The sequence below is a fragment of the Numida meleagris genome, chromosome 3, assembly GCF_002078875.1.
Source record: "Numida meleagris isolate 19003 breed g44 Domestic line chromosome 3, NumMel1.0, whole genome shotgun sequence".
In the NCBI taxonomy this organism is placed as follows: domain Eukaryota; kingdom Metazoa; phylum Chordata; class Aves; order Galliformes; family Numididae; genus Numida; species Numida meleagris.
The window spans coordinates 41,494,455-41,638,633 of record NC_034411.1 but is presented as its reverse complement, the minus strand read 5'-3'; the positions used below and the strand labels follow the sequence as shown (position 1 = coordinate 41,638,633).

The 144,179-nt window shown below is 38.8% G+C and overlaps 2 protein-coding genes and 1 long non-coding RNA gene across 5 annotated transcripts in view; all 3 read right to left on the bottom strand.

The window, feature by feature from the left end:
• Positions 36,411–69,639, bottom strand: THBS2 (thrombospondin 2). Of its 2 annotated transcripts, none has more exons than XM_021392137.1 (22): positions 69,324–69,639; positions 67,911–67,985; positions 66,589–67,145; positions 65,019–65,103; positions 61,219–61,415; positions 60,327–60,467; positions 59,982–60,078; positions 58,762–58,932; positions 57,759–57,935; positions 56,074–56,247; positions 55,498–55,625; positions 55,239–55,391; positions 54,030–54,248; positions 50,726–50,833; positions 48,926–49,085; positions 47,378–47,496; positions 45,889–46,123; positions 42,580–42,807; positions 41,864–42,135; positions 40,863–40,960; positions 38,935–39,074; positions 36,411–38,240 (listed from the first exon to the last, which is right to left on the bottom strand). In XM_021392137.1, exons 1-22 carry the CDS (start codon positions 69,622–69,624, stop codon positions 38,233–38,235), a joined length of 3,843 nt encoding a protein of 1,280 aa, XP_021247812.1. In that variant the 5' UTR covers positions 69,625–69,639; the 3' UTR covers positions 36,411–38,232. The 2 variants fall into 2 exon arrangements, with proteins under 2 accessions (XP_021247812.1, XP_021247813.1); XM_021392138.1 differs by lacking the exon at positions 69,324–69,639 and adding an exon at positions 69,064–69,276.
• LOC110397165 lies at positions 77,169–110,107 on the bottom strand. The gene is made up of 3 exons (XR_002437584.1): positions 108,234–110,107; positions 82,295–82,398; positions 77,169–80,347 (listed from the first exon to the last, which is right to left on the bottom strand). It is a non-coding gene; the product is annotated as an uncharacterized LOC110397165 (long non-coding RNA).
• WDR27 (WD repeat domain 27) overlaps positions 129,258–144,179 on the bottom strand; it is a 141,904-nt gene continuing 126,982 nt past the window's right edge. For both annotated transcript variants that reach the window (XM_021392925.1, XM_021392924.1), the window contains exon 24: positions 129,258–132,869. In XM_021392925.1, the coding sequence (XP_021248600.1) occupies positions 132,852–132,869 (18 nt within the window). In that variant the 3' untranslated portion in view covers positions 129,258–132,851. The remainder of the gene's footprint in view (positions 132,870–144,179) is intronic.

The window sequence follows — 144,179 nt, the reverse complement described above, 5'->3', positions numbered from 1 at the left end:
TTTTAACTACTACTAAAACATTGATCAGATCACTATACAACTGGATGTTTTAAAATCTCTGCCATCTGGAAAACAAGTTCAAAGAAAAGAAATTTTAGAAGACTACAGAAAGTCAGAGGAAGCTTTCTTCCTGAAGAGTTCGGAAAAGGATAAGCTGAAAGCACAGAGTATTGGTGGAAAGTGAAATGATTTAACTTGGTTTAATGTGAAAAACAGAGAAAGCACTGACGTTTCTTAAAAAATGGGAACTGTGATCACATTTGAAAAAATCTGCAAACAGTGGGTAAAGGACAAAACCCACATGATTTTAATTTTGTAAATTACACAGTGACTCAGTCAAATAATGTTCACTAGTCTTATAACAGCTTCTGTTCCTCTCATGCTTTCCCTCATCTTTTCTGTGACCTAGCCTTCCAAGAAAGAGCTGAGGTATTTTAATCTATCCAAAACCATGAGCTCTTTAGAAAATGAAAGCTGTTGGCTTTCTTCATCCTCCGTTTTTCAGAGCACTTATATTATTGTTTCAGGTTTTTGCTTTCAGACTTCTGTCTGAAGCAGATACTTCTCACGGTCTGGGTTACACTGATGAAGTGGCCTGTTTTCTTCATGCTTTTTGCAGCTCCCATTTTTCATATGATGCTACTTCCTAAAGCAGAGTCTCTTCTCCACTTGCTAAATATATCTTAAAAATGGTAGCAGCATAGAGGTATGGTTAACAAACAGGAGCATCACTTTCCTGGATTTAATTTCTAATCTCATTAACAGGAAAATGCATAGCCATGTTACATTATATGTATTTCTGTGAAAAGACATCAACTGCTTGATCATTTTATTTCTGAAGGATGGAAAGAGAAATGAAATGTGATGTTGAAATGGAATGATTCAAAAGTTTAGATAATCCTCCAGAATGCAACTTAAGAGTATAGAATGTATTAAACTAGACCAGATATGCTTCCATTGTGTCTGGATACACACCTCTGACAGTAGCTAAAATCCGCTGCTTGGAGGAATTGAAAACTCCTCATTGAAGCCTCTATTCCCTTCCGGCTGACTCATCCATAGTTTACCCACAGCTAGAGATTTTAGGATTTTCAAAGCACCTTTACCAAATTGTTGAACTTTCAGTAACTGGGCAAAATTATTCAATTGTTTTTGCAGAAAACAATAGTTCTTCTGCATTACACTTGCAGTTTTCTAATATCATTAATTCCCCATATATCTAGCCCTATTGGAAATTCCTAGCATGTTTTTGACAATTACTCAGATAAACAGAGGAGACTGGCACTTTATCTGGCTCCTCGATTTGAAAACAGATAGCCTAATTTTGCTTATAAAGAAACTCACTATTTGTGTACTCTGTACTGTTTTTGATAAGAAATTTTACAGAAAAGTTGAGGTTATGAAGATTGTGACTATATTCATGAACTGATCTAGGGAATAATTCTGGACAGTGAAACAGGTTTTTGATTTGTTGATCTTTTAACAACCTCCAGCACTGAGGTTTCAAAGTTTGGATTCAGTCACAAAATTTTGGATTTGAAGAGTTCTGCTGTAAGGATGTGCCCAGAGTGTATCGCTTGCCACAAGGCCAGGGAACATTTCCTGGTATCATTCCACTAACTAGCATGTACTTAACCAGCAAAGCAAAGTTTCAGAGATATAAGGGTTAGCGATGTGATTATCTGAGCATTTCAAGATTATAGCAGTACTTAAGCTTCCACTGAAAACAAAGGTAAACAGGTAATTTGCTCAGTCTGGAAATAACACACATGGCTTTAAGCTCAAATATCATGACTGCAGATTAAACATATCCATAGATGCATTTTTATTAGTAGATTAAAGGTACATAAAATATTTGACTAGAGATTTAACAGCTATGGTTAACAGAATAAGAAACCAAACTATCACCAATTCAGGATTGTTTTTATTTTTTATTTTTTGCAAAATCCAAAGCTTATCTCATGGGGAATGCTGGCTCACTGACATGCTGCAGTCCTGGAAATTTCAGGAACTCCATTTACTTTGTCTGTTCTCAATAGGACACCAGTGAGTTGATTTCAAAAGAGATGCAGGTGATTTAACTATCTGCTGTCAACAGGGTAAGGAAATATTTTGCTCACATATCATGCTTAGTTAGACATGTTAGACATTGTTTCTTGTTTATTTTCTTACAAGCCAGATTTTTTTTTATCATTTATTTCTCATATCCTGCCTTAATGTAAAGTGTGTAACTCATATGGTCAGTCAAGAAAAAATTTTGACTAGAAGGGCTTTTTTTCCTGATTGTTTTTCTGATTCTAGAGTTTATAGACATAGGAAGAAAGATGAAGAGCTTTCAGAGGAGAAAAAGATCTAGGGATTAGTGAAGACATTTTGCATATAGAAAGCATTGTGATAAACTTACAGAAGTAATGTATTGTCACTATTTTATCAGTTTTTACTTTGTGCTTGCTTTTCCAGAACCATCACTTACAAACCTTCTTTAAAGACCTCTAATGAAACTGCTAATGTTTATGTGTATGGAATCAGGAAAAAGAACAGCTTAGTTATGATCTTATGTTACAGGAGATTGTTGTTTACTAGAATAATGAGCAAGAAAACATTTCTGTCATGCAATTAAGTTCTTTTTTACTGGGTGTGAGTTAATTACTCACTTGCATGCTTATTTTATTAGTGTCATTGGCAAACTCACAATGAACTTTCTTCTGTTGGAAAAATTCTTGATCTGAAGACAAGGAGGCCTTCAGTAAAACATCTTTAGAAAGGAAATTTTGGCCAAGAGTCAGATTGTGGATAATTTCTAAAATGTGTGTAGTATGGCTTTGGTATGGAAGACGTTAAGTGGAAATTTCAGTTCATCATATGTATCTTTTTTTTATTTTTTTTTAGCTGATGACCTGATAAGAGTCAATCCTGCTAGAAGTTAACAAAAATGATATCCTGTTTTCCAGTTCATGAGATGAAACTTTACAGATTGCAAGTTTACCTCAAAAATTAAAATTTTAGTAATTTAGTTGTAGTTAAGTTTCAGAAGCAGGCACTACTTTTGATTAGAAAATAGTCTTTTCACTTAAAGAAAACTATTGACATAACAAGACATTGGAGAGAGAATTCCCATTTAACTTAGGAGAAGCCACACAAGAAAGTTTCCTGGGGATGAAAGCCGTTAATCATAGCCCCTCAGACTGCAAAGCAAGGGGAGGGAGATACTTGGAGTAGTACACAGGCAGAAGATGACATAATATGAAAATTTATATGAACCAAATGTCTGAATTAAGTCAGCTATTTTATTTTTCTTGGCTAATTTTGATAAATCTATATCTAAATTTCAACCCAAGTGTTTTCAGTGAATATTACTAAAAGATTTTGAGCTGGAAATTTGGAACATTTTCTTTACAAAAAGTCAAAATACAACTTGGAATATATATTGAGTGTCATAATTAACCTTTCTGTATGTTTCTGTGTTAATTAGTAATTTTTCAGGTCAGAAGTAAATTGTCAAAATGCATAAGTACCCTTAACAAAATTCACATCAAAGTCTGATACAGCCAAGTGCCCTGACCACATAGAAAAGAGGGTTAAGTAGGTGGCACAGTCTTCCATCCTGCAATCACCTGCTCAGATGGGACGTTTAGGGAAGGTGAAGGAGCTCTCTGGGCAGCCCCCACTAGGTGATCACCTCTCTCTCTTACTGGTGTGTGTTGGGGGGTAGCTACTGCCTCCCACCCCTCCCTCCCACCCCAACACCAGCATAGCCTTTGTTGAATGACCAGCCCATCATTGGACCACTGTACTTCCTGTCACCAAAGATATAGTTCAGAGTCTTACGCTAATTTATGTTACCTCTCTTTTTCTCCTCTTAAAAACTCCTAATAGAAGGATGACAAAGAATAGCAAGAGGTAGTCACTTTTATTATATAAAATTATTTTCTGGTATATTTACTCAATTTTTGCCTCCAACCCTTTACTCTCTTTCCCGAAGGTTGAAGCTAACAGCCAAATCTTCCTTTACCAGAACATCTCTTTTTGATGTTGGAAAAAAGTCTTCTTAGCTGTTATTTTGTGTAGACATTTCGACAAGACCCAGTGCTACTGTAGGGAAAGGTTGACTGGGATTCTGAAGAGAAGTTAAACAATATCTGTTTTCCATTCCCTTCTTGTTCAGCCTTTAATTGCCTCCTCCTCAATATGTTTCTATTTTCTGCATATCCCATTAATGCACTTTATCAAGTTTCACTGTATTTATTTCTGTATTCCATGTGTTACTGTGTTGAATCTGTACATGGTGCTTTCTCACAGGTCCCTCCTTATAGATCTTCAGAAGTTAAGGGCCAGGGTGATCCTCCTTATGAGCTACCATATCTCTCAGACAGAAAGCCCTTTGCTATGAGTTGTATGCTGTGTAACTACATATTCCTGATCAGTGTGTCATTATTTGGTTATAAAGCTGGTTTGCCTCAGGTTGCAGTATGCCTTTGGGAACAGCCAGTCCTGAAGACCTAGGAATAGATAAATGTGCATGCTTTGAGATATACGGGGGAAAGTTTTTCCCTGCATTGTGTATCCATATGCATTTATATAATATGTGGGTAATTATATAAGTACATAAAATAAAAAATACCTAGGCCAGAAAAGGATAAAGCCTGGGCAAAAACACCAGGGGTCCTTCTTAGCAGCAAAGCTTAACAGCAGCATTGAAAAGAGTTGAGCCAATTTTTGAGACAAATTTAGCTTTTACTGGAAATGCCTTCGCTTGAGAAGGGGGAAGGAATGGAAAAAAAGGGAAGAAAAGGATGATTTATGGCTTGCTGTTTAAAACCTTCCTGGACAAACTTCACTTTTGCACTTTTTGTCACCTTTCAGCTCTGAAATGGAGCCTGGTCTAAACAGTGTTAAGGCTCATCTATCCTCTCTTGAACTTCCTTGCTAAATTTGCAAACATCAGCACAGAAGAACCCAAATATGGCTTGAACCTGGGCTTAGGAGGGGGGTGGGGACCTGCCAAGCCTGAAATCAGTGCTCAGGCTTCAAGAGCCCTGCAAGAATGCGGTCAAGAAAAGGAAAGGAGATTCATTCCTAGTGAATGCAGCTTGAAATATATACTTCAAAACTTAAATGAATAGGTTTTTAGTTACAGTGTGGTGCAGAGAAGAGTAGATGTGGAACAACTGCTTACACAGACATAAAACAGTCTCTCATTCTCTCACTCTCTGGGTCCCTTAGGATGTGGTTGGACAGATGGATACACATGTGCAGAGGAATCCTCAAGAAAAAAAGCCCTAAGACAACAGAAAAAATCTTAAGTAACACAAATGTAATGGGGTTCTCTATTAATGAGGCTGAGACTGTAACTGAACATTTGTTGGGCACGTCATTTACAACAGTTTGAGATTTACCACTTTAAATATATTTCATGGACAACTTCCTGGCTGTTTTTATATAGAGATTACTTGGCTCATCATTTTTATACAAAGCTAGCTGAAAGGAAAATCTTAAGACTTCAAATTCATTTTAAATGCAGTAAATCTCATTAAACTTGCAGCAGATTGTTTTCAAAGAAAGTACTTGGCAGCAGCTACTGTGACAATTTTTTCCAGTACCCTTACAATTACACTGTGTATGTTGTATCTTGTATTTCCCATAAATGCTCGTGACAAAAGCAAACAGCTCAAATACAATACTAGATATTGGTTTATGGTCTTCACAGAACACCTATATCCATGCAGTTAAAGAGCACTGTGTTCGCAACCATAAAACATTATCTACTAGGCTACAAAAATTGAAAATATAACATTTTTAAGAATTCTTGAGATAAGTCAAATGCTTCTCAGTTTTCCCACAGGTTTTAATGGGAGTTGAGGACTTAGCTCCTTTCAGAATTAAGAAATCCCATCTAAGAGAGTTCAGTGAGCCAAGTTATGAACTCTGTTCCAGTTACACTGCATCTGCTTTGGCTTCCTAATGAGCACAAGGTCTGTGCAGTACCATATATTTTGCTTAAGGTCTCTGAAAGCAAAGTAAATCCCCAGTAACAGCCCTGGACTTCCAACTGCCAGGATTGTCTCAAGTCTTCTTACATATCCAACTTCTACTTCTGTGGCTTTGACATAGTCAGAGAGTAGGAGGAAAGTAAAGACACTTACTGTGTGGTGGTGTCAATAGCTTGCATTTATCACAGGTCTTTGTTTCGACCTAGAGATGTTGTTGACAGGGCAAAAGAAATCTGAAACTGATAGATTTGGCCTTTTACCTCAGGATAGAAGACTTCTGGCTGCCTAGGACCCAGCACACATGCAGATAATCTGTGCTTACAGGATATCTCACACCAGTCATATGTGTGCTGTATGCGGATTTAACATATCTATTCACCTCATCTAAGACATCTGCATACTGTGCACATTCTCAGCAAACACACATGGTCCCTGTGCATCCTGGATACATCAGATGCATACACTGTTATATTTAAAGGCTGTGCGAGACTGCGCACTCTGCTCAGGTTGCTCTGCTACTCCAGCAGGTATTACATATCTGCTGCACTGGACTGAGGCTACATATGTGATAATACTTAAAAAATACCATCCTGTGGAACAACTGATGTACAGTAGCTCACATCCATATTACAAAATTATCTTACCCTCCCAAACAGATCAGTGGTATCCAAAGTAGTCAGTGGAAACAGCATACAGTCATCACCAGTGGGAGAACATTAATTTCACTGAATCAATTCCATGAAAAAAATTGGTTCTAATAATTCACTGATACAGACAAATGAGTTCCCATGTCCATGTGCCCTGGTCCTTTTAAATTTATGATACAGCATAAATTTACTAAATGGTGCATGTGCATAGATTTCTACTCTGGAAAACCCTAGAAATAATCAGACAGTTAAAGATGAATCAACATAGCAATAGCAAATCCCAATAATCTCTAAAATCACACAGTGGACATCAACTAGGCTAAGAATTAGCAGCTACAGAAATAAGTCTCAAGTCTCCTGTTGCAACCTTTTGACCACACAACTCTTCAACTTTCCCTGTCCTCTTAATCAGATAATCAGATTCTTTTCCACCTCATGTTATCCAGAGGAACAGTAATTAAGAAAGAGGCCAACTAACCCTAGATAGCACCATGTCTGAACATGAAAGTAGTTTCTTAAATACCTTTTAAGATAAAAAAAGTGTACAAAAAAACCAATGACTACTCAAAAATAATCCTTGGTGTCCTTGCATTTGGCCTCAAGAAGCTGCAGTACACTACAACAAGGGAAATGACACACAGTTAAACACCTTATTTTGGTAATAGAATAAGGCATCTTTGGATCCAGAACTGTAGGTAAATTAATGTCATAGGGTTGGATTGTAGATAGATTTCAAGTCCATGTGGAAAATATTGATAATAGCTTACAAGTGAATTTTGCCAACTCAGATGTACACACAGACCGCTAGCAAATAGAGCAAACACTGTGAAGTACAAGGATATTTATAAATCCAATGTTCTGCGGTCCAGCAGAATTGTTTACAAAGAGCCTTAAATCAGTAACATCTACACTAAAAGCCTACTTTTTTTTTTAACCTGCTAATTACTTTCTTGTCTGCCTGTCCATCTACCTGCAGAATTTTTGAGTTGGTTGACCATCACTGAATATACACAAAAGATTTCAAAGGTACATGTTGTGCCAAGGGAGATTTAGGCTGGACATCAGGAAATACTACTTTTCTGAAAGAGTGGTCAGGCACTGGAATGGGCTGCCCAGGGAGGTGGTTGAGTCACCATCCCTGGGGGTGTTCAAGAAACATTTAGATATAGTGTTGAGAGACATGGTTTAGTGGGGTTATTGGTGGTAGGTGGATGGTTGGACTGGATGATCTTGTAGGTCTTTCACAACCTAGCTGATTCTATGATTCTATTTCAAATATTTGATGGAAAATGGAAAGTACAATAGGCAGTTGGCCATACCACAGTTGTTAAGCAGCAGATAACAAGAAAATGGGCACACATGTTATGGCCAAAATGAAGGACCTGACCCCAGAGCAGCTACAGCATGTTCTACTCTCCTCTTTATGATTCTGCCCTAGGTAGTATGCTAGATGATACTGACCACCAGGAACAGATACCCATGCTGGGAACTCATTGAGTACAGCCTGTAGATATGAAGCAGCCACTGACTTGGTGAATGGATTGTAGTCTGACAGAAATAGCCACTATCTGCCTCACAGAGGGAAGAAGCAGTACTTAGGTAGAGCAGCTTTGACTTCAAGGATTGTACACAGGCTTTTTAATTGGAGGACAGTGTCAGGACCAGATGGAAGGCACATGCACTCTTGTCCAGTACCTGTACTAGCCTTGAAAGTGATACTGCACTGTAAAATATCCTTTGCCTTGCCTGAGCAGAACCTTCTTAGATTTTCCTTTCTATATACAGCACAAATAAAGACATAGCAAGATGGGATGTAACTTGTGCTGTCAGTTTCTGGGGCTGCAGTCACAGTCATGAGATACCATTCATCAAATGAGTCAGCATCCGGAGTCATTACTTAGGCCCTAAGGAGACTTTAGCATTAGAAAGATTTATGCCAGAGAACATATGATTTGGTTTAAAATACACTGCGTTATCTGATAAAAACAAGTGCAAAGCAGCTGCCAAGAAAAGAATGAGTAAAAACAATGCAATAACGCTAGTTTTATTTAGTTCCCCTTTAAGTCTACCAAATATCTGAGAAGAATTCCCACATAAACTTATCCCAAGCATGTAAAATCTTCTTTGGCACCACTACAGTTCTTTGACAGGGTTTGCCCAGGGTTCCTTAGAAAGCTTTTCCTTCCATGAAATGTCAAGACTTCAAGTACTCCTAAACAGTTTCAAATTCCAAATAATTACCTGAATAACAAATCAGTCTCTAATCTCATTTGTGCATGCTGTAACTCAACCATAAGAAATAAAATATTTGGTAAGACTACTGCAGTTGATTATTTTCCTTGCTTTCCTTTGCTTCTGATCAATTTTCTACAGTATTTTTTTTCTCTTACAAAATATGTTTCTCTGCAATAAAGTGTTATTGAACAAGAGAAATTTCACTCATTTGCCATCAGTGACCTGTTTGCAACTCACACAGACTAACAGGAAATTTAGTTCGACATACAGAGCCAGCAAAGACTTCACGCATTGGCAAAAGTGTAATCTGTCAGTTATTTTTAAAGTGTTCTGTTCAATATAAAATATTTTTCCACATTTGCACATCACATGGCATGCAAGACTGAAGTGTATGGTTGTTGCACTCATAAGAAACTATAATTCTGTAGAGCTAGAACTGAGCAGAATATGAATTATTTCTGCAAACAGATGGGATTTGAAGTTAATTTAGTAGAATTACTGAGTACCAAACTTCATGTTAGAATTAAAGATGAGTGCCTTGCATCATAAAATGGAAAAAACCCAGTTGTCCAGTCCAAGTTTATCACACAGTAAAGAGGCAAAATATTTCAAATTCACTCTGGATCTGAGTTACAACAATTAGTAGTGTTCCCAATCTAGACATTCACTTGAGCATCTACAACACAATGGAAAGCACAACAATGACAGCAGAGCAGCAAAATTCCAGGCTACAGCAAGTGAGGATTTGCTCAAATACAACAGCAGCGAGCATAGAAATAAAGGAAAAAAGTCACTTACCTTAAGAAGACCTCAGATACACAGGAATCTCCAAAGAAAAACCTTTACCACCCCTGCCAACCCTTAAATGAGGTCTGGGAAGGGGTGCATCCTGGCTCCACCTCTTCTAGTCACTCAGGTGCATTGTGTGCACCTGAGCTCCCCTGGGTTGGCCCTACCTTCCCACCAGGTGCTCAATCACTGTTTTAAGCCATGACTTAGCATTTCTGCTATAATGTCTCCATCTGGAATGCTACAAATTACCATCAGGTATATTTACATAGAACATCTCTGTTCTTTTATACGGGATTAGAATCCATAATCAGTCATTAGAGTGGATTATTGCTGTGAAAATTCATTTAGCTGTGTAACCAAATTGCCTATGTTAAAATGCAGGTAATAGTAATATCAGGGAGTGTCAGACAAGTATACAAGAAACTACTGAAATATGCATGTAAACAGAAACTTGAGATACATGAATACGTCTGCCTGAAAAATGAACAGCAAATAAACAAAGCAGTAGGATTAAGCTAATGCAGTCCAAAAATCCACAGAGAACCAATTTGTGGGACCACTTCAACAGAAAATGCATTTGGGCCAAAACAGCACAGAGCTAACTATAAATTTGGAAAAGAGGACAGATGATGAAACTGTGCACAATAGGAGCCAGTACAGAAAATTTAAAATTTATGTAAAAGTTTACCAAATGAATGAGAAAACATGTCTTTATTTAGGTTTGCTTTGGTTTTGAGCTCATCACATACCATTTAAGTAGTAATATTATCCTACCATCATGATAATCAGAAAAGGAATAGTTGAAGCAACTCCATTCCACATAATTACATCTTCTTCTAAATAATATTAGTAAAACTCCTCTCTAATTTTTTGCTCCCTTCCTCAGCTACTGTTGACCATTTTCTCTGGGGTTAGCTGATCCATTCAGACATGCAATACAACACAAATGAGCACATGTTAGCCCTGTGTGTGTACTCTTGGCCACTGCTGGGGATCATGAACAGTGTATACAGAGTTAAAGCAACATTCCCTTAATCATATTTTCCGCACTCTCACTATGACTCTAGTCATCTTTTCTCTTCCTAAATTATATTGTTACTAAAGAGTAGCTCAGTTTCTAAGACATATCTACACAGTATCTAAAGAGTAGCTCAGTATCTAAACTGAAGGTACAAGAAGAAAGGGGACAGACTCTTCAGCAGGGTCTATGGTGACAGAACAAAGAGAAATGGCTTCAAGCTTAAAGAAGGCAGATTTAGGAGACTTCAGAGCAGCCTTCCAGTACCTGAAGGGGGCCTGCAGGAAAGCTGGGGAGGGACTCTTTATAAGGGCAAGTAGCAACAGGATGAGCGGAAATATTTTTTAAACTGGAAGAGGGTAGATTTAGACTAGATATTCTAGACTAGAAGAAATTCTTTACTGTGAGGGTGGCGAGACACTGGAAGAGGTTTCTCAGAGAGGTTGTGCATGCCCCCTCCCTGGAAACATTCAAGGCCAGGCTGGATGGGGCTGTGAGCAACCTGGTCTAGAGGGAGGTGTCCCTGCCTATAGCAGGGGTGTTGCAACTAGATGATCCTTGAGGTCCCTTCCAACTCAAGCCATTCTATGATTCTAGGTTGGATATAAAGAAAAAGCCTTTTACAGTGAGGGTGGTGAGGCACTGGAACAGGTTAACCAGAGAAGTGGTGGATGCCCTGTCCCTGGAGACTTTCAAGGCGAGGCTGGATCAGGCCCTGGGCAACCTGATCTAGCTGTGCATGTCCCTGTTCATTGCAGGGGATCTGGACTAGATGAATTTTAATGGTCCCTTCCTACTCTAAAGATTCTATGATTCTATAATTCTATCTGTATCATGGTGTTCCTGCACAAGGAGATCAGCCCTTACGCCTTTCTATCCTTCATTCACTTTAATATCAACCCAGTAAATCTATAACAAACTCAGGACCACAGGAGCATTCTCTGCATTCTTTATCAGTTGACATTGCTTTGATCCTGGTACCTGAAACACTAGGAAGGGAATAACTTCTGGAAGATCTGGTTATTCTTGCCTAGAAAAGTCTCAGTATTGCCAGTCTGGAGGAATAGTAAGGGCACAGTAAATTTTGTCTTCCACAGACATTAGGAAATGTCTATCTGGGGAGGGTAGCCATTGCTCAGAGACTAGTTGGGCATCAGTTTACTGGTGTGAGAAATTGACACTGTAAATTCCCTTTGGATCTCTTCTTTTTTTTTTTTTTTTTTCTTTCTCTTCCTCTTCCCTTTGCTTACTGAACATTCTTTATCTCAACCCATGAGTTTCCTTGTTCTTCCCATTCCTTGCCCAATCCTACTGGGGAAAGGAAAGATATGAACGATCAACTGAGCAGCACCTGACTACCTACCAAAGACACAGCAGATCTTCAAGAAGTTCATCACCTCACCTAATTTCAGTTATCAGCAAATACGGTTCAGATAGTGAAGCTAATCTAAGATTTTTTTCTTGTCTCCCTCTAGAATCAATTGAAATGCAGGGATAACAGCTAAGGTCATCTACTTCAGACAGCCCCAAGGGCTGACTTGCTGCCTTTGCCAATCCCTCTCCTCTCACTGCAAAGGGAACCTAGAAAATAGCGGAGGTGATAATGGTAGTTAAACCAACGGACCACTGTGGAATTGGCATGAGAAAACCTTTCAGTATTCTCCTCACTACTTGAGTAGAATTCAGAGTCCTAGATTTGGATTGCCAAAACAAAAATATGCATCCACTAACACATAAGTAAGCCAATAAAGGTGCACTGTGTTTTTCAGATAATTGTTCAAGGCCCATCTTCCTGTAAGGTTAGCATAACAATGCCACAAAAAGGGCTTTCAGTCTCTGGAATGAAAAAGGAAATCTTTTAAAAATAAGGCACTTAAATCTGCTGAGTGAAACAGATTAAAATCAAATGTTTGAAAACAAAGCCCTCCTCTAACCCAGCATATTTTCACAGCACGATTCCTTTCCTCCAGCTTTGCTCTCCAGTCCAGCAACTTTCCATAGCTTCTTCTATTGCCATGACTTTTGCAGAAGCTCCCCTGGATCTTTGGGTGGGCTGCCCAATGCGAGCTGGCATGCAGCTGCCCTGAGGAACCCTGCGGGCTTTGGCAGTGCTACAGACTCACTGCCTGCTTTGCCCTTGCTCTGGCAGCTTGAACTCTGGATGTCTCCCTCAGCTCTGTGTTCATAGTCAGAAAAGATGCAATTGTCCCTCTTGAACTGTGTATGAAGCTCTGCAATATCAACAGATAGTCCTCTATGTCAGTCCAAAATCATGTTATTTTATCAAAATGTTATATCCTGTTCAAAGTAAACTGTGAACAGACAAATAGAACAACGCATCCATGAGAATCAGACCTACTACACATTTTTTCTGAGCCTGAGTAGTAAATCTGATGTGCACAGGAGGCATTTAACTTCCATTGCAGGTGCAGGCCACATGAGCAGAGGATCTTCAAGGGCTTCATCCACCACTTCCCAGAACCTGTGCAGTTGTATAGTGCTGGGCGGGCTGCGTATGATCCTTATTGTTCATGCAGCCACCCAGAATCTCAGGCATGTGACAGAGAGCACATCCAGAGTCCCCAAATAAACAGCAGTCTGGTAAAATCATCTTCCATCTGAAGGCTGCCAGTCAGCCCGGGCATGTATTACTTATCCTCAAAGTCCACCTGCAAAGAAATTCAAGGTGAAAAACATATGTACCTGGGAAAACCTGGATGTAAGCTGAGTTCTCAGCTTGGTCACAGCTGTCTTGTTAGCAGTACCCAGGTTAGCTCACTGAAATCCTAGAACCATGTCTACATGAAGTTCAAACAGGAGTGGCAGCAATATAGACTGACATTTGATAAATACTATGAAAGGAACAATGGAAAGAGTTGCATTCCCCAAACCAGTTCTCTGTTGCAAAGCGTACTGTTGGAAACATGAGGTAAAATATTATTTTTGGACAATACTGGCAATGTATGGTTGTTCTTTTTTTTTTTTTTTTTTTTTTTGCATTCATTTGTATTTGTTTGGCAGCTTGTTTAATTAGGACAGATAGTGTTTGGCTTTTGTTTTGTATATTTTCTTTTTATCACTTTATTTTGGCTTTTGAACATGAAGCAGCAAGGAAATAAAATTAGCAGGGAGAGATCATTTCTGTATTCTGAGTACAGTTTTTTACCTCTTATGTCTCTACCTTTCATCCTAAGATATTGCAGCACACATATGTTAAATACTCAGCTCTATTAGTGGAAGAGAAAAGAGTTTCCTCTCTCTCCACAAGAGTACCTCCTGGACATAATTTCTGCCTCTTTTTTGGATAGAAATTGAATACATAGGAAGAAAATGATGTACATGCTGAACTTCAAAAGAAAATCTTGGACAAACATAACTGAACAGAAGAAAAAGGAAAAAAATCAGTTTCTCTGTGGGTTGCTGCTGTGTCTCTGGTGCTCATCATTAAAATTCCAGAGTGATAATCTGAGACTCATCCCCCAAAAGGCCCAATCAGGCCAGTAAACTGAGTGATACAAATTCATTGTGAAAGCAGAATATGGGGGGCTGAACTTCAAACCCAGGTTCTGAAATGGATCAATGTGGTGCACATTTACAAGGATCCTTTCCCCTGCAAAACAAAAGTTAGGCTGTTGAGTATCAGTAGCCGACATTATTTAAAAAATTGTGCTTTTTCTCTTCACTTTTCTGACCCACTTCCCCAAGAAAGTGATGCCATGAGAAGGTCTCTGTTTTGTATATGCTGGAAATAATGCTGATAAAATATGGATAGGGAGGGTAAAATTTGTGCACTTGGAATTACTATGTCTGGTACTGGAGAATCTGTTTTTCTCTTAGAATATAGATTGTGACCATATGCAGTGCAGCTCTTTTAATTGTTCTTGTTTTTATTTCTGTTCTTTAGACAGTTCTCATACTGGAGAGCTCCTGGAAATCATTTTGGAATCAGAAATTCTTTCTGTGTAAAAAATTTGAGACTTCCTGCAGCTGTGGGATATAAGCCAGCAGACAGGAGATTTGGTCTTTCTTGCCAACTCCTGCACAGTGCATGGTAGTAGAAAGACCTATAACATTGTCCAATCTTGATGTGGAGCTTTTCCACTTATGAAACATGGCAGCAATGACTGTTAACCACTAGAATAGAAGAAGAAATAAAAATATCCAGTTCTTAAGGACAGCTACGTACAAAGCTTTTTCACACTAATTTTCCATGAAGAGGAAACAGTATCAGACATGGCACCTGGCCCACTTACTCCTCTGTCTGGCATGTCTCATCTCATTCACCCCACAGCCTGGATCTGGACCACACATTAGGGCTTCATCAGATTGATGGTACCAGATGAGCATCCCGAGCTCTTGCGCCAGACAAGGGAGAGCTGGTCCCAGAATGACTCCTCCCAGAACAGCCCTAGAGGAATGTGCTCTGCTCTAGAGATGGGAAAATATACTAGCTGGTTCATAATGGGAGATCACTTCAATTGGCAAGGCAGGGAAAGAGCATACTTGCTATAATGAGGGAAATTCTAGCCCTAGAGAAAGTCAAGAAGAGGTTAACATTAGCTAAATCCTAACGGTAGGATTGAACTTTGTATCTTGTCAAATTTAAAATCTTTTCAGGTAAATACACTAAAAGCATCACAATCCAAATAACCTCTCATGGAGGTTATGACTGTTTACTCACTAGTTTCTGAAATAGCAGAAAACCATGAACTGATAAATTAGTGCTGTGCAGTTCTGCTTTATCTGGTAATCTTATCTCAGTTTGCTGTTAGTTCAGGTATCTCTTCACTATCTATTGCTTTACAGTAGGTGACACATTACAGGTTTCCCTAAGATATTTATTCCAAATAACATTTAAAATGCAAATCCAAATTGGACTAAGCCAAAGTGAAGGGTAGAAATATCAAATCTGTGTATATGTGGCAAGCAAAGAGTATGCAGAGAAGAGAATTTATGATGAACAGATGCAAAAGCGTACACATAAAAGCAAAACAAACCATCAGTTACTGAATCAGCATATTTCTCTAGCCCTGAAGTGGCAATATATTTCCTTTGTGGACATCTGACTATGGACCTCGAATGCAGGGCTGTGGTTAATGTAAGGAAGGACTAAACTTCAGTGTTCATCTGGATTGGACCAGCAGCTGAACCTTCTCATTTTTTAATGGGACCTGCTCTGGCCACACTACACCACAGCTCTTCACTGCTACTGCTGTGTCACAGCCCATGCAGTCTACCAAATTCTGTGAGAGAAATGAGTGAAGCAAACATAAATACTTGTTCCTTGTCTCTTAACAAATTTACAGTGTTTAGCTAAGGTTAAAATGCTCAGTCACATGTTTGTCTTATGATTTTTTTTTTAACTGTGGTTTTGTTTTGTGCTAAATAATACTTTTGCCAGTCTACAAGATTAGAAGTTGATTTAAGGGAGGGGAGGAGAGACAGTGGTCTAAAGTAACTCATAAGGGACAAATGTCATATTTCCTCAAAGAAGGATAAATGCAGTGAAATAATACATTTCTTTGCCTTATAGTACAGAAGCCAAGCTATCACAGGATGGGCTTGCTGGTCATCAGGAATACCTGTGAGTCTTAGCACTCAACATTTTGCCCTTACCTGAACACTTTCCTAATATATCCTGTACAGTGCATGGCTTTCTGAAGGCAAGTTTGTGCAAGCCAATCCATTTGGCAACCAGAGGCAGTACAAAGACTATAGAAGGTTGTTTACTCAATATCTTCCAGTCCTTACTGGTACTTAAATACTATAGTCAACAGGGAACTACTCTGTAAAATCAATGTTTAGTTCTGCTGCCCACACATAGGCTTCCTCATTAGAGATGTCCTGTGGTGTCCAGGGACATATGTATGCTACAGGACCTGCAAGAGATCAGTACTGATCCAGAGCAGCCACTGAAGGTCATCTAGCATACCTTAGAACATTAAATGCTTGTGCATAACCAGCTGTATGGGTATTGACAGTCTATAGATATTAAGCTGAGCATTGCTCTCTGCCGTAGGTCCGAAGGAGTGGAGCCATGTAGGCTCCAATGACTCCTTTAACTCAAGTGGCAGTGAGTCCTCAGACACTAGTTCATGTACAGAACCTGAATAAAGCTGGAGCTGAGTCTCACCCTCACCGAGTGTAGTCCAGAATGATTTACTTGGATCATTATTGATTTTAGCCATGCTATCATGCCAGGGGGAAAATGTATCCTCTCTTCTAATTAGAAAACAAAGGTAATATTTCAGTTTTGCAGTCCTGCATTTTTGTCACTTTGGTATTAAGTATATGAATTTATACCTTAGAATGACTAGAGCAGAGCTAGTCTTGATCCCAAATTCCAGACCCAAACTCTTTCATTTTGCAGAAGTAAGTTTTCTAAATAGCTACAACAGCTCTGAGTACATGTCCACAGACTCCATGTCCACATGCCACAGGCTGGATTCCTTTGGCCAGAACATTTGCCCAGGCTCTGCCTGCAAGCTCAGCACGTCATAGCCGAGGGAATGCTGAGTGCCATGACTAAACCTCTGGTCCCTTCCCCCTTGCTGTCTGAGACATATCCTGAAATCTCCTTGTATGTAATTAACTTTCTCAGCTACAGTGTTAGCCAGCTGCAGGATTTTTACCCAATGACACATTTGCTCCCTGCCAAAAATGGCATGCTTTTTCCTTTGTTTTGTTTTGTTTATGTGTAACAAAGACAGCCAAACATATTAGCCTTTCTTTAGGGATTCCCTTACTCTGGGCAACTCTACCATCTGCAGATCTTTCTCAGAAGGAATTCTCAAGACCAAGCAATCTCAATTATACAAGTTTTTACTTTGTAGCTGTGCAAGACAAAGTTCCCAGCTTTTGGTATTCCTGGCCCATGGTCATGGTCCACATTTTTCCAGAAGAGCTCTCCTAAGCCATGGGCCACACAGATACTTTTCCTGCCACAGGCAATTTCCCCAGCATTGTTTAAAAATCTACCTAGCATAGACATTGATAATGCAAACAGTTGGAAATCAAATGCATAATTTTACAGAGAAGAATCAAGTCATGTGACTCTATTGGCAGAGCTGTGCAGCACTCTCTTTTTATTTAGATTTCAGGCTTCAGTTGCCTCAGATGAACTAACAGCTACTAAATCCCCCAAAGTGACATGTATACATATATATATATATATATATATATATATATATATATTTGAATGAAGCAGTCTAAGTTACTTCAGTGTATTACAGTTCTTTGAGAGATGTCAATAAACACGCAGGTAGACAGGCAGAGAGGCTGGGACCTACGACAAAACCAGACCTGAAGTACCAGAGGCTGTGCTCATCGTCCCCCATGGCATCTTTCATGCAGAACAGAACCCACAGATACAATTTGTTGAAAGGCTCTGACTTCCAATATGCAGAGTACTTGGTTTCAAATATTTGGTATAAACATCATTTTTGAAAGAACATTATAATAATAAAGATTATTTCTTTAGAGAAATATATATTCACTCTTGCGTTCTTTGCCAGCTACTTGCAAAATGAATCTGCACAATATGAGCAGCATTTCAAATTACCAGTTGTACTTTAGCCATTTCTGGTAGCTTGCATACTTATTGCCATCCAAGACAACCTGGAAGCTCAGAGAAAAAGGTGTAGTGAATGTGACAGGAGTTTTGCAGTGTTGAGAGGACCAAAATTCTATGACAAAAAGCAATTAGTTTAACTCATAACAACAAGAATTTCAAAAGAAACATGTTGTATCCTTGAGTGTTTCTTGCACGGGAATTAGAAACAGCAAAAGGAGCTACACAGCAGAAATGTGGTACAGATTTGAATGTAGAAAATCCTTTAGTGGATAGAAGGGTGGTAGATCCAGATCTTCAATTCTTTCATATTGAAATGTCTGCATGGGGGAAAGCATCAAAAGTTTTTAGCAGTTCTAAGCCTTTCACACATACCAGGACAGAACACCTTTTAGACAGTTTTCAAGGGCTGGTGCTGAGATTCTGAAATGACAGAGAAAGTTACACTCTACAGGATTCAGCCTAATTTATTCCTCAAGATCAGATCATTTTCCCCTACAACATAGAAACTAACATCATGGACTGGGCAACCCATAGGGATGATATTCTCTAATGACTGTGCCCTAGATAATCTAACACAATGCATAGTTTACTATACTGCTGGGCACTATAACACTCCTCCCGTTTTTGCAAACTTGGCAGGAAAACCTGTTCTATCTGTCCCTCAATTCATCTATTACTCTGAAGTTCTGCTATGTAAAAATGACTTTTCTGTACACAAGAGGCCTTCTCTTTCTCTCTAATCAGCATCTGATATCCTAACCTCAGTCTTTAAAAAATTGTTTCTCTTCTCTATTCCTGTCCACGCTATACAATCTCTTACCCAAATTGTGACTCCAGAGTCTTTCCTGCAAAGCCTGGAGCCAGAAAGATCACACCCAGACTTTTACATTTTGTGACGAGTTTCACAAGGTTCTTTGCTAGTTAAAAGAGACAACCTTTTACTTGTGATCTGAACAGATTTCATCTGGGACTTATGGAAGACAATAAACATATCCACAATTCAAAGAGCCACTCAGACAGAATATTCTGGAGTCCTGCTGCCACGAAATTCTTAGTGTATTTAAAAGGACGCTTCTGGTCATGTATCTTTAATGTCAGTGCAGAACGTTTGTCAGGATCAAAAGGTATCTTTTGCCAGCTGAGTACAAATAGGCCAAAATCTGCGATGCAATCATCCTTTTACTTCAGGTCAGAGAATGCTTATAATGTTCATGTAATTAGCTCCATGAGGTTAGCAACAGTCTGAGACAAAAGATAGAAGACAGACGAAGTTTATCTTCTTTAGAATATCTGTGTAGTGTCTGTATAAATCTGATCACTCAGTTTATAGTCTAATAGAGCTGATACATTTTATACAAATAATACCAAAGTTCCTATAAGTCTTTATTAAGACCTCCCCTGGCTTGTCTCTCTTCCAGCCTTTCAGTTCCAGCTTTCAAGCCCAAGCTATTTTTAGAAGACTCAATGGAATGTGGTTTTCTCTTTGTTATTTGGAAGGCTTCATTCACATGGCTTCCTTGTGACAGAATTGATAATTCTGCATCTTAATGGAGTGCAGAAGTACTTCTTACTGAGGACATAATATTCTGAAGACAGATTTACAGTAACTGAAGAAAACTGTACATTGTCCACTGCAAAGCCACCCAAACAACTCCAGATGCTTAACCCTTTCTTTAGAACAACAAAGTAAAGCCAGGTGACCTGATATTTTTCTTGAGCAGTTCATCTACTTAACTTCTCTAAGAGAAAAGCCACCCTTGTAGAATGGGTTATATATCTATACACTACTAGGTCCATTCTAAGTCTCACTAATGGATGGAAACATAAGTAAATCTTAATTGTTGTCCTTGTGCAGCTCATGTGCACACAGAGCATAATTCCTTCCTAGTGAATAAATTCCTTTTAAACCACTCCTCTTTATCACAAACATGACACAGCCCATAAGAACAAGTAGGAGAATTATGACTATTGTAGACATTGCTCAAAGTCATAAAATCATGGAATCATAGAAACACAGAATGGCTTTGATTGGAAGGGACCTTACAGCCCACCCAGTCCCAACCCTCTGCCATGGGCAGGGCTGCCACCCACCAGCTCAGGCTGCCCAGGGCCCCATCCAACCTGGTCTTGAATGCCTCCAGAGTTGGGGCATCCACAGCTTCTCTGGGCAGCCAGTGCCAGTGCCTCTCCACAATCTGAGTGAAATATGTCCACCTAACATCTAGTTTAAATTTCCCCTTTTATTTTAAAATTGTTCCCCCTTTGTCCCCCTTGATAGTAATAGGACACTATTAGTATCTTTAGCCTTACCTACCTATCCTTTTGGATAATGATTTATGCCCTTGCAGTGGCACAATCACTTGTACCAGCTGAGCTGGTACTTTCCCAGCTTACTTTAGTGCCACAGAGAGAAACAAATTCAGTGTTTTTTCCATAATTCAGCAGAGAGGTGAATAATCCTACAGCATACCCTCTGACACATTGTTTCCCACATTATAAAACCTAAATTCCTCACCTTGTTTAAAGCAGTCTGGGAGGTACATGCAACTCAATCCAATTCATTAGATAAGGCTGATGGTGCTGGCAGAGATAAGTAGTGGTGGAACATGCTAAGGAGCAATTATCCTGTATTTCAGCATTGCTTTTATGTTTAGTTCACTATATCTGTTTATTACAGTATATTTTATATACTCCAAAATCAAACAAAACTATTGTATCATAGTCATCAGAAGTAAGAAATTATTAGTGATTATAAACAGTGTCCTAATAGAGGCAAAAATCTACCTCAATTTTTCCTTCTCTTGAAGTTCATGGTTTCACCCTACTCCCAACACATATACACCACATTATTTCAGGCTTCATCCAGGCTCTTTCCTCCTCACTTCCATGTAGTTTCAAAGTTGGGTTTGTCCTATATAAATGTAGGGGTCCAATCACTCTTAGTAAAATCATCTTAGGCCCTAATAATCACTGCATTTGAGAAGAATATTTCAATTTCATCAACAAGCAAAACAATAATGAATGGAAATGGAAGGACAAGTCGATCAGACAGAAGGAACTAACTTTTTATCACTATCACATAAACTTAGTCAGACATGAAAAATTTTTTCATTTGAATTTTCATTGCCAAGGAAACTTTTGTAGATCATTTTGACCCAGACAAAACAATTCCAGAATTATCTGAACTATAAATATTCCTGTTTTTTTCTTCAATCTTGGCTTGCATTTCTTTTACTTAAGCAATAGTATTTCATTCTTAAAGGTTCAAAGGGACTGAATTAAAAAAATGGTAAATAAAACAAATACAAGATAGATACATAACAAAGCTCCACTATGATTTATGTAACCCTCAATAATCATGAGAAAGGAGTTCTCAAGTCTTACAAAGGTTATAGGCCCTGGGTAGATTTCCAAAGATGATGAAAATTGAGACTATGGCATTGACATGAATTCATGGATAGCATTGTGCAATCCCCTTGCAGTATGATATGTTTGTATGCTTTTGAAGTGTCTTGGGAGTTTACTGAGTAAAAGTGATTCTCTACATAATTTTAATCCCTTTGAGACAAGAAGATGATTTAAAAAAGCTCTCAGCATGCCCTGATAATGACAGCTGAGAATTTTAATGGAGAATAACATAATACTTCAGGGCTCCCCTAGAAACACTGACATGACATTCTTCTCTACCCAGTGCTGAAATCTGGTTTAGTTACAAAAAGTATCTGCAGAGATAAACCATTTCCCCGTTTTCAGAAAGTACTTCTGCGGTGCTTGCTCCAGCTGACAGATCATCAAGGGCATCTTTCTGTAAAAACTCTCAATCTAAATAGATACCCAAATCTTACAATTTTTAGAAGCAAGTCTAGTTTCATGGTCAAGCTAAGATCCAACTTCTGCTCTAGTGTAGAAGAGAATACCTCAGAATAAACACTGTGGAATAAGCAGGGCGATCTTTTATTTGGTAAGATAACGAGACCTAGGCTAATCAGTATGTTATATCAGACCATGGAACTCTGGAGAGCAGCCATTTTTCTGTCTGCATAGCAGAGAATACAGCTGATACTGGGTCTGTATACTCAAAAGTATGTTCTGTTAATACCATGTCTGTTGCTGATGTGTTTTTATATGCCTTTTCAGAAACTTAATTAACTTGTGGAGAATGCTGAGCAAACTATGCACATTGATTCCAATACTTACGCATCTCAGATGCAGACTAGACTGAAAGAAAAGCTAAATAAAATTCATCAGGACAAGCTACAGGCAAACTCTTAAATAAATAATCAGTCCAACATAGATGAAGAGCAACAAGGATATGATATAGGAGTAATAGTTGGCAACATTTGGAATCATAGAATTCTAGAATCATCTATGTTGAAAAAGACATTCAGAATGTCTTTTCCAAGTTCAACCATCAATCTGACCTATCAAGTCCCATCACTAAACAATGTCCCTTTGTGCCACAAAACCCTGTCCTTAGTGCCTTCTACATGCAAAATTTACTGAAGGAAATCCCCATCTATCTTAAAGAGTAAAATGAAATCTTGAGCTTAAAAAGAAAAACAACCAACCAACAAAAAAAACCACTAACAGTATTGCATAATTCAAATAATAACAGTCCAGACTTTCAGATAAATAGTTCTGCTTTCCTCTGCACTGTTTTGGCATTGCTTAATATTGTGCCATATAGTAGTAAGGGCTCTTATATTTCAAGAAAGATCTCTACTAACTAGAAAGGCAAAAACAGATCAATTGACTAGAAAATGGGTGTTAGAAGGAAAGATTAAAAAAAAAACTGAGATTGGCAGAAAACAGGGAAAGAAATAACAGTACTACATGGTTTGTAAGGGCTCTTATATTTCAAGAAAGATCTCAACTAACTAGAAAGTCAAAAACAGATCAATTGACTAGAAAATGGGTGTTAGAAGGAAAGATTAAAAAAAACCCTGAGATTGGCAGAAAACAGGGAAAGAAATAACAGTACTACGTGGTTTGTATAAAAACTTTATAAAGTCCTTTTTCACAGGGTCCACATTAGATTGAAGAAACAAAATGTTGATACTTTATGTAGCAAAGTATTGGGCTCAGTAGTTTGAAGGGGAAGATTAGACAATCAACATCATTGAACATTTTTAAGAAAACATGAGATAAACAAACACTGACAAGAAATGTTTGTTGAATCCTTCTTCATTCAGTTGATCATGATTAATGTGCCTGTACAATAATGAACACATCTGTATAATGTTTCTTTCTAATTGCAAATTCTTCTGTCCCCTTGTTTCTTTTACAATATCCTAACTTTAATCCACATTCTCTTTATTTAAATTATACAAAATTGCACTAATTGTTTATGCTATAGAATAACGAGTGCATCTATATGTACATGTCATGTGTGAAATACCTGAAAATTCCTCTGCTGCTGTGAAAATGAAAAGCATGTGTGGCTGTGCATCTATCAATTTCACAAGCATGTGTAGCTGACTCCATTTTCCATTTACACCTACATTTATTTGAAAAAATAAAAATCAGTGTCTTTTTTCCACAGTTGTGACCAGGCATCTAGTAAAAGATTTAAAATATTTCCTGATTTTTTTCTTATTATTCACTTATTTCAATCCCCAAAGGGACGCCACAAGAATGATCAAAGGAATGGACCACCACACCCACAAGCTGATAGGGTTGGAGTTGTTCAGCCTGGAGAAAAGAAGGCACTACAGTAGCCTTCCATTACCTAAACAGTAAAGAAAGCTGGAGAGGAAGTGTTGTGATAGAAAAAGGTGTAATGTCTGTAAACTAAAAGAGGGTAGATTTAGATTAGATATAAGGAAGAAATCCTTCAGTATAAGGGTAGAGAGGTGCTGGAGGAGGCTGCTCAGAGGAGCTGTGGATGCCCCATCCCTAGAAGTGTTTAAGGTCAGGTTGATTGGGACTTTGAGCAACCTGCTCTCGTGGAAGGTACTCCTGCTCATGGGAGAGGGGTTGGAACTAGATAATCTTTAAAGTTCCTTTCAACTCAAACTATTCAATAATTCTATGATTTCTAAATGCTATCAGAAAACTACATATAGCAGTTAACTGATGACCCTTATTCCTATAAGGCTTCTCCTGTTACCCCTGCTAGGCTTAATGGTTAACCCCTAACAGATTCTTCAGTCCCTACAACCTCAACACTACCCCAACCTGCAAAACTCTTTGGTTACAAGTTTATCATCTGGGGCTATGCTATTTGTCTGCCAATGCTCATGCTAAACATTTTTTCTAGCCATATCTAAAGTAAACTATAAATGTTGTAGTTGAAAAACTTTGTTAAACAGCAAGTATCATTGATAAGTGGTGGCTAACAGAGATTACACATGACAAAACTCTCCCATTCCACAAGTTAGAAGATAATTTGTTTTATATGTGTTCACAGTGTAAATATATATCACTTCAAAATTAACCATGTTCTGCACTCAGAACAGCCTATTATAATTACACTCAAGACCACAGTGGGACCACTGTTCTACAGTGATGACCATTTGCTGGGCAGTCCTTGTTTCACATTCAAGCCTTTGACAGGGTAAGCAGGGGTGCATAGTGGTTCCTCCGTCCATGCAAACATAGCAGAAAAACTGAGGTTTTATTTCCAAGCTCACATCAGTAAAGACAGAAATCATTGACGTGAAAATGAAAAAATATAAATTATTTACCAAATAAAAAAACAATGTTTCTCCTTGACAGAACTGGTTAAAAAGAAAGGATGAAGTCTCTACCATACCGTCCTGAAAAAGCTGAAGGTCATTTGTAGTCGGATCCCAGCAAAGCTGCAGCTTCTAAGCACAGCCTGTCCCAGTTGACTCCCCATAAAAGAAGTAGCTGAAATTCGTGCAGTGGGACAACTGCTGTCCTGCTGGCAGGCAGTGTGGAACTGGACCAGCACAGGGAAAAAGACAGCTCAAGTGAACAGATACAGCTTCTGGCTCTAATTCCTGTGTGAGATTACACATCTGATTCTGGTTTCTGATAGAATAAGCATGAATACATTTTTTAATGGGTTACTATGGCTTACAGCATTCACAAAAGCCTTCCACATGGTCTTTGCAGCTCTGAACAACCTGGGCTGGCACACAGTACTGTTTATGTGTTACACTGGAAGGCCACCAAACTTCACGACCTGGTATGAACTACAGAGTATCTAAAATCTTAGGAGAGACTGAGTTCTGCCAAGACATCTAGACCAGAGAAGCTTAGGCCAGCTCACTTGCAGCAGGAGTTGCTGCCAGGAAAGAGAAGGAAAGCACCTGACAGTCCTTGGGGTTGCTGCAGCCACAGCTCCTGCCCTCAGCCTTAACGAGCCTTCACTGAGGCCATGCCTGACCCCAGTCCCCTCACTAGGACTTATCCTGGGCCCCACTGGCAGGTCCAATTCCCAGCCCAGCCTCATCCCAGCCTGGTCCTCAGGGACTTGCTTGGGGCTGGGGCTGCCCAGTGCCCCCACTGCGCTGCTCCTGTCTGGGGTAGTGAGAAGGGCCCTGTCTGTAGGCCCTGCCCTGAGGTGAGCACCTGCTGCTCTCAGCCCCTGGGAGCCCCCCATCTGTTAGCACAGTAACCATTCTGCAGCTCTCTGGTGTGGTGGATACTGGTAAAAGACCAGTAGGTGTTTCCTAGAAGATTTTGTTACCAGGAGTAAAGGCACAATAGATACCAATGATCGCAGAGTAACTGGAGGCTGAACACCTAAATCTGCTGTGCTAAAATACAGTGCTTCTTCTGTCTAAATGCAGAAATTTCTTCAGTTTACCACACACATACACACACATAAACCACCACCACCAAATCACCAGAAAGAAACCAACATCTTTTTCCCTGACACCCTGATAAGAATAAAGAAAAGAGACTGGACAATTGTGGATAATTACATAATCTCCAGGTCAACTGGTGATTAAAAGGAGAAGCAGGCAATACTTTTCTGCTTCTTTCTACTAATGTGTCTTCAAACATTCTTTAGTATAGGTAAATTTCCCTCATAATTTGTTTTTTGGACTTTTGGGCTGGGATTTCTGGAGCTATTTTTTTGCCTGCTTTTAAAGTGAAGTTTGAGAATACTGTCCACTCTTTCTGCTGGGCTTCCCTGCTTCTTAAGACTGCCTCACCTTACATTTGTACTTAGTGCAGCTGTGTAACTGTGGCAGTAGGTGGCCTAATGAAATATTACCACATCATTTCTTCAAGGACTTCTTCGGCTTCTAGTGTCATTTACCCCTCTCAGAATCATGGTGTTTGCTTTGGACTGTTTTGCTGGAATTGCTCCTTGGTGTCTGACTGATTTGATGAGAAGGACAGGCTGCCAGTGCCCCCTGGCCCCCTTCAACAAGAGAAATGCTTCTCAGAGTGCTGGCAGCCTCTGCTAACTCCAGGCGCTGATCCAGGTTTCCTCCAAGGAGCAGCTCTTTGATGACACGTAGTCTGCTTGGAGGAGCCCTGTTGACATACCAGACCTGGCTTCCCCTGCACACTGGCAGATTCAATTCAAGGAGACATGAAAAGCAAGGGAGAATGGGGGAAGGAGTGATCTTCCGCAAGTCAAAGATCAAATGCCTTGTTTTCTTCTCCAGAGACAGAAACAGATTTCATTGATGCCAAGCTTGGAAATTGAAGCTGTCGGCCCAAACACAGCTGGAACTCCAGATGAACTGCTATTATTTGTTTAGTGACAACAGTTGATTGCAATGAGGACCTCCAAAGTACAGTATGGGTCTGGAGAGGAAGGATGTTGCTGCTGCTGCAAAGTACTGAGTATCAGCATCTCCTCACTCTGACTGCAGTGGTTTCTGAGAGCTTTCAGCACTTTGTAGGCAGTGATCATCACCCTATGGTTAGGCCAGTAGACAAGGCTTTCAAACATTCCTACACAGAAGTGACGAAGAGTTACAAACACAAGGTTCCGATTCTCACTACTCCTACAGTGTGTGACTGCTGAAATATTTATTTCCATTTTGAGTATTTGTTCATGCATACTCCACTGTTGGTATGCGTGCGTGTTATGGGGTTGAAATCTAAACATTTTGGCCAGCAGTATCCATGGGGGACATTCCTGCTTCCTTTCACTTGCACCTGCTGTGATGCTGGGACTGTAAAGGGCAATTCAGGTATAATAGCACAGTTTCTCCTCAACATTTTGTCTATGCAATCATTTGCCTTATAGTCAGTATATGCAGTAGTGTTAGCTTAACAGTGTTGATTAGGTAACTGTTTCCTTGTATTTCTTTAATCAGCTTCATTCAGTTAAATTGTGAATTTTTTGTGCTAAACTGTCGCACAGTGGGATTGCTGGATTGAAACACTGTCCATGTTTTAAGACAGCATTATTACTTCCTTGCATAAAGTATTTATTTAGAAGGAAAGACCTCAGAGACTAGAACAACTGTCTAAAGATGGTTTTTTCAATTTTATTTTCCTAGACTCTTCTCTATTCAGTACTATTTCAAACATCATTTGAAAGCCCACAGTTCAGAGATGAAGTTCCTCTGAGTTCTGTATTCCCAGGCTTCAGTCCCAGCACTCATTCTTTAGTAAGCTCTGGTCATCCTTTTCATCCTGAAAGAACTGTTGCTCTCGAAGTGCGTGTTTTTATGTCAGCAGTAACTACACGTGCAATCTAGATTAATCATCTCTTCAGACAATTTTTGTTAAAAAGATCTAATTGGTTTATTCACTCTTGTAGCAAAGGAACTCTGCAAACAGAAGCATGGACTTCAGGAAGTAAAAGAGACCCAGTCAGCATCTGTAGCCATGTCCTTACCTAATTATTCCTATGGAGACTAGAATAACTTCTATTATTGTTTAGAGAACCCAGTGGTTTTCTTAAGTACCGTAATAGAGAGGGTGTCAAAACTGTTCACATTTGCATCATTAACCAAAATCCATCCTAGTCCAAAATGGAATTTACAGCACTGAGTAACTGGAACTGTTGTAGAAAGAGTTAGACCAGGTGTAATCTACATCTCAGACGGGTAAATCCCATTTCTGCTCCTCCCTTCACTCCCCGCGTATATTTACCAGGATATCATCTGTCCCATACATCTGGAAACACAGCATTTCTTACAGCCACAGCTGCAAGCGGGACATTGTGATGTACAGACCAAATGCTCGATGCTTTATGAGTAGTATTCCTTTGGAAACTATGATTTAACCATTGTCCTCAGCTCAGCATTAACAATATCAAATCATTTCTGTTTCCATCTTTAAGATGGAAGATCTTTAACAGCCCTTGGTATTTCTTAGGTAAGAACATAGATCAGTTGCCTTGTTCTGTTCTGACAGGATGGAGAAAACAGAAAAGAGAAAAATCCTTCAAAACAAATAGTACGCAACTGAAAAATACCACCTCTGTAAGTTCATTCTGAGGAGCATTCAAACTTCTGTATTTTATTCACACATCTAATTCTTGAGACTGCCTTGCACAACTGAAGCAGGAATTTGGCTCTCTGTTTTTATCATCTATTTAAGAACAAATATACTGCAGCATAGAAAATCGAGCAGCTGGCTTCTGATGCACACTGCACTGCACCCCCCGTGGGTTGGTTCAAATAATGATGATCTCTGCAGACCAGATCCTACATTTCTGCAAGCACCGATTATAACTGAGCAGAGTATTTTCTCCTGCTGCCCACCTCTTTTGTGTGGTTTGACAGTCCCTATAAAATTCTCTACAATTTTATTGTTGTTGCACTCCCCCCATTCATCCCTCTAGGCCACATCTGGTATGTTACATGTCTCCATCTGAGACATTTCTGCTGGCTTTCCAATAGCTTCATCAAAATGATATTGGCATTGGCTGTTTAAAGAAGTGGAGGCTCTTTTGCAGCACAAATCATCACAATATTTCTCCATCTGCCACTGAGCTGTAAGTTTAGCAATGATGTTTTTATCTATGACTGTTTTGCATCAACATGCTTTTGTTAACAAGAATTGTGTGAGTGTTTTTCTTTGTGTGTGGTTTCTTTTTTTCCTCCATTTTGATTTGCATGCAAACACCTGTGAGCATGAGCACTTGCCTTGTATCTATCTATGTATGGCCAAGTGTACATGCAAGTGTTTTTGAAATAGGTATATGGTCACTAATGCTTTTTAACTGACCCAAGGTGAGAAAAGTCAATATCCTTGACTAAGCAATCAAAGAAAGCCTATATTAATAAACTTTATTAAGAGAGTTCTCCAGGGCTTTGTGACTCATAGTTGAGCCACAAATTGAGATACATCCCCCCTCCCTCCCCCACCTCCACAGTATTTCATCTGAAGCATCTAATCTCCTCTTCCTCCCACTGTGGCACCTCCACACCTGTGAGGCTCTCGCCTGCCCCCAGGAAGCTTAAGGAGGCAGCGCATAGAGCAGCTGGTCTAGGGGCATGCGTGGCCACCAGCCCATTGGCAGTGGCTGAGTGCTGCCAGTTGCTCCAGAGCTGCCTGCAGAAGCAGAAGAGAAGGTAAACAAACAAGCCTTAGATAGATCAGCTGGCAAATACTTCTGTTGTTTATCATTAGGCGAATTTAAAAAAAAATCTCTTTGGCTTAATACACTTCAGAAAGCTAATATCTAGTTTGAGGAAAATTTAGACACCCTTAAGAGCCCTCTTCAAGAGCTGCCATTTGGGGTTGCAGAACCCAGCAAATAGTTGTATAGATTCCTCTGGTTCGCTTTATTTTCCTTCTTCTCCAGTTTCCTTCTCAGTGCATGCTGTTTTGTGACTCTGGAAGACTCTGCCTCGCCCCATTCTCAGCTCAGAGCTGTGGGAGGTAAAAAAGGGAGGATTTTCTACTCTCCCTATAGGTCATACCTGGAAGAAATTGAACAACTTTTCATATAATAGGGACATCACAGTGCAGAGCATAAACACGTCAAAGCCCCAGCTGATTAGGAAAAAAATTATGGATATAGGAGGAAATTTAAATGCTTTGACATTGTTTCCTATTGAATAAATTACTCTTTCCACAGCTTTGGTTTTCTTTTACATTTCTAATGCAAAACACTTGCAGCATAACAAGTAACAGGCTTTTTGCTAAAAGAATGTATATCCCTCAAAATTATGAACATGTGTATGAAAAACTGGTAGTCCTAATAAGGCAGGCTGACTATGCTGGCTCATCCCACATGGACACGTCTATACAGAGTAATGATTGAGCAATAGAAGAAGAGGAGATATCCCAGACACTTGCCATTTCTTATTTCACTTATTAATCACTTTGCAGTGAAAGGTTTATAGTTCCTTATAAAAAATAATCTTTCTTCTTGAAAAACACCAGTTCTGCATCCTGAGTTACTGAGACATCACAGCCCAAAGGTTTCCCAAGCTGCATTTCACTGTTTAAATGTATAGAACTTTGCAGGAAAAGGCACAAAAAAGTACACTGATTAAATTCTTTCCATTGCCATCTAGATGTGTCAATATTTTAAAATTAGTACTGAAACTTGAATCAAAACTGGACAGAAAAGGAAACCACATGTTTATAAGAAACCCATATGTGTAAATGGAGCATTAATGGCTTTTGAAGGTATAAAAATTAATGCAGTAGTTTTACAAGCAATCCTTTGGTTCTGAAAATAAAGTACTGCAAAAACCATGGTGTCTCAATTCTGTTTTGGGAATTGGGCAGGACATAAATGGTATGAAGTAACAGCTGATAGTTGTGATAGCACAGAAGTAGGCTGTGCTTTACCAGTGCTCTTGGTAAATCACAATATTTCATGCTGTATTGGGAGAAACAATACAGAGAAGAAAGTATGCACATAGTACATAGAGGTAAACTGTACATCCTATTTGATAAATAGTGGCCACCACGCTGTGAACATATTCAGAATAGGAATGAAGAGGTAGAAACAACATTCCTTCACAGTGCTACAACAGCACAATGCTTGTACTGGATATCTATAAAGAACACTTTAAAAACATTATTTCATTCTCTGGGGCAAATAGTACCATTATTAATCTCCGGTCCATAGAATAAAACAAACAAACAAAAAAAACCCAATGGCACAAGTATTCCAGAAATAAATAAGTTTTTTGTTGTTTATTTGCTTTGTCTATATGCATCATAAAGAAAATATTTAAATCTTAAATACAACATTTTGGTGCTAAATCTCATACTGTAGAGAGACGTATACAGAGAGGAAAGGGTATTTTAAATACAGGGAGTTCAGTCATTGTTACAGGAAATCTTGAACAGAAAATAACAGGAGCTGAGGTCCTAATGTTGCTGTCATGACTTGGGCCTGATTCTTTTTAAACTGATGTTTTGTGATAAAGACATTGACGTAGCGCTCAGAAGCCCTCTGCTCAATTTCTTTCCAGCTACAGATTCTTACCTTCTCTCATCACACAGAAGGCTGATACTAAGCATGAAGAGCAATGGTCTCTGCAGTGATGGAATAAGTTCATAGGGTAGATTACATTCCTACCTATAACCATAAATGACTTAATTTCTTTCCATTTAATGATCAGTACTGACTTAAGATTTATTTCAAGCTCTGGACAACATACTTCAATGGAGACATCATGTAAGATGATCAGAGAGAATAATGTGTTGTTTGACTCTTAATATTGTTGACTAAACCAAGGGAACTGCAAAGTCTTCTGTTGAAAGTAAAGAGATAACTTCTATGGACAGATTTGGTAGTATAAATAATAGTCCCCTTCAGTCTCCTCAAATGAGTGGGAGTTTTTACGGAAATACTAATGAAAAAAAGGTATGAATGCATAGTCACCTTTCCCTTTATTTCTGTCTTTTTTCTGCACTTATTAAAACCAAGATTTTCCCTTCTATTTTGATGTGGTCTCTGTCACTTTGATGGCTCTGGATGTTCCATTTCTCTGAAAAGTATGCAAATCTCAATTAATTTAAACAGTTAACAAAGTTTTATTTTCTTCTCTGCTTCTGATCTCCTTTACAAGCATAAGAACTTCTATCTTAAATGGGTAAGTGCTGTTGTCTCAAAGAGTGATTGCCAATCTCTTTGTGACTGAATTGTACTAGAGAAAGTGTGATCTGCCACACAACACTGGGTTCAACTCTGGACACTGTCTTCACTTCTTCAGCATCAAAGCTGAGCTGCTGAGAATAGTTCAACACTCTGGATTAGCTCCACAGCCATCTAGGTGGTCCTTTACTTCTGACTGCAAACTCCCAGAGCAGACACAGTGCAGCTGAATCCTCTCTACTCAGAAATATTAATTTATTTGGGGTCCATGCTTCACCTCCCAGTATATGAGACTTACCAGCAAGGAATGTCTTCACAATTGATTTCCACTGCTCCTGAATATTGTTTTTCTGAATACTGTGATTGGTTTCCTATAACTTGAATCATTATCTGTTTATACTAGGTTGATCCAGCTCTAATTTTTTCTGTTGGATGTTGTTGCTACTTTCAAGTGGGCAGCAGCAAATTCCAGAAAGAGAACTGGAATAAATGATTAGAAGACATTATCTGAGGAAATTCTGCCTTGCATGAAACTGATAATTCTGGCTTTCATTTTCTTCACATACCTAAAATGGTGTTGGTCAAAAAATATCCAATCCAGCAGTTGACAGTCTTGCAGCTTTCCACCCTCTCCCTTTGTGTCAGCATGATTAAAAAAATCAGCTGACAAAGGGAGTGTCAAGATTGTATCTTCTGAAAGTTATTGAATTACTACATAATCTCAATGACTAAAACCCATTTCCAAGTTACAAGTTACCTTATTACAGATGTTGCTGAGATTTAAAGTGCGATTTGCAATGCATGCCTCCAGCATCTAGAGGCTGGTGCATTCTGCAGTGCTGAAAGGAGTCCAGAAATGCTCAGCAGATGTCTGTAAAGGAATTCACTTCCTTTTAAAAGAAGAACATAAAACATGTTCACGTCTAGCTCTACAAATAGCATGATGACTGGATAATGATCAACAGTCATTGACAGAATAAAAGATTGTAAAATGTCAGATCAAAGATCTGTCCAGCTCACTTGCCAGATTCCATCAATGGCCAGCAGCAGATAGATAGGAAAAGCACTAAAAATAAGACAAGCACAGAATCAAAATTACTTTTTGCAAAATATACAGATTATATTTGTGTGTGTACATATAACATGACTCCACAAGAGCTAGACAGGGAGACATGGAGAAAGAACTGAACAGAACTACAACATGGCAGCTTATGGCAGCACGTAGTGGAAATTCTTCTACCTCTGATGTATTCCATGATCCCATTATGAACACCTGCATACAGACAGAAAGAGCAAAGCAAAATATCATAGTTTTTTTTTTCTGACAGAGTTGTATGATGAAATGTATGCATTTCTCTCCTCCCCAAAGCTTGTGAGAAATAGAAATTGAAACTAAACAGTAACGGATCTGAAATTAGTAAAAGGAAAATTATACTGTATATCATCTGCAATCAACCTCAGGAACTTGCAATAGATGTTACTAAAGTCAAGAATTGGGTTTAAAAAAAAAATAAGACATTTAAAGGAATAAGGAGAACATTTGCAGTTACATTATTGTAAAATAAGACATAGAGGCATGAAGGCAGAAAACACCTCATATTAACGGCCTAGGAGTAGGAACTATGTTTTCCCTCTAAGCATGTGGACACATAATTTTTAATGATAAGAATTTCACACTCTCCTCTGGCACATTTTGGACTGGCAGCTTTCGAGAAGCAGGATAACGGATTAGATGGACCTTTGGCTTAATCAGTCCCAGGTTTCTTCTGCTTCAAAGTCCCCCTTCCTGATCTACAAGGGTGGTCTTCTCCACACTGGGAACAAGACTGTGCCAAGTTATTATGTATTATTTTTTAAATCACTTTAGAGAGCAGATGTTCCCATACGAGTATTAGAGCTCTTCCTCTACAGAGGTTTGCAGCACAAGCCGAATCCTCAATCTCAACCAGATACCATTCATGTCTGTAGGAAAACTCCCCCATCCCAAGGTGAGGATTTGGCCCCTTGACTCTGATAGTCTATTCAGCTTCTGACTCCACTGCACAGCTAGCAAGCATTAGACACAGATGTAAGTATTCGTGATGCTAATATTTCAGCTGCCTGATATGAGAAATAGCAAGTACAGTGGTTAGGTGTATTTTTTCCTTCCTTTCTGGAAGAAGTCAACTTAAACGTGTTATTATTATGATTGACAAATTCTTAGGTGAGTTCATGTTTATTTTTCAGAATTCAGAGTTTTATCCAAAGTTTATCTGAAAAACTTGTGTTTTTGAAATTGGACTAGAGTTTCTCACATGGGAGTTTCAGGATTTCAGCATTTCTTGTTCTTTTGTCTGACTCAGAAACAGTAAGATACATAAAACTTATCAGAAGGATCTTAAAAGGGGAGGAAATTTGATCATTGACTTTTAGTAGATGGGAGTCTGATGCTCAGAGAAATGAAAAGAAAAACAATAGATCTGCATAGTGTCATACAAGTCAGTAGCAGAATTGGAGCCCAGGTCCCCATCAGTGTCTCCCCTTGCCAGAAAATCAGCTTCTCTCCAGGAATTCTGGGCCTTCTTCCATAACCCTATCACTCTGGGAACAACAATTGCAGAGGCTGCAAAATTTTTAAATGCATTTTTCCAAAATTATCCAAATATTCTTGGACATTTTCAAAAGTCTCCATGTAGATCTATGTAGAGAAGTCAGGAGATGTTACTGCTTTTTTTTGGTCCTTCCTTCATTGCTTTTCCTCAGAGACTCTGTTAGTAGTGCAGCATTGCTACGGTTTCACTTGTTTCCAATGGTTTTATTTCCCTGGGTCTGTTTGGCAAGATTTTGTTTTGGTTGCCATGAAGATTTTTTTTCCTCCTTCATTCTCTTCAAATCCTTATGAAGCATTCCTTCTCAAAACTAACGACAACCTTGTTCTCATAGATCCCTATAAGAGATATAATTGGGAACATAGGTAACAAAGACCTTGATCACTGTATTACCTGAACAATGTCAATCACTTTCATCTTTGCAGCATAAATAGAAAAGAGCCACTCTCAACAAGCCTGGACATTTGTATTAGTTTAAAGGATTCATCAAAAGATGGTACTGGAGAGTATATGACTTCCTTGTGTAATGGTCCGAGTACTCCGGCTCTGGCACACTGGAACCACAAGCCAAGGAAAGCAAATAGTTACAGTATTCGTCAGGCTGAGGAAAATTAATAGCGGGTATATTTGTAAGAGGAGATGACCATAGTTCATACCTCAAAATTGGCATTTTGGCATGCTACACATTCTGACTTTTCCTAATCCAATTCAAATTCCCCTCCCTGGGAGGGGTTCACAGTGATGGTGAAGATCTCTCATGCTAAGAATTTCTTGTATCTTACTCTAAATTATCACTAAGTACTCATTCCTTCCTTCTCCAGCAGGAAGACAATCCTTGCTCATACAAACATATCTTGAAGACTTAAATGGGACATGCAGCAGAAGCAGTTGCAGAACAGAATGTGTGTGTTCAAGTGCATCAGCCAAAATTCAATACAGAGAATGTGTGTACAAATCTAGCAAAAAAAAAAAAAAGGGGGGTGGGGAGCAGGACAGGACCAAAATTTCTCACGCACAATAAGTAAGCAAAACTTGAGATAGTTTGCCAGATAAGTGTGGAATTATGTCCCTTGTCAATGAGAGTAGGAAACCTGTCATTTACAGTCTGAGAAGACTATTGCCAATCTGCAGCCAAGCAACAGATTTATTGGTCTGTTTAAAATGAACTGGTTTATAGCAAAGCAAGAGGTTATCTAACAGAGGGCCTTGGGGAATTGAATATTCCTTTAAAGAACCATTTTAACTATAAAGAAGGTGAAGAGAATTTTTTTTTTTATAAAACCTTTTTACAGTTTATTTCCTATCATTAATTTCTTAAAATATATATATATAAATGAGGATCTGACTAAATGAATCAGGACGTTAAATGATAAATTTCCGTCCATGTAAACAAATAAATAATTATTTACAATCTTTGGCAAAACAAAATGAAATTTCATTAATCTCACTCTCTCACACACACACACTTGCAAGGAAAAAAAATGAAAAAGAAATAAAAGAAAAACATCATAAATAATTTACATAGAATAGGAAACTTATGATACAGTCCAAATATTAACATCTTCATCCCTATACTGATGTCTCTCTTCGACAAAACAAAAAACCCTACGCAGCCATTACAATCATTACATTTAATGAAATCACCCTCCCTTCTGCTTGGGACATGGGGATACAATTTGAAACACCAAAAGTAAGAAACTGAAGCATACTTCAAAACCTCATGAAGAGGATTTGGGAAAAAAAAACAAAAAACAAAAAACAAAAACAAAACCAGCCAACCAAAAAAGATTTGATAATATGACCACTATAAAATGTGCAACAAAGCCAGCAACTGTGGATTTCTTTCTAATGAATATAGCAATAAAAACTATTTAAAGGGAGAAAAAGTTGATTCAATATTTAGCTCACTGCGCCCAATAAGAAGGCAGAGATAACGTCATATTCCATTAGTAAATCCATCAATTAATAAAATTACACCAGCAAGTGTTCTTTTTGTGAACAAAGCTCATAAAACTTAAAACAAAATGTTAAACATGTTTATACTATTGTATATCTGAATAACTGTTGTATCCGTTTAGAATAAACACTGGTAGCCCTTCAGCACTATTTTAAGAAGTTCTATATACAGCAGACATAGGTAACAATGCAAGATATTAAATTTAGGGTAACAGGATACATATTAAGGTTCCATTTATAAATTCCTCATTATTACTCATTTAACTTTAGATAATACTTGAATATAACCCATGAAACTATACTTAGGTGCATATCATGCTTCAACCATATCTACATATTGTGATACACTTTTAAAAATAGCTTTAAAATATCATTATTTGTAAATGTATTACTGATGCATCATATGACATGCTTTAAAATAAATTATCAGAGAAGGTAGCTCAGTGTGATAATCATAATAAATATTAACAAAATATTTATAAATGGAACCTTAATCTCTTACACTACCAAATTAAGTAATAGTTATGTTGCCACCTTTTCAAAAACCCAGATTCAGATTCTAGATGTCAAAGTGCTTTCTGCAGCAGAGATGGGAAAGTGGTTTGGGCTCATTTCACTCCACGTGGTCATGTGTTTTTTTTTTTTTTTTTTTTTTTTTTTATTATGAAGGAACGCAAAACATAGTGGAAATGGAAAAACTGGAAATCATTTTATGAAAGTCAGGCAGTGGTGACAGCTTTGGACTTTTAAATGAATCACTCTTCTCTTTCACATGGGAGTTTCTAGTTCAATTCTCTTTGGCCTAAATGAACTCTCTGACACCAGACAATGCTTTAGGTTGAAAATTTGACATTTCTAACAATTATAATTTTAATGGGTGTAATTAAAGAGCATCCTCATCAGCTAAAGGACATCTCAGATCAAGAAATCTTCATAATTAACCTTCACTTTATTCTCCAAAAGCTTTTTCATTGTTAGCATAGACACTACTGACGTAGTCATCTTTTACTTTACTACCCAGAGGTTCTATTAGTGAAGTCCAGCCCTGATCAAAGGAAGAAAGCGTCAACCATACACCTATAAAGTTATTCAAACTCTGCTTTTCCTCATTTAAATGACTGATAATCATCATCTCCCCTTATTTTTCCACATATATATATAAATACACATTTTCATATCTCATTCCTTTAGAAAACACAAATAAACATGTTGTCACTCTACACAATTGTTCTCAAGTATCAGTCTGCTTTTGCTTCTGTGGTGGGTCAGACGCTCACATTTAGGTTTCATTAGTCCTGGCTGTGAGAAGGCACTTGGGTGGAGGGATGGCTGAGGCATTCCTGGCAGCAGGGAGGTACCTGGTCAGTGGAGCACGTGGACAGAGGACACAAAAATAAAAAAAAATGGGAGTACCAGGATGTACTGAGGTGTCTAGGTTGCATAGCATTTACAGTACTCTGCTGGTAATGCAGCAACCATTGCTCAAGCATCTGAAAGAAATGGGAAAAAAGATATTAACTGTTGTGGTTGTATTATTGGTTTAGAATTCAATCAGAGGGAGAGATCTATCATGATACAGTATAAGGATGCAGCACGAAGTTTCCCATTTTGCATTTTCCTACGAACATGATAACATTTACATAAAAATAGGTAATAATCTACATACATAGAGAGATGCACTTATTTGTGCACGTGCATCTACCTACTTATATGAATATAAAAAAAAAATCATATGCAAGAAAACCCGGGAAAGCATTTTCTGTATTTCAAAACATTTTTGAGGAGGCACAACACATAGGCATGCTCATTAATGTCTACTCTCTCCTTCAGGCTTCTTGGAAAGAGGGGTGATCCAGAAGCAGCACTCTGCCCGCAGGACACACTGAAATAGTTTACAAAGGAAAGTGGATACGCAGAGAAAATTCTAAGCGCATATCTCACTCAGAGATTTATCTCATTTTTTCCAGGTGGGCAATATTAAACATCTGGGTTTTATTATTCAAATTGAGATTACTACAGAGGCAAAGGGTATTCATGGTATTCCAACAAACTGAGGTTCACGGCACGCTGTAAGATTACAGATTGTTTTCAGTTAAAGGAGGATACTCTTCATTTCCATATTTCGTGCTTGCTCCATAGGATATCAAAGGCATCAGCATTTTCCAGTCATTTTCTATAACTAACCTCTGCATTCATATTTGAGGTCAGAGAAATAGACCATTTCTTGAGAGAAGACAAAAAGACCTAATCGTCCACCAGCAAAAGTTGTATCATAGATTGGTCCAGAATCCACCATGACTTGCTTCCCTTCATACACTAAAACTCTGTAAAAAAAAAGATAATAAATTAGACAAAGAAAATGAAATATGAGTGTCCATTGCTAAGGGTTAGTAACAGCTTCCAAGAATTAAATCAGAATTCATTTTAACTAGTCACCAGACAACAGCTTCAGTGTAAAGATCACTTCTCGTCTCTATCTCACAACCACATAGCTGGCAGCCATAATACATTAATCAGCAGCAGTGGAGCTGTTCTGTAAGTAACTGTATGCACACCAGCTGCAAGAGATTTCCCAATTCTTCATTTAGAACAATCATGTCTCCTGGTATGAGCTATGTCATGTACTCATTGATAAGCCTCTATCCCTGTGAACTCAGAGGTTAAAACAAAGTTGTCTTTACAGCTGTGTGAATGACTGATCTATTTATTTCTAGGTGCAAGGGCCAAAGTTACAAATTGAAAGAACCATCCCTTTAGAGTCAAAGAAACATTAACTGGAGCCATGCTTAATTTTCATTTCAGACTTCTTAAGCCCTTAATGAAAGCTGGGAGGATTTGGACAGAAACAGCTAAATTCATAAAATGGAAAAGGAAGACTTATTTCTTTCTTCTTGAGTATCTCAGGCACCTGCCCAGCTGCTAAAAGAACTCTTCTTTTTTTTTTCCTACCAGATAGGTTGTTTTTGCTTGATCTGGTATTCTCCGTTTCTCATCTTGAGATAGTCCAGATTCTTAGGTTTTCAGTATCTTAAAATAGCCAGATGTGAAGTGAGCCTATAGTCTATTGATTACAGTAAAGCCAAAAATACTATGCAGATTTAAATATGCTAATATTAACTGCTATTTCTGTACAAACAATATAATTCCATAATGATACCACTGAAGTAATTATTTCTATTTATTTCCCATTAAAAATTCCCTAAGTAATGAAGGAATCTGATGTCTCAGATCACAGAATGTGTCATGCTAGACCAATCTAGTGGGATACCATTTGAAATATGTTTTATCTGACTAAGTAGATTCTGCAAAGGAGGACACGGGCAACAGCAACATGAATTAAAAAAATCAAGTTTCTCTTTTAGCTGTATCAGTTGATAATTTGCTGCATAAAGACTTAGATGAAGAAACATTTTTTCCAGAAAACTGGATAAAATAGACTAACCAGTTTTGCCTACATTTCGACTTCCGTACTCATACCAAACACAAAGTAACAAGACCTCCAGAGGTCAGACTACCTCACTGAAAAACATACTATATACTTCCAGTGTTTAGTTCAAGATAAAATTGACATAGACAGTCAACGTTCATTCTTTGGAATATCAAATATCAGTAAACTAATATGCCATAGCTCCTTGTTATGTGCATTGCAGATGTCCTTATGGCTACTTCTGCACTACTGAAGACAGGATGCTGAAATAGACAGAAGGTTGGCCTACTTCCCTGTGGCAATTCTGATGTTTCTAATTAATTTCATTCTTTCAAATTCCAGAAGCTGGGGAGGAATCGCATATTCTAATCTTGCTTTGAGTTTTTCTTAGGAATTTTTGCTTCCTTTATAAAAGAGTCATTGAGAGAGATTTTTATTATTTTTTTTTTTTTAATTTAAGAATATTTAGCTGATGTAGATACTCATTAATTAAAGGTACCTGAAAGGGAAAATAAGTTATTCTAAAGATAAAAAAATGGTTTCCTAAATATTGAAACAAACTGTCATGAAAGCATCATCATTATCAGAACTAGCAAAGAACCTGAAAAAAAAATAGCTGTTACATCAGAGATGGAAGTTATGCTATTAAAAAAAAAAAAAACAGAAGCACATAAACATTTCTTACTTTATTAGTCCTGTTTTAGGCCTGTGAATCAAATGCCACCTGTATGCAGTATAATCTTTCCAGCCAATGTTCTTGGGATCATGCCATAAAGTGCGCACCTACAGTGGGAACATAAATATTGTATTGGAAACACTGTACTCCAGTAACAGTGCATCCACTACAGTGACTGTACACACAGACACAGATTATTTGCTGTGGAGCATGAAACCAAAACTAGTGTTTAACATCTGATCGTATGATCAGCATACTTCTTCAATTTGTTCCTTTTTAGCAAAAATAATGAAAATGCATGTCTGTAACTGTCGATCAGTTACTCATCTGTCAGTGAAGACTATTATAGCATTGTATCTGACTTCCCTTATGCAGTCTTGTCCCTGTTTGCACACAGACATCCACACTGTAAGATTTGATGTTGCTTTTCCTATCTGAATGAGTATCTCCTCTGATTAAAAGGGGCCACAGCTTTACAGCTACTCCTTTTGAATTATTCCTTGAAAACTCTCACACTCAGTGAAGGCTTCATTCCTGCAAGGAACTCCAAAGTGTGAAATTTCTACTCATGTGCAAAGTCCCATTAACTTCATTTCCAAAAGGTGTAAGATTCTTCTGTGGCTGGGCCGTACTGGGAACAGCTGCAGTTTTTCTCTGCTTGCTTTCATTATTATTTTTTTTGTTGGTTCTCACTGGTTGCTGAAGTAGAAACCCAGCATAATTTAAACAAGCTGGAATGTTGAAGGATCAAGTACCAATACCGAGGTCACAAAGGATTTGTGGAGAACTGAGATCTCCTATTCATTTAAGGACCACACCACACCCTCCCTTTTATACATGTAACTTTTTCCATTCATAATTTTTGTATGCGTAATGTATTCTTTGAAACCCAAGGCAAATGCTATTACATGTGAACTGAAAACAATCTGTTAATTTTTTTTTTTTTTGCAACAATTGAGGTGTTAGATGATTAGTCATGCACCACAGTGCTAAGGTTTTAAATCTCTCACCTGCCCAGGGGTGTTTCCTGTATGCCAGAGAGCATTTCTCAAGTGTTCACCAGCACCAGTTGTTGAATTCACTACCTTGAGTGACACACCAGAATAGCCATAAGCCCTGGTGGGTTTGTCCTCCCAGTAGGTCTGAGTGACCTGCTTCCACATTAGAACATAAAACCGACTGCTGGACTGGTAGCCAAAAACAAAGCCGGCATAGTCATCATCACGGTCTGTGTTAACATAGAATGTGCCACTGAAGTCAACAGAGCTGAACTCATCATAACCTGGGAGAAAACAAAAGACACAAACCATCCAGTTACAGTGCTGGGTCTGGTCACCAGCACTCAGGAGTCCTAGCTTTGATTCTGACTTTTGCTTTTTCTGTTTCCAGTCCCTAAGAAAGGAGGTAATTTCACTTACTTATCTACCATATAGAGGCTTCTAGAAAAAAGTAAGTAATTTACAAGGAGTGCTGAAGACAGCAGGCACTATGCTTATGTCAAGTTCTTCAACTGGATATTTCACCTGTGTTACAGTCAGTGATAAGCTGAATGGTCAACAAAAGCAAACAGCACTGAGCTATTTTTAATTGGGATATATAAACCTCAAGTTTCAGTCCCAACCTCAGAGCACCAAAATACATGATCATTATTATTATTTTTTTTCTTCTTGATCAATAGATCACTGGTTACTTCTCCAAAGATGCTGGCTGACAATCTGATACTCACCTACAGCTATTCCAGGATCAGAGTTGGCGGTCTGCACCAGTTCCTTGCCTTGGTGTCGAATAACCCAGTTGGGATCAATCTGAGCTGTTCCTTTGGGGTCCAGAGGGACCATTTGGAACTTTCTGAAATCAGTTTCACTGATGGCGTTGTTTTCAGGACAAACATCATAAATATCTGGAACGCTGTCATTGTCAAAGTCATCTTTGCAAATATCACCTCTGCCATCACCTGTAAGTAAAAGGAATAAGGAAATCAGCAATTTATCCATGCTACCTAACTGCTCTGGTACTAATGGAAGAAATTTATTATATATATGAGCATATCATTTTCTTGTTCCTCAAAGAATGCTCCACATAAAGCTTCATTCTCTAGAAGTTCATTTGAAATGAACATTTGAAATGTTGCTGGTAATGCCTGGAATAAGTCATCAACCTGGATCCAGACCAAAATCCCTCCTAATAAACCCATCCCATCATTGGTTTATGATTGTGACCAATCTGGCCGCTAGTCTAGTGGCTTCAGAATCAGTGCTGGGGAACTTGGAAGTTTCTTATGCTGGTATAATTCACTAATATTTGTACTACATTTTCAGTATGATTTGTCCCAGATTATACCCCATCCCTGGATGCATTCAAGGCCAGGTTGGATGGGGGCGGGGGCAGCCTGATCTGGTGGGTGGTGTCCTTGCCTATGGCAGTGGAGTTGGAACTGCATAGATTTTAAAATCCCTTCCAACCCAAGCCATTCTGATTCCATCATCTGGATACAAGACCATATTTTAATATGTACAGCATAAATGAATTCAAACAATGTTAAAATATTTATCCTACTGCTAATTACTAAATACTAATTACTAAATCCCTATATAGGATTGACTTTTTAAATCTGTGTCTCGAGATTTGTTCAGCAACAATCCACCCAGAGTGCTTCAGATTGCAGGAATGTCACCTCTATCAAAAGAAAGCGGGGACAGTATTACAGAAAAATACGTATTTTATTATTTATGTATTATAGGAATTACTATGTACAGCAAGACTAGCCTTGGAGAAATAGAAATATTAAGTTGTCACATGAAATGCAAGAAGCTTTTTAGACAACCTAAAAATATATCAATTTAGCTCAGCTGCAGTTGAGCTGCTGTTCAACGCATATTATGCTCAATATTAAAATAAATAAATACCTTCTTCCTTAATTTACACATAAGATTGGTAGAAAACCAGTAGATGACTTTTGCCAGGAACAGCAGGTGATAAAGGAAGGCATCAAAAAAATTCTCTTTGACAATGCCATTGCCAACGTGTGGTGTACAATAGTGCTTAAATAAAATAAGCACTTGAAGAATGATTTACCTAGACAAGTACAAAAACAAATTCAAAAATTTCTGTTGTGGAAGTCAGACACAACTGGATATTACACTAGGTACTATTCTAAAACCAGAACTGCCAGCTAATTTGTTTCTATCTTCACAAACCTGAGCATCTGCTTTTTAAAATGTATTTGTGACTCCTTTAAGATAATGGGTATTAACACAATGGAAAATAGCAATGATCCAACCAATTCATTTTGAGCTACTAATAAATGTCTCATAGACAAATGAAAAGCTACATTACTATGCCTAACCAGCACATCATTTTTCAAGTACAAAGCCTTCAGAAAAATAGTAGAATGAGGTTTAGGCTACAGCCAAAAAAGGTAGTTAGGGAAAGCTAAAGAGTCTAATAACTCAAACACTTTCAGTAGTTCAGCTACATTGTAGAATAGTCCCATTTTTCACTCTGGCAATTGGCCCTGGAGAACATAGAAACCTGACCAGCTGTGTGTTCCTGCACCTGTTTATCTTAGCACTTAAAGAGAAAAAAGTGAATTACCAATTCTATTCCCCTTGCCAGTATCAAAGAGGTAATTCTTGAGTCATAGGATAATTTAATTATTCACTGAACATCCAGCTGACAGCCATTTGGTACTGAGCTGTTGATGATAACACTGACTATGTCAAGAAAAGTTAGAAAGCATTTGTTTATCCAGCCACGTCCAACAGTTCTCTCAGAGGCCTCATCTTTAAATGCTATAGTTCATATCGTCAAGAGCGTGGGAGCATATTTTGGCTTTATTTATCATTTTTCCAGTGTTTCTCTTGGGCTTGCCACTGATGACAGTGATGAGCTGGCTAAATTGTTTAAATTTACTCTTTTGTAAATACTTATGCCAAACATAATGGCACACTCACTCAAAAGACCCAGGTGACAACAAATCCTAATTTGGAGGTACCCTTACTTTGGAATATTTCTGAAATTAGGAGGCTATTTCAGAGATTAGCAAGTACAAAGACATTTCTATTACCTGATTGGACAAAAGGGCAAAGTGCTACTACTGACTACCAATCAGAAACTTTGGACAGCAGTTGTCTTACCAGGGAATCACTCAGGGCACAGGATTTTGTCTTTCTAAATGTACATAAAAATCACACTACGTAGGTACTAAATTCTGCTTTCATTTTCACTGACATAACTATGCAGAACAGAAATTGCTCATGTATTTATTTAAAGGCTGATTATTGGAGACCTATTACATTCAAGGTTTTCAAAGGATCAAATGTTTTATAAATGACATTTGTGACTGTAAAATGTCACCATTTCATTACTGAAATACTACCAAACACAAAGAAGGATTGTTGGAAAGTGCCCAGCAACATTTTAGGACAAGAACTGGAGAAGAGAAGAATTATGTATCTATTTCTTACACAGCGGCACATTATCAAAACGTAGTTGAAGCTACTTACCTATAAACTGACTCTGAGAAAAGCTGCTAAGAAATACTTTTTAGAAAAATAATTTAAAATCAACATTAATTTTTGACTTAAGATGCAGAAATAGTCAGCTTTTCAAAAAAAAAAAAAGAGCAGTAAGACATATTTTTTTCCCTGTTAATTTTCAGAAAACAGCTTGTTTTGAAAACAAAGGATACCATTTTTTCATTTAAAACACATGAAATTAAAACTGAAATTCCAAGGTTTTCCTTTTATATCTCATTTCAAGATTTAAAGAAATATGAAAACACTTAAAAAAATAAAATCCTGACAAGTATTAATAGATAAATACACAAGTGTTTTTCAGCCTCTCGCAAAGACGTTTTCTACTGCTCTAGCTCTGGTCCAAATTGGCTAGAGCAGTTCCATTCAAGTCTCAGCTGACTCATCTATCAAAAGTTAGTCAGTTTGATTTCAAGAGACTATTTTCACCAAAAATTACTACTCCAAAGCCAGAATTGGATACTAAGGACTAAATTTAGTTGGCGTTACACTGTTCTTACCATCAGAGTCCTCCTGCTCAGGGTTGTATCTGAGGCGACAATTGTCCCTGTCATCTGGAATACCATCATTGTCATCATCAGGATCACAGGCGTCCCCTTTACCATCCTTATCATGGTCAGCCTGGTTAGCATTGGGGATGTAAGGGCAGTTATCTTGGTTGTTCTGGTGACCATCTTCATCTATGTCCTCATTGTTGTCACACTGGTCACCAACAAGGTCATTATCTGCATCAGTCTACCAGGAAACAAACAAACAAAAAAAGTAAATTTGTGATTTTTTATTAAACACATAAAATACCAATATCAGTAGCCTGGTACATAATTTTTCAACATTTCTCTTCAAGAATTCTCTGCAGATAAATGATATCATGATGATAACCACGCTTAAAGCAGAAATGTTATTTTGATACACTACAGCTACTTATGCTCTTATGCTGTCAAAGCACCAGATCTGGTCTTCAGTCTATTTCCAGGGCAGGTCTTTGGCCATGACTGTTATTGTTTTCATTCTAGAGATCATGTAGGGGTTGCAGTCCAGGCAGTGCATTTATCTGATTGCTTCTGTAACACTTGATGCTACTTTCCTGTAATTCCTGACTGCAATTTCTTTGACTAGAATTTGGAATGAACATAGGAGGATTCTTTCCATATACTAAAGACTGCAGTTTTGATGAAACATGCTGTTGCATTGTAAAGTTCTTCCCTTGAATATAATTAATACTATAAACACAAAATATGAATGTGCATGATAGTATGCAGTTCAAATAGCTAAATATTCCCTCATGTAATAATTCAGTTCTGTGTAATCTGTGCATCTCACATACAATCCAGATTGTTATGTGTAGTTTTTTTTATGGTTTGAAATATTGCAGTTGACCACAGTTACATTATGAATCCTACAGTCAAGCAAATTCCATCATCTCTGCGTTGCTCTAAATTCCAGAACATTCACCGATAAAAAAAAAAAGAATAAATTGAGGTAGTGGAAAATACTAAAAAATGTTTTACTTCCCTTGTTCTTACCTTTTACCCTTCTGAACTGATCTGTATCCTTAGACAAACAGCTGGGATTTCTGCCAATTTCCTTTCTTGGCCCTTTCCTTTTGGGCAGAGATTCCACAGGAACAAGAACCATTTTCTATCACTCCATTTCCAAATCTATAGCCACATACTAACCACTAAAATTTGTACCATACAAGAGCTCTGTGGCTTATAAGTGTGAGTAAAACAAGGTGTGTTTTACCCCAGAACCTCTCCAGCTCCTGTAGCTTTGTCTTAGATTCCTATATCCAAAAGTGCAGCTTCAAACACTTTAAAGTGATGCAATCTATTGTGGTAAGAGCAGGTATGTGAAGATACTGGGTCCACGTATGCAGTGCACTTCCTTCAGTTACCTGTATTATGGAATAGCTATTTCCTCAGATGTTTTTCTTCTTTCCTTTGTCCTTTTTCTGACCTTATAACTAATTAAGCTGTACCTAACACTTACCTGGTCTGGATTATGCATTAGTGGACAGTTATCACACTGATCACCAACTCCATCACCATCTGTATCACTCTGGTCTGTATTGTAGACGTAAGGACAATTATCTCGTTCATTAAAAATGTCTGTGAGGAAGTCAAGTAAAGAATAAAGAAATCAAAATGATACAACACCCACCACAGATAAATCATTGACTCTACAGTCACTAGTAGAAAGTAGTGCTCTTACAGAATTCATAGGCTCTCTAATCACTACAGTGTAACTCCTACATCATGAAACAGTGAAGAGATTAATATTAGAAAATAAAGATAGCATCAATATCACTTTTCTTATGATAAACACTATATGCATTTTCCCAACATATTTTGCTAAAGGAAGGGCTAAAACTTAAGACTCTAGCCCTTTTTCAAAGATTCTACATTTGTTGAAAAAATAGCTGAAGAGGTGGGGTACTTCAAAATTATTTTGATTTGTATTTCCTTTGCAGACACTATAAGGAATGACAAAGAATGCATAGCTATATAATGGTGGAATGTCTGAATAGTTTTGTACAGAAACAACTGCATTAACGTTCAGCTGCCTCAGCACTAAATTATTTCATTTTACCAGAACACATGCATAATTTATTGTACAGCATGCCAAATTTTCAATAGAAAATGTTCCCTCGGGAAACGTAATTATACAATGGACAAAATCAAGACATGTAGGCCTATCTGTCAGAAAGGACACAAGGACACTCTCCTATACTATATATTCCCTAGATATTTGTGTAATCTTTAAGCCAGTAACATAGAATCGCATTTTTTTTTCAAGTATATATGCTGAACTCCCATGACTACTAAGAACCTCATGATGTGAAGGATGAAAGGAGTCAAAACATTTAGAAGTTCAGTTCAGCTAAGCAGCCAAAAGTTTCTATGTTTGCTGAAGGAAATCCAAAACCAGATTTCTTCAACTTAAAATACTTACAGATTCTCATAAATACAAAATACTACAAGAATATTAGCTTTAAATAATATTTAAATGATTTTCCCATCCTTATTCTTATCTAATCTTGTTCATATAGCCATGTACTGGTACGTGAATTAAACGCCTTTAATAAAATTATAAGGCAAAAAGAAATGCGCATTTGGATTCCTATGGGTGTTGCAGTGCTTTCATAAAGAAAAGCAGATTAATTTTCTACAGATATTGTCTTAACTGGGTGGATATTCTCAAGTTCTTTTCCCTCCCTAAAATGTCAAAAGGAGAAAAGTCAGCAAAACTGTTATATTAGACCCAGATTACTTTGGATTACAAATGAGGAAAAGATTATTATTTTTTTAAGATTATGCTGACAAAAGACTTGCTGTGATTTTATTCTTCAATAGTATCCACTGTATTCATTCAGGGACATTATACTAGCACATGACAGAGGAACCTTATTCTTCTCTGGCACTTTTGAGCAGCTAGACTTGATCCTATTTCATGTATAAAAGCAAGCAGCCCACTTCACTGAGCACAAATCAAAGCGTACTTGTAGCATATACTTAATTCTCAAAACCAAAAACATACCATCTCCATCAATATCCACAGCACAAGAGTCACCCTCCCCATTATTATCTGTGTCAATCTGTGCAGGGTTGTGCACATAAGGGCAATTATCACAGCGGTCACCAACTTCATCTTTGTCATAATCAAACTGACGAGGGTTGAACAGAAGAGGGCAATTGTCCTAGTGAGAAGAAATAAAACACTTAAGAATATAAATCACAATTTGAATTGAGGTCACGTGAGCATACAATGAAGTGGTAAATCTTCCTGTTCATCTTGGACAGATGAGGCAAGACATGAATATGTTATTTTTCCAGGGTACAAACTGCACCTAAGCTGAAGATCACAGTGATAACGGGATGGTTTCTGGACAGCCTGGCTTACTGTGTGTTTTGTGTTTTTGTACACGGTGTGCTAAGAGCATACTGTATCTCACTAGAAGAGAAACAGATGTAAATCGGATCTGTACACCAATATTTCAACAAAAATATCTCACTGGTACATGCAATTCTTTCAAAAGCAGGATGTGTTGTAAAATCAGTCCAAATTCAGCAGCATTTTTCTTTGGAATAAACAAGAATTGATACTCTAACTTTCTTGGAGCAAACTAGTATCAAGATTCTCAGTTTTAAACCAAATGTTTAAAATAAAAAAATCAAAACAAGAATAGACTTTTTGTGGGTATATTGCATATGATGATAATGTATAAAAGATGTTAAAATGCAAAAATTAAATGAAATACTCTCTTTGACCCAAAATATTTTTCCCTAGAACCATTCCTTTCAGTGGAACTTGCAAAATTTCACCTCAGTTCAATCCCTAAGCTGAAAGTCTGCTAGAATAAGATGTTTTATGCTTCACACATCTTCAAACTACACAGGGACTTCTGCACAGCCATGAGGAAGTACTCTGTGTAAAAGTGAAGAACCACTAAACCAAATCAAGGCAGTGGGTATGAGGAAAAGACCAGAATCATGGAATCAGAAGAGAGTAATTTGGAAATACCTTTAAACCACTTTTCCTCTGTGAAAGCAAAAAAAACCCTCTTCACCAGGAAACTATTTTTCAGACCAACATTTCAGATTCCTCAGATACATATTTTATACACTTAAGGAGATGACAGAGGCAAATAAAAATTTTATACTGTGCATAAAATTGAACTAGTAGTTACAGTTTTTTTCACACGTATGTAGTCTAGAGCATCTAGGCTACTTACGAAGGTAACAAAGAGCAACAGTACTTTTTTTTAGATCAGTTCATGCATCCTAGATGTATTCAGAAAAAGCAGGATGAAACTCACTCTTGAGATACTTCTGTTCATTTGCTTATGGTAAAGGGAGAAGAGGTTTAGACTCACTACCCATCTTTTGGGTGGTCTTGTGGGCAGATTTAAAAGATGAAAGCATAAACCAGGCTTATTACTTTCCTCTTGTCACTTCTCTTTAATGCTATCTATAACTACTATTACTTATTATTATTTGTTACCATTATATATCAGATATAATATCTATCAGCTTTTAAAATACAAGGGAGCTACCATTCTTCATGGCAAAATAAAAGTTCAATTAAGTTGTTTTCATGCACACAACTGAACTCGGAGCTAACACGGAGAACTTGGTTCAGCCTCGGGCTCCCCAGGCTTTTTTGCTCATCTTATTTGATGCAACACAACTTTACTCTGCAGCAGGCATCATTCAAGGAAAGTAGTGCAGAGTAACTCAGCTGAAGCTCTGAACAGTAAACATGTCATCACTTGTAATGGTTTTCCTTAAAAACAGATGTTTTAGTCAAAGGTACTGACACCACAGAAATGCATCTTACTTTGTCATCTTCAACACCATCATTGTCATCATCCTCATCACAGGCATCTCCTTTGCCATCTTTATCGAAGTCTTCTTGGCCAGAGTTAGGCAGGAGGGGGCAGTTATCCTGGTCAAAAGAAATAACTGATCTTTACACTATGCCAGAATGACTTGCCTCGACAGAAGTGCAGATATGGTACCACCACAGGCTAGGAAGCAAACAAACAGTCATCCACAAATGTTTTTTAAAGGATCTGAGTTTGTTGCCAAAGATAGTAATTTGCTGCTTTCATATTGTACAGTAAGTGAAATGCATCTGCAAATCATTCTGTTTCCCAGCTCTCCTTCTGTAAAAGGGATGTTCCCAGCAAATTTTAGAAGAAACTATCTAGCAAAGAACAAACACACCACACGCACACACGATCACTTACATCAACGTTTTATAGACAGCTGGCGATGTATGTTTGAAGATTACAAATAAAATGAACAGGTTTTGTTGCCAGAAAAAATACACAAGCCAGGAGATGATCTTCAGAAACAGCTGTTCATATGGAAAGTTACTGGAATGAAGTAGTACACAACAATAAGGGGAATACTGTAAGCAAGAGTTTTGGAAAATAGGCCTTTTTACTGTTCTAAAAAAGATCATCTTTGCTCTCTCATGCAGCCATAGCTTTGAAAACAAAAAGTAAATATATTTATTTTGTAACAGAGCTTTGCAAAGAATCATTATTTTAAATGAATAAAGCTGTATTTTCTAAGTCTAGCCTAAGATTTAAAACTTTTAACACGTATTCCCTTTTAAAGAAAGAAGGTAAAACATGGAAAAAGTAGACTGCAACTGTATCATTTGTTAAGAGCAAATATACCAATTAAAAAAAAAAAAGTGTTATTCTCATTGTCTCACATTCCATATCTATCTCAGACCAAAACAGAATTTGCCAGCAGACTGCAGAAATATTTATAGTAACACATGAATGTTCTAGTAATATTCTCAGATCTGTTTTAAATCTCAGCAGTTCTAATAGAATAGTCAATTTAAGGAAGAGAACTGGAAAATTTCTCACATGTATCAAAATCATAACGTAACTCCAAACTTTTTAAAGCACGTTTTTACCAAATACTCATGAATGGTCTTGACTGTCCAACTCAGTACTGGTTACTAGTGATCCAGAAATACAAAATGATTTTGTAGATTTCTATTTCTTTATGTATTTTTGAGAACAGTGGAAAAAAAAAAAAAACAGACAAAGCTTCTTCAATCACTTTCCATGTTTGCATCTGCATGTTTGTCCGTCTGTACTCTCTGCAGATTTGAGTCTAATTTCGTACAAATCAAGTAGTAACGCAAAGACCTCAAGGGTAGCCTGTTCTCACAAACTTCAGAAAAAGTAGCTATGTAGAGGAAAGAGATCAAACCAGTGCACCCAAAAAGCCTCTTACTAGATATTAGGAACAAGTCTCAGACATCACACCTTCCTCATGGGAACTCAACCTACCAGAAACAAATGTAACTACTGTGTGAATAAAAAATAAATTTACAATAAAAATATTGCTAAGATTTTATTGTTATTATTATTTACAACTATATACTTTATGCATATAGATTTGCTTAGACTATGTAAACTCCCATAAACAGCCCGAAGAAAGAAGTTTTGGGTTGCTTTTTTAAAACAAATTAGTCAAGTAGGACATTTTGTAATGAATATAACAACCTGAAACTACCTAGTATTTTCAAGGTGTTTTTCTTTCCCCTTAAATGAAGTACTTATGTCTATTAGATCAACATGCAAACTGTAAAAGACATGAATTAATCTTTGGAACAGCTTTTTCTGAATGGGTTCAATATGTTCAGCATTTAGTGAAAACTAATCATTTGCGTTAAATCTTGAGTCAACATGTTGCAAATCTTGATGACAGGAACCAAGAATGAGTATATGAACTGCAATTGCCGAATTGGCTGGAACCATAATGAGCAGAGACATCAGCTACGATGAGGACGTTTAGCATTTGAGTTTCATATTTCCTACAAAATCTCACACTCTCTTGTGCTGATAAAAGCCAAATTCACAACTTCAGCTGGATTATACCTAACTAAGTAACTTCTGATTCTCTTAAACCACCTGATCTCAAACTTTCTCTTGATCTGTATTCCTATTGTTAACAACTAAAAAAAAAAATGATTCATTTTTGCATTTCTTTTTCCACTTCTTTATTTTATTGAATGTTACTGTTCTAGAACTTCACAACAGTTTAAAGGTAGACAGCTTTAGCTTAGAGGGAGAAACTGAAATGCTTCCATTCAGGGAGGGGGAAAAAAAAAAAAAACCAGCACAAATCTGAAATGCTCAGAAGCATTGCCATTGAAGCCACAAATGATTCAGCAAAATACTTGAGAACATGCCCTAGAGAAAACATATACATAATCCACTGATTCAAGTGTTTAATTGATAGGTATCTATATCTCAGCATTCACTTTAGGGTATTGCTCATTTTGTCTGAGTTACTTGATTTGCTGCTTCAGACAACACATGTTCCTCCGTGTTGTGCCTGCTGTTCAACCAACAATGAGGCAACCACTCAGAACTGGGGACATACCATGGTAAGCAACATCTGCAAAATTTACATACAGCCATTTTTAGGCTCCTTGATGCTTTATTATTAGTTAGCTTAGTAATCTTTCATTTTTCACTACTATGACTCAGACAGAAAGGGTGGAGAACAGTCCCATGCCAGGTCTAGAGCCAATATGGCAGGCAGGTCATTTCCCCTAGGAAGAGTGAGAGCTGTAACTCCACATCTCTGAAAGGAGAGTGGCTGAACCTCCTGTTCTCTTCCACTGAGCTTTTGCAATTAAGAAAACCGTCTAGTTACTAATACTTGTTCATCTCTGTTTCCTATTGCCAAAAATTATCTCAGGCTCTGAATTAGTTTTCACAGTGTAACTCTGTAAAATGAAGGGTTGGTTCAAAGAAGCATTCAGAAGCATAAATCTCACTTGACTAACAGTGTCTCTTGACAAGCCCTGTGGGTAGGATTTACTACACACCTGCACCAGAGATTCTGTTTAGTTCTAGCTAGCTGTGGCAGCTCCTATTCAGTATGCTAACTCTACTTATAGGCCTTCTATGCATACTGAGCAGGAAAAAAACCCAAAGCCAGTGTTAAGTGAATACACATTTCACATAATCTCCCAGAAAATAAGCATGCTATAACAGCCAAAACTTAAATGAAATCGCCACCAGCTTGATGCCAAAAAACATTATTCAGAACTATTTAGAAAAAAAGAGGAACTTCAGTTATGGTTTAACTTCATCACCTACCTTCACACAATGATATGTAGCATTAGCAGCACAGACCAAGTTATTATTTGGCCATCCATCCAAATCTGAATCCTCACCACAGATGCGTCCATCACCAGCATAACCTGTCCTACATTCACATTTGTACATAGGATCACTGAAATGGCCCAGATAGATGCACTCTGCAGATTTATGGCAACTGTGTGTCTTGTCTTTGCACGGATTCTCAGGTTCACAGACCTGTAGTAAATAAAGCATACTCATTGACACATAACAATTGCAGCCAGCTGTGTGCCTCAACTTCATCAAAAGCAGATCAGTCATTTAGATGCCTCAAGATAGCAACTTTGTTTTAATTGTACAGTGAAAATAATTAAAAGAAAACATAGGAAAAATATGGATATTATGCAGAAGACATTGAAGTAGCTGGCATTTTCAGAACTCTGTCTGCTTTCTTTCATGGGTCATTAATGCCCACAAAGTAAACAGTACTCATCCGTTTACTTCAGGGTTCCAGTTGTCAGTATGTAAGGACTACTTTTTTTTTTTTTTTTTTTTTAAATCAAAAGACATTTTAATGGGTTTTTACATCCTCCTCAAATAAGCTTTTGTTACCTATTATCATTTTGCTTAATTTCTTTGACAGTATCTGAGAATCTTATGCAGATGTTTTATGCTTAGTCTTCCCATGTTGAACTAACCATAGACTTACTGAACAGAAACAGAGAGGGGGCATCCCACGGCATTTGCTTTAATGTTTTTGTCCTATCTATCAAAACATAATCTTCAATATCATTTCTTATTACTTCCATCCTTCCCCACTGGTAGGTGTTGGCTGAATGGAATTTAATGAGAAGTTCAGACCTATATCTGATGACATCCACATTAACAGCAATAGATTTCTCCATGAAAACATTTTGATTCTTCAGTTTCCGATACTCTGAGTAGGTACATAACCCTGAGACAAAGCAGTGCAAAACAGAGGAACGCCCATTTTTGAAGTTTTATACTTATTTGGTCCTAGACAAATGCCGAGAGAAAAATAAAAAAAAAATCATACAATAAAATAATCGGTGTTTTGCCACACAAACGAAAAGGTAACCAGGAACAGGAGTTGTCTATTTCATGTTATCTTTGTTTTGCACCTAAGTTTATCACATTTTCATTTAGATACTTTGGGTGAGAATTGTTCAGCTTCTGGGCAGGAAGATACTCTTCAGCATCACTTACTTGCTTTTCTGTCTTGGCAACTTCCAGCCCTACTCCATAAGGCTGACTTCCTTTATAACGTGGAGGACATGGCAAGCAGTGGAAACCTGGATTTGTGTTCACACAGCGATGGACCTGATTTACCTTAAAGCAAACATCTGACACAGCTATACACTGTAGGAAAGGGAAGAAAGAAGAAACCAATTAGATGGCCATGTAATTCCCAGATAATGAAATCCTTACAGCAGTTTCACCACACTAATGAAAATAAAGTCAGTACCTCATCAAGATCCTCACAGACTGTACCATTGCCAAGGAAACCTGCTGGACATGGCCCACATGACCAAGATCCATCTGGGTAACTGTTGCACTCTGCTCCAGGAAAGCAAGGATTTGACAAACATCCATCTGGAAAAGACACAAAAAAGTGTAAATTAAGTTAGGAGCACAAAAAGGCACATAATACCACTTAAGAAACAGCTATTCTCTGTTCATTAGCTTAGATCACATCTGATACAACCAATTAACCAAAAAAAAAAAAACCACCTATGAATTAAGGTCATTAAATGCATTTAACATATTACTGATTTACGATGAAAATATTGCAGATTGCTAAATCCAGTTGAATATGTAGCAGCCTTTCAGGCTCTGATTGAAAAATGCATCCTTGATCAAGAGAAGCCTCTAACAAGAATATATAAAATCCCACTGTACTAAACAGCACACAAAAGAACTTAAAGATGCTCTCCTGTAACGAAGATGTAATTAGCAAATTTCTGTAGTGTTAATGCAAGATTTTTCCATTAAAGAAACAAAAGCAAAAATAAGTAGAGAAACTAAATGATTAAATACCAACCAATTGGGCAATCCTTCTTATTGCACATATCATGTTGCTTAGTATCTCCCACACATGGCTTTCCTCCATACTGTGGCTCTGGACTGTTACAGAGGCGAGACCTCTCGTGGATTCCTCCTCCACAGGTAACAGTGCAAGCAGACCATGGAGACCAAGGACCCCACTGGCCATTCACTAGAATACGCAGAATAAAGGAGAAGAGCATCACAGGCAATATACAGGGGACAACATTTAGTGCCAATGACAACAATCCTTTCAGATCCCTGATTGGAGGCAGTTTCTCACTACACACAGAGGAAGAAAGATCCTGGCAAAGATTTATACTGAGAAAACAATATGCTAGAAACAAACAAGCAAATAAAACATACCCAACTGCTTTACAGGCATTTTTTGGCCAATAATACAAAACTACGTGTAGCACCCGCTGGCACGATGCGTTTCCACTTATGCTGATCAGAACAAGTACAGCGCCTTCAAAGCTCCTTTCTAAGCTCCTTTTGAACAACAGCAGCGTGTATCTACAGTACACAAACTGCTGAGCCATACCTGAGCTCCAGGACTTTAAGGTAACTATGTTCAATGAAGCACTTATGTTTCTATTCTTATTTGGTAATTCATTCATTAACTTATCTTCAATGGTATTGCTTAACTCACTATAAGTAATTTAATTGTATAATTCTTCTGCACAATTTATACTGATACAATCCCACTGATTCTGTCGTCATTACTCTTGAATTTTCTTGAAATACAAACATCTTCAAACCAAACTGTCTTTGTTCTTAGTGCTGAAAAATACATGAAGGGCAGTGGTTTGTGTCTTTGAATAATCTTTGTCATTGTTGCTAATTTCGCAGGCACAGGTAGATTAAAGAAAAAATACAAAAAAAAAACAACAACCAAATAGCTATCGAGTAACCCTGGGTAAAAGCTTGATATCAATTTCAAGCTCATATCCCCTAGAGTAGAACTGAAAGAGACAAGGGATTGAAAAATATATACAAAGTGAGAAAAAAAAAAAAAAGGAAAACTCATGAAAGGAAAGAGAAAGAGTGGAATAAAAACTTAGCTCTTTGAAGACTGATAAATGCAGGTGCAGAACAAAAGTATTACAGTATGAAAAAAAAAGTATTGATATGTACAAACCATATCTATGCACGCATTTAAAGAAGTCTGGCTACTGAGGGATTATGTCTTTTCCTAATGTGTACAGTGTCAGCTTCATTGTAGATAGAAAGTATTTCTGCTATGCAACAATAAAATGGCTAAACTTTAAAAAGGTAATTTCCCAATCTGTTAATACTTAATGCCAAATCATAACTTAGAAGGTTTACAAAACCTCACACTGCATCATTCTAAAAACATGATGAGGCAGATTAACAAGACAGTAACTACATGCAAACAAAGACATGGAGAACTGCTGTGAATATTAGGAGATTACACAGTAGCAGGTCTGCAACAGGCATCTCCGGTTCTTGAGTCCTGATTCCTCCGCAATGCCCATGGCCACTAACTGCTGAACCTGATGCTAAATCTCAAAACTTAGAGCAAATAGAAGTTATTTCAACCTCTAAGATGTAAGTTACATTTTCTGTCATAGGAATTCATTGTAATTTAGAGTTGCATAAAAAGAAGAAGTTCAAAGGAAACACTATTTTGTCACCTTGTATTTAAGACCACAGACTTACCTGGGCACGGGGCCTTCTCACATTTCTCTGTTTCACGCCCATTTCCCACGCAGTTTTTCCCACCCATCTGAGGAATAGGGGAATTACAGAGGCGGATGCGGGTGATATTTCCTACTCCACAGGTAACTGAACATGAAGACCAGGGAGACCAATGACTCCAACCACCATCTTGACGTACTGTCAGAGAAAAAGAGCAAAATTCAAGGAAATAACCCACCTGCTGCAGTAATACAAACTCACCTGTGAGCTTAAATCTTCCAATCAGTCTCTCACCACATGTGATGCACATCCACTTTCCTACTACCATCACTTACAAACCTCAACATTTTATCTTGGCCATTCAAGTGCAGCTTTCTTAAGAATCTCAATGGCCAGTAGAGCACTAGAATGTTAGACATTTTACATAAAAATAAACTTGCTTAAATTGAACAAATACTTATTCAAAATGCACATTTGGACAATTAGTGTCTTTAGCAACAACCTTAGGCACTCCTGTAGCTTGCATATAGCAGTTACCTGCAACAGTATGAACTATAGTTCTGGGTAAAGATTGTGATCCTTCTATGTACCTTAAATATAAAAGCAGTTTCATACTTCACAGAAATCTTCTATGATTACTGAATTCCTGAACTCTACTCAGCTACTGAAACAGGCCAATAATCATGAATGAACAGCAGATGAAAACTATGTTCCCATGTGTCCCAAATATGAACTGTTTTCTTCATGCAAACCTCAAACAAGAAAGTCCAGTTTGTAATATGAAAGAAAAGATGACCTACTATCTTTATATTTAACAGAGTGCCCAGAATTCACATCGATTCTAAACTGACAGTAAATGGAAGAATACTGAAAGGGGAGACACAAGGAAGAATGTAATGAGAGCTACTTTAGTTATGCATACACTTACTGACTAGCAAGCATTCACAGGAAATTCATGATAAGCTTATTTTTGCTTTGAGAAATGAAAAGAAACTTTGAAAAAAGGGAGAAATATATTACTTACTGCGATGGTCGCATTTCTTGAAGCTACACATCCTTGTCTGAATGTGTGGGCCTGTACAAGCACTCCTGGTGACATCACAAGACCTTCCTCTCATCTGAGTCCCAGAGCCACAGGTAACTGAGCACTTTGTCCAGTCTGACCAGGGTGACCAGCCTTCCTCGCTATCATCAGCTTCAAAGTAAAAGGTACAAAGAGTGTTTAGCATTGAAAATTGCTTCTACTACCGTACTAGGATGATTTTCACTTCTTTTTCTGTACAATATATGCTTTGTCCATTAGATCTCTTTTTAATTTTGCTTTCCTGGGTTGCCACTGAAGTTAGGGGAATATGGTTTGAGGTAATAAGAGATTAGCCCAGATTAAGTTCCGGATATTCCTGAACTTCCCATTCATGCAATGTGATTGCAAAAGGCACTGACCTCTGGAGGAAGAAAGACATTTTTTATCCTAGAATGCACCGAGACAAACACTCAATTCTCGCCTGCCTTTAACTTTAGTATATAGGTCAGTATGAGACATGGCATCAGCTCTAAACAAAACACTAGCATGAACATGATCAAGAGCACATTGTAAAAACATGCACTATCCTCTGAACAAGCAAAAAAACTGAGTGTATTGCTATTGTACTGTTATTTAAAACATCTAATCAACCAAAAAAGTAAAGCTGTTTTCTTCTGTAACAGATCCGTCCACTAAGGAGAAAAAGGTATTGAACTCACACTGAAGTCACGCAATGAAATCACTAAAACTAGCATCATTCCAAAGTCTAGTCCACAGCCTACAATTCTGTTTTAAATGAACCTTGGCAACTTGTTCCACATAAGTAAAGCAAGCAAAAAAATACATCCTAATCTATGTTAGTCTGTTTAATTAGGAAGAATGGAAAATAAATAATGAACACTGATACTGTAAACCAGTTAAAAAAAAACAACAGTGTTCAGCCTTGGATAACAGCACTCAAGAGGAGTATGCATCTAACCTTTAGCCTCCAACTCAGCTAGATAATTTACCAGCTTGTTAGTAAACAATATAATGACAAAGGGAGAACGACTCCTCCAGAAAGCAACTTTGAGCAGCAAACTTATTTCATATAATCCTTGTATACAAATAAATCTGATTTCTTCTTATCTGCCTTGACCTCTTGTTTTGACCTTTGTGACTCACTAGTAGTGGTTCTAAAAATTGGCAGAGAGTACCTTATTCTTTGGATAAATACTTACAATGAGAGCACACTGGACAGCATTCACCTTCAATAAAGGATGGATCAGCACAAGAAACTGGTGGGCAGGTGATTTGATGGCACACAATTTTAGAGTCCTATGGGCAAAGAAAAGAACATACTGACATGTTCACGTAGACAAGCAAATCAAGGTGAGCATATGGGGAAGGTTTCACATGTAGAATTTGTATTTGTTCTAAATGGACATAAATATTTTTTCTGTGTGATAGAATAAGTTTCAGAAATTTTGGGCCAAGCTCTCAGTAAAGGTGACCAGATCTAGACAGTCGAACTGGATGAAATGTATTGTTTGTTGCTGCAGAAAAGAATATTTCCAAAATCTTACCTGGCAGGTGCACTTTGTGCAGCTATCTACAATCCAGCTTTCACTATCTGCAAAGACTCGGCCATCCTGCCAGCAAACCGACTGGTTCTTGAGTGTTTTGTTAGGCCCAATCAATTCCCACATAATTTGGTTCTCTTCAGACTAGAAGATGAAGCAAATGAAAAAAGTTACTGTACTTTGTAAGCAAATCATTTAAACAAAGCAAAGCTGAGAAACACTACTAGATTTAATTTTTCTGTTAAGAATTCTATAGTTTTACTCATTTATGTACATAAAGACAGTGATCTCAGGTACAGCAATATTGCAAAGTAACTCTTGAGCTAATAGTACAACTAAGTTCACACAATACCAAGGGAAATCCATTCTGAGGAGGTTTTCTTCCTTTAGATGGGAAGATTTTACTCTTGAGACATACAGTACAATAGTAAACTTCTTTCAGAATATATGAAATTATCCAGAATAAGAAGTGTGGCACATTTCAGTAAAACATCACCATCTTACTTCAACTATCAAAATTCCATACATACACTTACAGTTTTGGTACTTCATGTAGCCACTTGCTAACAATGTTTTAACAGTTTACAGGTAAGGTATAGTTTGCTATCTTTCAATTTCCAAAATTGTAGTATGTTTTAGAGACTTGATTTCTTATTCTGCTTAAGAGTGCATGTGCTTACGTTCCTTTAAACGTAATCAGTTAAAACCAAGCCTTCATTAACGACTTATACTCAAGAACCACCTTACTGGTCACTTGGAAAATGTGGGTCATATCTACAGCTTGTAGCTATCCAAACAGGTATACACAGAAACCTCTGTTAACCTCCCCAACTCTACCAGTACGGACCCAAGTGTCATAGTGAAGACAAAGTTTTTCAGACTTGAAAGTACTTACCACTTTTTGGAGGTTATCAGCTAAATTGTTCACCACAATGCGGAGGCCAGTGAGCTCAGTGAACATTGTTCCCAGCTCTTCACAGGAGCGGTCACAGAACTCAGCCTTCTTCTCTGTTTTTTCACCCACATACTCAGTCGTGACAGCAGGGCTCAAGTGAAGGATTTCAGTGCTCTCATTGATGGTGTTCACTTCACCTAATTGCAAGAGAAGGAAAAAGAAGAGTTTCATATACAAAGTTCTCCCGCGGATTACAGATTCCTGCTAAAATCACAGATTGACACCCATGGAATAGCTTCATGCTATATTATACCCTGAATAAAACAGGGGTTAGATGTCACATGGTTCCAGTTATAGTCTTTCCCTTTTCAAAATTAAGAGCCAAGCTTTCCATTATACAGTCTTCACTCTAAAACATCTTTACTGCATCACATTCATTTATGAAGAAAGAAAGTGAAACAATATTCATAACTAAATAAAACCTAATAATAAATAAAACCTAAGAACTAATAAAAACAAAATTTGTCTTCTGTTAAGCATTTAAATCCTCACCAGGTAAATATCCTACAGCTTTCACGGAAGCTTTATGTAAGGACTCAACAGCGTGTTCAACTTTGTGTCAGCTATACAGAAATCCATACTGTCCCATCTCTCAAAAAAGATTTGTTTACCTGATTTAGTAACTCTGCAATAACTCAAGGTTACCAAGCAAAACAGAAGCAAAGCATATAACAACTTAAACAAATCAGTAGCGGAATGTGAGCCTTAAAACATATACTGGATATCCAGCACTATTCATTGTTGATAAGTCATTAAAGGTGGCAATGCCACAAAAAGAAAACAAAAGAACCAACCCATAAAATGACATTAAATAATTACTTCACAATCATATTTAAGATGCATGGTTTTATGTGCTTTTCTATTAGCTATGGAGTATCTACTCCTAGCCAGGGACTACAACAAACTATTTGCAGTGTTCCAGTATTTATGTAATTGTTTATCTTCACCTCTAGGATGGAAGAAAACTGATATACAGCATAATGATTCAGAAGTCTCTGTGTTGTAACCGTTTAACTGCTTTTTGATTCCCTGGACAGAATGCAGTTTTCCTACCGCACTGAAACACCACGGTTCTCAGATTCCCCCATAGCACTCCTCAGGTCATTCACTTCATATTTCTCAAGCCAACATGGAGCATGCCTTGACCGGAACATTCTAAGAACATTAATAAAGATGCAATCTCAGCAGGAAACATAAACCAAAACTATGTTAGAAGAGCTAAATCCACACTTCCTACTGTTACTTGGCAGCAACTTAAAGAAGATGCCTGGGGATCACTGCAAAATCAGTTCTCTGCTGCTGGCTTCCTGCTAATTTCCTAACAACCACATGATTATCCTTACAATGAGAAACCAGAAGAGCAGAATGTACATCCTCTCACATATGTAAATATCATGCAGTTGATCTAGCTGGAGAAGAGATTCTAGTTGGAGAAGGAATTTTACTGATGTATCTATTTAGGCATGCTTTTGTCATCTTTCCTACTCACTACTGTGTGCAAAACCTGCTTAAAACATTTGCAACCACCACACTATAGAGATACTTTCCTACAGACAATTCAACAGCAGTCCCAAGCTACCATTTCATCATACCTCACCTTCTCATACTAGAATAAGACACATCAGAGAAACACAATCCTGTCTCTGAAAAAGTAGCAGCACTTCACTGATGATGTCTGTCATGTGAGATGCTCTCATGTAAGTTTCACACTTTAGCACCTGTACCTCAGTTCAATGGATGGGCAATAAGAATGGGAAAATACTTATATATTCTGTGGTCAGTAGCATACCACTCATAGCTTTTCATCTGTGAAAAGCAGAATAGGCAATGCTAGAAAATCACAGTCAAGCATGTGAGAACCTTCTCAGGTCCTTCTGATGGCCTCAAGCCATAGCATGCCATTAGCCCTCTTCTGCCATTAGATAAGCAATTTCCGTACTGAAGTGTTATCTCGGTATTGTAAATGTTGTAAATGTAAAGATATAGTGTATAGAATTATTTCATAAATATTTCCCAGGAAGGATAAAAACAAAATTTGTGTAGTTTATTGTACCCGAAAAATTGGTAGTTGACTGACATGAGAAAATATGCATTATGGCAGATAAGGTATGCATCAGCTTGCAGAATTGAATTATCCCTTTAGGTTCCCATTGGCTTCCCCTTTATAGTAGAAATACTGTACTCAATATTCCATTTTTACTTGGTGATATTTCAAAACATTTGGTCAAACTCTCTTCCTTGTGTTAATCAACCACCAAAACACAAAAGATTTGAAGACACCCTATCTAATTCCTGAAACCATCTCTTTTATTCAGATTACAATTAGACCTACATATACGTTCTATTTTTCTACTTTTTCCACAGCAGTTCTCAAGCACTTCCTTCCATTAACAAGCCTAAAAACCAGTAATCAGTAGTTCTGAGCAAGTTCTCAGTAGTTTGAGAACAGAAAACAGTGTGGCTGGAATAGATGATGATCAATAAATGAGGTCTTATTTTCTTGCTCGTGCCATCCATTGTAGCCAACACAACTCATTTGTTGTGCACATCATCACATTTGTGTCTGTGGTCCTGCAGCAAGACACATCTCTGGAATAACCAAGCAGTACTCTTTATCAAGATTTAAAAACAAACTAGCAAGCCCATTTGATTTTTTTATACATATACATACAAATGCACTTATAAAATACACATAAGTATGTATTTACATAACTTTCAGGAACTTCAAATTGCAAAAACTCAAATCTCTCTCTCTCTTTGAAGAAGTTTACACTGCTACTGCTTAATTTCTGGGGTTTGTACAAGCAAGGAAAAAGACTGAGTAGAGCCTACTTAAATGGCTTACTCAATGTCTTATTTCTGTCACTTTGCCAGGAAACAACTGCATTTCAGATGAGAGGAGTTTCATACAAAATCCTGAAGTCCTGACTGCACTGTACAGTCACCATGTTCTTCTGATGGAATCAATTGTCTTTGACCATTTACTCAACTGCTGCCAGTTAAAAACCCTGGGAAGTAAAATAGCACCTCCCACTAGCTCTGCTGCAAAACCTTAGTGCACACTTGACAAATTTTCATTACTGTCATGATGAATCCAAAAAACTCCCACAGACAGAGGGCTCACCTCCTGGAGAGGTCAGCATGAACAGGACTAGTAAGAATACATGGTAGCCTGTCATACACAGGCCTTCTATAACAACTTTTTTTTTTTCTTATTTTGCTTTGGTTGTTTCATTAAAACCCTTCTGGGATTCAAACCCAAAGCCTCTTTCATCCAATACACTCACTGTCAAGGAATTCATTGTCTTTAAGACTTGCAGACTTGCTCATGAACCCACTGAGAGTCAAGAACAGAAGTCAGAAGCAATATTCTCAGTCCTGTGCTCAAAGCATCAGAGATTTTTCCTCATGGTAGAATATAGATATTTTCATTCATGTTTCTAATTTTTTTTGTTTGATAGCTTTTCTCCCAACTTAAAAGCAGAGACTCACAGTTATAAACCTAAGCAGCATGAACTAAAGAAGTAGGCTGGATTGTAGGAATGGTATCGCAAGGTAGCAAACAAGCATGTTCCTTTTGCCACCAGAAAGCAATTTGCTTTCTTTTTCATCATCAAATAAGAATCCTCTACAGTTTCAAACAGATCTGTTTTGTGGCTTTATATAATATGTCATCATTGGCATTCTCATTTTTAAAGTCTACTGAACAACATCAATGAGGTAAAAAAAAAAAGCCTTACTTGACTGGCTCCTCTGGCATCCTTTTTTACGTAGAACATCCTCAACTGAAGTATCAAAGATTAAATGAATATTTTGCAAAAGACCCTGTAATAATAATAAAAAAATAGAAACAAAAACCACCTTGATTTATTTGGGTTTATACAATAACTGACCTGACTCAACCCCATGCTACTGACTGGATTTAGCCATGGTTAAATACAAAGATAAAACAATCTACAAGGCATGAAAAAAATTATATTGATAGTGTTGTTATATATAATTTCAATACTTTAAGCAAAAAGTTAGGTATTTTCTGAAATAGGTCATAATAAATCTGAAATTCATAAGCTCATAGCTCAAATCTCAATTTCCATAGAGCACATTTTAGATTGTAGTTCTATAAAACGCTGGCCATGAAGTCAAAGCCAACTTTTGAAGTTCCTACCCCATTGTACTTCCATCCTTTGCCAGTTTCCCATGCACCATGCCTTCCTCTCTCCTCTGTTGTACTGACACTACTCTGATATACTACTATAAAAACAGGCTTAAAAAAAACTCAAAAAAGGAAGGAATTATTTTAAAAACAGATCTCAGTGGTCCATTGAACTGAACAGCTCATAAACTAGTTCCATTAGCACAAGTGACTGGCAAACGTAGTCATGGAGGCAGAGTGAGAGGGTGTGAGCAAGAACTTCTGATTTTCCTGCCAAAACTAGTCAACCCATAGGACCACCTTCCAGCATGTCACACTCTGACTGACAACTAGATGGCACAACAGGATGAGAAAATAAAGGGCTTTTCAAATTTTTGAAGTCATAAATTCATTTGGTTTCAACTTTAAGTACAAAGAAGCCATCCTTAGAATACTAAGACCAGATCACATCATTTTATGGACAGGAAGTAGTTTTCATTTTATAGGAAAACTAGAGAGTTTGTAATTGCTTAATTTTAAAGTGAAAGAGAAGAAAGTTTTTCCATAAAAAGAAAAAATTTCTACTAGATTGTTCAAAACACTTTGTTCTGGCTTTGTTTTTCAAACTTCTCTGTTTTTATCTTTGAAATTGAAATGAAAGGTTATTCAAAATGGCAAATCAAGACATTCCATTAGGTGACAGAGCAATACCACACCCTTCAACTCTACTAAAACTTCTTCTTTTCCTTCATCTGATTCTTTTTCAAATAAAATTTAACAAATATTGACAGGTTCTGTGAATAAAATGGGGATAGTGCAGAAAAAAACAGGTCTTCAAGATATTTCCAAGGAATCACCCCTAAAAACGTGACATGTTCAGAAGTCTTGCATCTGGAAAAGAAAGCGGATGGTCGTATAGGAACACCCATAAGCAGACTGTGCATTTTTCCTGGTCTTAGACTTTTCTTTATCAGTCCTTTGACTTTTCAGGAACTCCCAAATACATGCAATAGGTATCTGGTAATGAATAAAAACATATTCTGGAGAACTCTGCTTGGCAATACCTGTGACCTCATCAAATCCAAGGGTCTTTGTGAGAACAAAACTGCACCTATTGCATCCTCAATGACTATTTGCAGCTATGTTCTTACCTCACCAGAGACCTCCAGGTTACCTACCCTGAAATGATTCTCCCGAATGGACCCCTTCGCCACATACATTCTGCTATTCTCTGCTTTCAGCTGCTCATAGAAAGGCTCCTCCAGGATGAAGCTGTCAATAAGGTCACAGCCAACATAGAGGTTGTAGTTCTCCCCTGTTACTTGCACGGTGAGATTCTTCCACTGCGAGTCAGCAAGGTCCACATCTTCCAGGGAAATCACGTTCTGGAAGCCATCCACCCAATAAATGAGGTCCAGGGTGTTGGCTCGGCCATTGGAAATTATCTCAAACTGCCTCTCACTGATGCCAGGACCCTCTAAAGCAAGGATAGTGCCTCTAGATTGCCTGTCCTGTCTCAGGGTGGCTGAAAGGATAAAGCCCTCATTTTGCCGTATGAGTTTAACAATCTTTTTTAACTTCTCAGGTTTAAATGGAGGTATATGGTCAAACCGAATGAAACGATATGCTGGGATAGCGGGATCTGGACCCCGAAACAATTTTGCTCCAATTGTCTTTCGGTTTATGTTACTGATTTGAAGTAAATCAAAGGTATTCTCCTCTTCTTTGGCATCATCTGAAAAAGTTAACAGTGTATGACAATGTGACAACAAGAAGTGTCTTAAGAAACACAAATCTGCACACAATACTAAGTAACTGCAACACACAGGAAGATCAGTAAACTCAATACTTTCTTACTATCAAAACCATAATTGTTTTACTTACATGCAAGTTAATTGTATTTTTCACCTGTAATTTTCATTTATGACAACTCTCTTTTATGCATGTAGGCATAATTATGTTTCATAATATAAATAAGCCAATTTCTGTATTTTCACTGTTGTCTAATAAAAATCAAAATATGAGAAGCCATCTGGCCTCAAGAAAACCAGAAGCACAAGAAGTGCTTTTTAAAAGTTCAGGACAAAAAGTCAGATGTAAATGAGGGCCTGGCATTGCGCCAATTTACATTCTACTACATTTGGTCAGTAGAGGGATATTGCTCTTCCTCCATCTTTTTAAGAAGTTCAGCCCACTCTGCCATTCTATTTATGCTGCCATACATTTACACTGCAGAAGTAAGCATAACAGCAATTAATTCTGAGATTACATAGGTGTTGATCAACGATTTCTACAGAAAACTGTTTTTAGTTATTTATTATGGAATCTCCATTTTGCAGCAGATAGATGCAACTATCAAAATAAGCCCCAGCAACTACAATTCCAGTCACTTTTCAAAAGTCTTACAGAATTACTGCGTCCACCGTAAGTCAGGCAAGTCTAGTTTCAAGCCAGATTTCAGGTTTGTGAGTTACTCTATCTAAAAAGCGTTAAAACTTACCCTGAGCATCTGAGGAAACCCACAGGGTTATCAAGACAGCAAGCCACAACAGCCTGCTCCTCTGCAGCATAACTCCTATGAATAAACCAAAAAAATAGTATTAGGGAAATTATCAACTACAAATATTTTAATTAACCTCAGTATACACCATAAACAGAACATTCACGATATACTACACATACAAAATTAAAGTTTCTATCTTGCCTGATATTTATCATACATATTCTGGGATTATTATTTTTTTTTTCCAGAAATAAAGCATTACGGCATCAAGTGAAAGGATCATAAATAAGGCTCATTTCCATGTAAATGGCCCTAGTAGTAAAAAAAAAAAAAAAAAAAAACCATACAGAAAAATGTTTTTTTTTTTCCTCTGCAATTGTTAATTGTTACCATGTGGCATAGATACCACCACACAGTACTGTATAAGATACAGCACATCAGTAGCTGCATCTTTACTTCGGGTCACATCACTGAAATTTCTTGTTCATCTGAAATCCTTTGTAGGATATGGGATCTCACTAAAGGCCAGCTCTAACTACTGGAAATAGCTTCCAGGACCTCTCCCAGTATCGTCATACAAACTCTTCTTTCTCATACCCATGTCATTATCCATTCCTACAACCCACTGTACCCAATCATAGCTGGAGAAAGTGCCCTTCAACACGATGCTTTTTTTGCCCTGCAGCGCTGTACGGCTACAAGACGCATAATTGCATCTCCATATGCGTGCGCTCCCACAATGAATGGAGCAGACGGCGGTCGCTTGAACGTGCAGACATTCCTTTTTCTGCATGCACCCATCAACACACCCAACACTCCACGCACGTTTGGAAGCTCTCAGAGATACCACCTCTCGCTGAGAATATTTCCTTTTTCATACAGATCTTTTTTTTATCTCCGGGAGCTCTTGTCATTCAGCGCCCCGATGTATTACAGCTACAGTCACACACCGACGAACGCAGGGCAGCGGCTCACTCTCACCTCCCGCTCCCTGCGGGTCCCCCCGGGGCTGCCCCCTCCCCGCGGCCGGGGACTCCGCCTTCCACCCCCCTAGTACCGCAGGGCAGCGTGGGGCGCCCACCCCCCTGCCCCGGCAAGGCTGCTCGGGGACAGATCAGCCCGCGGAGAGACGCGGCGCCTTACGCCTCACCTGACATGGGGGGAGCCGACGGGGCGAGAGGGCTCTGCCTGCTCCCAGGGCGCTGCCGGCGGTACGGAGCAGATCGCGGTGCCCTACCGCCGTCGCACGTCCCTCCGCGGCCCCGCGCCCCGCGCCGCCGCCTTTATGGGCTGCGGGACGGGCCCCGCTGTCAATCAGCGGCGGCGGGGCGCGCCCCCGGCTCGCTCCTCGGCGGCAGTGACACGGCCCCCCGCCGCCCCCTCCCCGCCGGGCCGCCCGCTCTCGCCTACCTGCGGGGCGACGGCGGCCCGGCCCCCTGCCCTGTACCGCCCCGCATGGGGGCGGTGCGGGAGGCGGGCAGGGCCCCCGGGGGGCACGGAGGGGAGGGTAGAAGAGAAGCGAGGAGAGGCGGTCGAGCTGGGTTGTCGCGTCCCTAGGTTGCTCGCGGCTCCGGGGACGGACGACCTCGGCCAGGCCAGCGCAGCAGAGCCCCCGGGAGGCGGCGCCAGGCTCCGTGCGCGGCCGGGACCCGCCGCTGGGCTTCCGAGCCGCGGCCCCTCCGGCCCTGCACGTCGGCAGCTGAGGGGTCATGCTGCGGCAAAGTTCAGCCTTTCCCAGCACAGAACCCTCTCCTTCTCAGCCCTTTTTTCTTTTCACTTTACGGTGGCAACTCAAAGGCTGCCCTGGGCACCGTCGCCCAGTTGGTAAATCGCTTGTCCGGGGCCAGTCAGAAGTTCCTCGAGCATAGGTCCAGCACCCCATCCCTCTCTTCTGGTGGGAGTGTTGATCCCCTTTGACCTGGCACAGGGCTGTCCTAGGCATGCCATGTCTCAGTTTAACAAAACCAGCACACAAAACGTCTCAGTCACATCTTGTTCCCAATCTGGAAAGGTCTGGAAAGTGTCCTCCTCAAGCAGCTCTCAGACTTGTCGTTTGTCCTGCTGTGGAGCAGTGAGCACACTCCGTGTGGAAGAGGAGAATGAATCCCTGCGGTGGGTCCTGCCCTGCAGCACATAAAAGTTTCAGAATTCAAATGGGAAGAGCAGGATCCCTGCTTTGCCGAGGCTGGAAGTGGGTTTGCACATCTGTGGAAGGATCCTGCAGCTGATGAGAAGAGGCATGGGTTTGCGCTCTGAGAAGTGTGATGAATCCAGAGGGTGGAGTCCCATCACATGTATAGGTGGATAAACACCATCGATGTTTAAAAAAAAAATGAAGGTACAGAGAACGAAGTTTAGAAAATCACCGACTTTGTCATCACCATTTGAAATTCCAGTAGGAAAACATGTTGCTCTTTCAAAACACAGAAGGCTTCAAAAGGCTCGATCTGTCACTAGAGCAGAAAATGCCAACGCAAGCATCACTGCTTTGCCATTTGCCATGGAAGCTCCTTCCAACTTGGCTGGCCTTGGCCTTGCTGGGTAGTGGGAGCCAAGGAACTTTCCCCTTTCTCGCAGGGTCCAGGGGTCTGAGCCAAGCTAGGAGGGAGAGGGCTTTTTTGTCTTCCTAAGACATTTGGTTTTCAGTTTTGCGAAACCTCAAGAATTTAAAAAAATAGCTAATGAAGTTCACAAAACCTCAAATTCTACTGCGTTTACTCATTCCCCCCATCACATTAAGTTAATCTTTATATATGTGGCTGTGCAATGCATTTTCCACAGGACTTTGAACAGGACTGGCATAACTGTAGTCAGGAATCTGCTCTGGGTTTACACTTGGAGAATAGAGAGCAGCAAAGACTTTAGGAGGCCTAGAAGGTATCTAAGATAGTAGTTTACTCTCACTACATACATATAAAAGCACTTTTTACAGTGCAAATTTTCAAGTCAGTAGAAAGACAGTGCAAAGCAGAGATAAATTTTGTCCTGATTGCTTTTAACCAGCTACTCCACAATAAAACCCTTCTTTCCATCTCTGTGTGTGTTGCAGGAATGAAAGATTGATAGCATATTGTTTCAAGCTGAGTGATTTACATAGAAGATGATGACCTTTGAGGAGACAGATTTGCTTCTCTTCTCTCTCTGGCTGTGAAAATGCTCACTGCTTACTTTCCCCTGGCCACCGTTAAAGAGGTAAACATCATCTTCATCATAGGACTCCTGACAGAAAGGCTTACAGTAATGAGTACACATGCTGCTTTCTGCTGCTAGACAGTTTATACACACAAACATTAGAAACACGTTCACATCTCTCATCAGTCTACCTGCTTTTTAAGTAGAGTGTGAAAATGAGCAATGGTAATTACAAAGATCATCAAGTCAGATTTGCTAACATTTAGGAGCACTAGGGAGGTAACAGTAGTTCTCATACGAATGTTTTGCTTTGGTGTTTTGTCTTTTATTGCATTTTGCTTCAGATTGGCTCATCTGACATGAGTGCAGATACATCTCATTTCTTTATGCCACCTCCCTTCACTGCTTTCTGTCTGCTAATTGTTGTTTTAGTTTTTTTTTTCATTCTGCATCAGCCTTAGGGACTTCCATTTTGGATCGTGTGAGTGTCATGTCAGGTAGGGTACGTTACTGAAAACCACAGGGGAATGGCAGTGAGTCTGGTTCCACACTGTCTTGGAAAGAACAATGATGGATTTCCACCAAGTAATTCTTGTTTTTGCCAAATAGTTTATTGCTGATGTTTTGCCTTTGCTTATGCTAGAGCAAGACCTGTGCTGTCCTATAGGAGAAGAAATTCCCCTGAAGAAGCCGGACTATGTTATACATACTAGAAATCTGGTGAAGTACTTTTCTGATAACATTGAATATATTGTGGAATTGAGCCAGAGGACAAACTCTACAATTTTTGCTGGGTGAAATCCTGATGAACAATTACTTTTCCCCCATAAAAGCAACCTCACTCATTGAAATGGAGCTAATTGCACAAATATATTGTAAGAGTCCCTATCCTCTCATCTCATGCTGATAGAAATTCATTCTGAAATGCAGTCCGGCTAGCACAAAGAAATTTTTCCCAGCAGCTTCAGCAGAGTCTGACGTCTGAAGAGAAAGATTATTTTGATGAATGCCACAAGAGCATTTTAATTATGTCACAGATGATGTATTAACTTTACCTTATTTTTATGGAAGACTACATGTTTGTAAAATAGTGGAATTCATGCTGTCTTTTATGTGTATGAATGAAGGCAAATAAATAATTCCTGTTCTTGATGTCTGAGAGCATGAGGTTGACTTTGTACATTTCACAGGAAGTCCTTAAGATTAAATGGTTCAGCTTTTTTTTAAATTTTTTTTTTATTTTCATCATCCTGTTTAGTTCATAAGAATAACCAAAATCAATAAGATTAAGCAAAAATAAATTATCATCATTATCATGAATAGTGATAAGAATTAACTCTTTTAGTGCCTTTTTCATCTGTTGCGCATATTTACCCCGGATAGAGGAACAGAAAGGAAGAAAGCTGCAGGCTCACCCAGCAAACTGATGATTAACTTAGGACTGTTACTTCTTCTGTGTCTGCATATAGTCTTTTGTTCTTTAAGTCAGTATCCCTTCATGTCTTACAGGCTCCAACATCAGTGAATATCCTATGCCTTATGATAACTATAAAGTCCCTGTATGAGAGTTCCAATATTCCCACAAAGGTCATTTCAAAAACTCCACAGATGTCTACAATCATAATTTTGGGAGAATTCACTTACTGCTCTTCTCTTAAGAACAGCAACACTTTGACCATTGAATTAGGCTGCATAGAATATTTCTTCACCACTGTATCATGTATACATACCGGAACTAGAAGATGGCAGTATAAGCAGAAAGGATTTAGTCCAAAATGGTTCTCCAGGGTTGGTTGTACAGGTCATGAACTACCTTTTATTGTAAATATCAACTTTCTAATCTCTGGATTAAAAAATAATAATATTAACTGTAGCATAATTTGTTGATTTCCTAAGTAATTTCAGTAAAAGCTGACATCAAAAACAGATCTCATAAATGTAATAATTTTCACAAGCTTAAAGGGGAAGTATTGCCCCTGGAACAACAGGCCACTTGTAAGCAGCTACCAATTAGACCAATACAAGAGCAACGGAGTAGGAATCCATGCCTCTACTATGTAGGTTAGATTGAATGTTTTAACAGTCCTTGAAAGCCCTGAAATCTGGAAATCTCTGGGCTTCCTTTGTAAGTACTGCTGGAACAGCTGTGGTCTTAAGATCTGTTTTTCTGTTAAGTTCCTTGAAATTCAGTTTTGAAATGGAGATTTTCTTTTTTTCCAATTTTGAAATGAATACATAAGGTACATCAGTGTATTCTGTGGTGAGGCTTAATTTTCATAACTAACTATATCTGGGTTACAAAACTAAAACAGATGACTTAAGATTAGTGTGTGACTCAGACATTTCAATTTCTGAATGAGCTATTACTGATAGGGAGAAAGACCTGGGTGGTTCCGAAAATGACATACTGGAAGTATTCCAGCTAAATGCAGTTTGAACACTGGAATAAATTACACTGGGGACAATGAATTCATTTAGGATGAGGGAGAAAGCTATTTTTGACAAAGCTTTATATATGGTTTAGTCTAAGTTCTGGTGCAAAAGTGGTCAGAATAAATGGATATTGTAATCAGATACTTAGTTTTCCTTTTTTTTTTTTTTTTTTTTTTTTTAAATTCAGACAGAGAAATGTTCAGGTAAAAAATACATCCAATTACATGTGCTAACATCTTCTGCAAGACAAGATGGCTGTGGGCTTTACAAGTGCTAGGTGGTGTACTTTTGCAATAATCTCATCAAAGATGGAAATCTTAGGATCATCCATGTATAAACTTAGTTCATACTCAACAAAGTGCCTATACATAAAAGCATGTTTAGTGGTGTTAGCTGGATGATTGAGTTTAAAACTCAGATAAATTGATTCCCCTACAATTTAATTAATATCCTACAATAACTTACAGAAGAAATAGGAAGCCCTAGGCGTCTAACTCAGGGTCAGAAACTTGAAAGAGGAAACATTTTTTTATAAGAGGAAAAGCATACATCATTGCAGTACTGACTTTCAAAAAGCTAAGACTGTCTTTATTATCTGGACTGTAAAAGTATCATTTCTGTTTTATTTGCTGTATTCTGTTTTCTGTACATCAACTGGAATTTGAACTGTCATAATTAACTATGTTCAAGGATAGTCCAAATCTCAAAGCTTTTAGCCAGCTGCTTTTAATCAATATTGAGAAGTAAAACATACTAAAGTAGGTAGTAGTGTTACCTGAGGAGCAAATGAATGTAATATAAATACCTTCAGTGGTTCAGCTCAAATTGTAAAAATTGTTCAAGTGACCAGCTGTCATTCTTTCAGTAGGAGGTGAAAGAGGAGACATGAGAAGGGAGGAGAGATACATCTTTGAAGACCTATTGCCTTTTCACTTTATAAATAAAATACTAAACACTTCCTGATGTCTTAACAAATTGTAGCAAATATTTGAATGATCTCAGTCTAAAAATGATTTTTATGAGACCCATGTTTGTGTTTCATCATCATCTCCTTGCTTACCCATCTGTCTCATGAAGTTCAGGTTATTCCCACTGTTGGATGTGGTGACTGTTGTGGGGAGCTAGCTCCACCGTGCTCACTCCCTGCTAGCTAGGCCCCAGGTATCAGCACTGTCTTTCTTGCCTTCCATTCTTCTGTAGGAGCTTGAGGGTGGCCAAAGTCCAAGTATGATCTCACCAGGTACAGTGCATTCCTGAAACAAGGTGCTCCCCGATTCTGGACCAAGAGGCATAACTGGGAAGAGAAACTGAATGGATGAAAGTCCCAACAGAGCATGAGAAACATACTCAAAGAACTGAAATTGATTGGGGAAAAAAAAAAAAGAAAAAGCCACAGAGAACAGTCTAGGGGTTTGATATCTCTCCATATGTGCAAAACTCCCACAAATGGAGTCATGGGTCCCACAGGATGAAGTGAAGAGATGAAAGAAAGCAATTCATGGAACTACTACAGCTGGCTGTGGGACTCTAACTGGGAGAAAGAGCTTCATTCAGCTGTGGCCCGATAATGATTACGATGATTAAAGCTGAACAAACAATTCCCATATATTATTATTTTTTCACTCTGAGTGAAAAACCAATGTAGCTGGGTTATGCTAGTTTAAAAGTGCTGAAGTTTAAACCCACTTTGGGTAAAAATGTGTGGTTTTACTTCTGTTTACTTTGATTAATCATGTAGTTCATGACAACTTTGTAATCAGAAACTACTTATTCAAATACAACAGAATGCCCTGCATTTGCCTTTTCATTTGAATTGTGATTACTATTATTCCTCATTCTTCTGAATCCAAATCCTAAATTAAGGTAATATTTAACAATCACTAAAAATATATAGAAAGTATCTAGAAAATACATAGGTCTATAATGATCTGCAGACAAATTTCATTTCCAAGGTGGCTTGCTAATTATTCATTGGCTCACCTGGATAGCTCTTCATTCAAAAATTTAGTTTGAGTTCTTGTAGAACTCAAATTTTAATTTTATAATTCATTAGAAATAGTATTTTATGTGCAGTTAGTTTTCATTTCTTTACAGACTAAAGGAGAAAAAATGATATTTCTACCACTGAATTTTATAAAAATAACAGCTGTTTCAAATTGCTCCTTTTAAAGACATAGTTTAACATTTCAGTTTTCCATATGACTTGTGTAACTTTATTGTGATAAGAAGATTTTAGTAGGTAGCCTATTGCCCTGTTCAGGTTCGATCAAGAAGGCAGCAAGGCAAAACCCCTGCATCATCTTTGTCTAAGAACTGTAGCAATGCTGTAATTACATTGTAGTTGCATGTAAGTCCCCATGAGGCCACACTGTTGCACTTAATGAAAAGCCTTTGTCAACATAACAAGTAAGGCAAAAATTTATTAGATATTTAAAAGCTATTTAATCTTTGCACCATCACAGATAGATAACTAAATCCTGATTTGTTTCCTTTATTAAATTACTCAGTGCTGTCTTGCTGCTATGATTTTCTCAGATTCATTTCCAGTATACGTAAATTAGTGGAATATTTGGAACATGAGTAGTTGCGTGAGTATGTTTTCTGCCAAAATTAGATTGAGGTTCTTTGTTTGCAGGAAAACATATTTTCAGTAATTAATAAAAATGTAACTGCTGGCCTTTGTTTAGAATTTCTATTTCAGCCTCTTGGATTTTAAACTGAAGTTAGTCACTGCTTCTACAAGAACAGATTTCACTCTGTAAATGGAAATGATACAATTTCTTTGCCCAAACTGGTGTTCTTTCTATGCAGCATCAAGAATAAGGAATGTATCGACTATGGAGTAGGATATGTTCAGCCAACTACTGCTTCCATTCTCTCAAACAACCTTCTGAATGGAGCTGATGAATGTCACATAATTGGAGGACAAGGCTATTTATACCACATGGCCTAAGTATAAGGCATGCATCAGCCTACTGTGAACAGGATGTGAATTTGGGACATATGTCTCTCTGGTGTTGTGTCCTGCTTAAACGAATGCTATGAGATTATCAGAAGACTGACAGCTTTAACACATCACAGAAAAACAGCAATAATTTATTGTATGGTGGCTGTAGTTCAAACACAGTCCACAGGCTTGAAAGAAATCTGGCTGATGATGCCAATGTTGTAGCCATAGGTACACAAAGTTGTTCACTGATCATTCATACCATCTCAGTTGAGAGGATGTTTCTCATCGTTCTTTTAAACATGCAATAGTAATCTCTGCTCCTGTTAGGACATAATCTGATTTTATAATATAAATCTTCAGTGATTAGTTTTGCCAGGAGAATCAGTAGCTTCCAACTGTGTTAGACATATGGTCTCCAACAGTCAGATCCATGGAAGAATGGCTGTGTTGCCACAAAACAAAGTGATCTCAGATTATTTGTTGGAAAAAAAGATAATGATTGCTCTTTTCTGAGATTTGGACTGGTTAGGATGCCAATTTTCTTAGAAATTCAATCCCAGATGTAATTAAAAAGTCATCAGACTTCTGCATCACAGAAGTCTATGTAAGGTTGAACACAAAGCCAAAAGGAAATGTGTTTAAGAGCTTTCATAAAATGAGGCCAGTGCAAGATCTTCTTTGATCGTTAGACAACCTATTTCACAACTGCCTTTAGTCATCTGCCTTCATGATAGAAAGCAGATTTGGTGTATGTTTGTGCATTTTAAAAGAGGTAACCAGGTCACGGCACAGGATCATGTCAACCAAACTATATTGTATTATGGACATTCCTTTATTAGGTCCATTCTACAACTTCACATCAATTTACAAAGATGTCAAGAAGCATACTTTCTGAGGTTAAAAGAAAAGGTTTATTTTTTTTCTCTATTAACATGAGGAAAAGGATAAGAACTATAAACACTTTAAAACTAGTGTTGCTAAGGAAAAAAAAAAAAAGATGTCAAGTAGGAAAGTAAGATTTTAGAGAATTCCAGTTGTGTTGGACCACCAAGTTACAGTAGCTATAAAAACTCTAGGTAGAACTTTTCTCACTTATCTTATAAGCTAGTCTTAAAAGTCTTAGCTAGCCTTGGATTGTCTTCTACTGTTAAGACAGAGACACAAGCATTTCCAGAATGTGACTCTTCCTCTTCTAAAAGCAAGTCTAAAGTTAATAAGATCTAGAGGCGAAGACCAAAGACCAAAATGAACAAAACATGCACAAATGTTGTTTGTTATAGAGACAGTAAATGTAAGATATATCAGAGTTCACATGCCATTCTGATAAGTCTGAACAGATTTCTCTTCCGTTAAGTGTTACTCTCTATGTAACCTTTCCAAGGTTCCTTCAGTGTTTCCTACTTAAACTCTCTATGAGTACATAACTTTTTCTTTGATAGCAAGTTGCTACTTTGCTTCCCAGTTCAACATGTTGCTAAAGAATGAATGTGGAAAGTACGAAGAGTACTTAAAATTCAAGAATTAATGAATAATTTGAGGACCTTGAGTCTATTTATTACACAGAAACAAGAGAAGATAGAATGTACTAAATTCAGGTATAGACTGTGATGTTTAAGTCAGTGTTGCCATCTTAAAGCCATATTAGGAAGAAGAGTTGACTTCTCACTGAACTTCTGAACTCTATAACAGCAAGATAAACCCTCCACACAATCAGACTGATAGTATAAAGAGCACAAGTCATTGAAGGTCTTGTATCAAACCTCATTATGCAGAGACTCACACAGAGTATAAAATACCTTTTATAAAAAAAAAAAAAAAAAAAGACACAGAAATTCCCTCCTATCAAACCACATTTATGAACTGGTTGGATCATCACACAGACATCTGCTGGAGTCTGCAGAGACAAAGGAAGCAGTGGCTGAATGGTGACTCTGGCTTTGGACAAGGATAGGCCTACACTTCCCTCTGGGTTTCACGGTTGCCTCTAGGCATCATGAATTCGGACACCGAGTTCAATACAGTGGTGAGGGAGTGATGTGCTCCATGGCTCTCTGAGGCTGGTGCTTCAGCAACCAGCTAAAGGTTGCATTGTTAAAGACTGAGGTGGAACTGCCACCAAGTCAAACAAATTATTTGCAAAGTTGCTATCAATTAATTTTGAATATCTCTGATTTTTCCAAGGGTTGGATCTTTACAAAGTACCATTGCTGATTTGGCAAGATGGGAATTGTAAAAATTTGTTTTAAAAATGAGGGCACAAAATCTTCCGTAGAACAGCATTTAAGTATGAGTTGGAAAAATTTGATGTGAGATGGGCCCATTCCAAACTCAGAAATTCAGAAACAACCTTCACAACTATTTTTTGTCTGAAATTTCCATAAAAATAAGCAGTGTGACAGTCTCAGAACCAGAAAATTTTAGCTTGGAGTATGGCCAAGGGAAAAACTTAAAAGCTAATATGAAGGCAATCAGGCAGCCTTAATCTAGACATGTCATCTGCATTGCTCGTAACATTCCTATCGCATATATAGCAGTTGTTACTGGATACCTTGGTATAATCCACAAGTATCACATTAACTATACCACCAAATATTAAGAAAACATAAGAGATTTATGTCGGTAGGAAATAGAATTTGACTTTCAGAGTGTAGAAATGTTCTTAGGAAGGGAGGATAAAGGATTGTTCCTAGTCAAGCCATAGTCTCTTGAGTGATTATTCTAATAGGAATTGTATATCTACATCTCTGACTAATCCAAAGGGTTGAAGATAAGTATTGTTGAACAAAGAAAATAATCCTTTAATCTGTACTGATTCAAAAATTAATTTTGACTTACTTTATGGACACAGGCGAGTTGAACTGGAATCAGTACAGCATTCTGAAGCAGAAACCTCAGAAAACATACTTCATGCTTTGAACAGGCAATGTGAAGATAAAATGTGATGCTCATTTTATAAAGCTCTGAAAGTAAAAAGGAGTCTTTCAGGAAAACTTCAATACTCCAGTAAAGTGGTATGCACAGAAAAATAGTTCTCACAAAATGAAGTGTAGCTGATCTTTTGTATTTTTCCAGAGAATTTCATGTGACTGTTTAACATATTTCCATGTCAATTCTGTGTATCCATTTCATGTAATAATGTTCCGCTAAGAGTAAAATTTATTGGGAAAATGTCTGATGCTTCTTACATCGCTAAGATGAAGAATTTTTTTGTTAGTCCTCTCACCCATGAAACTTAAGAAATCTCAAATGACAACTGTTAAGTTGTATCCTAGAGACAGGCATGAAAAGAACTCCTCAGCCTAAAGTGTCTGCCATAAGTAACTCCTCAGTTCACTGTGTTTGGAAGGGAGTGTGAAGAGGTCACTAAAACTATACATCAGACTGGGAATTCTCACCAGAAAAACATGCATTTCTGGGGGTGACAAGGCAGCATGCTTTGTCTCAACATTATAGAATATGGAAGAAATCCTCATGTCCATACTCAATTTTTAATCATTACTCACTCAAAAATGTCACTAAATTCAATGGGAACAGTGCCAGCATAAAGTCTGAATTACCACTAGGACTGACGGTGGTTTACTGTTTAAAAGATGACTCCAAAATTCATGTTAGCTTTGACTGTTCAGAAAGACGTTGATCTCTTGAGTCTGTAATGCAGTGTTATTACTGCAGCTTCAAGATCATGTGAACGGTCAATTCCAAAGTGCTCCCATTCCAAAGTCTGCCTCATGCACACTTTCTTGATCCTTCATTTTGCATAAGGCTCAAACCTTGGCTCAGCCTTTCCAGGAACGAGCCTAGACATTTAGGATAAGTCTCTTCATAACATTCACAAACGCTTCTCAGGTGGGTCTGAGTGAAGCTTTGGGAACAGGAGCACAAGAGCAGAACAGGGGAAGACATACATCACAAGAGGGTGCTGTAGAGACAGAAGAGTGGGTAGGTTATTTGCGTTTCCTTGTTTTCAGAAAATGATGTATTACATAAAGTGGCAGTTTTTTGTCTTCTCCTAGGTTCTGTATGTTCTGAGGAACTTCATGGAAATGTAGCACCATATCTGCTCCTTATATTCTAAATAGCCTCTTGAAGGACATTTGATATTCTAAGACATTTCAAAGAAATATACTGTCTGTTTCTGAGTTTTAACCAGTCACACAGTCATCAAAGAAAATTCACACTCTAACTACTATACTTCTTTCAAGTCCGTCTGGTTTAAAAATGACAAAAAAATAGAGTGTTAAAAAGTTGTAAATAGTGAGAATACAGCAGTCCACTGGGTGTTATGTCATACATATTTTAATTGGAAAAAAAGAAAACAAAATGATATTGATATCTATCATAACCCTATGTTTATATATTGTGGTTAGCCAACTGAGAAAAATATCTCCATCAGCTATTTCCTTTCTCTGTCATGGTTTGTAAAAAGCCTTCTGGAATATTTTAGATGAGAAATATGAAACTGCTTTTTTATATATTCCATTAGAAATATTTCCCTAGTCCAAGAAAGTGGTGGAGAATATATTGAATGGGAAGTAGGCTTAGTTAGTCAAATGATAGTTGGCTTGTGTCGGATATCTTGGACAATCTTGACAACTTCGCAGGAAAAAAGAAATCCATATATGAAAACATAGATTGAAGGAGGAATTAAAGATGTGAAGCATTCTTGGTAACATACAGGAGTTCTACTACCAGTGGAGCAGCCATCTTTGGCTGATGAAGTAGAAAGCACATAGCGCAAGCACATTTTTTTCATTGACTAGCTTTTTGGATTTGGCTTAAAGAATAGTCTTAACAGACATGTGGTTAATGATACTGTACATGATGGCAATAAAACTCCCTTCACTTCTTCCCCACTCTCTGCATGAGTGATGAATATAATGACATTCTCTGTCTTTGTTCTTTCATTCACTCTTTGAATTGCTACTTGCAGACGCCAAATTGCTTTGCACCTGATTTGTCAGAAAAAATCTTTTCTTCTACAACTCAAATCTAGCAAAGGAAATATCCTGAGGTTGGTTCAGTGGTTTACAGGGGGAACACAAAGTTCTGGCAGGTTGTGTGTTATTTCTGTGCCCTCTTCCCTTAGCAGTTATATTTTTATGATTGCTCCTGATTCCGTTTCCTCTCAGTTCTCCATTTCATGGTGGTAGATCTTAATTAAAATTAAATGTTAAATGTTAAAAAGAAAATTAAATGCTTGGAATGAGAGGAGTGTGTCTGCCATGGAATAAAATAATGTTTTTGGAAGTGCACATTTGCAATGTAGCATTTGTTTTACTTCTCATTAAATGTGTAAATTGTTTGTCTTTAAGAGAACTCTCCTGCTGGGTATGCAGAAATGCATGACGGTATGCAGAAATGACACTTACAGCTTTTTAGCTCTCCCCAAATGAGATCCTTCTCACAGTAACATGAGAGTCAAGGTTTCCAGATGTCACTGTCTCCAAATGAAAATAGATCTTCCTTTTTATATGACCCACACAATATGTTTCACTTCACTGTACATACTGTACACTGCTGTACCAGGAGGGTAGTATCACATTGGTACTGTACCTCATAGCCTTAGGGATAACAAAAATGGGACTATAAAGAAATCTGTAGTGGGAGAAATACAGTTCAGTCATTGCAATCCATGTTAGGTTGAGAGATAACATTTGAAATCCGTTAAGGACTGACTGCTTATATCTAAACCCTGGACACCCTCTCCAACAATGTGTATATATATATATATATATATATATGGGTGTGTATATCATAAAATACCTGTGCTCTGTGAAGCTGGCAAAAAAAAAAAAGTCACAATCAGGAAAAAGCCATTCTCTACTAGCAACAAACATTTTCCCACTGGTTTCCTGAAGAAACTTACTCTGTTTGCTGCAGTTGTGAGATTCATCTGGCTGCTGCCTTGGAGTTTCTTGCCTAGCCACCTGGAATGGCTGGGATTGGGATCTTCAACAGTGATGATGGTGACTGAAAGTGAAGGTGAATTACAGAAACTTCTGTTTATATAGTTGTAAGATTCACAGCACCAAAAAAAAAAAAAAAAAAAAAGAAAAAAAGCCACGGAGGCCTCTGTGCAGACTGAATTCAGCACAAAAGCCATGTGAACTTTCCCTCAGGTGATGATCTAGAAAAGAAATTCAAAAACATGGGGAGAAAATGAAATTATGAGGAACTGGAGAAAGACAAATGTAGAGAGGAGAGAAAAATAAGCCAATGGAAGTGGATAAAAGACACATTAATAGAATATAGCTTACTGGAAAAGTAAAGTCATTTTTGGATGGCTGTGATGTTCTACCTGAGTAAACTTGGTATGTTCTATAATCTCACAGTTTGAGAAACACCATATAAGGAAGTAAAGACCTCATTTGTATAGACTTGGAAAGAAAATCATAAAAACCATTTTTTCCACCAAGATATTTGTTGAATGGACTAAGGCACCCTGTCCCTTACTGGCTCAGAAACGTATTCAGGTGAAATCATGTTACTTCATAGACTTCACTCAACAGAAGGCAATACTCTCATGGGCCATCTGTCATACTGTCTGACTATATAACCCAAATAAACCACAAGTGCAAAACTGTGATTAAATAGAGAAAAAGGATTCAATAGAAGTCAGTGAACTAAGTAATAATGTCCTATCTGAGGAATTATCAGCAAAAACTCTTTCTCAGCATTGTGCTAGGAGACATTACTGTGTTATGGACTACACTTTCTTCCAGATGAATGGCATTTACTAATTTCACGGTAGTAGGTAGCAGCACCTTCTATACATTTCAGTGGAGAGGACAGAGGACCATGTGGATCCAGTTTTCCCCTTACACAGAGAAAGGTGGACTTACAGACATCCTCCAGTTCTAGTTATGAGACAGTCTTAACGGTCATAGTAGGAAATGTTTATAGAAGCAAAAGAATTCTTCAAGCAGAAGAAATACTAATTATATACCATCTTGAAATGTTAATTATATACCATATTATCTTTTCCAACAGTTGTATGTAACGGACAAATTTGGGTTTCTCTCTTCGATATTAAGACAGCCAATTCCTGAGGGTTTAGGGAAGAGAGAAGCGACTCTAATTTCTTCTTCTCCCACTATTTCTCTTTACGAGGGAATAGAAAATAAGCAGCCTCATCACTCGGAAGCATGGGAGGCAGTAGCTGTTTCTGAGAACACCTCTATGTTTTGTATGAATCAATAAATCTCAAAAGAATAAAGAAACACTGAAAAAAAGATGCAAGACTCTCCCCAAAGCTACAGTAAATTACACTCAGTAGCAGTAACACAGTGGTTAAATGCATATCCTCATAAAGGGGTTAATCTTTCATAAAATTTTCTTTAAAATGTCAGCCTAGACTGAAAATGAGACGGAGGGGGAGGGAGAGAAGTTTTGTGTCTGTCTGTCTGTATGTATGTACACATAATAAAAGGTAAAATGTATACAAATGAATTGAGGCATACTTGTGGAATTTGTTATTTAAAAAAATAAATTAAAAAATAACATCCTTATCCTTGAGGCGGAAAAAAAATACCAAAAACAACTAATTTGATGCAGCTTTTCACAATAATATTCACACAGATCAAATACTCGTACATCAGAGCCACTACACATTGCTAGACTGGTCGAGCCAGCAATACGCCTGTTCCTTCCCTCACATGTCTACAAAGAAAATGGGAGAACATGAAGGATGCTATAAAGTGAGCAGATACTATGAAGAAATAAGAAGAAAATATTTTCAGTTTTGAGAACTAAACTTTGGAGAGACAGAACAAAGATCTCTTGCACAACCGTAATGTGTGTTGGGGAAAAAATCCTCTTGAAACCACAGGATTTTTTTTCCCGTCAGAAACCTTTTACTAAATATGTATATATATATTTTAAAAAAAAAAAAAGAACATTCCTAAGTCTGGAAAAAAGCATTTAAACTTTCTAAACATAAATCATCGTTTCCCCCCACCCCATTCCTCCAGTGCAGAGCACCTGCTTTTGCTTTGTCCAGCTCTGGCTGTGTATTAAAGCTACTGAGTTTTCCTAGAGAAGGAATGTGTCTTCTCTGCAAACTGCCCTGAAGTCAGCATGGAGTTTGGGAGAGAAAACTAATCTCTGAGAATCTCAGAGTGGGCAAACTGATTTCTGAAGTCACACGTGGCTCAGCAGTGTACTTGCTTAAAGTCTGAGACTTTTTTGTGTGTGTTTTGTGGGATTTTTTTGTTGACTTGTTTTTAACTTTCTCTAAATTGCATTAAATAAGCTCCTCACCTATTCACTGTGAGTTTACAGAAGGGATGAGCCACTGGAAAGGGAACAGAAATGGCAAAGTCAGTGGAGTGAAATTTGCTGTGATAACAATTCATGCTGCCATGTAGCTGCCTCTCTTCCTGTCCAAGCCAAGCACAGTGAATATCAAGAAAAGTGATCATCCCCTTGCACTCAGCTCTGGTGAGGCCACATCAAGAGTGCTGTGTTCAGTTTGGAGCACTTCACTACAAGAAGGATATTACGTTGCTTGAGTATGTACAGAGAAGATCAACAAAGCTAGTGAAAGGACACGAAAACAAGAAAATGAGGAGCTGCTGATGGGGCTGTTTAGCGTGGAGGAGGCTGGTAAATGCTTTAAAGGAGGTCATGGTGAAGAGGATGCTGGTCTCTTTTCTCAGATGATAAGTGAAAGGAAGTGAGGCAATGGCCTCAAGTAGCACTAGCAGAGTTTTTCATTGGTTATCAGGAAGAATTTGTCATAGAAAGGATGGCTAAGCATTGGAAGAAGCTGCTCTTTCTATGTGTTGTGTTTTCAATAGAAATAAATAGGAGGCATTCATTTCAGAGCAACCAACATAGCTTGCTCTTTTCTTTCTTCCTATTTATGAAGACATGCTCACAAATTTCTTCAGTATTCTTTATTCCCTATTATTTAATTGCAAAAAGAAGAATCACCATCATTTTTTCACTCTGCTGTACTGTGTCTCTTGTGTACACACATCTTTGTTATTCAAAGCAAGAACATATCTCTTGAGAAAAAATGTCTTCTACTTCAGCTTTGTAATGGGCCAATTTTTTCCTCTCTGCTACCTAAACCATTGCTTTTTAACATCATCATCATGCTCCACCACAGAGCTGCATGCTAGTAACACATGCAGTGCAGATGCCCTGATATGAACAATATTTCATGTGCCTGGCTATGGAGTTCCTTTTTAAGTGAAATGATAGACTACAGCAGTTTTGAATGATGGATTTTCATTAGTCTAATTATAGCAGATTAGTTTTGTTTGTTTTTCCCAACATCCATTCCACTTCATGCCAATATGCACTTATGCCAGTAAGTAGCAACATGACTTCATTCATTGTTTTCAGTGGGACTACACATGCCTAACACAGACGCGTAAGCACTTAATTTAAAGCAACTTCAATGGCAAAATCATTATTACCATCAAAACACTCTATTTCACTTAAAATTGTATGTTTTTAACTGATTCTTTCACTCAGGGACTAGTATTTTCTAGGGCTAGAGACAAATATCCGTGTAATTTCTAAATACATTTCAATCTCTGATCACCAACAAAAAAAACAATCTTGACTGGAGGAAATTCTTTTATGTAGGTATTTCCTTACCTCTAACCTCTCAAATTACTGCTTTACAAAGTAGGCAGCAACTTGACATGTATCAGCCTTTGCCTATGCTGCTCCTTTACAGTATCCATATGTGTTGTTTGATCAGATGTGCACGTGCTGAGCCAGGTACAGCATCACAATGCAAACAGATATTGTGACAAAAGGAAGAGAAAAAGATGAAGACTGGTAAAAGAACTAAAAAAGTATAGTGACAGATATCCCTGAAAAGGAAAAGGGCACACATCCCAGTGGGTCAGTACTGCTTACTAAAAAGAAAAGCTTATGAAAAGAAAAGTATCTTATTCTATATGTATTTTTCTTCATGACACTATTAATTTAAGGCAATCCTGCTTCCTTGCTTGTTACTGTCACCATTTCCTTTTTATTCTTTTTTTTTTTCCTAGACTTCTTTTTAATTCACCTCTTCTTGTATTGGATTTATAGCATGGTCCTAGAAGCAGGAGTTTTCTTGGTGCAGCTGAGGTTCGGAAAAGTAGGTGAGGGAGAGAAGCAGAACAGATGCTCTTTCAACTGGCATTGCCAATGACATAATGTATGAGTAGCCTTAAAACAGGGATCCAGAGTTTGCTCTGCTATTCCATGTTAAGCATGTAGCTAAACAAACAGCTTCTGGGTAACTATCTCAGCTGAAGCAATTGACATAAGTGATCTTTACATTCCAACACAACCTCCTTCATTTTCCCAGCAGAAGTTTTTGCAGGGCCTCATGGTAAACTGGATTGGGAATCAAGACAGAACAAAAGATTATGGCCACAAGTTGGGTTTAGCAGGGGAAGGAGAAGAGACGTCAAGGTTGCTTAGGCTATCTTACTGTGGGACACAGGGAAAACAGTTCCCACAAAGCCAATATCATTTTGATTACAATCAGTGTTGTAACCAGTTTACCATTTTGAAGATTTACAACTATCTGCTGCAAATGACAGAGGATGAAGAGACAATATTTCAAATGCAGACAAAAAAATTAGGAATAAAATTCTCGCTTCCAAGAAACTGCCTTTGACAAACATAGTTAGAGATGGCACAATGCTGCAGTCAGTGTGCTGGTACTCACGTTCCCTTACATGTATAACATAAATACAAAAGATAAAAACTGACCCAGATAAAATTAATAAGATAACTATCATAGATTTCAGTACAGCTAAGAATGCAAGCAATGTTTATACTGCTATGAAGGGAAGATCACATCCAAACTTGACAGAGTTATTCTATTGTTAGAATTTAAAAGGCAGAAGATGCTTCATGGGCTCTTTCACTGCCTTTAACCAATAGTCTTAAAAATTTCCAGAAATTAAAATGAAGTTTAAAGGCATCTGACTTAACTTTTTTTAATTTACTTTCATTAATGCGTATACTTTATTAAGCCTCAAATTCAAGTGTATTCTTTTATGTTGTACTGTGCTATACTTATGTTACCTGAACTTTAGTTCTCATATTGTGCAAGCAACAGCAAGAGTGTCACTACACATTTCCCTTGTTGTTTTATGTACAAATCAAAAAAAGTTATGCTATATCCTACTTTTTCCTTTGGTGGCATTTACATGTCATCCTGTATTCTCTTTATAAACTTAGTGTCATAACTGAAATAGCACATTAAGATTTCTAGTATGGCAGGATCTTCTGAGTATTATTTACCATGACCATTTTCAAGGAAAAAAAGAAAGGGAAAACAAGTTCTTGTTTGATCTTTTCCCCAGGCATTATTTGTTTCCACCCAGACTAAAGTGTTTTATGGCTATTTTGAAAACCCATCACCTTGCTTTGTGAGTAATGAAGTCATTACAACAACACACTATGTTACCACGTACTGAAGCAAAAATGCCTGACTTCTATCAGGAAACTATAAAAGGCCAGATGTTTCTAAGAGTTCAGGCAGAATCACAGAGCTATCACTAATCACTGGCTTTGTTTGTGTAGGAGAAAGCGAACCCATGAAGTCAATGCGAAACTTCCTATATAGTTCATCCAACATCATAAATTAAGTTGCAAATTATCTTTTAGGACCTGAAGTGATAGTTTTTTCCAAAAAAAAGAAAAAGAAAAAGAAAAAAGAGAGAGATCGGAAGTATCTGTGAAGTATTAAGTTTCAAGTCAGTCATATCAAATCTGTGTACTGCCAGATCATCAAGACAAAGATTCAGTGAAAAAATTCAGACCTGAGCACACAGTCAATTTTATTTCAGCCCAACTATTCAGGACAAAGGATATAGATTGATAGACTGTGTGTTAGCTTTATACTTTTAAGCCAACAGTATGCCAGCTGTCAGAGACCAATGATATTTGTTTTGGCACAAGCCTTGAGTGATTTGGACCAGTAATGTTTGAATCAATATTAAACTTAGACAAAGTTAACAGACTGAAAGTTTTTGAACCATCTGAATCAGAGAATTAAGATCACACCAGGTTATTAATTTGCATCCTAAGGTCTCAGCATTTGTAATTAAAACCTAGGGGCAAATCATTACTGACTGGAAAGTTGTTTCATTGTGTTTGGTGTTGAAACTGTTTTGTTATTTACAGGTATGTAAGTTTACACTGGGGAAACAGTTTACTTAGTTTCTCAAATACTTTGGGTTAAGCTCAGCAGATTTTACAAAACAAGTTAACAAACTACATGGTAGTAAGTAAATATCTTAAATATATGAGAAAATGGGAAGAAGGGGAAAAGGACACTCCAAAAGCAGCTGCTTCTCAAAAAGGTACAATATACTTCCCAAACCAGAGCTCCAAATAGTTTCTAAGAAGCCATTTATTTTTATATGTTTATTTACTAATACACAGTATTGTCCTATGAATAAAAAGCATTAATTACTTTAGCTTATTTTATGAAGTAAACAATTCCATATGTACCAAAAAAATATTATATTTAGAAACATACAGTTAATCTGCTATAATTAATTCAAGAATATGAAATTAATTCAAGAATGTTGAAATTACTGATGTTCTCTTTTTCTCCCATGTGGGTTTTTTGTTGATTACTGGAAGGAAGAGATGGTTTGTTTTCACTCAGATAATGTAAAAATTTGGAAGGAACCATCAAATACTCTTTGTTGATTATGGATATGGTGACAAACGTACCACATCATTCAAAGACGCATATTACTCTGATAATCCCCAAAAAGATCAACTAAGGGACTGGTAAACAGTTTGCCTGACACATATCATCATCAGATCATCTGACATGATTTTCCATATATCATGGCCCATTAAATTCTATTAAAAGATTCCTACTTTGATCCCAATAGCATGGTTTTGTTCAAATCGTATTTTCCCAAAAGATATACAGGCTTGATGGACAGAGTATCTTCTAATTTATTTTTTTGGTCCATTTATTTCCATCATTCATCTTCATTATGAAAAAAAATGCTCAATTTATTTATGAATTTGCCTGTGCAATATGCTTTTTTGCTATGGTTTTTGTGAGAATCCCTAAGAGCACAGTATTTTTTTTCCTGCACAAGTACTGTGAAATGCTTATTAAGCTTCCTCTAGATTTTTTCTCTAATCTTTGAATCATTTGGGCAGCTTACTGTGTTAACGTGTCCAGTTTTCCAACATCCATTCAACAATGTGAACATTAGGTATTTGCAGAGAGCATCCGGTCCCTGGAACACTTAGTTTAGAGCTATTAATCATATATTTGCTCTTATATACAGTTCCTCTCTTTACGTAATTAAAAAAATTTGAGTTTTTCTGCACAGCTCTATTGTTTCTCTACTGCATCCCTTCAATTCATCCTGTTGTTTTTTTATCCAAGGCTGCAAGCCACCAATCTATAGGCACTGGCAACAGTGCTTATGTAAACTTGTTTGAGGGCTGCTCAAAAAGTAATGCCTATTTTATTATGTTGGCTCACAATGTCATGCAGACTCTTGTTCATCACCAGTGAATATTTGTAGCTAATGGTGGTGACTGCATTGAAAAATAGCTGAGAGTTTGCTCTATCAAATAGTGTTATTGTACTCTTTGTAGCTGTTGTTCCATGGGAATAAATAGGAGGCATCAATTTCAGAGTGACCTACATAAAAGATTGCATGAGAAGTGTACCGAAATGTAGTTCTTTTGAGGAAAGATGGATCATACTATGCTCTATACTACAGACTTATCTTTGTTACTACTTATAACTATCTCTACCTGTGTGATCTATTTCACCAGTAGCATTCCATTTCTTTCCAGATGATCTGCATTGAGGTGGACACCACCCACTGCAGTAGTTTCATCATAAAAATCTCTAATCTGTGATGGTTCCCCACAAACCAACATTTTTTGAGAAAATAATGATAAATTAAAATTAGATAGGTAGAGATATATATTACCCCAAGAATTAGGGTTAGCTGAATTGACGAGATCTAATTCTTCAGTTTGATAATGCAAGCATATCTATAAAAGGAGAACTCTTGGCTCCAAAAAGTATGGTACCAATTATACCTACCAAGAATTTCATTCTCTTTTGTGTATCTTTTAGGACAATCATAATGACAAGTGGGACAGTGAAGAACAGTATGTCATACCATCATTTTTTTTTTTAATTTTGTACATAAGCACACTGCTATGTTGTGGTGCTCCCAGCTATACTCGGTGCAACCTTGTGAGAACTACTTCTTCTAATAAGCCTTTGAAAGCACTGCAGAACTTCCTGTATGGATACCTCATCTTCCTTCAGAAATAAAATAGTATTAATCACCAAATTACCTGCACCTTTCCTCTGTTACAGGGGTTCTGAACAGCAAATCCTGAATTCAGAGATCTTGAGATTTTGTGATACAAAGGAAAAGAAACTTACTTTGCAATTTACAATTATACCTGGATTGCAGTAGCTCCTGTGATCTCAGGTAGAAGAATGTCACAAGGTATGTTTTGACAATATCAAGAGCTCTTGTATGACCACTATTTTTGAATAATAACTTAGTAGAAAATGGTAGCCACTGCCACTCATGGAGTCTTTTCCCTAGCCATTTCTGAATTCTAAGCAAATCAAAGATTCTTGTAATCTAATAATAGGTACCACTGGGGAGGATCAGATTTTGACTTCTGTGTTAGGATGTTCCAGCCTTTGTAGATGTCAGACTGGAGCAGGAGCTATGAATCATAGAATCATAGAATGGCCTGGGTTGAAAAGGACCTCAAAGATCATCAAGTCTCAACCCCCCTGCTAAGTGCAGGACCACCAACCACTAGACCAGGCTGCCCAGAGCTACGTCCAGGCTGGCCTTGAACGCCTCCAGGGATGGGGCATCCACAATCTCCTTGGGCAACCTGTTCCAGTGCGTCACCACCCTTTGTGTGAAAAACTTCCTCCTAATATCTAACCTAAATCTCCCTGTCTCAACTTAAAACCATTCCCCCTTGTCCTATCGCTATCTACCCTCACAAACAATCGATCCCCCCAGTTCCTGTTAAGACCAAAAGCATGCTTTCACTTTTTCTAAGCATACCTGCACTTTTTGCTTTCCTCATACTGTGCACTGGACGTAATACCATTGGTAGAGCTGTAATGTACAAGAAAAGCAGTGTGTTCTGCCTTATCTTTATGAGTTCTCTTGGTCTTACTTTGATTAAGTTGTAATATTCTCCTTAAAGTATGAAGCCCCTTCTGAATGAGTCACTAATCCTCCAAGGCAGTTATCAATGGCTGGAATAAGAAGTTAAGGGCAAAGCAGTAGTGTGGTCCTTCAGTACAGAGGGACCAGAAGCCCCGGGCAGAACTCAGGGTGAAAACTGAATGGCACATATGTGGTTACCTCCAGCCTCCTCTGTCCTTTTGAATGCGGTGCTCACAAGTTTCTCTGCTTGCTCACCTACACTGGCTCTCCAGATGTCACATTAAGAAGGAAGACAGAGTCAGCAAATTGTTATAAGATTCAGATGAGGCAATAAAACAGGAACTTCCTGAGGATTGACCTTAAGCAGCCAGTGGCCTTCTCCTTTCCAATACTCGCTTGGCAGCCTGTGGGGTGTGATGCCACAGACCACTGCTTGAGGAGCCCAGTCCACAGTGCTCAGCTATATGAAATAGCCTGTCTTGCACACTGTACTTAAATTTACTTCACTCTTTGCCTATAAAATGCCTCACATACCTATGGCATCATAAAAGCAGTAATACTATATATGTTTCTGTTGATGGGAAAGTTGATATTTGCTGCTTATCCTAGCCCTCACCCATGGACCCATGTCCTGGTCTGGCCTCGGCCTGGTCCCATCCCCAGGGAGGTGTCTGAGGCCTGGGACTGGGACTGCTCCCATGCCCCCAGCTGCTTGCTGCTGGTGGGGCAGTGGGATGGGGCTGCTTGCCAGGCTCTGCCCTGGGAGAGCTCCCCAGGGAGCCCCTGCTGCCATCAGAGCCCTGACAGTTCTTTCTCACTCAGCTGTGCTTCTGCTTTGACTCTGGGTGTTGCCTAGTCCCTTACTGGCAACTTCAGACCATTTTTCACTTGGTATTAGTTATAATTCTGCCAAGCAGTGTTAAATAACACATACTTACCCCACTCTCCCAAAGGAAACAATATCATTCATTCATCTTTATACAGAGATATCTTTAAGTAAAGAAACACAAAGCCAAAACTTACCACAAGCACAACACTTGGCAGTGACAGAGATGATTCTGTACTTAATAGAGAGTACTTTCAAGCTGTGATTTGCAGAGTAGAGACAGCCATAAGAAAGCAAGAAGGGGAATGCCATGTTTCTCAGGAGAAAAGTGACGAGCGGACCTGGAGAGGTCTCAGAAAATGGGGAGTGTTGACTGCTTACAAAGCACACTCCGTTCACTGTGACAGATTGCACAGTGTCATCATTTGGATTAGGTGAGCAGGAATGCAAGACTGGCCTAAAAGCTCTTTAGTCATATTGGAAAAAATGCACATAATGATGAATATTAACCACACATCTCTGGAAACTTTTTTTCAGCATCCTCAGATTACTTGAATTGTAGACTTTCGAGCAACTTGTGGTCCTTGCATGATTATTCCAATGCATTCCAGACAATACTTGTGTGTATAATTTATTGTTAGATAAAAAAGGAGCTACAGATTCAGACCAACAGTCTTGAAATCCTCTAATGGTAGGGAAGAGGGAAAAAAAGTTTACAGATTAATTGGAAAGGCTCTTCCCTGTTCAGATGTAAATATCACAGACTCCTATTGCCCCTTGACATCTTTAAATGTGTCACGGTATTACCTAAGGGTCTGCATCCGTGACAAGGGGGACAGGCCCAAAAGAAAAAAAAAAAAAAAAGAGAAAAGAAGAAAGGAAAAAAAAAAATTGTAAGCAGCTAAGGGCCGGCCCCGGGCGGTCCGGCAGCTAAAGCGGCAGGGACGCTGTGGACCCGCACCCTAGGGAAACAAAGGGAAGAAGGGAAAGGCAGGGGACTCGTAGGCGGATCTAACACAAAAACAGTGGCACCAATCTCAGGAGGAACAACTAATTTTACTAAATATATCAAAAATGAGGCTAGTAGAATTGTAACAGAGAGTTTACAGGCTGAAAGTCTTACGCAGTAAACTGCAGGAGGACCACGTGCTTTCTCCGCCGGGCAGGAAGGAACAGACCCCGCGTCTCCCAGGCAGCTTCACACCCCCCTCCAATGCAAAGACCCCTGGGGAGTGCACCTCCTCCCCTCCCCCTCGGAGGGCCACACACCAAAAAAGGCAGTTTGCAGTAAGCACGGAATTAACTCTTTAACTGCCCGTGCTTTACATGATGTAATGATGTGGAATACCAACAACAAAAATCACAAAACCATAACAAAATGTTGCTCCAGAGAAACAGGTTCCCTCCTTGTTTTGCAGTACCTGGCTGTCATGAGAGGAGGGCTCACAAACAGCCCTCCCAGTTTCAGTTACCCAGAAGCCAAGAAAAGACATTTGGGCAATCCAAAATTTGTGAAAGCAGTCTACCACTTCTGTGCAGAGTTAGCATTCACAATAAGGGAAATGTTATCAGGGCCAAGTGAAAGGCCACAGTATCTCAATGCAGAGCCAGGGCTGGGCTTCAGGGGGTATGTGGTAGATAGACAAAGGACTAAAGGGAAGGCAGAAGTAACACAGAATGACTATTGAGGCAAGTCGTCTTGAGTGATAAGCAGTAAAATGATCTGAGGAACCACGAAACCCAAATGTTATAGCTAATCGTGGAAATAATTTCCAGGCACATGAAGAAGAAAATCATCAGGAGTAGAAGATGAGTCATGCCTGACTAATCTGATAAATTTCTATAATGAAATCCCCAGCCTGATAGATGAAGGGGGAGCAGCGGATAACATCTTCCCAGATATCAGTAAGGCTTTTGACACTCTCACCCATGAGAAGCTGTTGATGCATGGGCTGGATGAACAGACTATGAGGTGGATTGAAAATTGCCTGAATGGCTGGACCCAGAGCATTAGTGTTCAGTGGCACAAAGTCTAGTTGGAGATGAATAATGAAGGGGGTACCACGGACTAGTATGGGTGATGGAGTAGAGTGCACCCTCAGTAACTTTGTGGACAATGCAAAACTGAGGGGAATGGCTGACTTGTCAGAGAGCCATGCAGCCATCCAGAGGGATGCTGCCAGTCTGGAGAGATGTGCTGACAAAAAAAAATTGTGAAGTTCAACTAGGAGAAATAAAGAGTCTGCATCTGAGCAGGAACAACCCCATGCATCAGTACAGTACACACTGGGAGACATTCAGCTGGAAAGCAGCTTTGCAGAAAGGGCCTAGGATTCCTGGTAGACACCGAGTTAAACTTCAGCCAGCAATGTGCCCTTGCCGCTAAGAAGTCTAGCGGTATTCATGGCTGCATTATGCAAAGTATTACCAGCAGATCAAGGGAGGTGATCTTTCAACTCTACTCAGTACTGATGAGGCTGCATCCGGAATACTGTGTCCAGTTCTGGGCCCTCCAGTATAAGAGGGACATGGACATCCTGCAAAGACTTCAATGGAGGGATAACAAAGTGCGAAAGGGATTGGAGCACCTCTTCTCTGAGAAGAGCTGGAACTGCTCAGCCTGGATCTTGTCAATGTGTATCAGTGCCTGAAGGGGGGGTGGAAAGAAGATAGACTGAGGGTTTTTTCTGTGATGCTCAGTGCCAGGAACAAAAGGCTAAACATCTAATCTACTTCACTGCTTTATTGTGCAGGTGACAGAGCGCTGAAACAGATTGCCCAAAGAACTTATGAAGTCTTCTTCCTTGAAGATCTTCAAAAGCTGTCAAGAAACGGTCCTGGGCAACCAGCTCTAGGTGGCCCTTCTTGAGCAAAGGGATTGGACCAGATGACCACCAGAGGTCCTTTCCAGCCTTTACTTAACCAGTCTGTGATTCCGCGCAGAATAGGGTGAAAGTACTCTCCTCCTTAGCTATAAGGGAGAGGACAACTTAAAAATCACAGGGCTACTAAAATAACACACTTTAAATGTTTCAGCTGCTCACAGATTTTTGAGTAGTCTATTAGAAATAAATCCACAGTAAGATAGTGAACCGTGAGAGCCTTGCTCCTTAAAAATGCAACACTGGCTTCTACTTTCTTTTAAAACTAACCTGGAGGGAAAAACTCTCATATATAATGCCCTAAGTATTAAAAACAGAAGAAACAAACACAAACAATTAAACAAAAACTGAATACAGAGTATTGTGATCTAGTTTTAGCCCTCTTCTATAAAAGCTGAAGTCCTACAGTAATCATCCTAACCACTGACCTATCACAGTAGGTGTGCAAGAGGCTGAGTGCAGTGGGCTGAGAAGGGGTTGATAAATCCTCAATTTCCCATCACCTTCCTTCATTACCTGATCTCCCATGCAAAAAGGAATAATTGGATCTTCATGCCAAAACCAAAGCATACAAAAGGAGTGAGGAAGTGATCAATGGAGCTGTGGTCTGTTTTATTGCAATAACTGTTGATTAGTCCTTTGAGAGGCCAATTATTGTATGACATGAACAAATAAATGGCTCTCCACACAGGGTCTTCAGGGTCTAAAAGAAGCCTTCTGATTCCACTGTGGGAAGAAATTCTTACATTTTGTCACTTGAGTGAATGTCCATCTTTAAGTCTAGTTAATGTTCTGCCTCAGTATTCCAGGTAAAAGAGTACCAAAACTTCTGTAAATATGTGCAACAAATGCCCAGAATCTCAACCATCTACAATGGTGTTGGCACAGTAGAAACAAAGATGAACAGACTGAGAAGACCACTGATGTGTTCTTAGGATACGATTGAGTAATGAAATGATGACAGATCTACGAGAAATAAAAGTGAGATTAATTAAACTATTTTCATTGCTCAAACTATGAAAATTCCACATAGCAAACAACCATCAGAGCCTTTACAAGTGATAAATGGAACAATAAGGCTGACGTCAATGCTTTTACCACAGTTGAATATTTAAACTTCATAAGTAATGTTGTGGTATTTTTACAGTAGGAAAAAGAATAATCAAAAAAGAAAAACTAAAAAAGAAGGGGAAAAAAAGAAAGAGCAAGTAAGAAAGCAGGAAAGAGCAAAAAGAAAAAAGAAATAAAAGAAGGAAAGGAAGAAAGAAAGAAAGGAAGAAAGGGAAAGAAAAAGGAAGAAAGAAAGAAAGGAAGAAAGGGAAAGAAAAAGGAAGAAAGGAAGAAGGAAAGAAAGGAAGAAAGAAAGAAAGAAAAGGAAGGAAGGAAGGAAAAGAAAGAAAAGAGAAAAGAGAAGAGAGAAAAGAGAAAAGAGAAAAAAGCAAGGGATCCTTATTCACCTTCTCAGGGAGCATGGCAATGTGAGAGGTATAAAGCATCATGTCACACCTAACAGATAGTTGTGTTCTAGAGTTTATTGAGAAAAAAAGAGGTAAATATTTCCTTAGAGCAAGACTGCTGCAGGGAACATATGTGAATAAGAACTTGCAAAACTGAATTCTTAGCTTTCTTGTTCAACATGTCTGATGTTATTATGCAAGCTCTTTCTAATGAAGTTTGTGGTTTGATGATAAATTTCCCAATGCTACTTTTTTATTGTTGCTACTAAACTATCCACAAAAGAAAAATTTTAAGCACTTTTATTTTCTCTGTGATTGCAACAAATCTTTTACAGATATTGTCCACCGTACAAATCTTTCACTTAGAAAAGATGAGTGTTATAAGATCTGCTCATGTAGCTTAAGGGAGTGGGACTTATCTCCCAATTTAACTGTCCTAAAGTGAAAGCCTAGACTCTGACTACATGCATGAAAGAAACAGTGGCACCTCCATGGGACAACTGTCTTCACTTATATCAGGACAGGTTGAATCATCTTCTCAAGATATTTCCCTGTGGCACTGTCAGTATGGGGATCCTCTACAGGTAGTTTGGGCCAGATTTTTGATTTTTAAATGGCTAAGTAATCCCAACAAAATATCTGTCAATTATATGAGGCATCAGTTTCAGGTTGTGTTAGTATGTATGTTAAGGCTGTAATTGATAGAATATTCCAAGATAATGTTTTCTCTTTCTTTTGTCTACTCTTCCTGAGTACAGTCATTTCATATGTACTGCACTCTGTCTACTTCCTTTATCTTTTCTACCCTGCACTTGAATTATAGTTGAATGTTGTCCCCCATCTTCTGTTTTTCTCTTCTTCAAGGATCTTAAATCATAGTTAAATCCAATGCAATATCTTATTACTCAACAGCTCTGATCCCTATGTGTGTTCCAAATTATATTTTTTTACTTTACTGACCAATACATGCTTTATCACTCAAGGAAAGATTACTTAAAGATTTTATAGGTCTATAAGAATAGTGAACCAATTTTCGAGTAATAACCCATGGAATTACTATAAATTATGGTATGAAAAGGAGTTCCTTTAAGATTTTTTCCCCAGAAACTAGGAAGCAGCAATGAAGAGAAAAGGGGAAAAAGTAGGTTGTAAAATATCAATTTGAAATGCAGTTTTTCTCTCAGGAGCAACGAAGGGACTGAAAAGGAGCAAACAAGGGCTCATCAACATTGTTCCTGTATTTTATCTTAGATATTTGGACTACAGTGCAATTTTGTGTGTCTTTAAGAATATACATATGCTCCCTGAGGTCCATACCACTACTCATGTTCCTGCATTTAAACAATATCCTGGTTTCAGCTGGGATAGAGTTAATTTTCATCATGCTGGCTGATACAGTACCATGTTTTGGATTAAGGATGAAAATAATCTTTTATAGCATGTATATATATAATAGCACATTTTAGTTGTTGCTGAGCAGTGCTTACACCAAGTCAAGGATACTTCAGCTTTTCATGATGCCCTGCCAGTGAGGAGCTGCAGGTATACAAGTTTCTGGGAGGGGATAGAGCCAGAAAAGCTGACCCAAACTGGCCAAAGGGATGTCTCATACTGTATGGAATTATGCTAAACAATAAAAATGGGGAATTGGCCATGGGGGCTACCATGCTAAAGGGCTGACTGAGCATCATTTATCTGGTGGTGAGCACTTGCATTTGTTCAGCACTTGTTTTGTATATTCTTTTCTTTTGCTTTTATTTTCCCCTTCTTTTCCATCCTATTATACTGTCTTCATCTTAATCCATTTGTTTTACTTTCTTTTTCCTAATTCTCTCCCAGTCCCACTGTGGGGAGAGTGAGTGAATAATTCTGTGGTGTTTAGCTGACTGCCAGGTTAAAACACAACAAAAAACACTGCAGAGTGCATGCTTTCATTCTGTATTTTGACTGATGCCTGGTACAAGACACTTTGATCTCTTCAGGGATTGTCATCTGATGGGATAAAGGAATGACCATTCACCACCATTTTTTAGTTAGAAGGGAAGCATTTTCCCTCTGCAGTAATTGACTTATAGACTTGATTTGCACGTGTAACTTATGGTGATTATTATTTTGGTAAACAACAGAGAAATATGAAGAATTTCGGTAGTAGATACATACATGGAAAGCCACAGGCACGAGGCAGCTAGCGTCACAAGGGAACTGAAAAGGCATTTCGAATGGTACCAGTCATAGATAAACAAATTTGTTTCCTGTAATTTTTCAGTCTACTAATCCATGACAGATGTCAGCTACTCTGCTTAATTTCACTGTCAGCCAAACTAAATATTTTTGGGAAGGGATTCACAGAACAGAGGAACAAAAAATTGCTTGGAAATATTATGAAACTAGAAAATTAAAAAAAAAAAAAGATTATATGATTCTCAGGCATTTGTAATGTGTTCAAGGATAAGATCCAAAAAAAAAAAGAGCCTGGAAACATACAAATATCATTGAAATTCCTGACTTCAAGATAAGGATACCAAACACCCTTTCTAGCTTCCTGAGGTGACTAAGGTCCGCAGATGCCTGCATATTGTTCATGGAGCTTCCTTGAGCATCTCAAGTTGTGCATCTTTCCCTGTGCAGAAGAGATTCCTTTTTTTTGGTTGGGTTGAGCACTGAGGCAGCTTTCTTTAGGAACTAGACAAACAGGTGGCCTAACTCCTACCTCCCCAGAGCTATCTCATCAATGCATGATGACAGAGGCAAATCCAGAGGACCACATGTGAGATGGCAGTGTAGCTATGGAGATTTTGAATGCAAAATGTGGTTGGAAGAGGAAGAGGAGACAATGAGTATTCCTATGTCTAAGATTGTCCCTACATATGGAGAGACCCATCTTCAGCTCACTCACCAGGGATTCATATTAACATCTGTTTTGAAGGAGACTGCTGTGACCAGATGAGCTCACAGTCGTTTTGATATCTGGAGGGATGCTTCCCGGAATTGCTGTTGAGACCTCTGAGAATGGGTTGCGAGACCAAGGAAAGTAGACAAAAGTGAACCCTATTCTAAGTCTAGCATGGCCAGGGGAAATCACAATGGAAATATGCCTTGATAAGTTTTGAATGGAAGATAAGTGAGCTCAGACAAAATTTTACCTTTGCTTGATTGTTGTAAAGACAGATTGTTACTGGTAGGTCTAAGATATTTTTTTCAGTGTGCTTAATCCAGACAGTCTTTTCAAGGAGGGATAATAAATACAGGTAAAATTAATACTATCTAGGTAATAAAACAAGATTGCCAGATAAAACTGGGAAGAAGCCGACAGAATGAGGCTCTATGTTTAAAGTGTGCAGTGACGCAAAACAAATACTCGGTTGACATTTTACAAATAATGAATGCATTACACATCTGTCACTGAAGGATTTTTCCTGAGTATATTTTGTCCTAATGGTATCAGCTGATGTATCATCTGTTTTCTTTGGCTCTTTAATGATGCTGCCAATTACATCATAATGGAATGAGGACCATATTATGCTTGTGAAATTAAATGTTACAGAACTCAGGTGCATTGGCTTATATTTGATCTGCCTACCAGTACAACTACTCTCTGCAGGAATGGTTATTAGGCTTGACTAAAGTGTCAGCAGTAAATAAAAATAATGGTAACTTATGTAGCTCCTCTCTTGATAAAAAACGTGGGAAAACAAAACTCTATGATTAAAATGAGGTCTTACTCTTATCTGTATTACAATTATTCTGTTTTGATTGTTAGTTTTTTGTATTTCTCCTGCTTCCATTCTGTGACATCTGTCTAGGATTGCATTTGCATGTGTGAATCATATAAATTATCGCAGTGCAAAACTTCTATTTCAAATCTGCAAAACTGATACTGTTTTCTAAGTTCTCAGCACACAATTTTCTCAGGATCTGTTCAAAACCAAACTTTGTGGGAAATTATTGATAAATTCCACATGGAAAAGAGAATGTATGTTTCACTGTTTAATTCATTTAGCTTTAAAACTTCCTTGTTTATTTCTGTCTATTTTTGAAATGATAAGGAATCTAAATCATGGCCAGTTAACCAAGGTCAGAAAAAGAAGATAGATCCTAAGACAAAGTCTTTTACAGTGAAATTTAAGATAAGATAGAGGTAGGGGAGCTTAATAGAAGAACAGGCTGCATCATAAGAGGTGTGGCCAGCAGGTTGAGAGAGGTGATTGTCCTCCCCTCCCTGCCCTCCTGAGGCCCCATCTAAGGTACTGCGTCCAGGTGTGGGGCCCCCAGTACATGACAGATGTCAAGCTTTTGGAGAGTGTCCAGAGGATGGCTACGAAGAGAGGAGACTTAGATTAGATATCAGGAGGAAATTTTTTACTCATTGGGTGGTGAGGTGCTGGAACAGGTTACCCAGACAAGCTGTGGATGCCCCATCCCTGAAGGCATTCAAGGCCACATTGGATGGGATCCTGGGCAGCCCTAATCTGGTGGATAGAAACATTGCCCATGGCAGAGAGTTCGGAAGTGGATGATCTTTAAGGTCCCTTCTAACCCAAGCCCTTCTATGTTTCTATGTCAGTATTAATCACCATGTTCACTGAGGAACAGGCAAGTTTTCTATGGGTAAAAGGAGAATTCCAACGAGAGAATTAAAGGAAATAAGGATTTGTTTTTGGGAGGTATCTTCCAAAGGAAAAGCACCAGCATGAATAAAGTAAGAACTAGCATCTTGTTTGAAAAAAAACCTAAAAAGTAATGAAGAGAGACTTCAGTAGAAGCAGGAATAGGACTTTTCACCAATGAAGGAAAATGACAGTGGAAATGAAGATTGGTTGTGAAGGGCCAGAAAAAGGAAGATAACTAAGCTATATATGAAGCAACACATAAACAGAAGGCAATAAAGGTATGCAAAAAGAGAGATAACTTGCAGAGATCTAAGAAGTCTGGAGTTTGCAACAGGCTTCACCAAGTCCTGCTTGACCAACCTAGTGGTCTTCTATGATGGATATTTTATTGCAGCATCAATCAAAATAAAATACTGCATAATTTTGTTAAATTAAAAAAAAGAAAAGCCAAAATGCACAAAAGGCACCTCATCAGGTGCCTGTAATCCATTTGTGGAATATTCGTGAGCATTCATGTATCTTTTATTTCCAGGCAAACAGGAATTGTAGGAATTGTAAGAGGCATGCTCATAGATTATTTAAAATTTAAGAAAGGCTTCTTAAAATTTAAGAAACTTTAAGAAGTTATTTCTAATACTAAATTGTGAGATTTTATGTGAACAAAGTATTTTGAGTCTGCTACCACTTCAGAATAAAACCAGTTAAAAATGTACAGGTTGTACTCCTTGTGAGACTGAGTAACAAACTGAAAAGCTAAGGATAAAAATGTATAGAGTTACTTTTAAGTTAAATATGGATTATATGCTACAGATTTTTTTTTTAGTATAGGTATCTCTAAATAAAAAAGGCTAAAATGAGTTTCTATTTTGAATTAGTCAAGAAATAATTAACCCAAAAATTAACAAATATTTCAGTCCTGGTGCTAGTCATTATAAAAATGTTATTTTGCTCAGAGGGGTTAAAGATCTAGGACTCTATACACTTGGTCTAAAATTATAAATGAATAACAGCTTTGTTTCAAACTAAGGGTAGTTGAGCCTAAAATCCTGCTGCAACAGTGCCCGTCAGCAAGCAAGCAAGAGTAAGAGCAAGGCAAACATACATGACAGTTTCCCTCCTCCAGTACTCTGCAGATCTCCAGTGAGGGTCTGATCATGGACTTCTTCAGTCATCCGTAATTATGCAAGTTTAGTAATTCTCAGTGGACATATCTTTCAAATACATGTCCTATCTCTGCTCCACAGGTCTGTTACCAATTTTGTGAGGAACTGTCTCTACTTGCTTCAAGTAGCTCCTACAAACTTCATTTGATATCCCTCATTATAGTGGAAAAGACAGTGAAACAACTGATCTTCTATCTGTCTTGTGTAAGCGGCTCATTATTTTTAGATCTTTATAATATCTCCCCAGAATTGAAGTGGCTGAATTCGCTTTGTTAGTCCTACTTTTCATCTCAGAATATTTTAGTTTGTAATGGACATTTAGAAGTCATAGAGTCTGACCTCCTGCTCAAAGCAAGGCCACCTTCAAATTTAGATTCAGTGGTCATTTGAGTATTCCAACAGTGAAGTTTTTGCAACTTTCCATACCTTATTTCTGAGAAGGAAATCTTTCCTGATCCAAGCTGCAGGTTCTGACCTGATACCTAACAGGTAGGATTGGTCTAAACAGTAGTGTCTATCCAAAAGATGTTGTGACTTCAGAAAAGTAGTTCTCAAGCATACCCTGTAGTCAAGAAGGAAAAGAGCACCTCAGGATGTGATTTATCCCATGTAGTCAAGAGATCTCTTGTCATGGGCAAAACTGCCCTCTTTTTCTCCTCATTGGTTTCTAGGAGGAGCCTGGTCACATAAATTTTCAAAAAGAAAAGAATCAGATGAAAAAATTCCAACAAAAATCCTCAGCTAGGAACAGCTAGAAGGCAGTATTAGAACAACTGAAAATTCCACATCAATCTCTTCTTTGGGAATTTTATTTCTACCATGTTCAGTGAGAACTCACTGCTGAGAATGTACATGCACTTTGAAAGGATGTTGTAAAAAAAAATGCAATTATGTGATATATCTAGTCAGAGAGAAGGAAAATTATGACACAGGAAAATTACAGAAGCCAGGGTCTATCAGCATCTGGCTGGTTTGCTATTCTGCATTCTCTGAGAATGAGCTGAATATTTTCCATTTTTGAAATGTTAAGCCTACAAGTTAATTAAGTAATTTCAACTACTATAAAATAAAGTTAGTAATTCCACCTTTCTGGTCCAAGTCCCAGCAGAGATCAGGTTATTAAGTACCCATGAAAGATGAAAGTGTCATTCAACTGCTAAAAGTTTCATCCAGCTTCCATTCACTTCACAAAAATTTACAGCTAAGAATAACAAAATGTTCTGTAGATTTATGATGTGATAATTTATCTAGATCTCAGCCCAAAAATAATTAGCATATTTTGTAACCTGTGCACAAAGGAAAATTCTCCATTCAAACGTTTTTAGTATATAATTCTACAGAAAACATTTGATCATATATTTTACAATCACAGCTCTCTACATATACAAAATCTGTCCTGTTCTCATCTTTCTTTCATTATTCAGTTGATTAAAATGCTGTATTTTACAGCATTTGGAGCCCACTCATTTACACACACACATATATGTATCACCCAGTAGGTAAACAGTGAGTAGTTTTGAACATGAATTTGATCTTGCCTCATTAAGTGTAGATTGTTCCAGCTCTTAACAATCATTATGCTCACACCAGCTGAATCTGCCAGGCCGAGTCTTTGGACTAGAGTGTTTGGGTTGTCTTTTTTTCTAATCTGGGATGGCTTTAGAAGCTTTACCAACCAAACACAGAATATCTTGTAACACCCACTTGGGAAGTTAAGAATTCACTTAAATGTACTATTAATTTTCTGCTGTAAAAACATTTTCTGTTTTGCCATGCTGAGTGCATCAACAAAATGGTACTTCAGCAGAGATTGAATTTGAAGGTCTGAGTTTCTGTGTTATCAATAGGAAAAATGGAGGAACTGACAAATTTTATTGAGACCATCAACCTGGAGGCTCTGGGATGGAATGCTGGAATAATATTTGCAGCTTTACTGACTACACCTTATATAGCATTGGAAACCTTGATTAGACATTGGTTATTTAGTTTTGGTCTTTGTAAAGCCTTGGGGATGAAAATTTTCAGCTGGCGTCTTCACTACACGGCTACATACTTCGTGATATATTTTTCTCTCTTTTTTGTTTTGTTTTGGAGATTTTTTTAGTGAATAGTCACTTAACTACTTGTGTATTGTATCTTAACCCCAATAGACAGCTAAGCATCACAGCTGCTCTCTCTCCCTCAGCTGGGATGGGGTTAGAGAAGTAGTGAAGTAAAAACAAGAAAATATGTGGGCCCAGATAAAGACAGTTTAACAAATAAAGCTAAAGAAGTATGTGCAAGGAAAGAAAAATAAAGAATTCATTCTCTACTTCCCATCAGCAGACAGGCATTCATCTACTTCCCATAAAGCAGGCCTCTGTCAGTTATAACAGCTGCTTGGGAAGACAATTATTCTGAACATCCTCCCCTCCTTCCTTTTTCCCAGCTTTGTGTGTGTGTGTCTGTCTGTGTGTGTGTGGCATGGGACATCAATATGGACATTTTGAGTCAGTTGGCCTGCCTGTGTCCCCTCCCAACTCCTTGTGCACCCTCATTCTTCTTGCTGGCTGGGCAGAGTGGGAAACAGACAATGACCTTGGCACTGTGTAAGCACAGTTCAGCAATATGTAAAATATCATTGTGTTATCAATGCTGCTTTCATTGCGTCCAATATATAGCATCAAATGAGCTACTGTGAAGAAAATTAACTCTATCCCTGCCCAGTTAGTCGGAATAATGTGATCAGAGAAGTGTCAGAAAAAAGATATCGTGACTAGCCTAAAGCACATCCATTCAAGACAATGGTAGTTCTTCTTAGGAGGCAGTGCTTAGATCTGTACAAGATAAAAGAAAATAAAGACCTACTTTGTTCCAGACAACAAAATGGATGAGGAGTGAAAAGACTCAAAGCGAGGTGCAGGGAAAGAACCAATAATACACTTAAGCAGTCAAGACGGGGAGGTGAAGCAAAACTAGAAACAGCACCTTGTATCGTGTACTAGCTACACTTTTGAGAATGATGGCTGGATCTTTTCTCTGAACCTCAGCGACTAGATTGGCTGGATCTGTGCATATCAGCCAGTGACTAGTGAATCCCACAAAAGTTTCCTACATCACTCGAAAGAAAAACAACTTTCTCTACAATTCTTCCTATTTTAAGCTGTTTTTCAATTAATTACTGAACTCATACAATATGAAAGCCATTGCTTCAGCACTCTAACAGAATGAATGCCCTCCACATGAATGGTTTAAAGTTATAAGCACAGGATGCCTATAGGAAATCAAATACATAGAAAAGTACATAAGCTCTCACGATATTAAGATCTGGCATGCACAGTGTGCTTTCGTTTTCAAAAATAAAAAATAAAAAATTCAAGTAATGAATGACAAGGGGAGATTGTTTCCTTTACAGCCAACATCTATATATGGTGACTGAGCTTCATCTTACAGAAAAGGCAGCCTTAATTTGAAAAAATAAGAAAGAACACCTAATCCTTAGTGGTCTAGACAACACTATCTTTAAACACATACTGTGTTTTATTTGCAACATTCCCTGGTATTCTTCCAAGAAATGTAATTTCATGAAGATTCATCTCAGAAGACTGGCTATTCCCTCCAACCCATACATTCCATATGCTGTTTTTTTGGGCTGCCTGGGATTTTCTGGTGTTTCGTTCTAGTGTTATCAGAACAAAACACAAATACAAGCCTCTATGTGGCCTCCACTAGCATCTTTTTTTTACTGTTAGCAGGGTTAAACTGTTAACAGGTACAGTTGGTTGATGTAATTGTCAAACAGGATGTGCTTTCATTCTGGTGGGATAACAGTGGAAGTGCGGCAGAGGTTCATTAACATAGCTTTCAATTCAGAAACATTTTTTTATGACACAATCAGAAAAAGAAAACAAAGTCTAAGTTCAAGGAACAGTGGTTCTTTTGCATGGAAGGGTCATTTTGAAAATGTTAAAACAACAGTCTTTTCAGATTCACCAAGGTGTTTTTAATATACAGTAGTGCACTGCAAAGGAAACTAGACTAACAGATGATCTTGTGGCTTTCCTAGAAAATCTCTATGCCTCTTCCCTTTGCCTAACGTGTCTTTGTGAAACATTCCACAGAAGAAAGGATTCTCCTTCTCCCTCTCCTCCTTCTCCTTCTCCTCCTCCTCCTCCTCCTCCTCCTCCTTCTCCTTCTCCCTCTCCCTCTCCTCCTCCTTCTCCTCCTTCTCCTTCTCCCCTTCCTTCTCCCTTTCCTTCTTCCTCTCCTTCTCCTTCTCCCCTTCCCTCTCCCTTTCCTTCTTCCTCTCCTTCTCCTTCTCCCCTTCCCTCTCCCTTTCCTTCTTCCTCTCCTTCTCCTTCTCCCCTTCCCTCTCCCTTTCTTTCTTCCTCTCATTCTCCTTCCCCTTCCCCTTCTTGTTTATTTAAAAGGAGACTTATAACTGAATTTAGTTAAACTGTATATGAGAAAAAAATATATAAAAAGTAAAATGTTGTTCCGCAAGACTGAATTTAAAAGTACTCATGAATGCATAACAGAACTGTGCTCAATAAATGTCTCTGTCTATCCTCTGTGTCTTGGGCATGTGTTACCTCTGACAGGGAATTAACCATTTTTCCTGTACAGCACTGCTTCTCTAAAGTAGGATATGCTGCTTCATTTCCACAGATGGTAGAGAAAACCAAGAAACAAAGTGATTTGAAGCAGTGACAGAGGAGTACTGCTTGGATTTGCTGGTGACATTAAGAAACAGTTTTCATGCTGCATTTTGGGTGAGTTTGAGTTTATACGAAATAAACATACAATGCTAGCAATTTTTCTAACCTCAATACATTTATCTCCAAATGGAATGTGAGCTCAGTAGCATTACTGACCTAGAAATAGAGAGTGCTAGAACTGCATGGAAATCAGGGTAGAAGAAAAAGCCATACAGTGTACTGTATTCTTTCAAGAAGTATTTTTACTTGAGAAGACATTTCTTTATTATTAAAATGCATTTGCTGTGTGGGCCTTGAACAGATGTACACTTTTCAAAACTTAATAAATCATTGACTGTGGTTTTCAAAAATGCTGTTCCACCCACTCTCCTGTTCAGAGAAGGCTGCAACAAATGACAGACCTTTCCTTTAAGGTTTTCTGATTCATAGTCTGTCAAAACAGTGGGTAAAGAAATTCCACAGGCTGAGGATCTTTCTTAGATCCCTCTGATTTTATTGCTAAGTCTCAGATGTAGTAATGCAGTAAGAAAGAGTTGCACTTTCAGCAAGGAGTAGACTTTATCAGGCAACATCTGTTACTTGAATTGGACACAAAAATGAATGAAAGATCACACAGCTAGTGAGCCAACTGACTAAAAAAATATATATAAGTTTGTTGGAAGCTATTTTCCATTATAGAAGTTGAACGCTGATCCATCAAATGAAAAGATGATCTCTTTGCTTCGGTGAATGTGTTATTTGTACATGTGAAACAGCAAGTGTTTATAGGAGCTATGGCAGAGGCATGTGATATAAAAGATCCTCTAGGAGTATTCATATGTATAACCAGGGCTGATTAATTTTAGTGTAATTTATTTTAACAGAATATAAATAAAAGGCTAGTTAACATATGGCTACAATGCAGAACAGTACATAAGGAACAAATGTTTCACCACAGCTTTGAGCAACCTAAAGAGGAAGCCAAGGACTGAAAGAATGGAATGACTGGAGGAGGATTTACCTGAGGGCCACAGAGGGCTGTACAATAAGTCTTCAGATACACTGGCTTAAGTTTATGATGCATATGTCTATATCACTTGATGGAGAAGATACCGCTGCTGTTGTCCTGAACACCACTCCAAGTACATCCTGCTCCTTTTTTGGTCTTTGTTCCAGCCTTTCCAAATGTATTAGCAGAAAACTGTATTATTGCTAGAAATGAGTCCGGCATTATACAAGATCTCTTCCTTACAGTCACTCATGAATCTTAACTGGCAAGTAAGGCAAAAAAATACAATGCTAAAAATAAGAAAAAAAAAAGGCATTTGGAAAAAAAACTATGTTATGTACTAAATTATTTGCATTAGCTTTCTTATTTTTGACACAAAGTATTTTTACTCATACTGCTGCTAAAAACAACAGCAACAAAGCCTCTGCCTTTTAAAAAACTCTTCCCCCATCTTAACCTTTTTCTTTATGGAACAGACTGTCCCTTAGCTTCAGTGAGCTATCCTGACATGCAGAGCAACTATGTCATTTTGGGCTGATATCACTTTAACTTACAATGAAATGTGGCACATAACATAAAAATGTAGCCCATCCCAAACTGAGACACCTTTAAACACTCCTGCAGAACTTGCATATAGCTACTAAAAAATCCACTAAGTTTTCAGAGCAAAACTCAGTTCAAATCTCAGTCCAAGTTTCATCCCTTGCAGAAAGCGTGAGTATGAGTGCAAAGCCAGAAGATCTGTGTACAACACATAGTTCTGAGCTGCCCAGAAGTAAGCACAGAAAGCACAGTGTCACTCTTCCTGCAGTAACTGAAAAGCAAGTGTCCTTTGAACAGTTATCTGCTCAGCTCTGTTGCAAAGGCTGAGCATTCCCAGGTCCTGCTACCTAAACTCATTTAAAACAAGAGGCTAGTGAAGCAGACAAGGAAAGTGAGACTGGTGCAGGAGCAGATAAGAGCTGGTATCACAGGGAAGTAGAATCCCTTGGAAGTGATGGAACAGCAGGAATATTTCTGCTTGAATCCAAAGTTCAGTAGAGGACCTGGATGAAGTACTGAAAGTTCTCAGTAAGCAGGAGCAGGATCAAGGTCCCTCTGCTATTCCAGTTGGCTGGCTCCACAAAGTCTTTAACTTCTTCTCAGAAAGGCAGTTTCCCTCCAAACATTTTTCTCTCCAGCTGTAAGCTAGGCTGCTGATTTATTTTTTCCAGAGGTGGCGTATCGTCTTAGTCACTCACATGAAATGATATTTCAACAGATATTTTTGGTGACAAAGTGCACCCTGTACTGTCTTTCTGTAGGAAAACGTCAAAAAGCATGGAAAAGCTTAAATAAAATCATGCAGCTTATAAAAACACATTCCAAAGAGTCAGACTGATGGAAAGGTTTTGGGGGGTGAAATTTTGGGTCAGCTCAGCTTCAAAAGCAGAAAGCATCAAGAGCAGCTTTATCATGCTCCACAAAATGGATAATTCTTGGAGCAGGGTAAGAGGAAAACTAAGGTGGCTGTAGCCTTATAGCCCAACGCTGTAGGTAGAAATGCAAAGAAGTTTGGCAGGAAACTAAGTCACTTTCCACTTCATGCCTAAGAGAAGGAAGGCCTGGATACTTCCAGAAAACCTTCAGCTTCGAAGGCGCTCTTCTTTTGATAGCTTCATTAAATGCTTCAACAGCTTTGAATGCTGGAGTATATTGTAAGTGCAATGTATTTTTAGCTAGCGTTTGGTTTCCTTTCCTTACACTCCTTTTATAAAGAAAATTGTATGTCAATACAGTCATTGGCATCCTTTAGAGTGTTAAAATTGCTGAGAAAAACAAGTTGTATATTTTGAATTATACAGCTGCTTTACATTAACAGGATGTATATCAAGGAATACTTGGCATTTTTAAACTTTCATAGCATCTAAAAGAAGTTCATTTTACTGTAACCAAGAAAATAAGAAACCAGGATGCAAACCTTCCTGGATTTGAGGTTTTCTTTTTATTCTTGTTTTAAGAATGAGTCTTAAAGAAATCTCAATTATACCTGCAAAATGGCTGCTCACCTGACTTTGATGTATTAATGCACAGACAGAATTGTGCACTTTCATGTTGATGAAGATCTGCTTTGCAAACATGTGCAATTGCTAATGTGTACATAAGCAAGTGAGTGCAAATTTTGGCATCTATGTCCCAGTAAAATGAGCTTCTGCTATTTGTACATGTTGTGCTAGCCATGCGACCCCTATACAGCTTGTTTTTCACTCACACACAGTACACATAATTATATACTGTCAACATATGCAGATTAGTCAAGTACGTACTGTGCATCCACCTCTAAATTCTCAGAAGAAAAATTTTAATTAAAAATTCCTGTCTCTAAGGGCAAAATAGAAGAAAATTTGGATACAAAAAAAATAAAGCATTGCTAATAAATCAGAAAATTGGATCCAGTAGACTATTTAAAAATAAGAACAACTCTGTGATAGCTAAATGTGCCCAATCTGATGGATGATGCTAACACAAAACTTAATGTATGCCTACAGACTTTTTTTCTACTTTCCTGAAGATTATACCATTATGGAGATATTAAATTTTAAAAATATTTGCTGTCATGAGAATATCTCTCTCCCACTGTTTCTTTGGCAAACTAAAAGTGGCAGAAACAAAACAGCTTGCTGGCAATATTTGTGCAAGTCTCCAATTTCAGAAGAATAATTTGGAACATTTGTCATGTAAAAATCTGTAAAAGGCCACACTTAAAGGCAAACTGATGATAAAATGAATTATGTTCTCAATTGCACTGATGTAAGCTTGTTGTAATGAAGTTACTCTCTCTTTACACTGGTATAGTGGATGGCTGAAGTGGACATTTACATTAAAAAGTGTAGGTAAAGGGGCAGCCAGCAGACTCTACCAGCCCATGACCTCTTGGAGCTATGCCACATGCAAATCTGGACAGTTTCAAATACAAAGTTTCATCCACCTGTCATGGCAAAGTATTAGAACCTTGCTGTACTGCCTGGCATCAGCAGAAAAACAGAAATCACGCCAAAATGAAGCAGTTGAACTAACTAGTTTTGAGTTTCTATTGTAAGGCTCTTAGCACCTGCAATTGTCTCATAAGCATCCCTCTGTGTTATAAAAACATCTGAATAAGTAACTGAGAGCAGCAGATTTTATTTACGTTTGAAAAAAAAATCTGATTCAAATGCCTCCAATAGAGGCATATATATATATATATCCAATAAAGCCAGAAGATAGATTGATCCAAATGCTGAATTTATCTGGTTATAATCAGGAAACTGCTCAGATCTAAATTAATGAAAGGGCAGATATTTCCACTACACAAAGTGTTCTAATTCAGCAAGGATTTTGCTTGTACTATATTTAGCCAGAAAAGTCTCCATTTGCAAGTTCATATGCCTCCTTCTCCCTTCTGTTCACCCCAGTCACTGTTTGTGGCCAATCTTGTGTTCCTTGGAAAATTCAGCAAACTGCAGGAGTGCTCACACTGTGCCAGCACTGGCAGAAGGGCAAGAAAAAAGATCAGCTAGTGTGACAGCAAGGAGAAGGAGAAGGAGAAGGAGAAGGAGAAGGAGAAGGAGAAGGAGAAGGAGAAGGAGAAGGAGAAGGAGAAGGAGAAGGAGAAGGAGAAGGAGAANGGAGAAGGAGAAGGAGAAGGAGAAGGAGAAGGAGAAGGAGAAGGAGAAGGAGAAGGAGAAGGAGAAGGAGAAGGAGAAGGAGAAGGAGAAGGAGGGGAAGGGGGAAGGGGGAATTGATGGTGTCATAGAGGTCAATGTATTGGAGATATTTAGATGCTAAAGATAAAACAATGATGGCAAATATATATCTAAGATAGATGGCTATTACTTGGTCTGTACCTCTGATCACGCTAAAATTCAGATTCTAGTAGGGGAAGGGGGAAGGGAGAAGGGGGAAGGGGGAAGGGGGAGAGGAGAGAGCTAATAAAACACATCTGTAACGATGTTCAAGTGTCCTAATCCCCTGTCTTGAGACAAGATGAACATTAGCAACAAGCCTACTTAGACCATCTTTCATGCAGAATGCTGAATACAACTGAAGTGTGCGCTTAACTTTCTGCTGGCATTTTTCTTAAGACTTAGGTTTGCAGTATCAAAACCCAGAAACCCAGGTTAGCATTTTCAAAAAACACGTGCTTTCTTATACTTGGACCCATCCTAAAACACAGCTCTTACGTACAGAAAGCTGGTACACTGACTTTCCAGAAGACTTGATCATAGTTCAGTCCACAAAGAACTAAATACTGTAGTCAGTCCTGAGAAAAAGCAGTTCAGAAAAAAATCACAAAAATGGTTTATGGGATAGAAAAAGTGATTTATTATGAGAGACAGGAAATGTTTAATAACTTTGTCTTGCAAGAAGAAACTTGACAGGTGTCTTATTTGTAGTAGGCATGAATTCTTTATGAGGAGAAAATATGAAGTACAAAAATACAAAGTAGGAGAGAAAGAAATGACGCAACAGTGTCTGATGACTGAGGTCAGCCAAGTGCAACTGAGATAGAAACCATAGTTGCTCTGGTTGTCAATAACTAGAATAAAGCACCAAAGAATTCTCAACTCTTCATGCCTTCAGCTTCAAACTTTCCATCTTTTTAAAAGCTACTTTCACCAAATAGAAGTTATTAGACTCAGAGCAAGGCCAGCAGAAAGTGATACAGTGAAACTTGATAAACCATGATCTTATACTTAAGACCTAATTGCTCAGCTTGCAGTAAATTCTGTGGCTCTCAAACATAACATAAGGAATGGAGAGCATTTAGATTGAATACCTCCAAAGGAAACCAGGTGCCATAGACAATATTGTTGGTAATCCTTTCTGGTGCTAAAACAACTCCTACTGCACACCCTTCTCTCCTGGGATGTGCTATCTAGTAAGACAGGAATTTTAAAAAATATAGCTTTGATCTGTGTTCTTTCTGACATTCTTCCAATTATCTTGCCAGATTCCAAGTGTGAATAAACACAGCCTTCACCTTTACCCTCACAGCTTCTACTGGAAAAAAATTTCCTTGCTTTTTTTTTCTCCTATGCAGTGCTCTAGCAGGAAATACATATACAAAGCAGTGCAAAATACAGTAGAAATTTCAAGTTTTATTGATAGTGTCTATCTATTCTCTGCAGAAAAGAGATAATTCTGGCCTAAAACAATTTTGCAAATGCAACTATGCCCTCTAAATAGCCAAATGTCCAATTAAAATCAGCGGAAAGATTCCAATTAACTTTCCTTGGCACTGAATCAGGCTTAAATACAGGCCAGGCAGCCAAAGTGCTGTATGTGCTTGGATTTGCAAGTAGATATTTCAATTTTTGCTTTCTATTCAGCAGTTAACATTTCCTGGAGATTTCCTTCATAACGGACTTATACTGATAAGAAGCTCTGCTCTCAATTTAAGGGCACTCATCTATTTCTGTTTACATACACTGCTTTAACATGAAGAGGTCTTTGTGTGGATTACGGAAAAGCAGATAGCACCTGACCGAACAAATTCAAACAATATGGATTGTAAACAGGTAAGGTCAAAATCACAACCATCTCACCAATTATCTCAGCTGAGGAGTGATATGACAATGGGGATCAGGAACAATGAGTGCAACAAGTCTGTGGTGAGGATCAACTCTTAGACTTCTTAGAAACAGACCTCTTTTCCACAACACATCAGTGAAGTGAAATGCTCACCTAAGGGGAAGTTAAAAAAAACGTTTCCATGTCAGCATTTTAACAGTTTCAACTTACAACTCCCACATGGCACCATCCAAAATCAATCTGATTATTGCTTCTCTGTACTAGAAAACAACTGAGAGAGATGGGAGACCAGAGATGCAAGTGGAAAAAGCAGTGGAATTGATCTAACTTCTAGTTGCTTTAAAGTTTCAGGTACTGTAACTACCTGCAGCGAGATGCTAACTGGGCCTGAATCTTGGGGATTCTTTTCTGTTTGTTTATATACAATCTCCTACTCTGATCCTTATCCTGGGGAGAAAATAATTGGAATACCCTTGGCAACAGTTGCCAACATTGAAAATGTGAGTAAGGGAGAGAAATGGAGAGAAAGGATTTTGAAGTTGCCATCACTCACGATGCTTAATCCAGGTACTACTGTTCAAAGAACTGCTAAGGGTCTAATGTAAGACTCTAGAATTTTCCCAGGCTAGACAATGCACTAAGTGGCAATTCCACAGCTAACTGAAGTCTCAACCAGGGAATGCAAAGCTTCCCTTCCATTTCTGTTTAGCTGCGTATAAGAAACCTCTTTCTGTTGAAACACAGGAGTAAAGTAATGTTCAGAACTACTGATAATGTTGTTTTACAGAGCTGTTCACACATAAAAATTAAAAAAGGAGAAATTTGTTCAGCTAACCCTTTGGGCCAGGCTTGCATATTCTCTCCTCCAGCTCTCAGAGCTGGCTGAATTGATGAGCTATTCTTTTCTGTCTTCAAACCCTGATAGTGAGATTCTTAGCCTAAGGGGAGGAAAAAGGGTTTCACTTATTTTTACAGTAGGGATTTAGAGGTGTTCTTGAAGTGATGAAACTGCAAATTTCAGCCAGAAGTGCCCTAAATCTTGCAAGAGTATTGTAAATTTCCCTGCATGCAGCAGAGCCCTACCTCCTCCCTCCTGACCTGTACTATCCTCCGAACTTGTTCCAGAAGAGACAGTCAACCATGACGAATTACGTGTGTTTGCAAAGGACCAGATCTATGTGACCACCAAAGGAATGTTTCCTTTCCTGAAAGAACTATCTTTCACAAGAGATTTTCTGTTCCTTTACGAGTTATTTTTCAAGCATTATTAGTATCATTAGCATTTAATGAATGTTCTGTATGTTCAAATATTCACTATATTTATTACTTTCTGGCTGAGATTATCCTGAATTCTCTGAATTTCCTGTTATGTTTCATGTATTCATTACAAAAAGACAGATGCAGACTTCTGTCTAGTATGCACAAGAAAATCCCAAAGTTATTTCCCCAGAGCACAGGACTCTTCATTCATCGGATAGAACGCAGATAGAAAAGTGTAACGTTTTGTTCAGTCTGCCTCAAAACACTGTCAAATTAAGTCACTAGAAATTACACTGTCCTTATATTAAGATATAAACTATTACAGTTACTACAGAGAAAGCAAGTTATGAGACCAAGCCGTTCCCTCCATCCACATAAATATCCAAACATAGAGGTGTAGATAGTTAAAATATTTCAGGTTAATTTAAGCAAAAATTTCCAGAGTTTCTTTACACAAAGTGAAGTACCAAAAAAGAGAATAATCCCATTTTTGTCTGCGTAGATTAAAGATTAGCACATGGGATGCTCCACCCATGTCTGACTGACACAGAAGCCCCATTATCAGTCAATACTTTCATTCTCAGTTTACATTAAATATAGCTAGAAACCAAGGTGGAGCTGGAAATCTTTCTTAGCCATACTGATCTTTGTTTCATCAAAATGTGTTTTTCCTACTTAGAAAATTAAGCAATTATATATAATAGTATTTATTTTCTTCTTTAATTGATCAAGTAATTAATTAGCTTAAACGCACAAAAACTGGTTGTGTATTTAAGGTGTGTGAAGGGGCGGTTGATATGCCATCGGTACCCAAGAGCAGGCTCATGGAAAATATTGTATCCTTCAGCCAATTAGTAAGGCATTGCAGGTGGTTTGATTTAGAGTTATTTGGAGGAAGAGATCCTGGCTTCTTGCAAAAGGAGATTTGAACAAAGTGAAGGAACTGCAATCCACTGACCTCCACTATTATCCACAAGAAAAAAAGAAAAAAGAATAATTCTCTGAAATTACCAGCTGAACTTGAAAAACGGTTAATTCCTGATGTAAAGTTTCCACAAAGGAACTGCAAATCTCAAAGAGGAAAGGAAATGCACAGGCATGAAAAGGAAGTGTCAACAGAGTAATCTATCCAAAATTGTATGCCACTGGAGAAAAAGGAAAAAAACAACATAAATATTTAGATAGAAAATAGAAGAATAAAAGAAATTCTGAGGTGAATGCCAGGATCTTGGATTTTCATTCACTTGAAATCGTTCATAACTTTTTTTTAATTCTCTGTTCCTACAGTGCAGTCTGCCAGGTTCAGCATACGCCTGTTAGCATTATGTTTTCATGGGCTCCCTAGGAGTTCTAGGTGCCATACAGATAAATGACAGGAACACATCCATTCACCTTCCTCTGGTGCAGCTTTTTCCCTTACTCAACAAGAGAAATGAGTAGCACTGAGTCATAAATAGAAAGTGATTGAGTATGAAGGCTTTGCGGAAAGCTGATTGGAAAAGGACATTTTCCTTTTAACAATATTCATACCTCAGTGTAATTTGGAGCAACACTTTTTTTTGGCATACCACATTAGACATTTTTTTTTTAATTCTATTTTTCACCGAAACTAGAAACAGCTGCTTTCTGATGTCAGCTGGTATATGTGGTAGTAGTGTGGGTGGAGAAAGAGATTTCTTTTTCCTCACAAGAAAGACACAACCGTGGAAAGTATGACATTTTGGAAAAGTGTTAGCAGGTGATATGAAACATTTCTTTGGTTTACATAGGTTAAAGAACATCCATCCAAATTGCTTCTGAATGATTCCAGTTGTAGTATCTTTAAAGTACAAAGGTTTGATCACCACAATGGTGATTAGCAGAGCAAAATAATCTTTTTTCTTTGAAATTATAATCCCCAGGAGTGGATGTTTGGAAAGCATTTTTAAGCTACAGCAACCAATTCTTGCCCTTCTGACATATTCCGAAGTGATTACGTGAAATAGAAGAATAAAAGCAGAAAAAGCCCAGCTGTCCATCACTCCCTTGTAATTATACCTCTGGCTTTTTCATTTCTCCTCTCAAAGCAGGAGTATTTTTGGAAGTGCGCTTAGTTATTTTGAAATATTTTTGACCACTGCACCACAACACAAGCTTTGCCTGCTGTAGTTAAATCTATCATATTCCCTTCCCATCCCTTCCCATCCCTTCCTTTTGTTTTGGAAGGATAAGCTCTCCTTGCCACTTCTCCACATTCCTTGGCAGGCAGACCTGTCTTTCTTATCAAAGCAGTCTTGCAGCACAAATTAGACTGTGTTTTTTTTGGTGACACTTCATGCTAATTAGAGCCAAATGTTATCAGCACAGAGGCACAGGGAATGTAGAGGACTTGCATGGAAGTGTCAGTATGACTTCTCTCAGTGTTGTTTGTCTTCTATGGAGTCTTTTCCTGAACATGTGTGCAGTCTAGGTCTAACTTCCAGTTCAGAGCACCTGAAATGGACTAGATCAGGCTCCCTTTGGAATGACTCCTGGATGATTAAAAGGATCCACAGACACAGGACTGCTGCTCTCGGAGTTGACTATAAGGACTCAGTCTTTGCATGTATAGGTCAAGAAAACAAACTATTACTGTGCTGTCTTGAACAAGAGCAGCAAAAGTCTTTCTCCTGCTGGGACTGGAGCTGTGCACATCCTGCATGAGCTGACTGATTCCCCTTACAGACATAGCCTACTAGTTCTGCTTTCTTCCCTTTCCACAGGCACCCAGAGAACCTTTGAAATGGGCAGGTGTTATGTTCCCAGGTATAGCTGAGTTCAGCTGGGCTCACTCCAGGCCTGTGACCTCTGTCTGAAAGAGGAACCCCTGCTTTGGTGCTGGGGGATAGTGTAAGAAGAGCAGGGACATGCTGCTCTGTGACAGCTCCCAGGCAGGCGTGAGCTACAAAACATGAGTGGAAGCCCAGACTGGCCCTAGGGGGGCACCTGAGAGAAACCTAGCCACTGGCCAACCTCCCTCCTGCACTTTGAAAGAGTTGCGGAAAGTTCAAGGTGAGCCATTCACTTTCTGTAGAGCTTCCCAGTCCGATCATGAGGTCTATTGGGAAGTAAGGAAATGGCATCTCCATCAGCCCCTTGGAAAACTTGGGTTTACAACCTCAGTTCGACAGATATCTCACAAATATATGTACATTCTTTCTACTTAGTTATCCCTTAAGAAAAGGCACTCTTCCTTTAATCTGTACTCCATCATTTCTCACATAATGCTCTCCTTAAGTGAGCATACAGCTGTATGCCAGTGGCTGAAGACTAAGAAGAAACTAATTTCAGGTTTTGGCCCGTGGTGATTTTAAGAAGTCACACCTGGGCTGAGACATTGGGTGCCAAGATTTTAGCCTGGAGCAAATTTTTACAGCCAAGTTTGAAAGCCCTGAAAATGAGAAGAGAGAGGGAATGTTATAATGGAAAGGCTGGCATAACTTCAGCTGCTCTACAGCAGCCATAGAAGTCTAAGAGGCCGGGAGATAGAAGAAAATCTGCCAACTTTCACTCTGTTCAAATAAGGTAAGTCTTGCTAAAACATTTCACTGTTTAAAAAAAATAAAATAAAGTTGCTTTCACCTCTTCAGAAAGCCATCGCTTATTAGAAAAACAAACAAACAAAACAACAGTCAAGAAAATATTACAAATACACTTTCCATCAAAGTCTGCTTCTTTTCCTTTGTGCTGCATGATTTTTTTTCTGTTCAGTAAAATGAGATGTGGGAAACTACCTTTAAAATGAATTTGACTATTCCTGGCTGGAAATCTGGGCTCTACCTATCCAGAAAAAGGCAGTATAGTCTGGGCCGTTCCCAACAATAGAGTGGCGGCAGGCTAAATATAACCTCACTTACAGCCCTAGAATTGGCATCTAACACCAGGGGTTTACAATAACACTGGAGCTGCTCCTGCTCCAGCAACAGCCCAAGTGAGGGGAGGGAAAGCTCTGTTTGTTTTTCAGCCGGGCTCTCATTCTTCACTCAGCTGTTTGCTATTAGGGCTGGAGCAGTAGCAGTGAGAAATTCATTGCTGCTTGGTCTCCGAATCCTGACACACTAACAGCGCAGACCCAACCAGCCAAATCCACAAAGGATCAAGGGAAGGGGAAAAAGAGAGCAACAATCTTTTGAGTGCTTGCCTTCTCACTTATATTGCACCTTTCATCCCCGAGGAGCCGATTTACCAGGGGTCTGACTCTGTCCCATTCCTGCAGAGGTGTGTATGAGCGAGTGCTGGAAGCGGCACAAGGAATTTCCTCTTGTCTGGCTCCCTCCGCCCTGCTGGTGTGACCTGTGTGACTGGGAGGTTCTTCCACCATGTCCCTCCAGCTGTCACCTGCACCCCGCTGCCTGCCAGCTCTGCTCTCCTGCCGGCAGGGAGGAGGATGGGAGACGGAGCAGAGTGAAATGGTGGGACGGACAGCAGGAGTGTCCTGCACAGAGCTGCAGTTCCCCGCTCCCTGGAAGGGCACAAACCAAGTGCAATCGTAGTTAAATTCATCCTGATGCTCTGAAGGCGTTTGGACCCTATTTTGCTGGCATTGACACAGGTGTACAGTGAGCTGAATTACGCTGAAAATATTTTTTTTGCTATTTGGCTTTAGGTGAAAAAAGGAAAGTTGGACTCATCTTACCAGCACATCTCTAATTAGATCAGTGGAGTCACTGACATGCCCAATGTTGGGGGCAATGACTCGGTTCCACAGGAGCTTAGTGAAGAACACAGGCTCCATAGGGATGACAAGCTGGGTGAAAAGCAGAGACTCCTTTCCAAGACAAGTGCTCCAGAGTATTTGCTATTTAGGAAAACTAAAGCTGCTGTCTGGGGTTCTGTTTTTGTGTAGTAGGAACGTGCTACCAAAGTGAATTGCTGCTTTCAGAGCAGGCTTCCCTGCCTCTGCAGAGAGCAGAGCTCAGCTTCTCGCAAAGCAGAACTCAGGAGGAGGAGCCTTGGCTTGGGGTCCCTGGGTACAAAGGGTGATTTCTGCTAGTCCTGCTCGAAAGCACTGCAGCTGAATGACGGCTGCTGGATGCAGACAACATGGGCGAGAGTTCATGCTTGAAAGCCAATCGCAGTGGTGGAGCTGATTTGCCTTCATTCTTCTGCAGCCTATTTACATTTGAAAATAAAATGGTATGTAAGAACACTGGAGCTTTTCTGCCAGTATAGCTGCTTCCCCTTCTGGGGACTCCGTGCTGTCTGGCTTGTGAGCTAAGTGATAAGATTCCCAGGACTGGGAATTTTGTTTTGCATTTCACTGCCTCCTTGTCCTGTTGACATAATGATCTCATATGCAAAAACAAATCACCCCCTGACCACAGCATAAAAAAAACAGAATGCAGTACTTGATACATGGGTTCTGAGACTATCTGCCCAGTTTCTTTTGCTGCAACAGAGTAAGAGGGTCTGTCTTCTCCTGTCTGCAGCCTGCACATTACAGTACAATTGAGTCTACTGCCAGCTGTCACCTGCGAGCATTTCCCTCCCAGCTATCCTTTCTGATTACTGGGAACAAGTCAAACACGTCCCCATAGGCTGACAAACTAGACATGAAGGAATACTTTGGTACATTTGAAAAAAATCAGGCAGCAAATGATTGCCTTTATACAGAGGTAGTCTGAGTTATTTACTAAGAAGCGAACCTGTCACTAGATCTGTGCAGGTAAATGTAACCACAGCTGGCTATAAAGGGCACAACTGCAGTGTGAGCAACATGAAGAGCAACATCTTGATATTCAACACACTTGGAAGAGAATCTCATGTACGCTGGCTCAACACCTTAGATCAGGTCTCATGCTTACACTGAAACCTGAACTCCCCAAAAGCAGCAAGAAAGCATCAGCTGTCACCCCACAAGAACTGTTTCCCTTTGTTTCTAACCCATGGCATAGCACATTTGCTTCCTCTACTTTGTAAACAAAATTTGTAGTTGTTCAGGGATGGAAGGTCTTTGTAGGCTACTCAACACATATGGGATGACAAACACTGCATGTTGATCAGTTGAAAAAGTATGGTTCTTGTTTTAGATGATTTCTGCAGGCTTTTTGTGATAGGTACCCAAAAAGTAATTATAAGAATGCATTTCTGTTTGCAGGCTTACACTATGTTGCATTAGCAGACAGGGCCTCTACTTACAACAGAAAACTTCAGGAGTGCGTCTGCTGAAGTACCAGGAGCCACTGGTATGTAGGGCTGTCCTTCCAACCTACAGACATGTGAGTCCTGAGCTGTGCCAGGTCCCTGCAGCTATTCAACTGAGCAGACTAGTGTCAGCCTGGATAGTGACACTCTAATTCTCTATAAAGAAAGAGAAAACTTGACTAGTAAGAAAGAACAGAAGAGAGCCCACAGCCTGTGTCACATCACATATATTTATTTCACTACTACAGAAATATAGTGAATAAGAGCCATAGTAAATAATTTATTTCATCTATATCAGAAGCAGTTGCATTCAAGTGTCTGTAAAGAAGACCACTTTTTTAATGGCATAGTTTGTCCTGAGTACTTTGTGACTTTTTGGTATAAAAACATGACAACTCCCAACAACGAATGTTAGTTAACTGACCCAGGGCTTTCTTCTTCCAGAGTCACCTTTATTTTGCCCTGGACACCTCAACTGGTCAGTACTGAATTGGCTTTTCAATAGGCTTTTATTCCAGTGGTTAAAATATCAATTTCACCTCTGAGAAATAACTTGGAATTACTCCGCTAAGGCACATCTGGCATGAACCTCATTAATCTTGAAACAGTATGATATATGCCCAGCAAAATTTTGGCACTGTGAAAGAAGGAAATAATAATGTTCCTTCAGAAGCTCTGAATTCCTGGCATTCTACACAAGTTACTATAGAAAGCATAGTCTACCTTAGCACTACTCTTACGGATAGAACATCCTAGCAGCTGTCTTGAATTGTTTTGCAGGGATAAAAAAAAAACAACAAAGTCTGATATGTCTTTGCCAGTCCTCATCTGGTTCAGCATAGCACCTACAAGTCCACTGTCTTCCATTAAGGCCTTGCCTGGGTTACAAATGACTGACCCCATGAAATCAGCTACAAACACTACAGAAGGATTGTGTATTTCAAATATACATGAACTTCAAAAGACCCTTGAGGATATGAAATTTCTTCCAACAGCTTCTGTAACTATTACAACCACAAGCCAACACTCATCATTTGTTCACTAGGTGATGAAAATCAAATCTTGTAGACAATCATCCTTCCACTATCACACTTGTTGTGGTAAAGTAGCTTCCACCTGCTAGAATATGAAAACCAGACAAAGGAAATGCTTCTGACATTGAAGTCACTACTAACATCACTAGAGGGAGTGAAATCTGTTTTTAAAAGCACCACCTGTATCTTTGAAGCCCTTCAAAAACATTGACTAAGTCCTCTGCAGGTCTTTAAGTTGGTAATGATAATCTCTTGCATATCTAAGAGCAAGTGGAGCTTGAGAGATTTGCACATTTATCTGCTCTCCTCAGCACTGCCTTAGACAATGGAGAGAAATAAGCTGTACATGTTACTTTAGGTTCCTAGATCAGGTGGAGATGAGCCACACTCTAGACATGCCTATTTCCCTCAACTGTCTATTGAAGAACACTAGGGTCATTAGCTCAGACCTAATTGTCCATACTTGATCATCTGAATACCACAAGACGCTGCCTACGCTGCCAATAAAACTCTGACCCCAGCCCTTTACAAGATGTCTTCCTTTAGATCACACACTCTCTGTTTCCTCCTTTCATTCATACTTGACTACACAAGTTGAATACAATGCTCAGTCACAGTGATGGTGATGTTCTTCAGTGTTTTGGAGGCAGGCAAACAACAGGGTGCATCTTACAACCTGTGAGTGCCATTTAAAATTATAGTACTATGTGTGAGTAAAGACGGCACAGTGTGATTTAGTTTTGGTTAAAGACCATGCTGAAATCCTAAACTCCAAGTGTACTCATTGAAATGGCCCCTTGTTCTTTGATCTCAATGGGATTTGTCAAGGATGAAAGTATTATTTCACCTGAGTAAAGATGCCAGCTGTCCAGTCGCATGTAACTAAACTTTAAAAGAACGAATTACCTCTGGAGTTCTTGCATGCGCTTATAGGTTCTTAATGCACAGTTACTGTTCAGTATTTGAGGTCATACTGCAGGGTTGCTATTTTTGCAATGCATTCTGTTCATCCAGTGATCATAAAAATGTATCTGAAAAAACAGTATTTTCAATCAGACAGAGCTACACTTTGGAAATCAGTCAGCAGTGTTCTAGCTCAGGTGTGTGAAGCGGGGACTTTATCTGTGTGCTGAGTCTCATCAAAGAATGGGAGCACATAATACAAATAACACTAGCCATATCAGTTAAAATAAGAGCACTGATAGATTAGTTTATCCCTCAAAGTGAAATCAGTCTGCAAACCCTCCAAAACGTTCTACTATTTTATAGCGGTGACATTACATCAAATAATATTGGAAAATTTATGACTCCTGGGGAAATAAAATATAGAGCTCATAAATTAACAATTTTGGTTTAAGTCAAAGAATTTCATCAATAAAAATAAATAAATAAATAAATCACACCAGGGCAGACCTATCCACATGACTGAGACTCTCCTGCAACCGTTCATTTTCTCAGGTTCCCACTCCCTGGCCACAGTCAGCTAGATCAGCAGTGTCTTGGTTCCCAAGACAAACCAGCCATTGTAGACATGACATGTAGCCATGTCTTAACATCAGACAACTTACACAGCTTCAGGTACCAACCTGCCTACTCTGAACTTGGTGGGCACCAGGAAGCAGAGGGCAATGTTATTGCTCCCCAGGGAAGGCAGCCACATGCTGCTCCTGCTTCTAACAAGCAAGCAACTTCACCAACTCTCAGCCTTTGTCAGGGAGCTATTCTTGCATTTCATGAATGCTGATGTTTTATTTCAAGCTTTACAGACAGGAATGATATGAATTTTATTTTCCCACAAAACTTCTCACCCCTATAGCTGCAGAGAAATGCTTAAGAATTTATGTAGTTAATATTTAAATTCCAAAAGACAAAAGGGCAAGAAAGCAAACCCAAATGGGCTTATTTGCAGCTCAAGAATTTTAGAACATCATTTTTGGGAAACTTAACCCAGGGAAAGGGAGAACATTTGAATGTTTGGGACTGGAGGTCAGAAAGCAGGGATCTACAGCAGAGCAGCACATGCCTGGTACTGCTCCTTTCTGCCCTCGGGCTCCCACGGCAGCATACCGACCACACACAGCCCAGACAGAGCTTGTCAGTGGCCAGCAAACAGCCCAACAGCAAGACTTCCCTCTGCATTCAGCTCCTAAACCAGAGGCAGAGAAGCAAGGAGCCCTCCCCTGAAGATACAGTGACTACATAGATGGGAAGAAGGCTAGGGAAACCAGTGCCCTAAGCCAGGTAAGGTTCCCAGTAACATGGCACACAGTACGTGGGGAAAGGCTTAATGGCATTATTAAATGCAAAGGCCATATGAAGTGTCTAGCTCCTAGTACTTTAGTGAGACCAGAATTGAAATGAAATACAGTAAATCAACTGTCCCTTCCTTTCTGAAATACAAAGAAAAAAAAGAAGAAAAAAAAAGCTGCTGTTAGCTTTACTGTAGCAATAGGCAAACTTAATTTACTGTCTTCCTTCCTCCAGGGCACTGTCTGCTAGACAGGACATCTGAGAGGGTCCCTAAGCAGAGCTGCTATGTGAGGAATCCTGAGCAGCAGAAAAACACAGGACATGGAAAGTTCTTTTTTCCAGGGCAATCCTCACCTGGTTTCTATTGCTAATGAAATCATCTCCTGAAAACAGCCAGACTCACAGGCTCCATTGATGCAGGTCACCTCATATTCTTAGGCCACAAAATGATCTCCCCCAAATCACCCTTAGAGGTTGCTTTATATAGTGCTCTGTATATTTATAACTGAGAATGGCCAAAATGTGACCCTGCCAATGGAAGCAGGAGGTTTTCTTATAGCACAGCATTGTGTGGCTGCTCTGCAGCACTCCAACAGACCCATGGGCTTGGATCAAACAATCAAGAGGGAGCTGATGCTCATGCCTTGGTCTGTAAATGGAACCAGCGTAAAGAGGAAAAAAAATAATTAAGCTCTTTTCATGGTCTCCGTTGTTCCTCTCCTTGGATCGTGGGGTGTCTTGATGGTTTTCTCAGCTGTTCAGGATCCACACAGATGCTGCAAACCCAGCCTCTTCAGTTGGGTGTTTGGCAGTGAAAGTTCTTTGTGGTTCCTTTTAAACCCAGGGGATGGATCTTTCCTATTTGATAATTCCATTTCAGTCTGCTCAGCTATATTCTCCCCAGCTCTCACTCTTCCAGTATAGTTTCATCCCCAGCTCCACAATGAAAATCTGAGGAAAGTCCTTGGACCTCTGGACACTCACCAGGAGAAGAAACTCAGGAATTACAGGGCATCTAATAAGGGCTTGTAAGAGTCCACATGACCATTATTTCCTGCAGCCAAAATACAGAGTCTATTATCAGGTCACTTAGCTCCTTTCCTACTTAGCCCCAAACACTCAGTGCTTCAGTTTGTTCTGTTTCATGATTGTCCTGAAGCTGGAAAACCTTTCAGAATATTCCCTTTCAAATGTCAAGCAGAGAGGAGAAAAACCCATTGGCTGCTCCCAGACACGTATTCAGCTGTACAGAGAAATGCTTTAAGCTGCTCAGGCTTCACCCAGACCCCTTTTATGGATTAAACGTGATGCTGCCCCATCGCACTTAAAACATCCCTCAATCTTCTGTTGTAGCACCCGCAAACGGCTGCCAAGCTGTTCTGCAGTGCCATCTAGTGAGGCAGACCCATTTTAACAGAACTTCCTCACTGAGAACGGACACATAAGTCCTGCTGACAACGATTTTCAGTTTTTTTGCTAAGGTTCATTTTTCCATTCCCGTATAAACATCTCTCCTAAAGTCTTTTGTATTCAGAGTCCAGCCAGATGAGCCCCTTCCTCCCAGTATGAGGCCAAAGCCTTGACTCCAGGACAGTTTTCCAGTTTACCAAGCACAACACTGCTGAAACTGATTGTACCTTCACAGTCTGCAACATATCAGATGAGTGTAGATGGTATCCCTGCCCTTCAACAAAACTCAAAAAGGCAAAGTTAGGATATGTGGGAATGTGATCTTTCATGCTGGGGGTGGTGTGCACAAGGGAAGGAGATGGACATTGAGTGGATAAAGAAAACAACAGAGACTCATGCAGGGAAGTGGGAAGAGGGCAAAGCATCAGCTGAGGAAGGGAAATCTGAGGTAGCAAAGAGAATGGAGCAAGAGGAGCACTGGTGTGGCAGAAGAGGACCTGGAAACACACAGAGAAGAGAGGTGAGAGGACAAAGTTACACAAGTCTCCTTAGGGAGACGGGAAGAAGATCACAGTGAAATTAGCAGAAGAATCTAATGAAAGGAGAATAAGACTAGAAAGAATAGGGATAGGCAGTGTAGTGAATCAGTGGGAGACAAAAGTAGGCAGTGAAAACTTAGAAATCCTCTGTGGCTGAGCTGGACTGTTGTGACAGAGACTGGAACAGCAGCAGCAGCAGCAGCACTGAGAAGCTGGGAGCATGCAAGGATTGGGATGGAATGGGTGCTCATGGGGGTCTGCTGGGCATGGGGCCTACTAAGTGGCAGAGGTAGGTGCAAAATGGTGACTATGTAGGCATCAGTATTCTTGTTTAAAGTTTGGTTATTTAAAGATCTAGGAAATGTAATGTATACCTGCAAAGTACATGCATACACAATTCTTACAGGATTAGAATTCCAACTCCGAACTCTCCAAAATTAGCAACTGTCAGATAGGGTTGCCTGTACACCCTGGTTCACTGTATGACTTCAGATGTTCGAGGTGACAAAAGAGTGCAGTAAGAGATTTGTCTGTAGAGGACTGTACCTGCCATTCTGCAGGCAGGACAGAAAGAATGAGGCAGGAGATGACCTCATGGCTAAGGCAGCTGAATGATGCCACAGAGCTGGACTTTCTTTCCTTTCCCAGTCTGCCCAGGGGAAACACATCTAGTCTTTTAAGCCTTTTCTCAGGTGGTGCTCAAAGAGTGCTTCTTGATTTGAGGGTGTCAGGCTAGAGATCAAAGAATGGAGTTTGCAGAAAGGTGAAGACATGAAGCCATAAATACAACTGTTAAACATTTCCACACTGAATTGTCAGGGCTGTACCATAAAACCAGCATGGAGGGCACAAATACTCCAAGAAAACCATCAGTTTGAACAATGGCAGTTTCTGGCTTTCTCGTGTGTTGCTAACCAATTTCCACATGCTCAAGCACAACTCTACCTTTTCAGAAGGTAGACGTCCCTGTGGACTGATCTGCTGTGAGTTTTCATGAAGTTTTATGAGGCTAGGAGTCAAAGTACTAATAAATGGAACTGCATGTAAACTGATCTTTTAATAAAACTACAGCTAGTGGGGGGGAAAAAATCTTTGTAAGATTTCAGAATAGTCTGTGCTGAATTTTCCATTTTGCTTGGACAGAAATGTGAAGCGGTGCCTGCACTGAGGAAGCAGAAAGCAATCTCTTAGAGCCCTTAACTACATCTTTAAGCACCTGAAAGAATACCGCAATCACTCACTGTTTTAGTTCAGTAAGGGTAGGAACTTAGTGTACTTCTAAGTAGCAAAAGGGGAAAAAAATGTGAGAGAAAAGCCACAATAAATTCATGGGATGTTTTCCATGCTGCATGGTTGGCTTTTCAGTATCTACATTACATAATATACAGCTACTAGAATTACTGTGTCCTATTCCAGAGAAGCTTCCGGAAACCAAATTATTTAGTGGCTAGGAATGAATGCTAACCCCCTCATTTGAAACACAAGCTTAATAATATAGAAGTTTATTCTACCCAAGGGTATGGGCATCCATCGTACTTGAGAAGCATTCCTATGTATGATAGATTCATCTTGATGGGCATGTTTACAAAGGCTTTCTTCCTAGGATAATTGGACAATTTTGGTTTAGGGGAATAGAGACATTTGAAAAGTATTCTAGCACAGTAAAACACTCCAGAGATCCAGCTGCAAAGAGTTGAGGCCTGAGGAAATGAGCAAAACTCAGAAAGGAGAAATGAGATCATCAGTCTCAAATGGCCAAGAGGCCTGCTTGGGTAGGCTGTGGTTGCCTCTAAGAGAGCCATGGTTGACATAGCTGCCCCTTTTTGCCTATACCACACAAGGATGAGGACCACTGTTGATTTGTAATGCATGAGCTCACCCAGCTTCCTTCTGATTTTCCCAAGAAACCCTTCCCATGGAGCACTAGAGATCTGTCAGTGAGCTCCCCAAGGCTTGCAAAGTCAATGTCAGCTGACGTGCCATCTAACTGCCTGAAGCACAGCATGAAACCAGCAGGCAGTAGACCTTGTTATCACAGTGCAGAGCCACACTTAAATCCTCAGATCAAAAAATAATTCACCACAAACACAAGGATTCAAATGTGACAGCTAGGTTTATGAAGGAGTGAAGATTCACTGGTTCCTTTCATATTCCTCTCTCCCCACTACCCACACTGAGAGTTCCAGCTGGTATCTTGCAGATCTCAGATATCCCATTGATTTATCCCATAAAAGGTTTATTTCCATAATATATAAATGTGAAGAGATGCATTCAGTTACCATATTTCCCCACTTAGTGTCTATTGTTTTTCTCCAAAATGCATTGAGGGTTTGTATTAACAAACTATCATTAATTCGTTGTTCACAACTAGCCAAAAAAAGAGATGTTACATGTGCTTGTTTTACCAGAGAGCAGGAATCAGGTTGGACTGGGTCACCTAGATGCTACTTCTTTGCAGCTGCTAAACCAAGCCTTTTTAGAAATAAAAGATAATAATTTCTTTAAAACAGCTGTTTACTGTCTATTTTCAGAGGTGGAGAGGAGTCACAGTTTGCAATAACATCCTTTTATGCTTTGTCTACTTCAGACTGACTCTCCATGGCAGCACAGGGAGCGTCAGAGTGCCCCAGCTGTGCCTCCTGCTTAAGGAGCCCACCCTGTCACAAAGGCCCTGGCCTTCAAACCACCCTCCGCACATCTGAGGCATCTCACTCAATATGTTTCATATCCAAACTTCTTATAAGGAAGTCACTATTTTGTGTAGTCATAAACCCCAGAGAAGGGGAAACACGAACTGGAGTCAAGTCAGAAGAAAGAAAAGCTTCGTTACAGGGGAGAAAGCAGGAGAGGATGATGAGCAGCACAGGGAGGACTGCAAGGACTGGCTGCTTCGTTTGGAGGAAGGATACAGGAAGGAAGCTGGAGTAGCTGTTAGATCCCTTTCTGGGCTGAAGTGGCAGGTCTCCCCTTCCTGTGAGGCTCTAGAGTAACAACTCTTCCCAGACATGAATGGCCACTGAAACTAAAAAGCATTTTTTTTTCCTTAGTATCAAGATCATCAAAGCCCCTCGGCTTTTTACTGGAAGGTTCAGTGTAAAATTTGTGTTTGCAAAATTTAAAACACACAGTCTTTACCCACACATCTGCTTCCACTTAAGAGAAAATCATAGCAGGGAAAGGATAATTTCCTTGCATTTGCTTTAAGTGTCACCCCTATCTCTCCTACCCCAAAGTATAGTTTTGCTGATTTCATCCTTGCAAGGAAATTTCCCATAGCCCTGTCACAGGAACTGATTGATGCTAAGGAACTATTGGGAAAATGTACAGCCAGCATAAGAGTTTTTACCCCGTTCATGTATAAGTTTAGGGGTGTCATGTTCTTGGCACCAACACTTGAAAATATCTGAGTCAAAGTCACCTAGCAATTTGCCCAGGTTATGCCTTTCTTGAGAACTTTGTTAGACTACCAGGAAGAAACGTGAGACGGCCACCAGTGTTGTTTCCTTTAAACATCAAATTTATGTTCAGCGTCCAATGGGACTGTAAAGCAGGTGGCAGTCTAAAGCTTTAATCATCACAAGCTGTCCACAAGCAAGGTTAGAAACCACCGAGTGTCAAAACCCACAGCTGAGGAGGTTTGCCTATTACCAGGAACAGGCTACAGTCCTCAGGGTTGGCGAACCACAAAAAGTAACAACTTTGGAGGTTTTACAGAAGTGTGAAGCTGCTAAAAGGAAGTGGGCCAGTAAACAGTTGGACAGTTTAAACTACATGGCATGGTTTCTAGAAATAGCCATGAATCCTTAACATGTGCCATACCCTCACCTGGGAGTACTCCAAAATCAGTAAACACCAGAGATACTTCTTAAAAGTTTCTTCCAGTTGTGGAATAGAGATAGACTAACAGTTACCAACTCCAGTGAGAACACAGGTCTAGTATCCATAGGCCAAGTATATCCCCTGACTTCGTAAACACGTAGATGCAGATATCTGCTCAGAAACAAGTCCATTAGTAGTGAAATCATCAAAGACGAAACTGATTTTGATGCACCACCAATGAAAACATTCTTGCATAGCTGCAGAGATGTGTTCATGATGAGGCTCCAGTGCTACTGTACGAGCAAGCAAGAAGTCCCACGAATTCCAAGATTCACAAAACCACTGTTTGGCACTAAGAAGATAAACAGCATTTTTGCAAACGCAAAGCACCACTAAAGGCTTGTTTTGCAATGGGTTACGTGCTGAAGCAGTGGAGAGGGAAGAGGCAGAGATAAGTCATCTTGATACATATTTTACAAAAAACACCTGAATGTGATTTTAATAAGATATTCACATTAATAATCACAAAACTTTTTGGTAAGATCACTTGTTGCATAAGGAGTCAAAGTCTCAGAGGTAGTGGGTGAAAACGTTGGTACTATAATTTTGTAGGCTATATTAAAAAGAAAACAAGTCCAGACAGACAGTAATTTTATTAAATATTGCATTGTCTCTTAGTATCACATTACTATCTTCTGGAAAATTTATGTTGTCCTAGGAAAACTCTGGTGTGCAAAATGTTCAATTGAAAGACATGAGTTCAATCATTTACTGGGGCCTGGCATAAACAAAGGTGTTCTATGCCAAGTAGACATAACCAGGCAAGCTCTTTGACATTCCTACAGCAACAAGTAATTGTTATTATTCCAGCTTCACATATGACAATAGCTTTCTTGTCTTCTTACATAAGAAAGAGCTATCATTTGCTTCATGAAGCCTGGCAGGGAGCACTTTGTACCTCAATGAAGAACTTAATAGAATTGATTTTAGCACACACGCTTCACAGTTTGGTCAACAAAAGAGTACGTTCACTTTACTTCGTGTTGTGAATGAATACTGAATGCAATAAACTTGTTTTAAAGCAAAACTTACAACATGTTGAGTCCTCACATTTATTTTTTTTATTATTTATTGCAGTTATTAATGGCTTTTTAATTAAGGTAAAAATCAAATATGTCACAAGTAAGCCCCGCCCTTCTTAGAATCCTAAACAAATGAGACAACTGAGAAATGTGGTAGAAAAGACATTCATATGGTAAGAACAGAGCAATGACACCCTGCGACTATAATGTCACTTGTCCAAAATCATTTGTCAGGTTTCATATATGCTGTTGTATCACTATAGCAGAGCACATTCAAAGCCTATTTCAGTGCACAGGGAATGTATCCCTGACTGAACTGCATTCATTGCACAGATTCTTTTCTTCAGAAATGCACCAGCAACTGTATCATCGTCAGCAGCCAACTGAAATGCAACAGGGTTCCTTTCTCTGGCTAACAAGGTTATATTTTGATTGTGCTCAGGTAGAAGCTTCACATCGTTTCCATCCCTTCTTGGTGCTTTTTGAGCACTATTTCAGTGGTTTGCTAAATAAAAGTCTCTGTTGTGGCCCTACTGTGCTGTAGAACCTGTGTGTTGGAACAGATTAGAAGGGAAAGAGCCTGATCAGAATAAAGTAGATCCCATGCCAGAGGCTTTGCCTCAGACCGACGGCCTTCTTTTAAGGGTATGATCACTGTGGGTATTTTGGGGCTTTTTTGCATAGCAATAAAATGACAAAAGACAAACTAGTTACAACTTTCCATATTCAACAGTAAGCTGTATCAGTCTGGCCCTTTCTTTGGTGTGGTGGAAGAAACAGGCACAGCTTATGCCTTTGTTATAGATAAGTGGAAGCACCAGCTGCATTTTCTCTAATCATTTCCAGATTGCTCTTGGAACCATCTATCCTTCCTATCTCCCACAGTGGATCACCATCAAAACTAACCGACCTTGTACCCTAAGCAGTAGCAGCCTATACTGTAGCATTTAAAGATGAGGCATTAAGTACTGACACATCATCACAAAACACCATATCTTTGTCTATATCTGTATCTATGTCTGTATCTGTATCTAAAAATCTATGCCTGCATCTGAATCTGTCCTTACCTGTATTTATATCTGTATCTGGTATGAGGAATAATCCTGTGAAACCATGGCAATCAAAAACCCGGAGCACAAGCCAGAACTTGGCCTTTTGAATGTTAAAGTGTTTGAGGAAATCAAACAGTAAACATTATACAATGGCAAACAAATGGAAAACCTCCAAATTCCATCACATTTTATTTGCAGATAAATATTTTAAGTGATCTTTTAAAAAAATATTCTGATATATTTATGTAATCCTCTAAACCTATATGAGTTCAACTGTACATACCGTAACCGGGAAAATGATGATAATGCAGATGATTTAATTATCTGTTCACAGAGGAAAGCTGAGATTATAAAATTTGGAGCACTAGTCACTGAAACGCATCACTCCAGTGCGATGCTTCACTGGGGAAATATTCCCCCTTCTTGTTCTTAGGGTGAGGAGGTGATCCTTCCATTGATCTACACTTCATTATTCCTCACAGTTGGCCTGTAACATAAGTAATTTGAAAGAAATAAATAAGAAGGAACACATTTTTTACTCTTTAAAAATATTGGTTGTCCCAGGTTGGACTGCTGGAACAAGTCCACCAGGCTGGAGTTGCAGAGGTGACCACAGATCCGGAGTTTATTACACCGAGTGACCTTCTTTCCTAGAATTTTATAGAACACACCTTCTTGAGGAAGCGTAATTTACCTGTTTGTTCCATGTAGATTTAAATTTTCAAGATTGTTACAGCTGTGGGGAACCAGGGCTACTCCTACTCTCAGAGAAGTAAGGGGAGATCTACCCCAACATCTCTGGGAGCAGAAAAACTATATCTCTGCCCAAGAACCTCTTTTATGTCTTCTAGTGACAGAAGTTGTCAGATTTCTTCTCTTATTCCAATCAGACATGCAAATGAGTAACGAGTATTAATTATAATTGCCACACTCCAAAAGGTTAAGAGTTAAAATCTGAATGCATTAGGACTTGGCCAGCCTGTTCTGGGTGACCAACGTTCACCTGTCTTCTACAAGGCTATCTGTACCTTTCTCAGCAACAACTGCTGCTAGCCACAGACTGAAACTTTATATGGAGTCACAGGGATTTGGGATGGGGTTCAATTCAGCAAATTCTATGTTTCATTTAGAAGTACTAATAGTTCCCGCATCTGTGCTAACCATCTGTTAATTAAAGAGAGAGAATACCCCCCTGAAAGAGCTCCTGCAGTTCCCACTTTGTCACATCTGCCACCCAAAAAAATCTGATTTTTATCCCTCCCCGGATTTGAATGCAGAGCATTCCAACACTAATGCTTTGCACCTGGACTCCCCCTGCAATTACAGAGGAAACATACCAACTTATCTGGTAACTGAGTGCACTCACAATCATTCCCCGTGTCCCCAAAGAGTACTTTTGCATCCAAACTCCAAAACTTCCATGCTCCAGCTATGACCATAGTTGGTGCTCTGTTTATCAGAGCCCCAGATGCATTCACCAGCAACAGCAGATTTTCATCTTCAGTCTGTCCCACCTTTATGCAACACATGGGTTTGACCATCAGCAAAGCAAACAACCCCATCAGTCTACCACAAAGTCCCTCTCAGAATTATGAGAAAGGACAGCTCTTAGAAGGAAAATGTTTCTTTTCAACAGGTCTGGGCATGTCACTGGTCAAGCACAATTTACCTGGAAGGCACTTGTTTCTTTGTTTTCCTTTCCTTTTTCTGACAGAACAATGCATTTAGTTTCAATGACCTTTTGTTTTAAGAGAAATCTGTGATTGTGGAAAGTGTCTCAAGAGGCTGAAAAGTGAGTTGGCATCAGACTAATTGCATAGCAAGAAGGTCTGCACAGTTTTCACCAGAAAAAAAAGCATCTTCAACCTCCAGGTGCTGAATCTGCCACAGATCGTTCAAATTTACTCTTCTCTTACTTTTCTCTCTTCAGAGAGAATAGAAAGAAAGAAACAAACAAACTCCCAGAATCAAGAGAAAAAATGGGGCTAAAAGCAGAAGCAACGTGTGCAATTGAGATCATCTTTTATCAATGGAGGCGTGAGCATGTGCTACCATGGCATCTTGAACAGATCACCTGCAAAGTCTGTCAGCAGTCCTCTTCCTTCCCAGCCACCAATACATGACCCAAGAGAATGCACAGAGCCCCTTCCAGCAGCCCCAAATCCCTCATACCAACTACTGCACTGTTATATTAAAACAAAAAAAAACAACAACAAAAAAAAAAACAAAAAACAAAAAAAAAAAAACAAAAAAACCCACACACAACAATTCAGTGAGTGCCTTTGCAAACTACTTGAGAAGGAAATGCTACCAGACAGCATGTGTAAGGGTCTGGCTGTTTGTTACTCCTTTCCTTGCAACAGAAAACTCTTCCTGAGGTTTGGTCCCACAGAGCTCCTCTGAGTGCCAGCAGTAAGAACCAAATTTGACCTCACTTTTGCAGAAATGTGATGTGTAAAGGAGACACTCCACATTGGTATCCAGTATTGGTCAAATAAGAATCTGACCCAACACAGCCATTTTGGTGTTTGTGTGCACGTGTGTGTCTGCCTGTTTGAATCCTTTCAATAGGCGTTTCTAGCTACACCCGCAGTGGATGACTACAAGCATTCTTCTCCCATGACTGGTACATAGCAATTTATGCAGCTCTCTGGTGAAGAATTTTGTTTTAAGACTGTAACCTTTCCCCATCCTTTTACATCCTAGGACAAAGGGGAATGAATTCTCACTGGCTGCATTTCCAAAACAGCAGACAAATTTATTACTGCTAGTAATATTTTCAGCTACAAAATTAAATCAGCTGAACAGCCAAAGCTTCTGACTGAGATAGGAGGATCCCACATTTGGGACTTTCTCTTGATCTGTGTAACACATCAGCAGTCCCTGGTCAGAGTTTGGTCCCCTCTGGCCACAAAGATGAGGCAAGAGAAGTGTGCTGATGGCTCAGCAGGTTGGCCTTTGGCCAGCATTGAATGCGCCTCTCCTACCTGAGACCTTGAAAGATATGGAGACAAGGAGGGCAAAACAAGGAGGAGAGAAGTGTGAAGGAGAAGCAAAACTCAGTTCCTCAGACACCATGAGCAATTGTTCCCGGTGCGACCATCTGAAAGGATAACCAGCTGTGCTGGTGCAGGGTGTAAACTAGCTGATGCTCAGGGCAGAAAGGATTTCCCAGGTGACATGCAGCTGTGGTGTTGTTCACCATTGTCCTTTGTTCAACACATCTTTGTTTGCTTCCTCTGAAGTACTGGGTACTGTCAACTGCTGACAGATGAGGACAAAAATGGTTTAAGCTCCTGTTCCCCACTGCTTCCCAGACACTGACACCTGTTTCCAGCTCACCATTTCTCAAACCTCCTTGCTTTCAGAAGATGGAGATCATGCCAGTGGTCATCACCAGCCAAATATCCCTAGAGAGCTGGAGCAGCACAACTGGAGGGCTGGCAAGAAGTGGCACCAGAGTACCAGAACTTCCTGAAGTGGGACAGAGCCAGAGGATCAGCTGCTGCTGTTGACTTCATACTGGAGGAAAACATAACACCTGAGGCTGGAAATTCTGGTTCTCTTTACAGCAGTGTGAGCACAGGGTCCATCCACCAGCCTCAGAAACGTCCTTCTGTATTGCATCTTTCATCTAAAACCATTTCTGGCAAAGCATACACTTAATTGCCATACCACTACTTCTGGTTTTCATAAGAGGCATTCACTGGCTTTTTTCTCCCTAGAGGCTTCACTGCATTTTATATTACTTTTAAGTATTTTTAAAATCATGCTTTTTGTTTGAGCACATGAGAGTTTTAGACAAAACTTTTGTAATGTTATGCCACATTAGACTGGCCCATTAGTATTAGTCTTCAGTAATGGGTGGAGTTGCAATTAATTTGGGATATTATTAACACTTTCTAATAGAAAGCATCCAGTGATGGTTCTTCACTTATGCAAACAATAAGGTTTAAGCCACTGTGAGATTCAAGGTTTTCCTTTCTTGCTTCCCAGAGTGTGAAAGTATTTAAAACTAGCTACAGGTCAAATTTACAGCAGGAACTTTATAGTCTTGTGTTCCAGGGTGGGGGTGGGAGTCAGGCTAAATCCAGAGTATCAGTAGCTATTTTGAATTAATTCCAACTTGTGCACATCTTTAGAGTGTATCTGTTAGAGATAGGCAACACTCATAGCTTAATCATAGACATTTGCTATTAATATTAATCTGTTTCTGTTTATGACTCAGAACACTTAGTTGCCAGAACACTGAAAACCCCAAAAGGCAGTGACACTGAGTGTATTTATTATGTTTGCAGAGAAGTTGGATGGGGGAGCAGGGGGGGAAGGTAAACTCGTTTTACAAATTAGAGTTATGGCTATTTATTATGAGTCATTTTATTGTTTGTCTCACCACATTACCTCGTTTCAGCCTGTGCTAAGCTTCATGCTGAGAGAGCCCTTGCCCTGGGAGCCTTCCCAACCCAGCCAGGTGCCAAGCATCTCTGGAGGAGACACAAAAAGCCCTCATGGAGGTCAGACAAGGTGGCAGGGGCAGAGTAGGAGCCCTAGCTCAGCCCAGGGTCTCACAGGCCACGCACATGTGCTCCACTGGGTCCTTCAAAGGGTTGGCAGCCCCAAGAGAGGAGCAAGCACCTGTCAGAACCAGAAGGGAAAATGAATGGCGACTCCTACTCCACCTGTAATCCTCATCTTCCCCTGGAGAACTTGTCCCTCATTTACTTGTTAGAGACAATTGCAAGTGTGTCTCACTAGTAAGCATAAAGGAAGAATGAAAATAAAGCTCTTGGACATCAGCAAGTAATGTCTTTGTTTCTGGCCACTCCTCATTTGAAGGAGTGGGAACTCTCAAGCAAGCTGGAAACAACTACAAAAAGCTACATGTCAGGAGAAGGAAAGGAAACACATTTTTAGCTTTAGCGGCAGAGCAAATTCCCTGAGATTCCATTTCCCACTCTTCTGAGGAAGGATTTGTTTTATTCCCCCCAAGGGCCATGGCACAGCTTGGCCACACGCATGAGGAGAGCTGTCGGATATCAAGCTCTACCAGGATTTCTATGGTAGATCTGTATTCCTCTGAAGAGTCCCAAATAACTGTTTCTTCTTACATGCCCTGAAATAAGAAATCTGCCCCTGAATCTGTACAACAAAAGACCTGGCACGTATATCCTCACTTTCAGCCTTCCATGGTGTCAGATGGTGCCTCATAGGAATTTCCTCAGTTCAACAGATTTCCAGAACTTTTAAAATTGAGCATATATAGGTGTAAGGAAAAGAAAAATTCTAAACAAATGCAGAAATACAGAACAGAATCATTCAGGTATTAACTGAGATATAAGAAAATACAGCAAATAAATTTACTAATTGACCAGAGTGGCTGGTTGGTTGCACAACCTCCAAAACAAGGACTGGGCTGGGGATTTCAGTGCATTTGTTCCTCTGAGTCATAAGTGTGTCAGGCTTCCTAGAAAAGGCCAGCCAAAGGAGATTGCTCTCTATCTTCCCTTCTGTTTCATTCCATTGGCCATAGACAATTCCCGAGCATGCTCCTAAATGGTACAAAATAATAAGAACTGGATGTGGTTCACAGGGAGCACACCAGTATCCCATAATCCTCATTGCTATCTCCTTTCTCTCAAGTTCATTATCTCAGCATAGCAGTTTGGCTGTGTTTTATTTCCATTTATAAAACTTTTTCACCCCTAGATCACTTGTTGTTGAGTTGGTCCAGATATTTGGTAAATAGAAGTGAGACATATCAAACATATAAATAAATACAAAACAAATTATGGATCATTTACTGGTCCTGGAGATTACAAAAATAAAAATAAAAAAAGATATCCTCTTCAGTACAGCACAGAGTTAAATGTGCCTTTTCACCATCTTTTTGTTGACTCATCATGTTCCACAGAGGATACCAGGAAAGACAAGTCTGGGTGCTGTAAGGCTGGTATGCTGCCATCAGGCTTTGCACAGCTTCTCAGAAACAGAACACCTGGGTCATGGCTCACCCTGCATTCACCCCAAACTTGCTGAAAATTATTTGATCACAAAGATCAGTTGAACCTCTTCTTGCTTCCAAATTTTAAATGTCTTTGATGTCAGCTGTAAGGCTGTAAATTTCTCTATGCTACAAAATGCTCATATGCATGACTTATTTGGTTAGTGGTCAGCATTTATTTTTTCATTTGGAAATGTGTAGTATGAGGATAGGGTGAGTAAAAAGATCTAGTAGCAGGAATTTTTGGTGAGTCTGTCTTTCATAAAAACCTTGCCTACTGAAACTTTTATCACTGGTCTTAGTGACCAAGCTTGGTCTGTACTTTATGTCTGAGGTACAAGTCTTGGAAGAGGCTCAAGAGAAACCAGTAGAGCTGCCTCCTCAACCTCATGTCTGAACAAGATAAGCAGCATGTAGTCTTATTATGATGCTTACACCATACGAGGCCAATAGAATGCTTCCCTGGTTAGCCCCTCTCCAAGGGTTGTAGCACTGAAAAGTACAGCCCATCTCAGCTAGTGCAAATGCTGCAGTCAATCACAGTGTGGCTGTGCCTGTGCCTCCTGTGAGGCTCACGGTGAGGCTTTGCAAAGCCTACCAGAATGACATTCAGCTCTCAGCCTTGTGAACCCAGGCTTACCAGGGCTCAGTTAGGAATGCAGCTCCAATCATTCAAGTGCCGAGTTAGAGCAGGAAGTGATGCTATCGGTTATCTGTCCCAAGCTAAACTAGATGCCACTTCATACTTCTAGGTTCAGCGGTCCTTCCTGCACGGAACACTCCCAGGTACAAGTACGTGCTGGGGGAATACCCTGCTGGAAAGCAGCTCTGCAGAAAAGAAGCTAGTTGTCCTTGTGGACAACAAGTTGATCACAAGCCAGCAATGTGCTTGCAGCTCAGCAGGCTAGCAGTATTCTTGGATGCCCTCAGGAAAATATTGTAAGCAGGTCAAGTGAGTTGATCCTTCCCCTCTACTCAGTGTTGTTGAGGCCACACCAAAAAAAAAAAGAGAGAGAAAGATGAGAAAGAAACAAAGAGATGCTTCTATCACACACAGGTATACAAAGAGTAGAGATTCACAGTTACACTTGATGTGGATTTCAAGCTGAAAAATTAGATGCTGGATGTCTATTCTCTTTGGCAGGCAACATCTTTTCCTGCATAAAAGAAATCAGACAAAAGACTGGGACTTCCAGTTGTGCGGCTAGTCTTTTCAGGTTGGTCAAGATCCATCCGTATGGAGTTCTGAGTAATCTTGGGGTGGGCTTTCAAACCCATACTGACTGGAAAGAAGATCATCATACATTTCTCAAGAAGTTTCATTCTCACAAAATTTCTGATGTATTTGTTTAAACTGTAGTCATCCGGATAGTTCAAATAAAGGTTAGCTGAGTATCCAAATTAATACCTTCCAGTCATGGAGTCTTGTCCCACAACACTATCATCTAGCAATGACAATTCCATGGTGGCATTAAATTACCTACACTAATTGTGTAGGTATTTGAATTTGGGGCTATAGACATCAGGTTTCAACTGGAAGCAATAGGAAGTTGTCACTTCAAGAAATATGCAAGTAAAAATTTTCCTTCCTTCACAAGCTTTCTGGAAGATGAATATCTCAGGGCCTTTGGCACGTTTTCATTTTCCATCAGGTGCCATCACATTGCCCAAGGCAGAAGAAGAATTCCAAGAGTTGCAAGAGGCAGAAGCTTCCAGCTTTGTTATTTTCCTGGAAAACACAAAATTCTTTTTGTGCTTTTGACTGAGATGAATAAGCAAAAGAAATTGCATCCCACATCAAACTGAAAATAATCCATGACTTCTTTAATTTCTTTAGCCACATCTGCTTTGTATCTTACTGACCTTATGAAGATTTTTTGATTTTGAGTGTGGGGCATATGTCCGGATGCATTTCATCTGAGAACCTGTAATTCTGCACTCTGAAAGATCAGCCAGCAGTAATAGCAATATTGCCTCATTCTTCAAGGAAAAGCGTAAACATGCCCCTCTAAGATTCTCCCTGCAGAAGGTGTAGTTGAGTATTCCTGGTGCGTACCACTTCTCAGAGAGACTGAGGTATATAGAGAAGTAAACCAGACTTGGATATTTCATGAATATTTTTGTTTACAAAAAAAAAGAATAATAGAAGAGAAAACAATATTTTGAATTCAATGAATTCATGAGTATGGCAAGCCTTTCCTGACTTCTTAGCCCCAGGTCACAGAAAACATGACATTGCATTGACAGTTGCATTTGCATTCATTCTGGTCTGCAAATAAGAGATCTGGGATGAGGAAAGAGGTTAGTCCTGTTAAAATTGAAGCTGGAATTTCCCAGTCTTTCTTCCAGCTCTTACAAAATCAAAGAAAACAGATGCAGCGAGGGCACTGTGACACAACAAGTGTTAAGATGTAAACACTCAAAGGTTCTGAACTGTGAAATATATTCTAGCTTGTTCATGGTCTGGAAGCTAAACACATTTTGCTGCAGCAGTACTCAGCATCTGGTTGTTGGATTAGAGTTGGACAGCTGGAAGCCTACTGTTAAAAATAAATGGTATCACAGCAGTAAACAAAAGGTCTTCTTTTAAATGTCTGAGTAGCCAAAAGGTCAAGAAGGAAATACAAGCGTAACTTATATTAAGGATAAAACAAAAATGTTATCTCAGTTATTTACTGTGCTAAGTCAGATAGGAAAGTTTGAACTAAATACATGAGTTCTTGACATGGAGCACATTCAAAGTGAATGAAGGAGTGAGCGTTCGGCTTAATATAGTGCAATCTTAACGAGAATAATACTTTCTTAACTGTGGGAAAAGTAAAACTTTTCTACAGACAGTTCTCTCTGATTAATTTCTCCAGAATTTGTGGCAATATCCAGTGCATCTGTCTTCCCTTAGGGTTGGGATCATCACATCTAGCTTTGAGTCTCCCAAATTTAAGCATCTGATCTAAGGTAGTTACTCATATACCTTTCACGGACAGTACTAGGAATCAGTGTAGTTTTTTTTAATCACTGGTCTTAGCAATCTATCTCTGTCCAGAAAAACCCTCACAAGATGATTGTGACAGCCTTCAGCATCATCAGGTGCTCAAGAACTACCTGAGGCCTTGGGAATGTTTAATATTCCAAAGGTCATATCTGGACTCTGAGCACACTCCTTTTAAGTCTGGAGAGAAATATATAACAGCATGCTGCAGAATGAACTTGGATTCTAAGAAAACAATTCTAACAGACAGTCAGCACTGTACATCAGTGCTTGCAGTGCCTTTCCTGTAATCCTAAACAACATTTCTTGTACAAAGTAACCTCATCACTTTCTACACAAACTGTTATCTGCATCATTTCCATAAAAGAGCTGAAAGCACTAACCACCAGTCTCTTCCAATACAACATGCATGCAAATGATGCCAGAGCAACTTCAGAGAGTTCCCTTACCAACAGCAAAGCAGAAATGAGTGAGCATTCCCACAAAGGGCCAGGGAAAAACTAGAAGACTAGGAGTCTTCCAACAGTGGGTTCTGCTAGTATCTCACAATATAATAAATGGGTGAAAATGTTCTGTTTGCTAATTTGTAACCTAAAGAAATTGCTGGGCTGTTATCAATAAGCAGAGGTCAGAATAATAAATCATTTCAGCGAGGACTCTCAGTCTCATTTCCATGAGTATTGTGGAGAGAATGGATCTCACAGTATTGGAGAAAAGCTCTCAATGACAAGTAAATTTCCTTACCAGGAGATATCCTATACAAGTCTTCCCCACTTCTCAAGGTAAACAAATGAAAGGGAGCTGAATAAAGTCCGAAAAGAAAGAAAGGAAGAAACACAGAAGAATTACAGATTATTACTTTTTTTTTTCTTAGATTTATTGGTTTGTTTGGCTTTTTCAAATGGATAACAAGCTCATGAAAAGGCATTACAAGAAATCTAAACGAGTATTTAGATGTCAGTCTCAAAGTATAAAAGTGAAGGTACACTGCAGCAACCGCAGCAGTTTAAAAACTGTTTCTATATTTGAAAAGTTCACTCAAAATAATTTCAGTTGGTAAACTGCAGAAGCATCCATTACATTATGTTCAGCTTTATTCATGTATGGAAAAAATCCCTTGGAATGCAATAAGAGCGAAGCTCAAATGGTCCAATAGAATTGATGGTATCCAACATTTATATCCCTTCTATACAATTCTATAAAATTGATTTTTGAAATTCTGTAGGAAGACTATCACTCTATTAAAGTCTGTCAGATTTTTTCCATAAGTGCTACGTGCAGAAGTGCTTATAGCAAATATTCCCATGTTCTTCTGCAGCAAAAAAAAAGCAGAATCTGTGACCTTCTATATACCCATTTGTTAATAATCAATTGATTGATACTAGAGAAGAGACCTCTTTTTTTTTTTTTGGACTTAATGGTATTTGGAAAGAGACCCCCTGCAATCCATCCAACAAGTCTCAGTGATGTGAGAAAAGAGACCACTAACACATCAGTGCTCTCTAATATTGGAAGGGAGACCCCCTTTTGCACTGAATTAGTGCCTGGAAAATCTGTTCCCCTTATGCTTTTTCCATGTGATTTGCTGGAGCTCACTCTTGCTCCATTGCTGGGAAGGCCAGGACATATCCCCTGGCAGTTTTAAAAACTTTTATAAACTGGAAAGTATTTTGCTGGCTTGAACTTTGCTTGCCTAGAATCTATGAAAGATGCTGCTGTTATTGTTGGGGTGTTAGTTGAGTTAAATCCTGTTATTCATTACCGTTCAACTGAATGGTTTATTTTTTAAAGGTTTTCTATTTACCTCAGAATGTCAATTAATTCTATTCTCAATTGCTTATTTGTGTTTCCTGCATTTGTTTCATTCTCATGTGTTCAGGAACTTGGTGGGGAGGAAAAGGGAAAAAATTTATTATTCCACCTTGGTTTCCAATTTTTTATTTCAGTCTAGGTGAGAAGGCCAAACTGTAGTGATTCATATACCTGCCAGGTGGGAGAGTGATGGAGTTCTGGTGCCAAGCAAGCAGGCCCTTTCCTAAGCAGCCTTAACAACAGCTGCATTTTCATCATCCTTGAAGCGTGAAGAAGCCGCGTATGGAGAACTTTGATGTTTCAGGTGAAACAGAACCATGTTTTTGTGATAAGAATTTGCACGTATTAAACGTGAGCCCAGTGGTATATCATGTTACTCTTTCTAAAGCAATGAACTGGGCCTCCCTGAACTTTCACTGGCTGAAATACTGATTTGAAATCCTGGAAATGCCGATGTGTGTGTCTGTATGAGCACATGTGCACAGAGAGGGGGAGAATGCAGCATTCTTAATTCTCCTTCCAGTTTACATAAAAATCTCTTGTAAAAGATCTGAAAAATATGTATGAAGCTTAGATCTTAAAGTCATTTACCATTCAGCACACTGAAAAATTTGCCAACAAGTCATTCACTTACTTATTTGGCTCCTTGCCTATGAATTTACCGTGGAAGGATTTATACAAAGAGTTTGATGGAAATGGGAGACCAACTCAAGACTATATTCTATGCTGCTGAGGAAATATGTCTTTACTAAAGTGAATGTACTTTTTAGTGTGCCTAGAATGAAGTTTTAAGCAATAGTTTTAAGCAGGTGATTTGTGTACTTTGAACTCTATAATGGAAATAATACCAACCACTGATTTGGTTAAAACTAAATCCTGGAATGGCTTTTGTCCCATTGGATCATTCCTCTGCTAAAATAAAAACGTATTGCATCTGAAAGCAATAACATTGGAAAAATCAATTGGGGAGAACAAGTAAATCTCTTTAAATCAAT

Bases quoted from the DNA above. Each gene is read 5' to 3' on its own strand.
- THBS2 (XM_021392137.1), bottom strand. From the start codon at position 69,624: ATGACCCCTCAGCTGCCGACGTGCAGGGCCGGAGGGGCCGCGGCTCGG. The intron at 67,986-69,323 runs GTAGGCGAGAGC...GTTTATTCATAG, and splicing joins GGGCCGCCGTCGCCCCGCAG to GAGTTATGCTGCAGAGGAGC. The intron at 57,936-58,761 runs GTAAGTAATATA...TTTCTCTGACAG, and splicing joins CAAGAAATGCGACCATCGCA to TACGTCAAGATGGTGGTTGG.